Raw genomic sequence first — 115,625 nt, forward strand, 5'->3', positions numbered from 1 at the left:
TTCTTTTCCACTTTTTTTTGGCCTAATTCCCTTCATCCCGCAGCTGGAAAACTGCTGTCGCTTACCGCGACCTCACCCCGCTTCCAGCGGAACCGTTTTATTTCGGCTTCTCGGCGCGGCACCGGCCCCCGAGCCCCCGGTGTCATTAAAACAACGCCGGACGAAGAGCAGAGACCCACCCGGGGAGGCGAAATAAAACCAAACCCCGCCGCAGCCGGTGGTTTTTGGGGACAATCCCTTATCCTGGCTCCGGCACCGCACGCAGCCGGAGCCGGGATGAGGGGACAGCCCTTGCCATCGAGCGAAGCGGTGGCTTTGTCCCCTCCCGGTGCCGGCGGGGAAGCGGCCGCCGCTTCACCCCAAACCCCACCGCAGCCTTGAAGTCGCCGCAGCCGGCGGCGGCTGAGGGGGGGTCCCCGTCCCCGTGCCCCCTGCGCCGAGCGAACGCGGCGCTTCCTTTCATCCGGGCCCGTGTCCCGCCGGCTGCGGTGTCAGCGGCCGCGGATGGGACCGGTCCCCCGCTGTGCCTCAGTTTCCCCTCCTGACCTGCAGCAGTGGCACTTGGGGACACAGAGCGTGTGTTCGCCCAGCCCCGTGCCTCAGTTTCCCCTCTTGGTTTGCCAATGGTGCCGTGCCACCGGGGAAGGGGACAAACTCAGGGTTCCTTGGTCAGTTTGTCCCTGGGGCCGGTGACGCTGCCAGGGCCGCGCTTCGCAGCCCCTGCCCCAAAAGGGCCAGGCCCGGCGGCAGGGAGGGCACAAAGTGGGGTGGGGGACGCGGGCACGGTCCCCATCCTGTCCCCGGAGCTGAGGCCCGGCCCGCTCGTCACGCCGGGGCGAAGGCCGGGTCTGCCTGCACCTCTCCGGGGCGAAGGCTGCCTCCTCCTCCTCCTCCTCCTCCCGCCCCACCAGCCCCCGTCCTGCCTTGCTGGGGGGGGACGGTGGGGGACAAGCAGGGCCCCCACCCCATTAGAGCCTCACCCCCTCATTAGGGACCCCGATATTAGCACCCAGCACCCCACTACTCCCATCAGGATCTTTATCCCATTAACCCCGCTCCAGTAGCCCCCCCATTAGGACTCCCCCATTACCCCCCACCCCAGTTGGACCCCGGCAATCAACCCCCACCCCATTAACACCCCATTGCCCCCCGCCATTATCCCCACCAGGACCCCCTCCCCAGTAGCGCCCCCTCCCCAGTAGCCCCCCCCCCAGTAGCAAACCATTAACCCCATTGCCTCCCATTAGCCCCCCACCCCTTAGCACCTCAGTCCCCTCCCAGTTCCCTCCCAGTCCCCCACTTCTCCCCCAGCCCCCTTCCAGTGCCCCCCCCCAGTCCCCCCCCACTCCCCCCGTCCCTCCCAGTCCGCCCCAGTCACCTTCCAGTCCCTCCCCAGTCCCCTCCCAGTCCCCCCGTCCCTCCCAGTCCTCCCCCAGTCCCCTCCCAGTCCTTCAAGACCCCCCAGTCCCTTCCCAGTCCCCTCCCAGTCCCTCCAGTCCCCCCAGTCTCTCCCAGTCCCTCCCAGTCCTCCCCCAGTCCCCCCAGTCTCTCCCAGTCCCTCCCAGTCCCCCCAGTCGCTTTCATGTTCCTCCCCAGTCCCTCCCAGTCTCCCCTGAGTCTCCCTCCCAGTCTCCCCAGTCCCTCCCCAGTCCCTCCCAGCCCCTCTCAGTCCTCCCCCAGTCCCCCCACCCCCCCAGCCCCCCCAGTCCCCTCCAGTCCCTCCCAGTCCCCCCAGTCGCTTTCATGTTCCTCCCCAGTCCCTCCCAGTCTCCCCTGAGTCCCCCTCCCAGTCTCCTCAGTCCCTCCCAGCCCCTCTCAGTCCTCCCCCAGTCCCCCCAGCCCCCTCCCAGCCCCTCCCCAGTCCCTCTCAGCCCCTCCCAGTCCCTCTCAGTCCTCCCTCAGTCCCCCCCAGCCCCCCCAGTCCCCTCCAGTCCCTCCCAGTCCCCTCTCAGTCCCTTCTAGTCCCCCCCCAGTCCCCCCCAGCCCCTGCCCAGTCCCCCCCCCAGCCCCTCCCAGTCCTCTCCCAGTCCCTCCCACTCCCCTCCAGCCCGTCCCAGTCTCCCCAGTCCCCCCCGTCCCGGCGCCCCCCGGTGGCCGCAGCGGGTCGGTGCCGCCCCCGGGCGCGGGTCTCTGCTGCCGCCTGGCGGGGGGCGCCTGGCCCGGCCGGCACCGGCGGGGTCCCCGGCGGGGTCCTGTCCTGCCCCCAGCCCTGTCCTGTCCTATCCTGTCCCCAGCGGGGTCCCCAACCCTGTCCTGTCCCCAACCGTGTCCTGTCCTGTCCCCAACCCTGTCCTGTCCCAAGCGGGGTCCTGTCCTGTCCCCAGCCCTGTCCTGTCCTGTCCCCAGCGGGGTCCCCAACCCTGTCCTGTCCCCAACCGTGTCCTGTCCTGTCCCCAACCCTGTCCTGTCCCCAGCGGGGTCCTGTCCTGTCCCCAGCCCTGTCCTGTCCTGTCCCCAGCGGGGTCCCCAGCCCTGTCCTGTCCCCAAACCTGTCCTGTCCTGTCCCCAGTGGGGTCCCCAGCCCTGTCCTGTCCCCAACCCTGTCCTGCCCTGTCCCCAGGAGGGTCCCCAGCCCTGGCCCTGTCCTCACCCCAACCCTGTCCTGTCCCCAACAATGTCCCCAACCCTGTCCTGACCCCAGACCTGTCCTTGTCCCCATCCCCAGCCCTGTCATTTCCCAATGCTGTCCCATCCCCAACAATGTCCTGTCCTGTCCCCAACCCTGTCCCTGCCCTGTCACCAGGAGGGTCCCCAGCTCTGGCCCCGTCCTCACCCCAACCCTGTCCTGTCCCAAACAATGTCCTCAGCCCTGTCCTGACCCCAACCTTCTCCTGTCCCCACCCCTGTCCTCTCCACAGTCTTGTCCCCAACCCTGTCCTTGTTCCCATCCCCAGCCCTGTCATTTCCCGACGCTCTCCTGTCCCTGTTCCCAACACTGTCCCTGTCCCCAGCCCTGTCCTGCTCCTCCCCTGTCCCCAACCTTGTTAATGCCCTTTCTTCATCCTGTGCCTGCTCCTGTCCCCACCCCTGTCCCCAACACTACCCCATCCTGTCCCCAACCGTATCCATGTCATTGTCCTGTCCCAGTTCCTCTCCCCATCCTCAGTTCTGTCCTGAACCTTGTCAGTGTCCCTGTCCTGTCCCCATCTCTGTCCTATCCCTGTCCCCATCTCTGTCCTGTCCCTGTCCCCACACCTCTCTCTTTCCCCAACCCTGTCCTGTCCCTGTCACTGTGCTAGCTCTCTTGTTGTCCCCATCCCTGTCCTGTTCGCAACCCTGTCCCTTTCCCATCCCTATCCCCAACCTTGTCCCTCTCCCTATCCCTGTTCCCTGTCCTCATCTCCATTCCCAACCCTGTCCCTTTCCCATCCCTGTCCCCATCCCTGTTCCCTGTCCTCATCTCCATTCCCATCCCTGTCCCTTTCCCATCCCTGTCCCCATCCTTGTCCCTGTCCCCATCCCATGTCCCTGTCCCCATCCCTGTTCCCTGTCCCTGTCCTTGTCCCTGTCCCCATCTCCATTCCCATCCCTGTCCCCATCCCATGTCCCTGTCCCCATCCCTGTTCCCTGTCCCCATCCCTGTTCCCTGTCCCCATCCCTGTCCCTATCCCCATCCCTGTTCCCTGTCCCCATCTCCATTCCCATCCCTATCCCTTTCCCATCCCTGTCCCCATCCTTGTCCCTGTCCCCATCCCATGTCCCTGTCCCCATCCCTGTTCCCTGTCCCTGTCCTTGTCCTTGTCCCCATCTCCATTCCCATCCCTATCCCTTTCCCATCCCTGTCCCCATCCTTGTCCCTGTCCCCATCCCTGTTCCCTGTTCCCTGTCCCCGTCCTTGTCCCTATCCCCATCCCTGTTCCCTGTCCCCATCTCCATTCCCATCCCTGTCCCTATCTGTGTTAGCGCTGGGGACCCAGGACAGGGGACTGAGGAGCCCTCAGCTCTGGCCAGAGGGGTGGCCCAGTATGGAGGCAAACTGGGAGGGGGAACAGGGGCACTGGGACCAGCCTAGGGGGAACAGGAGTACTGGGATGAGGAAGGGGGAGACTGGGACCAGTCTGGAAGTCAATGGGGACACTAGAATGAGGAATGGGAGTACTGGGGTGGGTAATGGGGGCACTGGGACCAGTCTATGGTGAAACAGGGGCACTGGGGTAGGTAATGGGGGTGCTGGGACCAGTCTGGAAGTGAATGGGGACACTGGGATGAGGAATGGGGGTACTGGGACCAGTCTGGGGAGGGGACAGAGGCGCTGGGGTGCGTAATGCAGGCACTGGGACCAGTCTGGGAGGGAATGGGGAGACTGGGGTGGGTTTTGAGGGCACTGGGGTGGGAAGGGGGGGCAGTGGGAGCAGCCTGGGGTGCCCAGTCCCCGGTCCCCCCCCCGGAGCGTCCCCCCGGGCCCCCCCGCAGGTCGCGGCCGCGGAGGAATCAGGGCGACGCCGGGCGACTCCCAGCAATTTTGGGTTGGGAACCGCAGAAATGCAGCGTGGCGCGAGCCAGGCCCGGCCCGCCCGGGGGACAGGGACCGGGAGAGGGACAGGGCATGGCCGGGGGGCCTGGGGGGTCCTGGCAGCCTGGGGGGGCACGGGGCTTGGGGGGCGCCGGGGGGGACCCGAGGGACCATGGTCCCTGGTGGCTTGGGGGGACCCAGGGCATCATGGGGGGTTTCAGGGCTGGGGGGTCCCTGGCAGCTTGGGGGGTCCCAGAACACCCTGGGGGGTCCCTGGGAGCCTGGGGGGGGGCACAGGGCTTGGGGGGCACCTGGGGGGACTTGAGGCACCATGGTCCCTGGTGGCTTGGGGGGCACGGGGCACCATGGCAGGGGGGTCTCAGGGCCGGGGGAGGGTCCCTGGCAGCTGGGGAGGGGTCCCAGGACACCCTGGGGGGGGTCCTTGGGAGCCTGGGGGGGGGACAGGGGTTGGGGGGGGCCTGGGGGGGCCTGAGGGACCACGGGCCCTGGTGGATTGGGGGGACCCAGGGCATCATGGGGGGTTTCAGGGCTGTGGGGGTCCCTGGCAGCTTGGGGGGTCCCAGGACACCCTGGGGGGGGTCCTGGCAGCCTGAGGGGGCCACAGGGCTGGGGCGACCTGGGGGGACCCAAGGCACCACGGTCCCTGGTGGCTTGGGGGGAACACGGGGCACCATGGGGGGGTCTCAGGGCAGGGGAGTCCCTGGCAGCTTGTGGGGGGTCCCAGGACTCCCTGGGGGGTTCCCTGGCAGTTTGGGGGGACCCAGGACACCCTGGGGGGCCTCAGGGCCGGGGAGGTCCCTGGCAGCTTGTGGGGGTCCCAGGACACCCTGGGGGGTCCCTGGCAGCCTGGGGGGTCACAGAGCTTGGCAGAGACCTGAGGGGGGACCGAGCTTGCCATGGGGGGACCCAGGGCACCATGGCAGCTTGGGGGGAGGCAGGATCTGGGGGAGGGCCTCTTGGCAACCTGGGGGGTCCCAGGACCCCTGGGGGGTCCTTTGGCAGCTGGAGGGGGGGTCAGGCCCCCCCAATGCCAGCCCCGCGGCTGCCGCTGCCACCGCTTTGATGCGGCTTCTGCACCGCAGCGCAATGAGAGCCACATGGCGGGGGGGGGGGAGGGATGGGGGGACAGATGGGGGACAGACGGACGGGGTGCAGACCGGGGGGGCTCCTCCATGGTACCTGGGGTCCATACCTGTCACCCCGGCGTCCATCCCGCCAGCCCGGGCTCTGTCCGGCCATCCTGGGGGTCCAGTCCTGCCCCCCCGGGGTCCGTCCCCGTCCCCCCGGGGTCTGTCCCCGTGTCCCCACGGGCCAGGCCTGTCCCCCGTGGCCACCGCAGTTATTTCTGGCCCGGCCGGGGGATAATTAGAGGGTGGGAAGGAAGCGCCAGGGGCGTGGGCACGGCTCGGCCCCGGGGCAACCTCTGCCCCCGGCGTCCCCGGGGCCTGGGGACCCCCAGAGCCCCCCCCCCCCCGGGTCCCTGGCTCCCTCCGGGTCCTCCCAGTCCCTCCTGGTCCCCCGTGTCCCCGTGGATCCCCCCACATCCCCAACGTCCCCTTGGGTGCCTCCCTATCCCTCAGGTGCCCCCAGTCCCCTCCAATCTCCCCCATGTCCCCCTGGGTCCTCCGTGACCCCACGGGTCTCCCCCCATCTCCCCCATGTCCCCCGTGACCTCATGGTTTCCCCCCCATCTCCCCCTGGGTCCCCCCAATTTCCCCCATGGGTCTCCCCCATCTCCCCCTGGGTCCCCCCAATTTCCCCCATGGGTCTCCCCCATCTCCCCCTGGGTCCCACATCACCCCATGGGTCCCTCCTCATGTCCCTCCGGGTCCCCCCCCATCTCCCCCATGTCTCCCTGGGTCCCCTGTGACCCCACGGGTCCCTCCTCATGTCCCTCTGGGTCCCCCCCCATCTCCCCCTTGTCCCCTTGGGTCCCCGCTGGCCCCCTGGGCCCCCCCACCACCCCCTGGCTCCCCCATCACCCCATGGGTTCCCCCCAGTCTCCCCCTGGGTCCCCCATGACCCCCTGCATCCCTCCAGGTCCCCATGTTCCCCTGGGACCCCCCAGGTCCCCCCCACATCCCCCTTATTCCTCTCCCATCCCCCCATGCCCTATGGGTCCCCCCAGACCCTATAGATCCCTCCAGACCCTATGGGTCCCCCCCAAACCCTCATCTTTCCCCCCCCCCCAACACCATGGGGGCTGAACTTGGGGGGGTGGCAGGATGCCGGGGGGCCACCCGAACGCCTGGGTCCCTCAGAGCGGTTGGGAAGCCGAGCCCGTGGGGTGCCGGGGGGGGGTGGGATGCTCAACCCTGCTACGAGCCCTCGGAGACTCCCCGCCATCCCTCCCCCCGCCTCCCCGTCCCTGCGGCCGGCTGGAGCCCGCGGGTGCTGGCACGCCGTGGCTGGCGCACCCACACGCGCTGGGGCCGCCGCTATTTTGGGGCCTCCGACCGCAAGAGAAACATCCGGGGGCCGGAGTGTGGCGGGGGGGGACGAGGGACAGAGGGGACGTGGTGGCCGCCGCCGCCAAGCAGGGTGGGGGCACGCGGGGCCACCCCCGGTGTCCCCCGGCTGGCAGCCTGCTGCGGGGCATGGGAACACGGGGTAGGGGGACACTGTGTTATGGTGGGCTTGGGGACATCGGCCGGGGGGGCTTGGGGACATGGTGCCATCGGGGACGCCAGGCTGGGGGGTTTGGGGACACTGGGTGGGGGGACACTGTGACATTTGGGACATGGTGCCATCGGGGACGCCAGGCTGGGGGGTTTGGGGACACTGGGTGGGGGGACACTGTGACATTTGGGACATGGTGCCATTGGGGACACCAGGCTGGGGGGCTTGGGGACACTGTGCTATGGGGGGGTACCCCATTCCCAGTATCCCATTTCCAGTGCTCCCTATTCTCAGTGCCCTCAATCCCCACTCCCAGTCCCCCCAGTTCCCACTCCCAGTGCTCCCAGTCCTCATTCCCAGTATCCCCAGTGCTCCCCATTCTCAGTACCCCCAGTCCGTATTCCCAGTGCTCCCCATTCCCAGTGGTCCCCATTCCCAGTGCCTCTGGTGTCCCATTCCTAGCACTCCCCATTCTCAGTACCCCTGGTCCCTATTCCCAGTGCTCCCAGTCCCCATGCCCAGTGCCCCTAGTGTCCCATCCCCAATCCCCACTCCCAGTCCCCCCAGTCCCCACTCCCAGTGCCCCCAGTGCCCCCCCACGCACACATGGAAGCGATTCATGGGCTGGGTTTCGCTCCCCTTTGAAGGGCCGCGGTGCCCCCGGCCCAGCTGCTGGCGCTTACCGCAGGACGCCTGGGTCCCCGCGCTCCGCGCAGGGGGGGGCCGCGGTTACGGCAGGGTGGGGCTCTGGGGGTGTCCCCCGACCCCGGGGGGACAGGCACCGGGATGGGGATGGGGACATCTCTGGCCATGCCATGGGGACTGTCCTGCTGAGACCCCCCCCAAACTCATGTCATGGGCACTGAGAAACCCCCCCCCCCACACTCCTGCCATGGACTGAGACCCCCCAAACTCATGTGGGGGTGCTGAGACCCCGCCAACTCGTGTCATGGAGACCGAGAGCCCCCCCATATTCATGCCATGGGGGCTGAGACCCCCTCCAACCTATGTCATGGGGGCTGAGTGCCCCCAGACTCATGGCATGGGCACTGAGACCCCCCAAACTCATGTCAGGGGGGCTGACACCCACCAAATTCATGCCATGAGCACTGAGACCCCCCCATACTCATGTCAGGGTGCTGAGACCCCCCCATACTCATGCCATGGGGGCCGAGACCCACCAAATTCATGCCAGGGGGGCCGAGACCCACCGAACTCACGTCATGGGGGCTGAGAACCCCCAAACTCATGTCACGTCCTGAGCCCGGCTGACAGATGGGGGTAAACGAGCCAGGAATGGGGGAAGGAGGGAGGGAAGGAGGTGGGAAGGGGAAAGGGAAGGAGGGAGGGAGGGATGGAGAGAAGGCTGGAGGGAGGGATGGAGGGGAGATGGAGGGAGGGAGGAGGTGAGGGAGAGATGGCGGGAGGGATGGAGGAGTGGAGAGATGGAGGGAAGGAGAGAGGGAGGGAGGGATGGCTGGAGGGGCGGCGGGTGGACGGAGGGAAGCGGAGCCGGAGGACGAGCCCTGGGGAAGGAGCCCCCCCGTCTCCCCCCACCCCCGGGAGCGAACCCAGGCGTCCGGCCGGGGTATAAATACCCGGGTAATTGCGGGGGCCCCGAGTGCGGCCGTGGGGCCCGTGGGCGGCCGAGCCCGGCGCCGCCCTGTAATCAGCCCCCGCCGCCGCCAGCCCTCGCGTCCCCCCCGGCTCCCCTCGGCGGGCGACCGCCAAGCTTTGAAGGGCCCCGGGGGACACGGGGGGGTCCCTGCCACCCCCAAGCTGGGGGAAGGCCCCAAACCCCACTTTGCACCCCCATCCAGGGGACGCAGGCGTTCGGGCGGCTCCCAGCCCCCCCACCCCGGTGAACCAAACTCTCGCGGTCGACGCCGGTGGGAGCCAAACCCCTGTGACCCCCCCAAAACCCCCTGGGGTGCCCCCAGTTCGCCAGCTGAGGAAGAGGAGGGATGGAGAGGCCGTCCCAGTTTGCTCCCAGTTTGTGGGCAGTGGAAGCCCTGGCGAAAGAGGGGGGGGACCGGGGGGGGGACGGTGGTTGCGGCCTTCAGCGGGCGGCCGCGGCGCCGGCGGCTCCGGAGCGGAAAGCCCTGACTCAGGGCTGGGAAAGGGCCCCGCTGGCTCCCAAACGGCCGTGTCGGGGGAAAAAATAGGAAAGGGGGGAAATAAAAAAGAAAAGGGGAAAACAGGAAGAAAAGAGGAGGGAAAAAGAAGAAAAGGGGGGGGGGAGAGGAATAACCCCCCCATAGTGGGGAAACTGAGGCATGGGGGATCCCCAACCCCATCTCCAGGGCCACTCGTGTCCCTGTCCCCAACCCCGCTCCCTTGTGAGTGTCCCTTGTCCTTGTCCCCAGCTCTGCCCCCACACCCTGACCCTCATCCCCATCCCCGGTCCCCCCTGTCCCTGTCCTTGCTCCATCCCACCCCATCCCCATCCCTGGTCCCCCAGCTCCATTCCCAGTACCTCCAGCTCCATCCCTGGTCCCCTCTTGTCCCCATCCCTATCCCATCCCCATCCCTGCTCCCATCCCTATCCCATCCCCACCCTGGGTCCAATCCTGTCCCCATCTCTGCTCCATCCCCATCCCCGGTACCTCTAACTCCATCCCAGGTCCTGTCCTGTCTCCATCCCTGCTCCGTCCCCATCCTGTCCCTGTCCCCATCCGTGTCCCAGACCCTCATCCCTGCTCCATCCCCACCACCCGTTTTGGGGTGCTTTCGCCCCATCTTGCCCCCGCAGACCCCGGCCTGGGGGGGAACAGGGTGACAGGGCCTGGGGTGCCCCCTCCCCGTCCCTCTCTTCCCCCTTTTGCCTTCCCTCCCGCCCAGCACTTTTCCCATTCACTCCCTCCTTCCCCTTCCCCCCCTTTTCCCCTTCCCCTTCCCCCTCCCGGCCCTTTCTCCCCCCTCTCCTTCCTCTGCCTTCCCCTTTTCCCCCCCTCCGGTCCCTGTCCCCCAGCCCCCGGCCTCCCTCCTCCGGCCTTCAGCCCCCCGCCGTCTTCCTCGCTTCACAACTTTTTTCTTTTCTTTTTCTTTTTTCCTTTTCTTTCTTTTTCTTTTCTTTCTCTTTTTACTTTCTTTCCTTCCTTATATCTTTTTCCCCTCTTCCTTTCCCCTCTCCTTCCCCCTTTCTTTTTCCCTTTCCTTTCTTCTCTCTCCCCTCCTTTTCCTCCCAACTTCTTTCCCTCTTTCAATCCCGTTTTCCTTTTGCTCCCACTCTTTCCCCTTTTCCCCCTTCCCCTGTCCTTCCCCTTTCCCACTTCCCTTTCCCCTTCCCCCTGCCCTCCCTTCCCCCGACCCCCCCGGCCCCCCCCGACGAGGGGCGGTTCGGGGCAGGGCTCCCGGCCCCGGTCCCGGCCCGGCCCAGCCCAGCCCCGCCGCAGCGGCACAGCGGGGCGGGCGGCCGCCGCGGTGCTCCCTCCCTCCCGCACCGAGCCCCGCGACACCGGCACCCCGCGACACCGCCACCGGCATCCCCGCCACCGGTACCCAACCCCGGCATCCCCGGACCCGCGGAGCCCCGGAGCGCGGTGAGGAGCCCGGGCAGGGACCCGGGACAGCCCCGACCCCCGGGAGCTCTTGGGGGGGGGGGGGGACGGACACGGACAGGGACCCTTCGGGATGGGGGACCCCCCCCCCCCGGACATGGACCCCTGGGGTACGGGAGCCGCTCCGGGATGGGGGAGACCCCCGGGGTACGGGACCCTCAGGACAGGGAACTGCCGGGATGGGGGAGCCCCCCGCCCCGGGACAAGGACCCCCGAGATCCAGGACCCCGTGGGATGGGGGAGTCCCCCGGGACAAGGACCCCCTCCCCGGGACAGGGACCCTCCAGGGCAGGGGAGTCCCCCGGGATACGGGACCCCCCCAGGATGGGGGATGCCCCTGGGACCCCCCGGGAAAGGAGACCCCCTCGAGTCAGGGAGGGTCCCCTGGGATGTGGGACCCCCCCCCCGGGAAAGGGGGGCCCCCCCCCCCCCCCGCCATGGGACTCGGCCTGGAGAGGACCCAGGCGCCCGGGCGTGGGGCTCGGTGGCTCCGGGGATATTTTCAGCCCCAGGACTTTGTGGCTGTTCCTAGGCAGGATGTCCCCAGCCCCACCCTGTCACCGCTGCCACCGCTGCACCGGCCACCAGGACCCAGCCCGGGGACCCCCGGTGTCCTGCGGCACCGGGGCACCCTGGGGTGCTGAGCCCTGGGTGCTGGCAGGGAGCGGATAGGGCTGCGGTGCCCCGGGACCTGCCGTTGGGGACACGTCTGTCCCCAGGGCCATTGCACCCGGGGGACGGGGACGCATCTGTCCCCAGGGCCATGGCACCCCCAGACCAGCTGATGGGAACACGTCTGTCCCCAAGGAGTCTGGCACCCCTTGGGGACACATCTGTCCCCAAGGCCACGGTGATGGGGCCACATCCATCCCTGGCACAGGGCCACCCTGGGACAGGCAGGTCTCTGGGAGGCCACCGCGGTCCCTGGGAGCCGTGGGGACCAGGAGACGGGGACCCGGTGTCCCCCAGCCCTGAGCGGGGCCCAATCCTCTGCCCCCGCTGTCCCTGTGCCTGCAGGGGACACCCTGGTGTTCCCCACCCCAGCAGAATCTGCACCCCGCCGTCCCCAGGGAGGGGACAGTGACATGGGGACGGTGCCAAGTGCCACCTCCACCCCAAACTGTCCCCTCCTTGGGGATGGTTTCACCGTGCGAGCAGGGGGAGCCAGGGCCCCGGGGCGTCCCGGGCGCCTGGGGACAACGGTGGCACGGTGGTGGGGGAAACTGAGGCAGAGGGGGCACCCGCTGGGGACAGTGGCACATCAGGGATAGGGACCAGCGATGGGGACCAGGGACGGGATTTGGGAACCTGGGATTGGGGACAGGGGAGCAGGGCTGGGGTCTGGGGACTTGGGGGATCAGGGACTGGAGTTTGGGGACCAGGGACTGGAGATCAAGGACTGGGAGCTGGGGACGAGGGGACAGGGATTGCGGACCCGAGACTGGGGACCATGAACCAGGCACTGGGGATCAGGGACAAGGAACTGGGAACTGGGGAACCAGGGACCCCCAGAGCAGGGACTGGACCCCAGGGGCTGCTCCAGAGCGGGGGGGACACAGGAGGGGTCGGGGTCCCCGACACAGCAGAGGCCACAAAGCCACCGGCTCTCCCCCGGCCAAGCCCTGCAGCAGCCACTCGTGCACCGAGCTCACGCCGTTCTCAGCCCGCAGCTCCCGGCTCCCCGGGGCGCCTGCCCTGCTCCTAATTTCCCGGCGCAAGCGGAGCTGATTTATGGGAGGTTTACACTATTTTAAGCGTGCCTCCGTTAGACGCTCGCCCTGGTTTTAATTACCTCGGCTCTCGCGGCAGGGCAGCGTTCCCGGGGCACAGGCCTGGCCCTTGTTATCCTTGGAAAACCGGGAGCGCGCTGCGGCCGCGGCCGGGGCCGGCTTAAAAATAGGCGCAATAACCACGGCAAGAGGCGGGGGACCCCCCCCCCCCCAAAAAAAAAAAAAGCTGGAAAAGCCACAAAGTGGGTGAAGGGGAGGGATACGTTTAAAAAACTTCAAATAAAGGGAAAAACTGGGGGTGCTGGGGCGGGGGGCAGCTCGTGACGCCCGGTCTCAGCCGGCGGCAGCTGAAAGCCATGAAGGGCATAAAAGCAGAGGAAGTCACCCGGGGAGGGGGGCGGCCACAGCGTAATTCGATTAAAAGGCCATAAAAGCAGAAGGAGCTGAGATTGGGAGCGGGGGGAGGCCGGGGGGTGGGGGGCCCCCGCCGCCGGCACAACCCTGCTATGAGCCCTCAGAGAAGCCCCTGCGAGGATGCCTCCGCCGTGTGGGTGGAGATGGGGCGTTCTCAGCCTGCGGGGGGGGGGGGAAACTGAGGCACGGAGGGGCAGGGAGCGCCGGGAAGGAGGTGGTGGGTGTCACCATGGGGCCGGGTGTAGCCAGAGCGTGGGTGCTGCGTGCCCCGCGATGCCGGGCACCCTGGGGGGTCACCGGGTGCCCCGAGGCACTGGGTGCCCCATGGTGCTCGACACCCTAATACCGGGTGCTCCGTGCTGCTGGGTGCCCCATTGCACCAGTTACCCCATTGCACCGGGTGCCTCCCAGCGCTGGGCGCCCCATCGCACTGGGCACCTTACAGCACTGGGTGCCCCCCTTTATCTCCTTCCTCCCCAGCACCCTAACACCCATCTCCCTCTTCCCACAGGCTGCCGGGCGCCATGGCCCCGTGCCCCCGCTGACGCCGTCCCCGCCACCTCGGGGTGCTCCCACCTGTCCCTGCCACCGCCGCCATGGGTGACTCCTACACCGCCGCCTTCCCCAGCGCCCCGGGGCTGCTCTCGCCCTCCGCCAGCCCCCAGGCATCGCCCGGCCCCTACGGCCCCGACTACGGCCCCTTCGGCCACCCCTTCCCGGCACCCACCGGCGCCCAGGAAGTGCTGGGTGCCCCCGTGGTGGTGACGGCCAAGGGGCACCCACCAGGCGACTGCCTGCCGGGCGTCTACCCCTCGCTGGAGATGCCGCATCCCTACGGCTCCTGGTACAAGGGCGGCATCGGCGGGGGGCTGCCGGGGGGCTCGGGGCCGGCAGCACCCTCCTGGTGGGACGTGCACCCTAACGGGGGCTGGCTGGGGGGGCCGGCGGGCGCCGAGGGGCTGCAGGGCTCGCTGCAGGGCCAGCCCACCCTCAGCCCCCCGCTTCCCACTTACGGCTCCGATTTTGGGGCTCTCAACCCCCCCCCCTACACCAGTAACCCCGCCGCACCCCCAACCCCTAAAACCACCCCGGGCGAAACCCCTAAGGGACCACGCGGCGGTTCGTTAGGGGGGCGTCCGGCCTGCGATTGCCCAAATTGCCAAGAGCTGGAGCGTTTGGGGGGTCCGGGAGGCTCCCGACGAAAGCCGGTCCATAGCTGCCACATTCCGGGGTGCGGGAAGGTTTACGGCAAAGCCTCCCACCTGAAAGCCCACCTGCGCTGGCACACGGGCGAACGCCCCTTCGTCTGCAACTGGCTTTTCTGCGGCAAACGTTTCACCCGGTCCGACGAGCTGGAACGGCACGTCCGTACCCACACGCGGGAGAAAAAATTCACCTGTCTCCTTTGCAGCAAGCGTTTTACCCGCAGCGATCATCTCAGCAAGCACCAGAAGACCCACGCCGAAGCCGGGCCCCCCAAACCCCCCCCCAGCGGTAGCGGGGAGCAGCCCCCCGCTTCGCCTCGGCAACCTCCGGCTTCGCCCGGGAAAGATGCCGGTAGCCCCGAGGCCAGCAGTTTGTTGGAGATTTGAGCCTTCGTTCCCTCCATCCTCATCCTCCTCTGCGCCGCTGGGGATATTTATTATGGGGTGCTGCCCCCCCCCCCGCCCCCCAAACCCCGCATCCCCTCCCCGGGGCCGGCGGCAGCTCCTCGTTAGCAATTATAATTTATGTCTTAAATTATGGGGGGGCTCTCCGAGCGCTCTGGGGCTCACTGGGGGGGTGTTGAGGTGAGACCCCCCCCCCCGTTTCTCTCCCTCCCCCCCCCCCCCGATCTTCTCGCCCCCAAAACCTCGCCGGCCACCTCACGCCCCCGCACAGAGCTCAGGGACAGGGTTCGCCCCTTCTCCTCCACCTCCGGCCTCGTTAGCACGCCCGGTTCGTTAGGCACTAATGTAACGTACCCCCCCCCCCCTTTTTTTAGCTGGCTGCCCTCCCCCCCCCCCCAAAAGCAATAAAGGGATTGCCAAGGCGTGAAAGCGGAGCCGTGCCCCCTTCTCCTGCGCCAGCCGGGCTGAGGCCGGGCGGCTTCATCACAGGGATGGGCTCTGCCTTCCTCTCACGCTGCTCCTCCGCTGCGGCTCTCAGTGCTCAAAGGGAAACTGAGGCACAGAGGGGAGGTGTCCCCCCTCGGGGTCACCGTGTCCCCCTCTCCAGGGGGTGGCAGGAGCTGAGTGGGGTTGGGGTCAACCTGGCTCTGTCCCCTCCTCCCACATCCCTGGGTCCCTGCGCCTCCATCGCCCCATGCCGCTGGCTCCTCGTGGTCCCAGATCCCCGGGGTCCCCTGGCCCCGTGTCCCCAGGACCCTGTTGCCCTATGTCCCCGTGTCCCCATAGCCCCAGGACCCCGGGTCCCCGTGCTCCCCAGACCTGTTTCCCCCCATTCCCGGGACCCCACGGTCCCACGTCCCCATAGCTCTGTGTCCCCAGGACCCCTGTGTCCCTGCGACACCATACCCTGGTGGCCCCATGTCCCTGCATCCACATGGCACCATGTCCCCAGGGCCCTGTGGTCCCACATCCCCCTGCCCCCGTGTCCCCATAGCCCCCTGTCTCCATGTCCCCCTGGTCCCATGTCCCTCTGTCCCTGTGTCCCAACGTCCCCAGGCTCGGGGGGGACCCCTGCTGCTTTTGGGGCCCCAACAGGACTTTTCCATCCGCACGCGGTGGCGGCGATCACGCCAGCCTCGCCCTGCACACGCGTGTCCCCCGACACCACGTGTCCCCAATCCCAGGGACATCCATGCACAGGAACATACGAACACACGTGTGCACAGGGACACACGAGCACGGCCCCCGCCCAGCTCAGCCAAGCTTTCCCCCGTGCCTCAGTTTCCCCCCCAGCAGCATCGTGGCCAGGGGCCATGTGGCAGCGCGCGGGCACGTGGCGGGGCCACGTGTTCCTGAGGACACCCCGATTTCGGGCGCCGCGGGCTGGCAAGGACCCTGCACCCCCTCCCCCCCAGCCCCCCCCCCCGCTGCCCTGGGCTCCCGCCAGCCCTTTGATGCGCCCAGCCCCGGTTTGGGGCTTTTCTGGGGTTTTTCTGATAAAAAAAACAACCAAAAACCACGGAAAAAGGCAAAGGGAGGCGGAAACGGGCTCCCGTGCCAGCACAGAGCGGGGGAGCGGCTGCCAGCACCCACCGCCCCACGCGGGGACGGGGACAGCAGCGGGTGCCCGTGCCAGCGTGGCGGAGCCCCCGGTGCCACCCCCGGCCACGTGCGCCGAGTCACCGCGGCCACGGCTCCGCAGAGCTGGCCAGGACCCCGGTGTCCCCGGGGATTGGGGGGGACACACGCTGCCCCTCCATGCAGGGGGGGGGAAACTGAGGCACAGCGGCGTCCCCGTGCCAGCGGGGTGGCCAGAGCCCAGTGCCACGACTCGGAGGGTGACAGAGCCGTCCCCAGGATGGCTCCCGGGGGAATTTGGGATGGCGGGTGCCAGTTCTCCTTCCAGCCCCCCAGCTCCGCTCCCACCCCGGACACAGGTTTGCTCTTTTCGGGGTGTCGTTCCCCCCCCCCCCCCCCCAAAACCGCCAGCCCCGCTGCCGCTCGCCGTGGGTGGGCCAATGCCAACGAGATCATCCAGTCGCATCCCCGAGCCAAACCCCGGCCCGGCGGCCACCGAGGGCTCGACCGCCCGGAGCCTCCCAAACCACAGAGCCCAAAATCCATCCAACCCCCCCCCCCCCCCCCCAAACCCCATCAGGGACCTCCCCCCCCTTTGGCAGCACCAGATTTGCCTCCCTCTCTGCCCCAGGGGGGTTTAATTTTGGGGGGGGTTCAGCTCCCGCCGCCACGTCCAAGGGACGCGAAGCCACGAGGCCACGCCAGCCCTGCGGTGGCTCTGATGTCGGCGCCGTCCAAATCGTTGTCTCCTATCAAACCCCGCTCGCTCCGTAACGGGTGAGGAATGCAGGGCCCCCCGCCGCAGCCCCCCCCGCCGCAGCCTTTATTTAATATCCTGAAAAAATTAAAATAACTTTTGCGGCCGCTAAGGAAAACACAGCGATAAATATAATAAAAGCGAGCCGAAAACAGGAGGGGAAGGGAAATCGAGAGCCCAAGAAGAGGAGCTGGGAGCCATCCAAGGCGGGGGGGCTGGGCTGGGGGGGAGCGCAGCACCCACTGTCCTGCGTGGGGGGACGTGGGCACCCACGGGACCTGGGTACGGTGAAAGAGGGGGATGCGGGCACCCGTGGGAGCCGGGTATGGGGTGGGGGGGACGGGACACAGGCACCCGTGGGACCCAGGTACAGGGTGGGGACATGGGCACCCACGGGACCTGGGCATGGGGGGGGGGGGATGTGGACACCCGTGGGAGCTGGGTATGGAGTGAGGGGGACACGGGCACCCGTGGGACCCAGGTACAGGGTGGGGACACAGGCACCCGCGGGACCCAGGTACAAGGCAGGGACACGGACACCCGTGGGAGCTGGGCATGGGGTGGGGGGGACACGGGCACCCACGGGACCCAGGTACAGAGTGGGGACGTGGGCACCCATGGACCCGAGCACCCACGGGACGCAGGTGTGGGGTGGGGAGGACATGGGCACCCACGGGACACGGGGGGACCCAGGCACCGGGGGGGGGGCCGGTAAAGGACGCGGACACCCACGGGGCTGACACGCAGGCAGGTCAAGGTTGCACCCACGGGACCCGTGCACGGGGGGGCACCCACGGAAGCGAGGACCCCCCCTCCCCCACGGGGCCGTGCACGGGAGGGTCGTGGCGTGCCCGGGGACCCCACGGGGGGTGGGGTGGGGGTGGTTGGGTGCAGGACACGGGGGGGCCCGGGGACCCCACGGGGGGGGGGGGGGGTGTCCTAGCCCCGCTCCAGCACCACGCGCCGCTTTCCTGCCCCCGCGGAGGGCGCACTCCCTCTCTTAAAGGGGCAACGCTCCCCCCAAAGGTGACCCCGCCAATTTATCCACCCGCGTTACAGTGGGGGAGCCCCGACTTCACCGAAGCGGGGTTCAGCGCCGAGAGAAGAACGAGGCATGCGGTCACCGCAGCGCTGGGCCCGGGGGGGGGGGGGGGGAGGTGCCGCCTCACCGCTGCCGCCCCCATGGGACCGCGGCCCCTTTAATTCCCCCCCTCCCCGCCGCCGGCAGGGGGCGCGCGAAGGCGGCGGCGGAGGGGATTGGCCCTCGCCGGGACCCGTCCGCGGGAGGCAGGAAAAGGGTGAGGGGCAAAATGGCGGCGGCCGAGGGGGCGGCGGGGCCGGGGGGACCGGGCAAGGGGCCTGCGCACCCCGGGGGCGGAGGATGTGGAGGGGGAACGGGGGGGATCCCCCCGGGGTCACCCCTCGCTCCTCACAGGCTTCGTTGGGCAGGGAGTGACCGGGGCGAGCGGGCTGCGTCTCTCAGCGCCTTCACCCCCGCGGCGGGATGTGCTCCCTAGGGCTCTTCCCGCCCCCGCCGCCCCCCGGGGACATCACCCTCTACGAGTTCAACAACGCCTTGGTCTGCGGCCGCCTCTACGAGCAACTGCCGCTCGCCTTCCAGAGCCAGGTGAGCCCTGCCCGGCTCGGGGTCACCCCTTCCCCCCAGCTGCGACTGGGGCTCCGGCCCCTCCTGCTGGGGCTTGTCCCCCTCAGCCACGAAGGGGAGAGGCTCACACTTAGGGGGTTTCTTCATCCCTTCACCCCATCTTTGTCCTCCTCTTTTTCTCGCATCGCTATTTGCTTTCTGCAACATGGGGGGGGGGGGGGGGCCCTTCCCCAGCTCCCCCCTTCGCTCACCGCGGGCTGTCTGTGCCCGCAGCTGGCCGACCTGCCCGTCCTCAGCCTGCCCAAGGAAACCCTCAAGGCTCACAGCCGGCTGGAGCACAGCACCCGGCCGGCCTTCATCCACCACCGCGAGTCCCTCTGGAAGAGATGCCTCAGCGCCTGGTGAGTGCAAACCTCCCCCCAAAACAGCTGGGCCCGCGGGAGGCAAAGCCAGGAGCTCCCCGTTCACTTCATATCCGCGCTCAAACCCCCTTCCCCGTACCTGTCCTGCAGCCTCTTCGCCCAGGAGCACGGCAGAGGCCTCACTGCCCTGTCAGCGCTCACCCGCAAACAGTGGGAGGGCACAGCCTCCCCCAAGACCTTCATGGTGCTGTGCAACACCCCAATCTGAGCTTACTGGGAGAGTTTGGGGGTCATAATATAGCTGAGAGCTCAGCACAGCTGGGGGCAGGCCCAGCATTCGCTGTGACTGGGGTAAGTGCCTCCAGCTGAGGGGAGAGCTGGTTTGGAGGCTTTCGGGGGGTTTTCAGCAGGTGAGGGGGATTTGGAGAGGATGGGGCTGGGCTTTGCGTGGCCAACGCGCGGGGCGAAGGAGGCTGACCGAGCTTTCCGCCGCAGGCGGGACGTGGGGCTGTGCGGGGTGCTGAAAGAGATCGCCAGCGCCGAGGAGGAGGGTGAGTCTGGGCTGCTCGCGGAGGAGCTGGAGATCTCCGGGCTCTTTCTGCATCTCGCTTCGATCCTTCGGTTCCCTTCATCCCCTTTTCCATCGTGCCCGTCCCTGCCTGTCGCAGCTGCCTGTGTTTCCTCTGCCTGTTGGGCCTCTCGTTGAAGACGACAGAAGCGGCGATGGTTCTTTTCTCTCCGCAGGGCTGCAGTGGGTGAAGACGGGCTCGAGCTACCTGCTGGCCGTGTGCCACTGGCTCTCCTCGCTGCACGGCTCCTTGTTCCCCCACCTCTCGGTGAGTCTTTTCGGGACTTAACCCTCGTGCCTGGACGATGCGGCACGTCCTGCAATGCTGACCCTGCGCCGTGAGGCTGGTTTTGATGGCGGGTGGGTGCTTCCCAGCTGAAAACACGGCAAAATATTCCCCCTGGTGGTGCCCAGTACAAATGCTGTGGGTTTCCTTCACCAAAGGGAGGAGAATGGGCGCTGGAAAGGCATTAGGACAGCAAAGTTCTCCAAAAGGGACCGAAATCGAGGTGGGGGGAGAGGGAAGCGGGGTTTGGATGCTGGGAGGGCCCTGACTCCTGCTGTCGTGTGCGCTGCTGGCTCAGTGTTAACTCTTCTCCCCTGAAGCTAACCAGCGAAGACATGATCGCGGCGTTCTCCCAGGCAGTGGACTGGTGAGTCCCGCGTGTTGCGAAACCCTGCGAGACGGGGTTGCGGAGCTGAGAGAAAGGGGTGGGGGTACAAGGCCAGGATCACCTCATTTTTTACGTGCTCAGCCTCCCCGTTAGACGGGTGTCAGGGCAAATATTTCCCTGTTGCCTCTGGCTGCCGCAGTTTGTGTATGACGACGAGAAGCAAAGCACGCCCTAGCGTGGGGCAAACAGCATTAAACTAGATCAGGGCTTGGAAAATTCCTTCGAATACCCACCCTAGACTGCTTGTTAACCAGCCTCTCGGCAGAGCCCTGCGAATAATTGCCAGGAATGGGGAATTTATCAGAGAAAACGGTCCCATTCAGCAGCGAAAAGGAAGTTTTATTTCACTGGTGACTCTGGGAACGGCTTTTGTTGGCCTTGGGGGGCTGCTGGGTGGTCATGCCCGATGCCCAAGAGCCCATCACGGCTGCCTTGAGCCTGAAACGCCGGTGTGGCAGCTGGCGCGGCTCACCCTGCCCCGTCCCTCCCTTCAGGGCCGGCTGCACCATCCGGGCCTTCGCCTGGCACCCCCACACCAGCAAGTTTGCTGTGGCTCTTCTGGATGACTCCATTCGGGTCTACAACTCCAACAGGTGAGGGCTGGGCTGCTCCTCAGGCACCGCTGGCCACATCCCTGGAGGTGCTGCTCCTCGGGAGGTGCCTCCGCAGACCCCCTGCTCCCCGTTTCGCCCTCTCGCATCCACCTCCAGCACACACCGAGGATTCCCCCGGCGTCTCTGCCCTTGGTGTTCACTCGGGCTTTGCTCTCGCTGGCACTGTCTGTCCCCAAAACTTCTTGCTGCGTAGCAGGAGCTCTGCAAGGACACCTCCGAAAATCTCTGGCCTTATTTAAGCTTTGTTTTTTTCCTTCCCTCCCTGCTCCTGGGGGCAGGTGCAGGCTGTGGCGGCACACGGCCTGGCTGCCATCGCAGGGAGAGCAGTCTCTTGGGCGTCGTTGAGTCTCCTTTCTCCTCCAGGTCTCCCTGCTCCCCCAGGGCGTGTAAAGCCCTCCTCAGGAGAAGACTCTGCCGGCTGGTGCTGCAGCCCTCCCCGCGCCTCCCCGCCGAGGCGTTCTGCCCCAGCTGGGATTTCAAGCCAGCAAGTGCCATCTCCCACCCCGGGGCCGGGCCGTGGGCAGCACAGGGCACGGTGCTAAATCGCACGAGGTGTGCTCTGGCTCGCTGCACGGCGCCGGTGTCACCTGGCTGGGATGTCCTCTGTCCCCCCCCCATGGAAGCAGGTCACAGTGGGGCACATCCCCTCTCCCACTCTACGCTTTTAGGCACCCACCGTGGTCAGAACTGGAGAGAGGACACTGGGAGACGGTCCACAGCCCTCCCTGGGTGGTGTGAGGACTCCGATCCCCCATTTTTCCTCTTGTCACGCTTCCCTCCTCTCCGGCAGCGCCACCATCCCCTCGCTGAAGCATCGCCTGCAGAGGAACGTGGCCGCCATGGCCTGGAAGCCGCTCTGCGCCTCCATCCTCGCCGTCGCCTGCCAGAGCTGCGTCCTGGTGTGGCACCTGGATCCCACCTCCCTCTCCACGAGGTGACAGCCCCGCACGTCTCCCCGGCCCTGCCGTTTGGGTTGGCTTTGGGTTAATGCCGCACAGGTGCCTGTCCTGCCAGGGGACGCAGCGATGGCTTTTGGTGGCACGCGGGCCGGCGCTTTCTGTGATCAACCACGGCAATTTCTCTCTCCTTCCCTCCAGACCGTCGTCCGGCTGCGCTCAGGTGCTGTCCTACCCTGGGCACAGCCCTGTCACCAGCCTGGCGTGGGCTCCCAGCGGGGAGCTGCTGCTCTCGGCGTCACCGGTCGACACGGCCATGCTGGTGAGTAAGGGGTTGTACCTCCCGGGGGGCTGCGTTTGGGACGCCGGAACCGGGAACACACCGCGGGGTCACCAAGGGACGGTTCGGCTGCTGGACTGCTGGGGACAGGCGGCATTTCCTCAGGGGATGGATTAGGCAGCTCCTGAATTTGAACTTGGAGTGTTTAGATCTGAAAGCATCAATCTGTATTCCCCAGTCCACACAAACCCACCCCCAAAGCTGCGCTAACTACCCGGTCAGCGTTCGGGTCCCGGTGTCGTTATCCTCCTCCTTGTCCCCTCCTCCAGGTGTGGGACGTATCCACCGAAAACTGCGTCCAGCTGCAGTGGTTTGGGGGCGGTGGCGTCACTTACTTGGCTTGGTCACCGGATGGCAGCAAGGTCCTGGCGGCCACTCCCTCCGCGGTGTTCAGGTGAGCTCCCCACCTGCGAGATGTTTTATTTCAGCCCTGGTTATCACTTTTGTTTGCTCCAAACCCAAGCAGATCTGGATTCTTTGGGTCCTAACTGCTCCCATTCCTACTGCATCCGATGTGGTGGGGGGAAAACGGGTGGGTAATTGGGTCTGACATCTCGGACTCCTCCTGGAGCAGCAGAATTGGGGCAGATCCCAGGAATTTATCCCGCTCGCTTCGGCTCGTCTCTCTTCCAGAGTGTGGGAGGCTCAGATGTGGACGTGCGAGCGGTGGCCCACCATCAAAGGACGCTGCCAGGTAGGATGGGGACATTTCCCACCCGTGCGGGACAGATGTTGCCTCTAAGGCCCTCGGGGGCACGTACGGTGTTTTAGGAAAAGTCCCCCGTTTCCAGCTGGCTCCAACCCATCCCTGACGCGGCTCTGTGTCCCACAGACAGGGTGCTGGAGCCCTGACGGCAGCCGACTGCTCTTCACCGTGCTGGGCGAGTCCGTCATCTACTCCTTGTCCTTCTCGGAGTACCGGGGTGAGTCTGCCCAAGGCGAAGCTCTCCAAAAGCCAGCGGCTGGTCCCCAAGCGAATCCTCTTGCTTTTGGCTGCGGCCGGGCTTGGCCAGACAGGCTTTTTGTTCATGAGCTGCGTTTCCCAGCCTGCTGGGCGCGAAAGGACAGAGGCGAACCTGGGACACGCAGGGGGAAGGGTCTCTCAGGGGTCTCTCAAAGCACAGAAGCTCTGGGGTCGAGTTTTTTCCCCCCTCACGTTGCCTCTTGCTTGCAGTTACGATCTTACAGTCACGAACGGTTTGCAGGGAAACTTTTACAGGGGGTTAAATGCCCAGCTCGTGGCTTTTTTCCATGGAGGCAGCTGGTCCTGATGTTTGTTGAGGGGAAACCTCCCCCGTCCTCCATCCCAGACACAGGCAGATGCTGCTGGGGTCGCAGCACGTTGCTCCACAGCTGCTCTAAGAAACAAGACATAAATTACGTATCACTTTGGAAATAAAAGCGTGATTTACGGAGTCAGATGACCCACGTAGCAATTCAAGCGGGAGATGAGAAGTGACCAGGCCGTTTGTTTCAGGGGAGATGCAAGGGCAAGTGGGAGGCTCGAAAACAGCTTCTATCGTGGCAGATCTGTCGGAGACCACCTTCGAGACGCTCTACGGGGAGGAGAGGTGGGTCTGGCTGCGCCCGTCGCCCTAACGCGACAGCCGGGAGGCGGAGGGGGTCCGTGCCCCCCGCGGCAGCAGCCCCGCGGCGCTGGGGATGTTGGCTGGGCGGGGGGATCTCACTGCCGCTCACGCCGGTTTCAGGATCGGAGGAGAAGTCCATTCCATGGTGTGGGACCCCACCGGCGAGAGACTGGCGGTGATCATCAGAGGTAAGCGCTGCCTCCGCCCTGCCTGCCCCAGCGCCAGGCTCTGCCTGAAAATCCCCCTGCCGGCAGGCAGAAGGGGTGCAAACCCCGCTGAGGCGAGGAGTCGGGTCGAGAAGGCAGCACCCACCTCCCATCCTCCCTCACCGTGACTCTGCTCCGTATCCTCCGGAGAGGGATGCATCCCGGTTCCCTCCCCGCTTCCAGTTGGATGAATCACCTCTCCCAACCCCCCTGCAAGGTCTCCGTGTTCCCACAGTGCCCACATTGCGCCTGGAGCCTGACTGGGCCTCTTGGCTCCGTTTCTAGGAGCAGCCCTGGGATAATCGAGCCATTCAGGCTCTCCTGGACGGGCCCTGCTCCGAGACAAAGCGGACCTTTGAGGGAGCACCGAAATACAGTGCTGGGGACACTGCTGCCTCCCTGCACGCCACCAGTGGGGAGAGAGTTGAAGCTGCCAGGCCCAAACTCGGTTTTTGGTGGGGAAGAAACCGGGTAGGGGGAAAATGTGAGGGTACCAGGACTCCCCTAGCTGGCACCTTCCTGTCCTCTGCACCTCCAGGCAGGTCCTGCGAGGATCTTGGTGCAGAAACTGCGATAGGATGGAAAATAACCTTCCCATTGGAGAGACGGGGCCCCCACGTCACACCTGAAAGGCTGGGACGTTTCCAAAGGAGTGGCCTCATCTGTTGCCCAAACCCTTCTCGGCCAAACCTACCTCCCCGAGACTTCGGAGCCAGCTTTAAATCACTGAAGGGTCTTTGAAAGCCCCATCCCGGGATCCTGTGCACCTCGGTGCGAGGAAAACGCGGTCCGCAGCCAGCTTCCCCCCACCTCGGTGGCTGCCTGCCCCCGTCTCTGCAGTGCCCAACCGCTCCCCGCAAAAACCTGACCTCCGTGTCCCTGCTGCGGCGGCGAGGGGCCTGTCTGGGCGTCTGCGCTGTCCCTCGCACAAGGGAAAGCCTCACTGCTCCTCGCTCCCTCCTGCAGGGCAAGCCGACGTTCCCGGGAGCCAGACGGTCATCGCTGTGTTTCGTACCCGCAACAGCCCTGTGTTTGAGCTCCTGCCGTGGTGCGTAGCGGCCGGTTTGGGGTTGGTTGAATACCAGCGATCCGCCGGGGCGTGGGGGGAAGAGCAGACCCACGTCGGAGCGGAGAGATGCTGCCATCTTGTGCTCCTGCTTCGCGCGGTGTCGCCGTTTTACCCCAGAACCAGTTGCGTTTTGGCCGCATCGTCCATTATCCACCTCAAAACCCTTTGCTTTGGGTCGTCCTTGCCCGGTGCATCCCGGCAGGGCCCAAACATCTCCGCTTAACCGCAAGCTACGCTGAAAGCGCTGTGTTTTGCCGGTGTGACCAAGTGCTGCCGCGCGGTCGTGCTGTAACCGTGGTTTTTCCTTTCCCCCGCAGTGGTTTCCTGCGAGGGGAGCGTGGCGCCCAGCCCCAGCTCATTGCCTTCCACCCCTGCTTCAAGAAGGGCGCCCTCCTGACCGTGGTGAGTGCGGTCCCCGGTTTCGGCAGCAGTTCTTGGGGCTCCCTTGGGGACATCGATCCGGTGGCTGAGCAAGGAGGGGTGGAAAAACCTCCCCGCAGAGAGGAGAGGGTGGGGAAGGTGTCCTTGCTGGGAGGAGGAGAGGGTGACGCTTGGATTGTCATCCCCTGCCGTGTCCTGTGCTCATCTGCCTCCTCACATCCTCTTCCTCCTCCAGTGCTGGTCCACGGGGAAGATCAGCCACGTCCCCTTCTTCTTCGTCAGTGCCCACGTCCCCCGTGCCAGCCCCAGCCGCAGCCCCGTCATGGCCAGCGCCAGCGTGCGGGAGCAGCCCCTCTTCTCGGAGCTGTGACAACACCTGGATCCTCAACAGCATCTTCCTGAAGAGCCAGCGCCAGGACGCTTCCTCCACAGCCTCCATCGTCTTCCTCCTGGGACGCACAGCGTGGCCTCAGGTGCCTTTAATTCCTCCTCGGGGTCTCGGCTTGCGGGGCTGGTGCTGTACAGATTAAAGCTGGGGTTCCAGTGCTGCTTTTTGATGTCAAAAATAGCTCGGGATGAACCTGCAGGAGAACATCCGTTCCCTGTGCCTTAATTAAAATGGATTTAAGGCACCTACCGCAATGGTGGGTGTGAGCCCTCCGCAGCCCGTGGGCCCTGGGGGCTTTGTTTTGGGGTCAAAGAGCTGCCCCAAGGGGGGGAGGTGAGGGCACAGGGGGCCGAGGGGTCCTTGGCCATGAGTGCAGCCTCTGGGCTTTGCCCCGAGGGTGGGAAGAACAACCCAAAGTGAACCAAAAACTCTGTGGATTCATAAAACCCAAAATTTGGCCCATTTGGGGCTGCAGCTGGGCGGCGAACGGTGCTGGAGGCCCTGCCCCAGCCTGAGCCCTGGCCCCGGGCGCTCGTGCCGGCCTGCGTGAGCCCAGCCAGCACCGAAGTGGTCACAGGGAGCAGATGGGCCACCCCCCTGCCCAGAGCAGGGATTAACGGGGGGTCGGGGGAGGCAGCGTGGTTAAACCCCGGGATTACACGTGGTTAATTCCCGGGATTAGGCTGTAATTGCTCTGCTAAAGCCCGGGGTGCAGAGATGATGGGGAGAGCACAGGGGCCCCGCTCACCCCCACGTCCTCGGCTCCACAAACACCTCCGAGACCCCCAAAATCCTCCTCCAAGACCCCCAAATTCCTCCCCATAGGCAGGCCCTGGCACGGGGCAGGGAAAAACCCACGCAGGGGCAAGGAGGGGAGCAGCCGGCCCCTCAGCGGGGCTGTGTGGGGAGCGGGGCTGAGCCCGGAGGGGGCCGGTACGAGGACACGGGGTGAAAACAACGGGTACGAACCCAGTCCAGCCGCTGGGGCTGCTTCATCCCCTCGGGGCTCCCTGGTCTGGCGATGGCTGGCGCCCACGGTGCCTCAGAGGACTGTGCTGAGTGTCTCTTCCTCGCCCTCCTCCTCCTCCTCGGGGCTGGGTGGTTCGCAGGGCAGTGCCCGCAGGTACTCGAGGTGCAACCGGGTCTCGGCTCGGCTCCTCCGGACGTATCGGCCCACGTAGATGAGGACGGCGCCGAGCCACCCGCCCATGGCCGCCAGCACCGCCGCGTCCGGCGCCCGTGGCCGCCCGCTCCCTGCCAGGGTCTCGTTGCGGCTGCTGGTGGGGGGCAGCCCCGGAGGGGCCCCTCCCGGGCACCGGCAGCCCCAGGGGCAGCCAGGCAGCGCCAGCAGGAGCAGCCAGGCCGCCCGCATCGCCCTGCGACGGGAGGCTGGAAGCAAGGGGGGGGCTCTGCGTCCCCCGCTTCATGCTGCTGGACGCGCGGTTTCGTGGCGGGGGGGCGGCGGGATGCCTGGGTTCCCCTCCCAGCACGGGGAGGGGCCGTTCCTGCACCCCAATTCACAGCCCCTGCAACTATGCGCAGTCCTGTCGTCCCCCCCCCGCACCCCAAGGACCCCCCCATCCCCTCCACCAGCCCCCCCCACTGCCTGAGCAGCAAACGCACTGGGAACACGCTGGTTTTTACTGGTGTTGGGAACCCATTGGCAGCAGGAATGGGGACAATCTTCAGAGAAATGGATCCAAAAAGTCTCTTGGTTTGGGCTGTGACTGGGTTTGCACCAGTTCAACACGGGGACTGGGAGCAGTTGACGCCCCCCCCAGCCGGATCCCATTACGTGGGCCGAGCGGGGACGGTCTCAGCCACCCCCAGCAGCGGTCCCTGGAGCCCACCACGCTGGGCAAGGGGTCCCTTTTGGGGTGACCGCGACGGGAGGGGGCTCATCCGCTCTGCGTTCCCTCCCCGTGCCGCTGCGCCAGCGTCCGCCGGGCCATCTCCAAAGCCCCCTCCCGCGTGCGGTTGCCGCCGATGAAGCCGCTGGCGTGGACGAAGACGCAGCCGGGGATGCCGGCGAGCTGGGACAGCGCCTCGTCCCGGACGCCTCGCCAGGGCTCGGGGAGAGGGAGGCTGCAGAGGGGAGAGGGAGACGGTGGGTGAAAACCCGTCCCCAGGGCGGGGGATGCTGCCGGGGCGGGGGGGGACGCGGCACGGGGACGGGTCTCACCGGCTCTGGAAGGTGTGCGGCCCCGCTGGGACGCTCTGCACCCGCCACTGCCCGCCGCGGTCGGGGAAAAGCACCAGCTGGAGGGGGTCGGGCAGCGCCAGCTCCTGCTCCAGGCTGAAGACGTGCTCCTTCCAGGGGCAGCCGCCCTGCGGGAGCTCCAGCACCGCCCCGCTTGCGTCCACCTGGGTGGGGGGGACGCGCTGGGGATGCGGGGGTCCTGCCTGTGCGGCCCCCGAACGGCCCCGTGCCTCAGTTTCCCCCCGCCATCCACGTGTGTCCGCCGCCGGGCGCTCTGCGGAGCCGGCACGGGGAGCTCTGGGGGTGCGGGAGCGTGCGGGGGAATATTGGGGTGCACGAGGGGGGTCCAGGGGAGCGCGGGGGGGTGCAGCCAGGTCACGTGCAGGGATATGGGGCGTGGGGTACGTGGCCGCGCGTGAGGATACGGGTGTGTGCAGCTATACGTAGGTATATAGGGGACAGGAGGGGGTGCACGGCCACACGTAGGGGTACAGGGGAGCAGAGGGGGGAGCATGGCTGTGCATAGGGGTATAGGGGTACAGGAGGGGATGTACGGCCGTATGTAAGGATATAGGGGTACAGGAGGGGATGTACGGCCGTATGTAAGGATATAGGGGTACAGGAGGGGATGTACGGCCGTATGTAAGGATATAGGCGCACAGGAGGGGATGTACGGCCGTATGTAAGGATATAGGGGTACAGGAGGGGATGTACGGCCGTATGTAAGGATATAGGCGCACAGGAGGGGATGTACGGCCGTATGTAAGGATATAGGCGCACAGGAGGGGATGTACGGCCGTATGTAAGGATATAGGCGCACAGGAGGGGATGTACGGCCATATGTAAGGATATAGGGGTACAGGCGGGGGTACATGGCCATGCACAGGTGTATGGGGAACAGGAGGGGGTGTATGGCCGTGTGTAGGGGTGCAGGAGGGGGCGCGTGGCTGTGTGTAGGGGTGCAGGAGGGGGTGTATGGCTGTGTGTAGGGGTGCAGGGGGTTGCGTGACCGTGTGTAGGGGTGTGGGGTGCAAGGGGCGCCCGCGGCCATGCAGGGAGGTTTGTACCGAGGGGACCTGGCCTCTCCTCACCCCACGCCCCTCCCCAAACTTCCAGGCCCCCCCAGACCCGGCATGGTGGGTACCTCAAAGCGTCGCCGGATGGCCTCCTCCACCAGCGCCCGCGCGGGCAGCCAGGCACGGTGGTAGTAGTCGAGCCGGTCCATGAACTCGCCCCCGACCAGCTCCATCGCCCGCTTGAACCCCGCCTGGGGACGGGGAAGAGGGTCAGCGGTGGCCCCAAGCGGGGTGGCCCTGTGCTGCGCCCCCCCCCACGTCCCCCGTCCCCACCTCGGTGTCCTGGTCGGGGTCGTTCCAGCGAGGGTTCAGGTGGCCCACGCGGGCACTGAGGGTGGTGGTGAGGGCGTAGCGGGGCTCCCCCTCCGCCTGCGCGATGCCGTTGTCGATGGCATCGATCTCCTCCACGAAGTTCTCGTACAGCTAGGGACAGAGCAGGGGACGTTGGGGGTCAGCCCGGCTGGGAGCCCAGCTGCGCACCAGAAGCTGGAACAAACTGGTCCCTTCTTTTATGGGGTCCCCCTCCCCAGAGCGCTCTTTTATGAGGTGACCCCCAACAAGGAGAAGCCCTGGGGAAAGTTGTGCGGCACCGGCGGGGTTAGAACCCTCACCGAGACCCTCCCAGGTCCCCCAGTACCTTATCGTAGAGCGCTGTCACGACGGGGCCGTCCTCTGGCTGCCCCAGGAGCCCGGCGAGGATCTGGGAGCCGAAGTGGCAGTAGACCAACCCGGCGCTGCTCAGCTTCGTGGTCCAGGGCTTGTCGGGCCGGAGGCTCCGCATGGATTGCATGAAGGACCTGCGGGGCCGTGGGGTCAGCGCTGAGGGACCCCGATGTCTGGGGGACCCCGGTGCCCAGCGTGGGGGGGCCTCACCTCTGGTGATGGTCATAGCGGTGTCGCTCGGGGTCATATTCACCCCCTACATCCACCACCACGTCGCACTGGGCCAGGCGCTGGGGGTCCCGGGTGCGCACCACCTCCGCGTCCTGCCGGGGGGCGGAGTGAGGCTGGGGAGCCCAGGGTGGTCCCCAGGAGCGAGCGGGGACCCCCAAGAGCTGCCCCTGCTGAGACCAGGGACCCTGAGGGGGGACTGAGAACTCAAGGCTGATCCCCAGGTGGGACTGGGGACCCGAAGGGTGGCCCCCAGGTGCAAGTAGGGACGCCAAAGAAGGACTGGGCATCTAAGGGTGGCCCCTGGGTGGGACTAGGGACCCTCAAGTGGGTCTGGGGACCCAAAGGGTGGCCCCCAGGTGCAAAAAGGAACCCCAAAGAGGGGCTGGGGACCTAAGGGTGCTGCTGGGTGGGACCAGGGGCCCCCAAGTGGGACTGGGGACCCAAAACGTTGTCCCCAGGTGCAACTATGGACCCTGAGGGGCGACTGGGGACCTAAGGGTGGCCCCTAGGACCCTCAAGTGGGTCTGGGGACCTGAAGGGTGGCCCCCAGGTGCGACCAGGGACCCCAAGGAGGGACTGAGGACCTGAAGGGTGGCTCCTAGGGACTCTGAGGGGCAACTAGGGACCTCAGGGTGGCCCCTGGATGTGACCAGAGACCCCCAAATGGGTCTGGGGACCCGAAGGGTGGCCCCCAGGTGTGACTAGGGACCCCAAGGAGGGACTGGGGACCGAAGGGTGGCCCCTGGGTGGGACCAGGGACCTCCAAGTGGGACTGGGGACCCAAGGGTGGCCCCCAGGGGCGACCGGGAGCCCCGAGACATGCCACCAGGTAACGGGGGACCCCGAGGGGGGACTGGGAGTCTAAGGGCGGCCCCGAGGAGGGAGTGGGACTCGAGGGCGGGCAGGGGTCGGGGTGTTGCACGGTGTCCCGGGAGGGAGCCGGCCCGGCTGCAAGGGGGGCCCGAGCAGGCCGCAGCCCCGGTCCCGCCGCACGGCGCCCCGCGGCCGTACCCGGTAGCGGGGCAGGAGGCGCAGCAGGTAGCACGCCAGCACCTCGTCGCAGTGGAAGGTGCCGTCGTGGGTGCCGATGCGCAGGGCGGGCTCGGGCCGCGGCCGTTTGGGCCCGGGCCCGGCCCCGGTGCCGGCGGCGGCGGCGGCGGCGGCCATGAGGCGGCGGGCGCTGCGCATCCCAGGGCGCGTGCGCGGCCACGCCCCCCCCCCCGGCGCGTCGGGACGGCGCGTGCGCCAGCGGCCCCCGCGCGCGGGAGTGGCGGAATGGGAGGGGGTCGTGGTGTGGTTTGGGTTGGAAAAGGCCTAAATCGGGTCCCTGAGCACCACATCCCCGTTTTCTGAACGCTCCCGGGGTGGGGGCGCAGCCCTGCCCTGCGCAGCCCCCTCCTGCGCTCGTCGCCCCTTTCACTGAGGCGATTTCTCCCCGTACCCAACCCAAACCTGCCCTGGCGCAGCTCCAGGCCCTTCCCTCTCGTCCCAGCGCTTGTTCCTGGGGAGAGGAGCCCGACCCCGCCTGGCTCCGGCCTCCTTTCGGGTGTTGGGGGAGCGATGAGGGCTCCCCTCAGCCTCCTCCTCTCCAGGCCGAGCACCCCCAGCTCCCCCAGCCGCCCCTCACCACCCTCGGGCTCCAGCCCCTGCCCCAGCCTCGCTGCCCTGCCCTGGCCACGCTCCAGCCCCTCCGTGTCCTTCTTGTGGCCGGGGGCCCAGCACCGAGCGCGGGATTCGAGGGGCGGCCTCGCCAGTGCCCAGCACAGGGGGACGATCCCTGCCCTGCTCCTGCTGGCCACACTGGTCCTGATACAAGCCAGGATGCCGCTGGCCCTCTTGGCCACCCGGGCACCCTGCCGGCTCCCACCCACCCGCTCTCCACCACCCCCCCGGGGCCGTTTCTGTTTCACCGCCGCTCTTCCCCGCGCCTGCGGCGCTGCCTGGGGTTGTTGTGCCCCGAGCGCAGGACCCGGCCCTGAGCCTTGTTAAACCCGGGCCCAGCGACCCGGGGTGCCCGGATCCCCTTTATCGTTGGTAACGATATTAAACAACTGTTTAATACACACCTTCCCTGTTTAATAAAGTTTAATGGACAGACAGACGCAGTCCTGCACAGCCCACACAGGGACAGATGGACACACAGCCCCCCGCCAAAACCAGCCCAGGCGCTGTTCCCAAGGAAGAGTTCATTTTAATTTATTTTATTTACCCGGCAGCGAGTTGGGTCCCCTCAGGGAAGGAGCCCAGGAGCCTCCCTGCTCCCGGACCCCCCACGCCGGGGATCGCCCCCCTGGGCACTGAGGGGGGACAGCGGCACCGAGCAGCCTCCGGCACCCGGTTCCAGCAGGGCTCCGGCCACCCCAAAGTGCCAAAGCTGAGCTGGGACCGCGGTCGTTACCCACGCTGCCATCACGGGCTGCGGGGGGCCCTGCCCGAGAGCCACAGCAAAGGGGTTCAGCTCTGAGAGAGCGGAGGAGTCACCCCGAGATATCCCGGCTCCCCCAAAGCCCGGCAGTAGTGTTGGGAACACAAATTACAGCTCCTCCGGCTGTTTCCTTTGAGGGCCGAGGACAAATTCCCCCTCTCGGGGCTGACACAGATGGCTTTGGCTTCGTCCCAGCCTGGCAGCAGCTCACGGGAGTGCTTTTAGCTGGTCACGCGTGGGGGGACGCAGCCCACGGCGTTTTCTGGCAGGGATTCGGGGGGTGCAATTCAACTGGCGTCTCCCTTTTTGACACGAGCGGGGTGAGCGTTGCAGATTTTAAGAGGGGAGCAGAGAACGGCCGTGAGTCTGTCTCCCCACACAAAACCACCCCAGTGCTTCTCCTTCCAAGCAGCCTGATTTTTTGGGTCAAGCAGTGATTGGAGGCAGCTCAGCCTCAAAATATCCATAAAGGGATAAGTCAGCTCTCGTAGACAGCAGGGAAGCGGAAAAGCTGCTCACGGAGCGGGGGGAAACCACACGGATCTGGGTCTGTCACTGCTCCGCAGCGAGCAAACCTCGGCCGCCGTGGATGAGAAGACAAAGCAGGACCTCCAGTAGTGTGAAACCAAACCATCTATGTACAAAACTCCTGCCCAGGGTCACGTCCCTCCGCTCGCCGCCTCGGGGAAGCCAGGCTGACTTATCCCTTTACTGGTGGGTGCTCAACCCCACGGTCCGAGTCAGGATATCTCGTTGCCGAAGACCTCGAGCACCAGCGGCGTGAGCTGCATGCTGTGCTCAGGCTGGAAGGAGAGGCAGCGGTACTGCTTGGAGTGCTCCTCGTTCAGGCTCCGGAGGTCTGCCAGCTTCTGGATCATCTTGGCGTAGAGCAGGCGGCTGCCGGGAGGAGGGTGCCTGCAGCGGATGTAGGTCTGGAGGATCTCCGAGAGGCGATCCTGGAGGGATTCTACCAGCGAGGTGTCCTGCACGCCTGGGCGATCTAGGAAACACCAGGGATGCAGGGTGATTCCCGTCCCTTTTCCCAGTCAGCCGTGATGGAGAGGCAGGGAAAGGTGATGTTTTTGGGGAGGTTAGCGACCTTGGGGGATGAGTGTCCTCCTACCTGGGGACAGGATGCAGATGGCCATGAGGAGCACGTGCTCTTCTTCGTGAAGGTTCAGCTTCTTCAAGCCAACCTGGAATTTCACGAGCGGCTCGAGCAGGTCCATGCTGTGGCCAGCTGGGAAGAGAAAAGGACTTGGAGCACAGCCTGCTCTGGAACAAGATCTCCCCCAGCCAAGGGATGAGCGTGGAGCTCAGCAGCTCCTCTTTCAGCGCAGCAGAGAGCTGGGACAGTGGAAGATGACTTTTGAACAGCTTAAAACACATTGGTTTTAATTGTACTTTTCTCCCCAGCAGTTCCTCTAAAGCAGGAGATGATGGAGCAGATTTTGCTTTTGAAATCTATAAAGACAATTAACCTACAGACATTTTGCCTCCTTATCGTCACTTCCACGCTGCCCCGTGTCCTGCACGGGCACCACAAACCCCACCTGGTGTGCCCAGAGCCCTCTCTGCAAGCCGATCTCTTTCCTGCGTTCAGTGGGCGCCAGCTGCCCTGTGCCTGGTCCCAACACGCCGCTCGCTCTGGTTCTGCTGGGATCTCTGCCCTTGCACCAAGGATCTCGGCATCCCTACGTTACTCTACAGCTCTTCCAAATGCATTTGAGAGATTTAAGGCCCATATATTTAATCTGCACCCCCTGTTCTCCGTGCTGGTCCCCAAATCCTAAAGTGGGGGAGGTTTAGGGCAGGATTCACCACCTTTCCTAGCAGAAAGGCTTCCTGGCTGCAGAGCAGTGGCTGTGGGAAGGCACAGCGGCTTTCCAGCCCTCACGGCAGCTCGGAGCAAAGGGAACTCAACCCCCGTTGCAGGGCAGAGGGGGGCTGGAAACAGCTCTGAGCTGCAGCCACGTTTTGCTTTTCTTCAGGAGTTAATGGCTCTTTCCAGCCATCTGGTCCGGCTGCAGGATGCACGCGTGTCACAACGTGGGGTTTGGGAGATAAACAGAGCATGGCTGACGCCGGGACGGGGGTCTCAGCCCAGCTGTGGCACTGCCGAGCTGCTGGGGCTGCCGTCTTCCGCAGCCGTGCAGCCTGCCAACACCTCCCTGCTTCCAGACTACCCAGGATGGGATTTTTGCATCTGAATTTAAGGCTGGGATGACATTTCTTAGCCCACAGCAAGCAGGAGAGTGCCTGGCAGCCTTTACCTTGGGTGACATCGCTGATCCTGTACTTGAAGTCATTGCTGCCGCAGGTCCACGTCATGTCCTCGAGGGTGAAGGACTGGTTCGAGCGCAGCATGATCACCTCAATGGCGCTGGATTTCAGCAGGGCGATCTGATCCTCTGCTGCCAGGTTCCTGGGCAGGGGGAAGAGGGCGAGGTGAGACCTGTCTGGCGAGCAAAGGAACAGCCCACACCACCCACGCACCAGGTTCTCCATCGGAAACCCGGTCCCTTTTCTGGGGGCATCCCAGCTTCTCCCTCACCCCAGATTTCTAGGTAATTAAGCAGCAGGTATTTCCGCAGCTCCATTTACACCACCCAGCACCCTGGGCACCAGCCTGGAGTTAAACAGGACCTGAGGTCCTTCACAAACCAGGATGGGACCACTCCCATGGTCTCGAGCATCTTTCTTAGGAGCTCCAGCATTTTGCTGACAGAATCTGTGTGAATCAGGGTGAAATAGGAGAGGAGTAACCCCAGGAAGGAGGAGAGGCAGAAAAACATGAAAGTAGGAACAGACCTGGGAAGGGAACAGAGCCTGAGGGACAGCTGTGAAGATGAAACAGAGAAAAATGACCGGGCTGTGAAGGGTAGGAGGAGATTCCCGAGAGTGGAGAACCGCCACAGACGTCGGATCTGGGAGCAAACGTCTCACCTGAATCCCGGGATCATTTTGGCAAAGCCGATCACCTTCTGTATGCTGTAGCTGACCAGGTCGGCCAAGTGCGGAAGCATGGAGAGGTGGGAGAAGTCGATGTTCACGGAGGAGCTCTCGTCATTCTCCTCGGAGAGGACCAGGTTTGAAAACATCTGGGGCTCCACAGACTCTGGAGAGAGGGAGATGGTCAGAGGGTACCTCGGTTATAGGCAAGACATTATGGGTGAGGAGAGCGACGCCAGCCCGCAGCGGGAATGGCACCCGTCCTGCCAGGAGGGCTCTGCATTGCGTTTAGACAGCAGCACGTGAGGAACGGGGTTGGGAGAGCAGTCGTTCGCTGGTCGCCAACAGCATTGAGATTTTTCCACTGGGGCTTTTAACTCCTCTCCTGTGCTGCGATCAAGTCTAACCGCAGCCAGAGCAGCGACGATGCAGCCCAGTGCTGACGGTCACGCTCCTCTTGGCCATCCTGGAGGGCTCAGACACACAGAGGTCCGCAGGGCCACGATCCAGCCAAGCACTTAATGCTTTTTGCGCACAAAAAGCCTTTGCAACGCCCCCAGGGGGGTCTTACAGTTAAAATAAGCTCCCCAGAAGAGGTAAAACAAGGGTCTGAATGGCCAGACTTAGGTAAAGCTGCTGCAATTCTACCCCCGTTGCATACGGAGAGGTGAGCGCGGTACCTGGAAACGTGCCAAAGGCATCGGAGCCAAAGAGGTCGGTGGAGTCCTCCGATGACAAGTCCTGGTTGAGAATGGAGGGGGACCTTGCTGCCCCCCTGTTGCTGGGGTTGCTTCTCACAGGGGGCTGGAAGAGAGAGCAGGACGTGAGGAACGGGGCTGGGAGAGCAATTTGATGGCAGGCGTTTGCCTGCTGCCAACAGCATCAAGGTTCTTGCGCTGGGATTTTTAACTCCTCTCTAGTGAGAGGTCATGGGATGAAACGGGTTTGGTGCATCCGGGCAGGAACCGCTTGATCCTGCGCATGGGAATCGGGGCTGGCGTGCCCTGGACGTACCCGAAACTTGGTGAAGTCGGCATACGTGGGGTCGTAGGTCTTGCGATGAGCCTCGAGGAGGATGTCGATGACTTTCTGCTGCTCCTCCGAGAGTTTGGGCTTCAGGCTCTCCTTGAGCGCTTCTTCCTCCTTGCGCTTCAGTATCATCTCGCGCTTCCTCTGAACCTCCTCATCCGTCAGGATGACTGCGGGGACAGGGAAAGCATCAGAAACAGGCACAGGGAAACAGGGAGCAAAGCAACCCCGGGCCACTGCAGCCAGCATCCCCATCACCTTGCTAATCAATTATTAAACCTGCATCAACCCCATCCTGCTCCTGTCCTCGACTGCCGGGTCACGGCTTCCCGCTACAAGACCAGGACAGTTTAAAGCCCATTTGGGTGCTTTTAGGCAAGGACCGGGTGCAATAAGGTCACGTCAGCGCTGCCACACGTCTGCTCTGCAACCTTGCTGTTTGCTCTGTGTTTTCAGGTGAAAGAAATCCTGATCCTGCAAGAGGCAGGCCAGCGGGTTCGTCTCGCTCCAGCACGGCTCCTGTGCCGCTGTCAGCGCCCGACAACAGAGGGAGCCCAATGCGGCACCGCTCAGCCTCCGCGGCCGGCTACCAAGCTGCAGCAGCGATAGTCGGGGCATCCAGCAACACTTCTGCAGCATCACAAGTATTTTTAAGCTAAGGGGACGTATAAACATACCCCCACTCCCAGGGTTGGGTATTTATGGTTTCTATTGTGGGTGCCAGCCTTCGGCAGCAGCCAAGGGTTGGATTCAAAGGCGATACGCAAGGCTTCGCCCATTTATTTAGGGAAGGGAAGCATCCACAGGCAATTTGGGCTCAAATCTGACCTTTATAAAAAGAGCTTAGAGACCTGAAGAGCCTCACAGGGTTGACAGAGCAGAAAAGCAACAGGGAGCTTCAACGATCTCGTGGGGTATCAACCCCCCGCCCTCGTAACAGAGTCACACGTTCACAAAAGCTCGTTAATACACACGAACCAGCGGGTCCTAAAAATAGCAAAGCCCGTTCCTCAAGATGTTATTAGCCCTTTAACCAGTCATTAAAAAAAAAACCCCAAGCATGTTATCTGATGACAAGCGGCTTTCTGCCTGCCTGGGGTTGACCGAGAGATTTGATGCTGGGCGAGTCGAGGTGGAATTTGGGACGAGAGGTTGGCGAAGGGCAGCAGGAGCCACAGTCACAGGGCTCGAGGCAAGGAGCTGTTTGCAGTCCCTGCTCCCCTCTGCCACCTTTAGCCGACAGCATTTTTCCAATACGTTTTCAAACTTGCACAATCTCAGAGGGGACTTGGAAGATCTCGGAGGCACGGGAACGACTGGCTCGGGCCAAAAGATCGTTCCCACGATTGGCAGGTTACGGACGGCTCCGTGGGGGACAGCATGGCTGCTTGGGGAGAAAAATCAGGATTTTGCCATCTCCCGTCCCGGTTTTTATTACAAAAGCATCGGATCCATCTGGGTGCTGCATGCAAGAAGGGAAAGTGTTCATAGATGAGGCAGCATCTGTGGGGAAAGAGCCACGCGGGGCTGGGAATGAGGACAGGGCAAAGAGCTGAGCACTTGGGCTGTGGCCGTGGTGTTCAAAGCCTTTGCCAGCATGGTCTGTCCCAAGCGTCGGGGCTTCAGAAGGGATTAGTGCAGGTGTCTACACCAAGCAAATCTCAGACCCTGCAAGTGAATCGATCCGAAATTTGGAAGCATCCACAGAGTGGATTGGAAAGAAAAGGATGTTTCTGTGCTGGGGCAGGACTGCAAGGGAAACCTCCTCGGGATTTCCCAGCCAGCTTTAGGAAATCCAGCCCTCAAACAGGTTTGAAGCGGTGAGGCAGCAGCATTTCTCACTCTGGTAGGAGACGAAAAGCAAAAGCATTTCCCAAAGCATCACTTAGCAGGGGAACAAACGCTGGCAAGGTTCGTGCTCCCCCGTACGATCCCCTAAGGCAGCCAGCTCTCCCTGGATGTCCCAGGGCTGCCGGCTGCACCGAGGCTCGGCAGAGCACGTGGGCTGCACGTGGCTGCGAATCCATTGCCAAACTGCCAGCGATGCTGACGGAAACCAGCCGTGGCTCTGCCTGGCAGCAGGTCCTGGGTTTGGCGTTTAATGCTCTGACAGGACTTGCTGGAGCCCATAGGAGACTAAATCCCAAAGGAAGCCCTGCAGGCGTTTAAAAAAAAAAAAATCCAATAAAGGGGAGTTGCAATTCTCTTCCAGCTGTGAACGCCCGTGCCGTGACACAGCGGTACTCGTGCAAGCCAAGACATAGCCCAGCATTGGCACTGTGGATTGAGAATCGCCCCCGGCGTTTCTGGTGAAACCGTTCCCGGTGACGCCAGGGAGCAGCAAACCTGAAACGTGTTTTGCTCGGCCGTGCCGGAGGAATGGCTTTTCGGTAGGACCGGTGGTAACGTGGACGAGGGATGTCAGCGCAGTGACTTGCCTGCTTTACAAAGTCCTGGGGAAAAGGATTCGACTCATTTACTTTGCAGGCGCAGAAGGATGGATGTTGCCCACCACGTCCCTGCCTGCCTCGAGGCAGGAATACGGGATTGGGAAGCAGCTCGACACTTGCAGCTTCCACTCAAGATCCTGGCTCACTCCCCAGATCCGATCTCCCGAATGTTTTGCTGGAGACATCCAGCCACAGACTCCTGGCATGACCAGCGACGTGGCTGAGTGTTTGTGGGCTGCCCTGACCCCAAGTCCATGCAGAAGCTGAGATAACATCTGCCCATCGCTTCCAGACAGACGCTGGCCTCTTTGCGAGGCACCACAAGGGCAGCAGGGGAAGCCACGGCCGACACCGAGGGTAGCACATGAAGATACAGCCCGCTGGGCAAGGATACAACCCTGCAACCCCAGCCAAAACCCGGGGCTCGGGAGTGCTGGAGGATGATGCGGAGCAGGACAGACAGACTCGCTCTGTCAGGCGAGGAAAGAGCAGCCAAATATAAAGAAAATGAAAGTTTAGGAAACTTCAGGCATGAAATGTGTTCACTGGGTGTCTCTTGAGCATTTCACTGAAGGTTGAATGGTGGGTGCTTCTGCCTGCCCCAGCTGGAGCCGGGGACACTGTCCAGCCCGGGGGTGCAAAAAGCCCCGTGGTTGTTCCCCCGCCCTGGGACAGCCTGCCTGGCACGGCCGTCATGGTGGGGTGGCGTTTGGGTCTCGCTGGGACAGTGGTGGCGGTCAGAAGCCGAGCTGGTGTCCCCTGGTTGGCAAGACGGCTGCAGAAACACCCCTCACAGCAGCAGCTTTGGGGTGATTCACGGCTAGATGAGGGTCAAGAAGCAAAAGAAGCAGTTTAATACACTGTAGGAACAAGGCATTGAGGAATTGAGATCGGGAATCTGCCCCGAGCTGCCTGCAGGGCATTGCAGCCTCCCTGAACTGCCAAGGATGCCCAGGATCGCTCTGGACCAGTTCACACAGTAAATATGCAGGATGCGGCCTTCCCAGAGGCGCCTGCCGTGCACCCTTTAAAGCTGGGGAGCAAAGCCTAATTCATCCCTGCGGCTTCTCCCAAAACTGGACCCTTCAGCCCTGCTGACCTGCTCCAAACCCCAGCTGCAACCGCCCCAAGACGCCTTCGTCATCGGAAGACAGAGCATTTCCGAAGGCGGCCAGACCCCCGCAGGGGTTATCGGCAGCACAGCCAGCGGCAACAGGGCTGGGACGAAGGATGGCACGGCCAGAAAAACCGTCTTGCGCAAAAGGAACACAAACAGTGCGATGGCGGGAGTGGGGGTAAACGGGATGCTACGGGCTGGCTGCATCTCCTACGGCACGTGGGTTTGTACAGAAACCAGAGAGGAGGAAAGCTTGCAGCCATGGGCAAACAGCAGCGATTTAAATCGCAGGTCCCAGACCTGCGCCGGAACAAATTGAAGCAGTGACAGCAGTTGCAGGGCCCCCGGCCACCGCTCTCCCCCTGCCGAGGAGGTCATGTCCCTCCGATGCAGCTGAGACCCAGCTAACCGAAGCGATGCTTGCACAGATTTTGGAGAGGGCTTTCCAGATGCTCAGCCCCTGACGGCTTCCAAGCCTGCTCTAATTACAGAGGATGCTGGACATTTATAGCACGTGCTTCGAGCCCACGGGGAGCAGAGACGCTTCCCGGCCAGCCTGCGAATGCCGGCCGCCACCAAGTGACGTTTTCCCAAACGGCCATGACTCTTCCCTCCCTCTCATGCTCCTGCTTTGCTTCTTGGCCGGTCTCCGGCATCAGCGCGGGTTCCAGAGGCCAGTGTTGCACAACGCCGCCGTGCAGCAGCTCCCGGGCCGGGGAATAACACATTCCACGTTTGGGGCAGCGGGGACTTTTTTTTGCTTTAAGTATCACCGCCTATTCGGGGAAGCGGAGGAGAGCTGGAAACGCCACCTCCCTCCTTGCTCACCCTCGTCCCGCAGGCCCACCCTAAACAACCGTAACCCTGCTGGCTACTGCTGCCCTCGCGCTGCCTGCTCCCCTGAGCATCTCTGCTCCTCTCCTGACCGATTTGGGAAATTCCCCTCTCTCCGCACAATCTCCTTCCAGTTTCTGCTCCTCTCCCTGGCTCTGAGATGATGGTTTGGTTTGTTTTTTTTTTCCTCCTCCTTTTTGGGGATTTTCAGCACTGAGCTCATCAATCAAGCCTCATGGTGAGGATGCTGAGCATCAGCTGCTTCTGACTACAACCAGATCCTGGCAAGTGTTTTCCTTGGAAAAGGGGAGAGAAGATCCATGGGGAGCTGGCCCCAGGCAAGCTATAGACCTTGCTGCGGTACCAAGGAGGGGAATTAGCTGCAACCACCTTCACCAGTGTCCAAGGACCTGGCTGCAGAGGGACAAACTGCCCCAGGACGTGGCTGGGGACCCTCCCAAGGAGATTCACGGATTCCCAGCTGACTGGCACCACGACAAGCAGAAACAAATTCCCCAGCAGCAAATAAGGTGGTGGGGAGAGAATAAATTCAATGAGACCGCTGCAGCCCCGAGGACCCCATGGGTCCCTCCAGCTGCTCGACTTGGTGATGCATAATTTATCTTCCTGCTTTGCAGCAACACCTTTAGACTGTGTAGGACAGACGACCTGTCCCCCGTCCCTGCGTGCGAACACTGGAGAACTCTTAAAGGTTGGGGGAGAAAGGGCAGAGGCGCCGAGAGAGGTGAATCACCCAAAGGTGACCAAAAGGTCCATCTAATGCCCCAGTGCTTTGGCCATCGCAGCCCCGAGGGACGAACGTCCCTTCCTGAGCTCCAGGCAGTTGGCAAAAGGCAATTTTGCAGGGCAGAAGGGGTAACTTCAGCATTTTGCCACCCAAAGCAGTGCCAAAGCAGGCGGGATAGTCCAGCAACAAACCCTTCGCCTCACTTTCAAGTACATCATCCTAGGAAAAACCAGCGGGAAGCGGATAGGGAGCCGAGGCATCCCTAGGCTGGAGACCTGCCCTCCTCGGAGCCATCCGAAGGGAAACCGCTCCTGAAAGCGGCAAAAGGAGCATTCCCAAGTGCCACGGCTCGGGCTGCGAGGTGGATTCCTCCGCCGCCGATCGCCCGCCGCGCAGCCCCGCGCTTTACCCCACGCAGATAAGACAGGAAGAAAACCACAGCTATTTGCTAACGTTGGCTGCGGACAGCGTGGGGTGAACCCAGGCGTTGCGGCGGGGCTATAAATCCCGCTCCAGCCGCATGGCCGTAACCTCAGCTGCCCTCCAGCTTCCATCCCCTCCTCCCTGGTCCCTCCTCAGGGGACGGTGGCCGCCCCGACGCTGTCCCCAGCTCCCCGGGGAGCGCCGGTGGCTGAGGGCTTTTGCTGTGTGTGAGTTTGAACGCAGGCAATCCCTTCCTTGCTGCGCCTCCCTGACAAGCACTGGCTCCTCCAAGCCCATCACCACAGCGTCTGGTCCACAGGTTCGGCTGCACCCAAACTTGGACCATGCGCTGGGGAAGGGACCCTCGACGCGGCCGTGCTGCTGCAGGTCCCAGCCCTGCGTGGTTTGGGCTGGAGAGGATGTCTAAAATTGTCCAGGTCATTCAACCACCCCACACTCTGAGGATGGAGAAGGGTCTGCCTGCACCCAACCCCAAATTAACACAGGCACACGGTCTGCCAGGGTCTGCCCTCTTCCTCCTCTTCCTCTTTATCCCCCTCTCATGCCCTCATTTCTGCTTTGGACGCAGATCCCATTGGCAACAGGGTTAAACTGGCCCAGCCATCGCCTTCAACGACAGCCTGGGGAAGACACAAATCCCCTCAAGAGCTTCAAGATCCCTGATTCAACCTAAAAATAACAGCAGCACACCTCGTTCCCCTTCATTTAACCAGCAGCAAAGTCCGCGGGAAGGCTATTTTTAATCTCCTTAGGTTAGGTTTTGTTAATTCAGTAACAGTTTGCTAACAGGGTTGCTTACAAGTTAACTCCTGCGGAAAGCACACACATCCCTGGGACCTGGCCCCGGCCAGGGTGCAAACACGCTGTGCATTGCTGCTGCTGAATTTTCCAGCCTTTCCTGGGTAATGAACCGGTGCGAGTCAACACATTTGCCTCGTTAGCAACGGCTACGCCAAACGGACCGCACCGACCAGCTACCACGGGCTCACACATCCTCATACTCACCCAAAAGACGGGTACATATGGTGTGTTATATGGTCTTCTTCTCCCTCTTTATGGGACACAGCTGCTAGTTTAAAAAAAGAGAAGATCCAGGGCTCTTCTCTTCATCAGGGATCTGCTTGATCTTTGGGACAACTGGAAATTTAGGCATTTTTTCCTGCAAACACCTACAAGTTCTGATTTTTTGGAGGACCCAGGTGCTCCGGTGGCACCCTGTGACATCAGACGCTGTTTGCTCTCTGCTCACCACCTAAGGAAATGAGCACCACTTCCATTTTCAAAATTTTCAGGTCCATCAATCATTCGACGTGACGTCCTGTTTGCAATGTCTCCTAGCAGAAGGCTGTTATTTTGGTTTGAACGCTACGCAAACACCAGCTTTCTCCTGAAGGCTTAGGACGTGGAAAGCATGTGTATGTAGGAGGAAGTGTGTCAAACAGATTTTATTTTTAAAAGCTGCTTATCTATAAATATAGTTGAAGAAAATAAATATTTGGACAACATTAGCGTGTTTGGATTGGGTTAAAAACTACTTTATGTCCCTCTGCTATTTACTTAAGTCGCTGCTGTGCACGTGGCTGGACCCACGCTGCAAGAATAAGGGCCCGAAAAATAAAAAGACCCAGAGGTACAGCAGAGCAAAACACAAGCCAGTTCCACGCTAATGGAAATTACTGGCGCTGTGGGGAAGCTCATTCAACTCTCCCTCTTTGGATGCAGCGAGGAGGATGCAAGACCGCGTCGGAGAGGAGGATGACTTTGCACAGGGAGGACGGGAGTAAGTTCAGCCAACGTAACCGGGAGTTAATCAGAAACAGCCCCGGATGCTCTCTCTAAGCTGATGCCACCCAAGAACCAGCAAAGGCGATTTGGCTTTGATAAAAGCAACTCCCCAGATCGCTAACCACCACGGGAACAGCCTCAATCATTAAACGAGCTCCTCTCAATCATTACCTACCACATCCCCTGCCCTTTGCATCCCCTTCGAATCCTTGTAGGGCTTTCAGGTTGTACGCTCGCGCGCCTGCCTTCTGCACCGCGCGTTAATTGAGAAGGAAAAGGACATCGCAGCGCGAAGCCAGGCCCCACGGGATGCGTGTCCGCATACTCACACTCTTTCATCATGCCGATGTCCACGCAGCGCTTCAGCCGACAGGCCTGGCAGTGCCGCCGGTTGTCCTTGGTGATTTTGCAGTCACCGTTGAACGGGCACGTGAACATCGCTTTCCTCTTCATGCTTCTCCTGGAGAGGAACAGGAAAAAAAAAAAATGGTCTTGAGTCAAATCAACACCGTTTTGACTGCGTGAGAGGCCGCTCCAAACATCGGGAGGAGATGGAAGCACAAATCCAGCTCTCTGGACAGCAAACTGCTGGAGAGAGATGGCTAAGAGGACGCTGGAAGCATCTCTGACCTGGCTCCGTTCAGCTCAGCTGGTCGCTCGACAACGCTAAGTTGGAGAGGCTGCACCTGGTTGGGTTTGATCTTGGAGGTTAGGGCATTGCTGGACAGCACGGAAAAGGACAACTTCTTACCAGGACACTGCCGAGGGGCTCAGCCACAGGTTAAGCAGCTTTCTGGGTTTGAACAGGTATTTTGAAGGCCAAAAGAAGGGGGGAAGGACTGTAGGGAAACCCCCACCAGCAGCAAAAGAAAGCAGAGTGGAGGTCAGCATGTACCAAAGCAGCCCGTGTTATTAAATCTTTACCAGCCTTTAAAGCCTGGCTTTGCTAGAAGAACTGGCTGGAGTGCATGTTTGTGTGTGCAGAAGACAGACAGCTCACTGCAGGATACAAGAGAAACAACACTTAACATAATAACCCTCTCTTCCACCAAAACCACACCGTGCCACGTTAATCCGCTGCTGCAATCGGGACTGTAAATCTTCCAAGTACAAAGGGTCAAAGCCAGAGCTCCCAGCAAAAACTCGCCTTGCTGTGGGGCCGTCCTGCGCGACATCCACTAATGACACATTACAGGCATAGCTGAGCCGGTCCATTGAGGGCGGTTTCTCCTCTGCGCTCAGAGATGCTGCGTCTTTTGAGAAAAATTACTCAACGACCTGCCATCAGCAAGCACAGCTTTGGATTTGCAAGTACTTCTAAAGGTGCTGTTTGCTTTAAATGAAGTGATTTTGAAGGGAGGTAAACCAAGCCCAGGACGCTTCCAGGCTGGAAAGTCAAAGCGAGGATGTTCAAAGGTAAATGCAGCGGAGAAGCAGAGCTGAGATGCAATTCAGGTACAACAGTGAGCAACCTGCCACCAAGTTAATGCTGCATTTCAGCACCGGCACCAAGAGTCTCCCGCTAGAAAGAGTCGCTCTTCGAGCAATAAAATCCCTCCACGAAGCTGAGCCGATGGCGCGCGACCCCTGCGCTCCGCAGGCACCGACGTGGACGTCCCGAATGGCCGACGCAGGCTGAGAGGGCGATGGCAGAGGGGCCCCTCCATCCCAGGAACGGCGCCGAGCCTGCGCTTATAGGGTATAAATATATGTTCTCGGGCTGCAGACCCGAGCAGCACGTAGCATGCAATTAGAGGCTATTTTAGAAAGGGAGATGTAAACAAAGAGGCTTTACTCTCCCTTCACCTCACAGATGAATAAATGCATTTAGGAAGATTAATACAGGAGAGGCGGATGGCAGATAGCCCTCCCTAACCTCCCTTACGCTGTTTCGCCCAGCAGCTGGCTCTCAGTTTATTGCTTTTCTCCGGATTTTCCCCTTCCACCAAGACCAGCAGGACCTTTGCTCTCCCAGGAATGGGGACAAATGTTGCTCAGCTCAGGGACAAATCAGGATTTGGAACTGAACACCCCAAAATCTCCCAGTTTTGGTGAGCAACTCTGTTTTTGAGCATCTGGGGCAGGCAGGCGGCTTGTCTTTTGCCCTGCAGCCCGGGGCAAGGCTGGGGAACGCACAAACAAGCAAGAGAAACACGAGGCCCTCGGGCAGGGAAACATGTCCTGTGTGCGAGGGCAAGCCAACATTATAGGTTTGGTATGAAAATTGCAGTTTATTCGAACGTAGGGTGGCTGGGCACAATAGAGGGTTTTTCTAAGCAGCCGCTTCTCTGCCCCAAGGGTCTACGGCTCTCGGCTATGAGGGGCCCTGGGTTACACCAGCGGCGCAGAGGAGCGGCCGTCCACCCCACAGCAGAAGCTCACACCGTCCGGCTCCGGAGTATTTTTATAAAGCTCCAGAACTGGCTATTTCAAGGCTCATTTAAGATCCGTGTCCCAGGCAAGCTGCCGAGTGTTAAAAATAACGAGATCCCTCCCTGCATAAACCCAGCCCGCGGGTGAGAGTAAACACGGCCGCAACCAGCGGCAAGGGAAGGTGGGGTTTGCCGAGCGGGGAGCGCTGTGCTCCGAGGTCGGGGTGGCTGTACCTGATGGTGGCAGGGGAAATAGGGACAGCGTTCCCATGCGTGCTCATGCAGCGCCGCAAAGGACAGGCTGCTGTGCGCGGGGGGGTAACATCCATCGCTCACCGGTGCTTGCAGGATGCTCATCTCTTGGGGACAGGAGGAGCCCATCTGGTTTTATCTTGCCCTACAGATCCTGTCCGCAGTGGAGAGCGCTCCAGCCACAGCGAGGACTGCGATTTGCCTAATTCCAGCTCCGTGAGCCAGGACACCTGATCGTTAACCACCCCCGACCGCAGCAGTTGAGCTCCATCCTTGCTCTTTGGTAGACACACACCCGACGGTCTTACCTAGCACACCGAGGAGAAAGCGAACCCCAGCGCCTCTATAAAATGGCTTTTAGGTTATCAGAAATGTGAAGTTACATGAAAACCAGATGGTGAATAGGAGCCCTGACAGCCCCCGCCGGAGGGAGGGCAAAGCCCAGACCAGACCTGCATCATATGGCAGGTATTAGTGCTGTGCTTGGCCCTTCCCCTCTACCAGAGAGGACAGATCTTCCAATTAACTCTGAGTTTTTTATCAGCAAAATGGGCTTTCGATACACACGACTCTCACATTTGCAGAACCCGTGAAATACTGTTACTCATAACCAAACCCCGCCGTGGCCTTCCTGGCACATCCTTCCCGTCACCCACCACACGGCTAATAAACGAGGAGTCATTTTGGCGCCAAGGCTGCAGCAGAACCACCTCACCCAGCCATCACAAACCGTTTGGGGTCGGATAATCCCCTGCTTCTCCCCCATTACACCTACACAGCCCTCCGTACACCAACAGCCAAGTCAACGCCAGGAGCAGAGCTGTGGCAATCTGGCACCTGTTTTGCATCCATTTGCATTTTCTCCCCCAAATCCTCCCAGCTCCATCCCCAACTTCTTATCCCAGCTCCAGACAACTCCACCTTGCCCTGAAATATCTTGAGAGACCTCTGGGGAAGGAGGAAGAGGGGATGGATTTATTTTAAAAGTTTCATGGAGGACATGGCAAAGAACCGGGGAGGATTACAGGAGTGGGAGATGCAGTGATGCAGACAGGATGGGTGGGGACTTCGTAGGTTTTGAAATACCCAGCGCCGTTCCAAGGAGCTCTGCTCTTCACGCCCAGTGTCATTGCACTGAGGGAAAGCTAGGACTGCAGAAGAAACCAGAGAAACCGTGGATGCTTCAGCCAAGTCACAGCAAAATAAATCACTCGGGCTTAGCTGCTTCTTAAGGGCTCCTGAGCAAACAGCAGAGCTCAATAAAAGGCTCCTGTTGCTGTTGGCAGCGTTAGTAAACAGCAGACTTTGAAGCAAGCAGCCAAAGGTTGCCTCACGCCTGTTTGTGCTGCAGGTTACACGCACGTCTGAGCACCCAGAGGTGCCAGTAAATTCCTAATGCCTTTTATAGGGTCATTAAACCCAGGACCTCCCAGGGGAGTTCACACCAGGGAATCATGTCACACAGGTACGTCCCCAAGGCAGGGGAGATCCACCCGCAGCTCCTTCAGCAGTTCTGCAGCCACGCCAGCGAGGCAAGGCTCAGCCTGCATTTTACTGCATCCCTCTGCTACGGTGCGCAAGGCTCCAGGTACAGAAGAACTGGTCCTGGTCCGTCCTGCAGAGGAGACTAAGTCATGTCTGCAGCCTGAACGCACTAAAAAAACCCCCTGTGAAACCCCCCTGAGGTTTTGCTGCTGGCTGTTCGATATTCACAGCCGCTCGCCCTCTTTTAGCCCCTTCCAGCCAAGGCTGCGAGTCCGACCTCCCAGGTAAGTGTAATGAACCATCAGAAATTTATACCAGCGCAGTGATTTTTTCCAAGACCTGCTCAGGGAGCGCAAGCTGACGGTTGAAAACCAGCAAGGGCGCGCAAGCACAACCTGTTGTAAAACCCGAGGTGCTGGCAAAGGGATGCATGGCTTTTCTAGGAGAGTTTTAGGGGTCCAGGCTCTTCCATGGCAGTGCTGCTATATTTTAATGCAGAAAGCACTTAGATACTGTGGGAGCAGCAAGCATTAATTAAATTCAGTGATTGAAAATGGCATGTAAACAAGCCTGCATAAGCAAGAGGGAACACACCAAGACCTAGCATGGGGAGAGCACGCCTGGAAAGCAAGATTTAAAAAAGCAGTGAGAGCCTTAAATTGAAAATAAAGGCTTTATATGGGGCATGAAGGGCTAGCTGAAGATGAGAGCTTTTCACGTCATTAAGATGCCTGTTCAGAAATACTGTCACAGTCGTATGTCTTGCATGATTACAACGGTGTGACAATAAAGATGGGGAAACGCAGCAGCAGGGCTCGCAACGTTAGTGCAAGAGCCACATCGCCCCCAGGAAGGGTTCGTCAAGCAGCACTGGCCGTTTCAGAGGTCAAAACCATCGCCTCTGTGGCCACAATAGGGACGGGGAAGGTCAGGGACACCAGACCAGACCGCAAAGGAGAGCACCTGAAAGAGGAGTTACTCATTCGGTGGCAGTAATTGAGGAAAATGTCGCTCAGGTTGGCCGGGCTTTGAAGCTGCCCCATTCGAAAAGAGACTGCAAGACTGTGGTATGTGAAAACCCCCATCTAGCCCCGAAATTCCTGGGAGAGGAGGGGTTATGACTTTGCTGTGAAAGCTCAAGCTCTGGTTGCTGTAACAAGGTGTAAAGCTGTGCGCTCTGGTGTTCGCAATCCCACAGCCACCCGTGCCACCATCTCATTACAGTGCAAAATACTTGAGCAAGGCTTTTCCCAGCCAGTCCCACGCCACTTATTATCTTGCTTCGTTTCACCAGCGCTTAGTCATTCTCTCACTTGGTGCAAGCGATCTGAACGCCCACGTGAATCGTTGGGCACCGTCTGTACGGCAGCATCGCCTCGAGAGACGCAGGGGTAAAATCGAGCTCCTAACTCTCCAGACTCGGAGACCCCGGCAGCTTTCAGAGATGTTTCTGCCTTGCTGAGAATCAGCTTAAGACCACTCAAGACCCCCACCTGACAGCGGGAAAAAGCCTCAAAACAGCTGCATATACAGCCTACAGCTACTTTAAACCCCCCAAGAGCCAGAGTTGGAGGGAAAGGCTGCCTGATTTTGGAAAGAGCTTGGTGCCCACTCCAGCAGGAGGGCAGAAGACCCCATGCATCTCCATACACCAGCGTGCAGAGCTTCAGAGCAGACGTTAGAGGCAGCTTGCTTTAAAGAAAAGAAATTTGTGGCCATCGTACCAGTTTGGTTTTCAAAGACTGTTAGGTTGAGGTGTATTTCTCCCAGGTGCCATCCATAGCGTGCCAGAGGCTCTTACACCCCTGCCCATACAGCACGAGGACATCTGCAAGGCTCCCAGACAGATGGGAATCTCTAGGTAAGGGGAAAACAACTTATTTCCTGGTAGTGGGGTGCCACAGTAAGCTACGAGAAGGGAAATAGCTTGCAATCTCTCCATTATCAAGATTTGCAGGCATGTCAGCTGTCTGCAATGCGGGCACAGGTCTGGCAAGGCTGTCGGCAGCCCAGCTTCGTAGGGATGCAGGTGGCTGGAACAGCAGCCAGGCAGCACCCTGGGGATCAGATCGCCTGCTCCTCAAGGCTTGCTGGTTACGGAGTAAGATTCTTCCACCCCGAAGACTCTCACTCACCTGAAGAAGCCCTTACAGCCTTCGCAGGTCATGGCGTTGAAGTGAAAGCCAGTGGCTCTGTCCCCACAGACACCGCAGATACGGGGCACGTTCCTGTCGAACTCGCCGGCTGGGTCGGGAAGCGAAGTGCTAGCAGCCATGGTCTCCATGTCTGGGAGAGAAGAGAAAGCCAAGTGTTTATTTTGTAAAGCTGTCACAGCCATACAAAAAGCAAATTAGATGCAAATAAAGGATTTTTCTTTGGGTTCAACACGATCTGGCAAGAAAAGCTTCCGTGTTCCCTCTGGGTCCGGGCACTAACACCATCAAAAAGCAGGTTCTAGCTAGTTTTTAGTATACGTACACATTTACTCATCTATCCAGTAAAACCAGGACTGATCCCCCCTTCCCATACCCCCAGCCTTAAACACACTGCAAAGCATGCTTACGGTAGTTTGCTGTGCCTCAGCAAGAAAACCCCTGTAGCCCACCCCAAACCCAGATCGGTTTTTTCCCCTCCGCTCCTTCGCATTTGTTTTCAGAAAGCCTCGAAGGGACCAGAATTCACCCAGATCGATGCTGCGAAACCACAGGGAAAGAGGTCACGCCGCCCGTACGCTGGCGCAGAATTTCCCTTGTGCACAGACAGGAAGCGGCACCGGCACACTCATGCCAGCTCCCGTAAGTGAGAAAAATCCCAAACGCGAGTCAAATGAACGTTGTTTTAAAAAAAAAAAAATCCTCAATAGGGACATAAACAAGGGGAGGGAGGAAATAATGCTCCTAACACGGGTCGCTGAAACAAATATTAAAATGGAGCTTTTAATAGGCTTTCCCTGGCTTACAATATCCACTGGTAGGAGGCTGTCTCCTATGAGAAAAGCTGAGTATCTAAAAGCACGGGGAAAATAAAGGTTAGAAGCTTTCATGGTGCCAAATCTCGGTAAAGACCACACCGAGGCTGCGGTTTCAGGTGGACAGGCTGCGTTTGTAGCTCAGCTTACCCTGCGAGTTCTGCCTCCGTCTCCCCGAACGCAGGACAGAGTTACCCCTTCTGCGCATCTCAGGGTGAGAAATTTTCAGTCGATTCAAGAGCTTCAAACAAGGGGTTCTTTTGTTTTGAGTATGGCTAAATGTTTTCTCAAGAGGCACTGCAGCTAGCTGCTGCCTAGCTGTGTCTAGTCTGCTTTCGAAAGGCTTTTAGCTGGTGCTGGCGCTGTCCTGTGTAAAATACCCTTTATCAGTCACTCAGTGACTCCAGACAGTGAGTCTGGAGCAAAAGGGAGTTCAGAAAAAAGCAGGAGAACAACCCTACAATTTAAGTCTCGCTGTAAGTCTACCAGACTTGATTGCTTGATCCCAGTAAAGCCTGAACTCCTCTTGATCGCCTGCCAGGGGAGAGCAGCTCTGCAGAGCTTGCACACGAAGCCCAAAGGCCCTAGGGCCGGCAAGCGATGTCCCCTGAGTATCTGGGGACACATGGCTCCCAAAGCAACCCCAGGAGCTTGGAGCTTTCTCCAATCTTGGTTTCACCTGTACCTCACCTGAAACTTAATGCAGGCAACGGCCCTAGCACCTTTAGATAGCAGTCCTAGTCATCTGCGCTGCCTGGAGAAAGCTCCCAGGAAAACACAGCCGCAACCCCAAGGAGAACATCCTCTGCGCAGAGGAGGGCTATCGTTTACCTGTATCTGGAACGTACGCCACGCTCTGCTGGTGCATCTCCCAGGAGCTCTGGAGCCGGGACATGGAGCCACCTGCAATTAAAAAGACAGACAGGACACGGTCCGAGACAGCTCAAAACTTATCGAAGTCGATGAGTCAAAGGAGAGCGTCCGACTGCACGTCCCGGTCACGGCTCGCTCCAGCCCCTTGGCGAGACGTGAGCGCTGTGCCCAGGGTGGGGCGACCTCAAAATAGCCTGCCAGCTCAGGTACCACTTGTCTGGTTCCCACACCACCTCCTCGCTACGGATCCGGGAGGAGATATCGCAACGCCCTGGCCACCCTCCGCGTGCTGGTGGGTTGCTAAGGGAGCTGGAGGAACGCACCAGCGAACACAGCAGCCGCCCTCGGTGAGAGCAAGGGCACAGGAAGGAAAGAAGACGGCAAGAGGTGCTCAGCTCGTTCCTTTAACCTCAGTAATATTTTCCTATAAATTTAAATTTCACAATTCAGCCTGTCAAGCGTGCAGCAGCGTGAGACCCGCCGGCTTGCGTAGGATGGCATAAAGCAGAGCTGAATGGCTGCTATAACCGCGGGTCCTCATTCAGCGGAGCGTGCCTGCTCAAAGTCAATGGGATCACCGCGGCGCTGAGTACGTGGAGTTTCTTCCTCCCTTCTTGTGTCATTTTGTTCTTTCAGCCGCTCTGCTGAACGATGGGAAGTACCACACTGGCATCAGGCTAACACGGTGTTGGGACAGAGCTAGGAAAAGGTTTTATTAAGGTGTTTTGCCTTCCTTGAGCTTCTCCTCGAGGCCTGGCTAACCTGGATTAGCAACAGGCTGACGGGATGGCTTGTCCCCATGGGTCACCCTGCTCTTCAACGCAAACTCACAGCCCTGAACGATGAAGGTGCCACAACGTAGGGCCAAAGCAAGGAGAGCTGTGGATGCAAACCACGTTCGGCGGCCTGTCAGCCCACAAAACGTGCCTCCAGCCAGAGGGTTTATTTTCCCCGAGTGCTGCAGCTACCACCGAGGGTCACGTCAGAGGTGAACGGCCAAGAGCAGCATTTGGGGATCTCCTCCTGGGAAAGCAGCGCACGGTGGAGCTTCTGGATCCGGGATAAGCCCGAGCCTCACCCGTGCTTGGCAGAAACCTGCTCAGGCCAACTCCCCAGCACCCTGCTGAGCATCTGCCTCTGTCCCACCAGGCTTCGAGGTCCCCAGGGGGAAGTAGGGCGCAGACAGCCCCGAGCAGGCTCGCCTTCCCGAAGGGCTGGATTCTAGGAGTGCCGACAGCCGCCGCATACCGGGCCATGGCAAAACACCTGCTGAGCACCCAAACTGGAAGCTGCTCCATTGGTCATCCAGGGCATCTCTCTCCAGCAAGCAGCAGGGCTGCTTTTGGGTGAAGACCCTTGTGGAGACCTCAGCAAACCTTCTCCCTGCCTTACGGGCATCCTGATGCACCACCGAATACTTCTCCAGTGCTTTGGGTTGCTCCCTGTTCTACCAGACCTCCCCAGGACCATGCATGGGGATGCTGACACCTCCAGCATCACAAGGCAGGGTGGGGAAAGTAGGTGCTGATGGCAACCAGTCAACCTAGGAGAGGTCTCCCCCCCACCCTCATCGTGCCTTCTGCTTTCTCCAGCTCTCAATTATAAAAGCAAGAGGCGATTTGGTCAGTGATGTTCATTAGAGAGTAATAAGTCTGTGCCAGACGCAATTCCCACGCGGATGACAGCGCTGCTTCAACCTACTGTCTCTGACTTCTTGGAAAACGTTACTCAGCCCCATAATGGAAGTGACGTCAGTGTGCGGGGTGGAGCGCGCACGGGAGTTTCCCTCCACCCCCATGAAAGGTCATTCATTCATCAAACCCGACATTTAGCCTTCACCTCTTGGAAAAAATAGTTTGTGTTAGAAGCGCTGACCTCTTTTGAGTGGGCACCAGAAAGGTCAACCCCGTTTTGTAGCCGGTTATAGCAAAGTTGCAGCAATGCAGTTGTCGCCCCAGCAAGCCCCGGGGCTGGCTCTGAGCAGCCGTGCTTTGCTAAATCTAAGGTTTCCCATCATCTCATTCCCCAGGCACCAAATCCATGCGTAGGTCAGGAAATTTCAGCTTTCAGATGATCCTTTTTTTGGGGTTGTACGGAGCTGTCACAGCAGCAAAGCTCGAACAGCCACAAGATGCTAGCAGGGAAGGCTGCGTGATTGTAATTAGCAACCGGAGCCCTCCGCTGGGACGCTGCCAGAGGAAACAGTACAGAAGCCACCACAGTCCTAGTTTAAAGACATGGGAAAAGCTCACCTGCAGGAGACACTGAGGGGGAAGAACAGCACAAATAAGCCAGCTGACTGCTGTGCAAAGGGCTGCTTGGCTCCAGCCTCCCTGCCAGCAGCTGTTATTTATGCCAGGGTTCTGATCGATCCCTCGTACCTGGGAAACTGGGAAGATATGGCAAGGCGGAGGCAAGGGCTGGCTCTTACGCAGAGGAATGAGTCACTTCTGCTGGCCACTGGTGCCAGGAAGACCCAGCCCAAGGTAGTGCCATGCCTCCCCCTCGGTACGTCCCTGCAGCACAGCCGGCCCGTCTCCCACCGGCGTGCGATGCACCAGTGACGCAGCCCTCGCACAGCCTCCATCGCTGCAACTGGAAGAGTCCTTGACCCCAAGCAGGAAACATCTCCAGCGTTGGCCTCCAGCCATGTCTGACTAACGGGAGCCTCGCAGATGCAGACCGGGGGCAGGCAGCAGATTCCCAAAGCAGGTGGCTGATGGTGAAGCGTGGACGGAGCCACACGCTGCTGGCCGAGAGCCCTGCGTGAGCTGTGAACTGCTGTTCAACAGCTGTGCTCAGGGAAAGCAGCACACAGCCGGGAAGCTAAAACACATCTGTTAGAAGCAAAACAACCGTACAGAGGGGGGGAGCATCCTCTGGAGGGGTTTGCCATTCCCCAAACATAACCCAGCTTAAAGGAAACTGGGAAAGTCATCCTGAAAATTCGTGTAACAGCCATCGAAGCCACAACCCGGTGACCATGGGGTGGCTACACGAGCGCTAGGACCTCCGGGGTGGGGTGCAGGAGGGGCATCTGGGCTCCTGGGGAAGAAAGGAGAGCATGGAAAGTTACCTGCTCATACAGGGAAACGGGGACAGCATCTGCTCTTCTTCCTCCTTTACGCTGAGCCCAAAGGAGGATCCTTGGCTTTTGAGTCTGTATTTCTTTCTAAGTACCCTCAGTAACCACTCAGACTGCTAGGCAGTATTTTGCTGAAGTGTTTTCTCATGCTTTATCACTTTCCTTTTTCCTCTTGCCAACTTGCAAAATTCATTCACAGCTCATCAGGACTTGGCAGAAGGGAAAAGGCTTCAGAGGACAACGGCTCCTGCTGAAAGCTTTAGTCACTCGGTGTCTGCACAGCGGCAGGTTTCCCTCCCGGCATCACAGCACCAAAATGCCTCCTTCCAACAGGACGTTACTCCGCTAGCCGCAGCGGTAGCCAGAGCTGGGCGTAACACACCAGCTAAGACAAAACCAGAGCCAGAAACCAGTGCTAGAGGCCAACGCATAAAGCCCGGAGTGGGAGACTGGTTGCGGGGCTGCTGCTCAGATGTCAGCTGGGCTCCAGATGCCCCACACTTTCCTGAGGAGCAAAGCCAGAAATCCATTTTAACACGAATGCCCAGTGTAAGAAATGCCTAGAAGCAAGACCAGGGCTTTGTCTGGCCAAGGATGCAAGGGTATGAGTTTGTATTCAGCCAGCTGCTCCCCAGGAGGTTCAGCCTTTACCGAAATTTGGGGGAGAAGCCAAGCCAGTTCAGCTGTTCCTTAATATTCCCAGAAAACAAGAGTGACATTTCATTACAGGCTTTGAAGTCTTTGGAGTTTTGAGACTAACATCGTTAAACATTTTCAGGATGCAGAAAATAAAACTGTTACAATACTGTGAAAGTATTTGTCACGTTCTCAGTATCTTTGTTGCTCCATCAAAAGGCATTTTCTGGTTAATTTAGTTGCCAAGCAAAACAAAAATCTTTCCCCGCATGGCCTGAAAGGAACAGGCTGGTTGCTGAAGTTTAAGTAAATCCTCACCCCTGGCACCGCTCTGACTTGCTACTGAAGACTCTGCTAAGTCTTGGAGAGACCCATTCATTTACATGGAGGTTTTACTATTTTCCTGGCTCACACTCAATTAACACCACTGTTGACATGTCAAAACAAAACGATGCTCCGCAAAGTCTCTGCAGAGCCTCTGGCAGCGCGCTTGCATTTTAAGAAGCTTTTCCAGTACAAATCAGCCTATTCATAACATCTAGTTGCGGCATGCGAGCAACCCCTTTCTCTATTAAAAAAAGACAAATAATTTCCTTCTGTAGCTCCAGGGAGCCCTGTTATTTAGCTGCTTTCCATGAGATTTATTAGACAGCAGATTAACAGCCTCCCAGGAAGACGAAGCGCTGCTCCCACACGAGCCCAGCACCATGGATGGTGGCTCTACAGGTTGCACGTGGATGGACGTAGCAGGTGAAGCTCCCTGTGCTGCCGCGTGGTTTCAGCCCTCTTGCCACTGCTCACCTCCATTTCTAGGCTGGAAAAAACTTTTTTTTTTTTTTTTTTGCAAGACTCAGAGTGGCTGCAACCTCCTAGGAGCTGGGCAAGGAGATCTGGCAAGCCTGGCAGTGTCATGAGACTGGCAGCTATTTATTACCTGATGCAAGTCCGCTCATGTCACCCCTTCCTCTGTTAATTTGATTAGATGTAAAACCCTCCTGAAGCCTCTGCTAACACCCCCGGACCAAGGCTGGAGGCTCCTCCATGCCAGGCAACACGTAAGCGTGACAATTCCTACCCCGGAGAGCCCAGACACTCCCAGTCTGCAAACAACATGTCACTGCAATGAGGCATTCAGAGGAGGGTCCCGCTGTGTGACAACAGAAGGAGCTACAAATACTAGTTTCAAGAAGGTCAGAGACTTAAAAAAGAAATCTCTCCCTAAGGAACAGGATGCTAATCTCATTCTTTGTGAGGAATCAGGCACTTATGGGCTCCCTAAACGCTTTGTGGTATGGGAGTGAGCAAGCCCAGGGACACGCTGAACTCCATTACGGCCACCAGCGCTCCCCAGTAATGCGGTTAGGAGCAGACATCTGAGCAGCCACATCCCTGGCAACAAAGCTAAAAAAGAAAGTGTTGACAGAGCAAAACCAGGTCTGCTCTCAGCCCAGCGGGGCTCTCGCCAGCCCCCCAGGGCCACACTGTGACCCCGCACCTCCAGCATCACAGGGCATCTTTGCCATCGCATCCAGAAGCTGGGAAACCAGAAGGGAGGAGAAGGGATGCACAAACCAGTCCCCAAATACCCAGGTTTGGGTTTCCAGGGTCATCACCACAGTGATATCACCCTTCCCAATGCTTTTGAGAAGGATGATCGCTCTCCCAAGGTGTCGGAGCAGCACCAGGAGAGCCTGCAGGCACACAGGAGCTGCAGAGCGTGCAACCCTCCGGGTGGGCTGCAAAACCCATCCAGCCTCCCGCATCCAAAGGCTCAGCGATGAGTCCTCAAGCAAACACGTGTGCAAGACAGGGCTGAGGATGGCGGACGTGCTTCCTCTCACCTGCTGCAAGGCAGGAGCTGGAGCCCAGGCACAAATTGCATCAACCTTGGATGGGAAGCGCAGAAGCCTGTTCAACGAGATGGGAAAGGGGCCAAGGGAGCCAGGGTACGGCAGGGACAAGGGCTGGCCGGAGACGAGCATCACAGTGCAGACCCTCAGCAGCTTCACTAGCGTGGAGAGGCAGAAGAAAAAACACCTGGCCATTTACAAGCTGTTCTACCACACTAGCCAAGGATCTTTAAGGGATCTCACATTGCTATTAGGCAACAAATCCTTACATGTGCAGGTAAAAGCAGAAAATATTTTTAAAGTGCCATTCCCCTGACTGCAAGGAATGAAGTAAACAGATTTCCAGATTACAGCTCGGGCACCGCATCAAAAATACCTCCAACCTGACTCCTCACTGGCACGACGCTTTGTCATTTAAGCCACAAAAATTAGACAGAGCGCTCGCTGCAGCATCCCATCTGGATCTGCGAGCCAAGGGAGACCCCACCGGCGTTAGTGGCAGCTGGATCAGCTGGGATTTTTATGTAATGCCTCCTTTCTCAAACTCTCCTTCGACAAATATATGAAAGCAACTTTTCATGCAGCCGCAACTTTGACCCAGGCTGGCGGAGCTTCCCTTTTTGCATCTTCCTCGTATTGCGGCTTTTTGGCACAAGCCGGTACCTATTGATGCCGTCTGGGCTGGCTGCGGGAAGACGGAAAAGGGCTGTTTGGCATCGGCCTGCCCTCGTTCCCAACCGATGAGCCTCATCCAAGCACGCATCCTCTCTGGACCAATTTGATGCAAGAGTTTGCAGAGACGGAGCCAGGTCTCAAGACCGTCTGCCAACCGGGATGAGCAAGCCTGGCACACCCCACCCGGAGCAGAGGCCATCGGCCGCCGATAGGAGTAATAACAGGGAGGAATGCCGGGTTGCAGCATCGCAGGAGCGCCCACAGACCCCCATCCCTGCCCCGAGGAGCAAACGCAGCAGAAGAGGCAAGAGCCGGCCCGAAACGCAGCGAGTTCCAATGCTGGTGAAGGACCTGTGAGCACCACGGCATGGGAACTGGAAAGAAACATGCACTGGGAAGGGTGGAGCATCCTCCGGCATTGAGTCATGGCTGCCAGGGGCTCCAACAGACTTTTGGGCTTCCTGAGCAGTCTTTTCAGGAGAAACCTCCTGAGCTGGGGCTCTTCCTCCTTGTTCGAAACCCCCATCTCTGGGTTAAACCAGCTCCTAACGCCCACGATCACTAATCATGAACAAGCAAGGCCCTAAATTGCTTGTAACATCCCATGAAGCAAAGGAGCTGCTGCATTTTAACATCTCACTCCTGCAACACCGATTCATTTAGAGATTCAGAGCCCAAAAACATTCCTAGGGTAAAACTAATCAAAACAAGCTTTTAGGTAGGAGAACAGTTTCAGCAAAGCATTGCTCTCATGGACTTGGATTTCAAAGAAAACATTCGCAACCTGACATCGCGCAAAGCAGCCCTGAGAGCATCACACACTTATTTAAGGTTACACATCTATCAGCTACATCAGCTGCAGCGACAGGAATTGGCATTTTCTGGGACAAAGAGCCAAAAGGGATGTGGTTTAGTGGTGGACTTGGCAGTGTTAGGTTAACGGCTGGACTTGATGATCTTAAGGGTCTTTTCCAACCTTAACGATTCTATGGAAACTACGCAGACCCCCCCCAAAGAAACCCCCGTTCTTACAGACTGGCCATTCCCAACCCCACTGCCTCCTCCAGTTTGAGCTGGTGCATGAAGAGCAATGCCTCTTTTCCCTTTTCAGGTCTGAGCGGACCCAAACTGGGGAGCACTGGTGACCCCAGAGTCAGGGTCCAGCAGCACCATGGTCCCCCGGAGGGTTCAGGGCAGCTGGTACCCCTTCCCGTTAGCATGCAGCAGGGCTTCGTCCAGCCAGCCCGGGGCTGGTTTCCAGGAATGGGCTAAACAATTCTATTTCCCCTGTTGTGGGAAATCACGACCGCTTTCAGGTGGAACAGGAAAGCAGCAGACACCTCTCCCAGCCTCGTCTGAGCCCTCCCTACCCTCTCCCCTGCTCAGCACCCAAACCATGGGTCCTGCCCCATCCCCAGGAGATGCTTCTTAAACAGATGATCCCCCCCGATGTGGGGGAGAGGCGATTTGCAGTGACTCTAGCTGCTCCAGAGATAAAACCAGGAAAATAAGGAGAGAGAAGGGTGAAAGTTTGCCAACAGACAGAGCAAACAGCAGGGCAGATCAAACGTACCCGTGCTAGGGGAGCATACCCCAGGAACGGGAGAGCAGGAAGACAGAGGAGGAAAAACAAGCCTGGCAGCTTCTGAGCTCCCAGCCCTCGCAAAGCCAAGTTCAGACATGGGAGAGACGGGGGTCCCACGTGTTGGATGAGGTATTTGGGCTCCACAGATCCCGTTATCCTCTGTCACACAAACACAGCAATATTCCTCGTTCACTTGATCCTCCTAGGAGCTGGCACTTCAAACAAGTTGTATTTAATCGCTCGATTGACATCCCCTGTACCTCGAACAAGAGAGGGCACCACCACGGACCACTGCCCGATCTGCGCATATCGCAGGGGAAAAAGCGGCTAACGACGCAGGCACGCGCTTTGCAAGGGATGCCTCTCCTCCCAGCAAGGATCCCCCGCCTGCAGACGCTGCGTTTGCTCCGCAGGCTTTTGTCGAAGCAAGCCGCGCCACCTGGGACCGTGCCTCCGAGTCTGCAAGCCACGAAGAGCAAAAACCCTTCCCCAATGCTTTAGGCTTGAACGGCAACCTAAAAAAAAAAAAATAGCTAGGCAGAGACCACCGTGCCTGCAGCGAGCGAGCTGCAGGGTGCCTCATTTCCTGAGCAGTGCCACGGGAGGATGTTAGTCATGAACGAGAAGCGACAGCGGTCACCGAACCCACGCCTCATGGGCCAGAAAGCTCGGGCAAGATGAAAAACAACACGCATTGGATCCGCGCAATGGAAGTTGTGTTGGTTTTCTTTCACTCGGAAGCTGCTGCATGTGTTTATGGTTTGTTTAAGGAAAAAGGCAGCTGTAAGACATTAAACTGGATTATCCCAGTAATAGCTTAAGTGCTAGTATAGTGCTGTATTTACAACCAGAATTTAAAATTCCAGTACAACTGCCTGTCTGCACTACCTAAAACATGGTCCCTTGATTACTGCCAAATCCAGTTACGCTGCGCCCAGCACAGGACAGAGACATTTTTACTCTCATTCTGCTAGAAAAACCTGCAAAACACCAAGTTTTCCCAACTTACCATCCCCACCACTTCACTGCGTGCTCCAAAAGTGCATGTGGACCTTCTTCCAGACCTAGCCCAGCAGCCAAAGGCACATTGCCTCATCAGCTTAGCTGATGTGAGGCTTGACCCAAGTGCTTTATCAGCTCTCCAGCACAGCTGGGTTAGCCTAAAACCTTCCCAGTAGCAGCCTGCACCAGGCTGCAATCCCAGTCAGCAGCTCTGCTGAGATGGAGAGCCCAGGAAAGACACAGGCTGGGTGACAGACTGGTTCATGTGATGAGTTTCAGTCATTACAGCTTTTTCCAGAGTAGCTGTGTTGCTGTGCCCGAGGGCACTGCAACAACCACAGGGGTGGAGATGGTCAACACCGCTGCAGCTGAGGGATTTGGTCTGTGCATGTTTGTCCCTAAATGCTCCTCGTTTGTCAAAACTGGTCTGCAGACAGAGCAAACACATGTTCACACTTGCACGCCAGCCCAACAGTTACTACAGGCTCCTTCCCACTGCGGATCGAAGCGTGCAGGGCTGATCGTGCTGCAGCTGCTTTGGCGTCAGCATGGAAACCCAGTTTTACCTTACTCTTGTGATCGAGGGGCTGAAGCGGATGCTGGAAGAGAATCACTCAGCTTTGAAGTTACCAGGAAAGTAGATGCACAAGTGCCAATTCACAGGAAGGATTCAGCCCCCTCCAACTTCCCTCTGACTCACCGAAGCAGCCCACAAGGCGTTCTGCCCAGATTCAGGGGAAGAGCCTGCTCCTGGCTGCGCCTCGGGCACATCCAACCGGCCTCCTCATGAGACACCCCGAGCTCCTGTCCCTGCAGAGCTGCGGCAGGTCTGCTTACGGAGCGGCAAGAGGAGGCTGCCGAGAGCTCCCCGCTTGCTTCTCTGGGAGATGCTGCTTAAGGCAGGCCAGCTATCAGCCAGCATCATCCCTGCCCTCAGTATTCATTAGCTCAGGAGAAAAAAAAAAAAAAAAAAGGACAAAGTACAGAAAAGAGTCCCACTAAGAGGGGTTTTTTGCTGTCTTTTATGACTTACTGCAGGCTGGGGAAGTGGAGAAAAGCCATGCTCAGCCTGATCCTTGCCTGCTGGACATCCTGTTTGACCGGCCTAAGGCATTTGAGAGCTGCAGAATAAAGCTCGCTATGGGAAGCTATCAACAAAAAAAAAAAAATCAGAGAAAAGAAAAACCAAGTCTGGAGCTACCAAAGGCACCTCATGACGAGCAGAGGCCGCTGCAGGGCTGTTGCTGCCGAGCCATAAGCAGCAAAGCTTTGTTTGCTTTTCAGAAGGATGCGGTGAACAAACACATGTTTACCAGCACGGCCTCTCTCCCTACGGCACCACAGCCCGTGCAGCTGGCATTTATTTTGCCCGCTATGGTTTTATTGAAATGCGAAGATGATCTCCACGTGCAGGGTCTGTGTCCTCAGCCAGAGGATGCAGAAGCGGCATCACCCGATCAGGCACTTGCTCACCCTGGGCTCCTGGATGGCAATGCGGCAGGATCGCAGAGCTGGCCGAGCACGAAGCATTTCCAACTGCAGAACAGGCTCCTAAATTAAATCTACACCAGCTGCACCATGCAGTATTTGGCATTAAGGTGCTGTAACCCTAACCCATTCACAAATTATCAGCAGCAGATGTCTCTGCCTTTCCTACCCCTTCAGCTTGTAATTTTAGCTACAGACAGGAGTAGAACATAATAGCTATTTCCTTCTTCCACATTTTCACTTCTTATCTAGAAGAGTTATTTCTCCAAGCTAATGTTTCCAATGGAAACTCTGCCTTTAGCTTAGTCAACATGATTTCCAGGCTGATATCACCGTTGCTCTGCCTGTACCGTTGTGCCTCCAAGTAACACCACCACATGTGCACCCAGCTAATTGCAGGGCACAGCAAGGACGTGTCAAAGGGAATATTCTGCTTGAACAAATTCAGAACAACGATTATTTCCACAGATGCTTCCCCGTGACACCTAGTGTCACCTGAACCTTCCCTCGATTTCAATCATCCCCTCCTCTCGCTCCAAATTGCTTGTGTGCTTTGTCTCTGCCTTCGTTTCCCAATCACTAATTCCACGGTAAAAGCAGCCGAGGAATCCTTTCTCTCAGATTCCAAAAACGCAGGAAAGGCCAACAGAAAGGAGCTGTCCCTGCATGTGGTAAATACCACACTCCATAAGAGCTTCTCCCTTATTTCGAAATATATGCAAACAGGTTCTTGCTAAGAATGCAAATTGCTCTATCACTCTCTACCAGAGAGAGAAGTCACACCAAGAATACGCAACCCCCCAGGGACTCCCCAACAACTTTAATACTGAAAATGTTTTATTTATCATGTCAAGCCTATATTGGGGCGGGGGGGGGGGTTGCTAGAGATAGAGGAAAAACTTCAGCTGACTAAGCTGCAGAATACTACTGAAGACTGCATAGAAATAACGATCTGAAGACATGCCCTACATTTGGGAAAGGAACTGAAGCTTGCCTAAAGAGAATTTGAGCCTTCATCCCCTGACTTGGAGCAAGCACCAGGAGCTCAACGTCCACTCTTCAGCAGAAGCAACTCCTGACTGGTTTCAGGCTGCCCAGGAGAGGATGGGAGGACTGGGAGAGTCACACGAGCTCCCTTTCAATGCCACAGCTAAACCCACGCAACCAGGACAGATATTACGACACAGAAATTCCCCAGACTTGCCTGAAATAAGTGCATTCAGCCAGGCAAGCCACTCCAGTGGCACTCAGATATCAAGACCAGGCTACAGAAGAACAGCTCTTCTTTGCAAAGGCACCAGCCCAGAGCACTGCAGGAAGAGTCCAGAATTCAAGGTCTTGGGATTCACAACATCATAATGTATGTGGAAAAGATAGGGCCCTTCTGAGGCTGCCGATCTGCTCCAGTGGCCTTTGAAATAATAAACTAATTTACTAAGATTCCAGGAGATAGAGGACAACATCTGAGGTCATTCCCAGAAGTAGAGACCCAGCAGCTTTGTGCTAGAAGCAGATTGTGTTAGATGTTTTGCTGTAAGAGGTCTAAAATACCCACCTACACTCATAAATCTTCCTCGTGGTGAGCAAAACCCTCTCATGAGAGAGGAGAAAAAAACTTTTAGATCTCCTTGCATCCATCTAGGCTTGTCGAGCTGCTCTGATTACAGATTTTCTACCCTGCTGCCTTATTTCCTAACTAGTTGTAGGATATTTCATTTATCAGGGTGGGGAAAGACACTGGCATGGAAAAAGCTGCACTGGGAGAAGCGGCAAGTGACAGAAGAGTTGATTTGTGATGGATTAGTCACCCTAAAACAATACCAGAGAAACACAAGCCTTGACCAGCCCTTGTTCCAAGATGTAGATAAACACAGCAGGCTTCCCCACTGGTTTAAGAGAGATCCAGCTTCACCACCAGACGCATTTCCCAGGAATTTGGCATTCCAGCAGATGCAGACAGTAAGTGGCATTACAAGGGTCTTATTGTTAAGGGGGGAAAATACAAAATACAACATAACAGGACAAAAATCTCATCACCGCGTTCAAGTGAGAAGTTACAATACGACCACAGGACCTGCCAACTTTTGGGTAAGCTGGGACCCAAAAATCAGTGTATCCCTGGGCCTGCTTGCACTGAAGAGACAGAGCTGGAGCATCACAGTGGGATATTTCCAATTTATGGGAGGAAAACAACTGAGTCATGTCATCTCTGAAGCCATTCCACAGCCAGGAATATTTGCACGCATGCAGATACAGGAGGGTAAGAGCTACAAGTGAACATCCTCAGGGCCAGACTAACGCTCACTGTCTCCTCAGAAAGGATCTCTGCCCTGTACACAAGCTCCCAAAGCTCAGCTTGTCATAGCGATATCTTCTCATTCAGTATTTATATTAATTCTTTGCTTTCTTGCCCCCCACCTTTCATCCATGCTGAAGTCCAGCCCGTGCGCTCGTACCTCTCTCCAGCTCAAGCGTTCCTGACGAGCTTCAGTTTTCTTAAGAGCCACGAGCAGAGCAGTGATTTCTCGGCAGACCTCGATCAGCCGGTTAAAGGACAACCAGAAATGCAGCAGCCACAGGTTAGAAGAGGCAAGAGCACCAAGTCAGAAGGGGGAGGAAAAAAAAGAGCAAGAAGCAAAACAGAATTCAGACAAAACAAAGAGGACATCCCATGTCATCTCTCACCAAGGAGAGGAAAGAGAAAACAAACCCAGTGAGCATTAAACCTTTGCATTAATTGCTATTTTTCCTCAAAGTGAAGCTTTGGTCAGAGTTACAGCCTATTGCTGGAGATCAGGGACCTAAGGAAGGACTCAGACCCACAAGCCAAGCTCTGCTGAGCCCACGGTCCCCCCCCAGCCAGCCAGGCTGCTCTCCCAGACCAGGATGGCTATTTACCTGCAGCGGGTGCCCAGGGAGCGTGGCTAGGAGGAGCTGGCTCCTAGGTCTCTGCTTCTCTTGCCTGTCTGGACAGGCAGATGGGTAAATTCAGAGCTAAGCACAGCCACGGCACGTGACGCCAAGGCAGAGTCATGCCCTGCCCTCGACAGGCAGTTCCTTCTCCAGAAATTTTCTGCTACTTAAGGAAGTGAGTGGGTGACCAGGGTTAAAATTGTTCCCCTCTACTAAGAAATCTGTGGGTAATTCTGCTTTTCTCCTCCCCAGAGATGTGCTGTACCGATCCCATTCCCTCCCCCTCCATCAGCCATTTTCAGTTCAGCTTGCCCTGGAGCAGAAAGCACGCTGACCAGGTATGTTTGGGCTGCAGAAAGAAACAGAAATTACATTTTCTCTGCTGGCAACTGCAGTGTCTGTGAGCAGAGGAGTCCACTAAGCACTGTCCCTGACCCACCAAAAGTTAAGCATCACCCCTCCTGTGAGCAGGTCTACACATTACCCATGGATTCAGGCACCCAGCGTTGGTGCGTTGCCTCAGATCCCACCTCATCCTTTTCCCTGCTAAGTTTTTGTAGCTAAGATCGTACAACCATGGTCACAGACATTTTGTCACAACATACTTCACTGGTTTGAAATTCTGTCATCCATGACAAGTAAAATAAACAGAAGGAGGCGTTTCTTGCAGTGCAGTAGCCCTGTGCATGTGCAATGGTTCTGGTACAGACATCGGGTCTCCTACCCTGCTATGGTGAGTGATAGTTTCTATTTCAAGGGCATCAGGCAGCCCAACCACACTCGTTTTTGTGCCCTCTCCCAGTAACGTGCAGTGTCAACAAGGAGGACAGTGTGGGAGGCCACCCAGAGCACAGAAAAAACAGGTTTCTCCTCCTCTGTCCAACACTGACCAGACCACAGGATTACTCGAATGTCTGAGCACGAAGCAGAGACATTTGGAAAACAATCACCTCTCCTTTGAGCATGCCAGCGAGAGCACAACTTGAAACTCCAGTTACCAGGCACAGACACGTACAAGCACTGCCTGCACCCAGATCCCAGCACAAAAGGCTAAGAAAAGCAATGGGCCAGGACTACTGGGTTGAGAAGGGCTCTCCCCCTTAGGGAAGAGTCCCCAAAAATAGAGATTTAAGTTCAGAATTAGGAACTAGTCAGCACCATCTCCGCCGTAAGTCAGGCCATGGAAATAAAATCTCTTTATCTGGTGAAAACAGCACCAAGGTAAAAAAGTGTCCTGTCTAAGAGGGCACGAGGGCCTTGGGAAGATGAGGATCGATGAAAGACAAGTGTGCTTCAGACCGCGTTTCCCAGGGCATCGTGTTCAAGCTCTACACGTGGCAGCCGGTACTCGCCATCCCTCCGGGGACACTAAGGTGAGCTAACGCTTGCAGGTCTGATCAAGGACACTGCATGTTCCACAAAACTAAGCAAGTCTAAATATAGACCGTGCTTGTATCTTATCTGCATTCTGTTGAACAGGTGGATTTATGGAGCTATGAGTGCTTATTTATAAGGAACCCTCCATGTCAGCACTATCCGCATCCCTGCGGCAGCGAAGTGAAGCCTTTGCAGACCTGACGTGACATGCAGCTCCCAAAGCCATGTCCCTCGCCTGGCAGCGGGTGACGGACGGCACGGGACACCAGCCTGCCTGGCAGGCAAGGGAACCATCACTCCCCTCACCGCCGATCACCTCGCCCATCGCGCCAGCCGATCGTGGGAGGCTTCTTGCCCAAGCGAGCTGGGGGAGTGGGAGCACTGATAAAGCAGGAGGTGTTGTGCGTTGCAGCCTGGCATTGAGAAATTGAAATAGCACCTACGCAAGCCGGGCGTCCAGCTTGCAGCGGTTGGGACAGAAAGGTCTGTAGCAAAGGAAAGCACAGGCTTCTGGTGCGCAAACCCTTAGGAAAAGGCACAGACTTGTCCAGAGAAAGGCATCATGTATTAAGAACACCTTTTCAACCTGACCCACCTCATCCAGCACACCAGTGCTTCCACCAAAAACCTCTGGGAACCGTGAACACGCACAAGACTTTTGTTTAAGACAGGAGAATCACTCACCAGTGTCCCACTGACCAGGAAAAAATCAGAGCTCAGAAGTCACATCAGCAGGTCCCGACGCCTTGGGCAGACAGCATGTATTCCTGGCAATGAGGAAGCTACTTTTAGATCTAGAGATAAAAGGTTCCAGGTATTGTTTTTCAGTTTTACACCCCATTTCCATTTATTAGTAGCCAAAAGTCACTTATACATGTGAGGTTTACACTGATACTGCCGTTAAACACCACAGATAAGAAAGTCGTACTTGAGTTGCAGCTGATTCAGCAAAGAAAATGAAGGTGGAAGCGGGCCAGAGTGGCACCTGCCACATTGGTCCTTCAGCTGAAGTCACACCGAGGTCTCTCGACTAAAAGCAGACCTGTTCCCCAGCCACCGCCTCTGCTTCTTCAGGTCCCTGCTGAGAAGCTCCATTTTAAAGCCTTTGAGAGTCTCTGACCTTCCTTATCTCCCTGGACTTTTGCTTCCCTTGTCGTTTATGTTCCTCACACCCTGGTTTAACCGTCCTTCTCTTTCCCAACCCCAGGGGCACAAGCTGTCCTCACGGGCTGTCAGCCGAACACCGGCACACAGGTCTTGTTCAAAAAAAGGTGCTTTTCATTTTTAGACTAGAACAGTTCAACTGGAAGGGACCTACGACAACCAGCTAGTCCGACTCCATTCTTACCTGGTTCTTCAGTTGTCCTCTGCCATGGTGGGTACAACTTCAGAGACAAAATTTAACATAAACAGCCCAAATCAGAGGGATGCTTTCCACAATTGCCGCACTAACACTCCGCAGTAAATTGCGGGTCAATCGATTTATTTTAAGAAGTGGTTCCATTTGCATTTCTCTCATTTTGGGGTTATATTTTAATCCCCACCTTTGCAAACCTGTTCTAAGTGAATGCCGCTGCCTCTCACCCCCACCGCAGGGATAGCAGGGGGTGCCCACGCGCAGGGACGAGCACCCCGTGTCTGCCATCGCACTGGACTGGGCAACGAAGAGGGTAACTGGGAAACTGCAATGCAGAAGCTGTCGCCTCTGGGTCTCCCGAAATACGCTCTCGTGCGAGGGGGAAGAAAACCATCAACAGAAACCAGATGCTCCACGCCTGCCCTCCACGGGCTGCGAGATGAGCAGCCGGCTGTCGCAACAACTTTCACCCGCCGTCTGAAGACGCGGCGGTTGTTTCGCCCCCCGATCTTTCTGCCTCGGTGATGCACGGTGAGTGTGAGCCATTTCACACGAGTTACGCAAGGCCCAGAGCAGAGCGCTGAATCGCTCCACTGCCTCCTTACCCAAGAGACATAACCAGGAGGTTACCCAAAGGAGGAACCACCCCCTTGTAGCTACGGTTAGGAAAGAGTCGGCAGCAAGCAGAGCCGCTTCTGCAGGAGCTGGGGCAGATGCTGCCTGGATCGCAGGTTCCCAGCATCTCCGGCTGCGAGGAGGAACCGTGATGCAGACAGCTCTCCACCCAGGGCTGCTGCATTGAGCTCTGGGAGAGCTCAGTCCTGCAGGATGGGACGAGCCCCTGCCCAGCACCTAGACACGTCCCCACCAACGTGATATTGTTATTTAGATGCCACCTGCATTTATTCACTTGCGTCATATTCAAATACAGAAGGGCACCGTGTAAAACCCACTGCCCACAAGACTCTTCCGAAACAGGACACCCCATACGTGACACCTCCTTCCACAGAAGCGGGATTTAATTCCTCCCACGTGACATGGCTTTAGGAAAGTCCCTTGTAGCAGTGTCCAATGCCCACCCACAAGACAGCCCCCGCGCCTGCTGCACGCCTTTTCTCCAGCCGCAGCATCAGCTGATCGCCCTCGTTCGTGGCGATAACCGGAGCGAGGAGGTTCACGCCAGAGCAATCAGACCTTACCCTGCACCCCAGATGCGCGTCCCCTTCCTCCCGCAGCTGATGCGCTGCCGCGGACTCACACTCCCGTGCACAAGTAGAGGAAGATGGGCCGCAGCTCGGCTGACAGCGTCCCCCCCCTCACCTTCACGCTCAGGCATCGCACGGGAGAGACAGACCCACTTACAACCGCCTTTAACTCTGATTATTCCTCTCCCAGTGACTTGACATTTCAGCATTTCCCCTTCGCAAGCCACAGGAAGTTTGGGCCAGACTGACTTCGCTTTGGCTCAGCGACAGCAGGTTAAAAATTATTCCCGAGCGCACCTCTAGCCACAGAGAGAGACAGCCGCTTCTCCAGTTAGCTATTAAATGGAAAAAGAAACTAGATTACCCAGTTATTTCATCTTAGGTACATTGGGATTCAGGAAACAAACATCTAGTGAAAAACTGACTGACCCGAGGCAAATTCTTGCCTGATGAAAAAACCTATTTTTGTGCTTTGTCTCTTTGTTATTCAAAAGCCCGTTGCGAGATCTTACACCTGATCTGTTTACAGACAAGCGTGATCTCAGGCAGACATCTGCCAATGCCTCCTGCACCTGACAGGCCTCCCTCGCTCCTCTTCCTCACTCCTCAGGGTACGTGATGCCGGAGGGATGGCTCTCTAAGCCATGCAATGGCAACACGTGGCTCCCAGAGCTGCCCAACCTCAGCCTAGCACATTTTTTTTCACCCTAGCTCCCAGTTAAGCACACTTTCACAGGGCCCATCCGAAAGCCACGGCGCAGCTGACAGCTACCAACCCGATCTGATTTGACTCAGTTTCAACCGGCTGCTTTAGAGAAGGAAGAAGAGGTTTTATTCAAATGAGTAATTACAGCCCTAACTTCCTCCCCCAAAGCAGACAGGTTAAATATTCCTCCCCACCCGCGCAGAGGCACTCGGAGCACTAACCCAAGGCAGCCCGGCTCGCTCTCGCTCCCCGGCAGACGTGGAGGAAGCGCTGACAGGGTCCGTAGACCAGAGCGGGACACCGAGCTGACGTCTGTCTCCCTTCAGGAGGAGAGGCACGTTGCCCCAAGATCGCTGGTGCTCCTTTAACCAAGTCCTCTGAGGAAGATGAGTCACTGCCCAGCTCATGTGGGAGGAAAGCACGCCACAAAGCGCTGCAAAGCCAGGGCTGGCTTCTCATGAAAACCAGTTTCTGAAGAAACTTTTAATGCTGAAGAGTCCAGCCCCAGGCTCAAATAAAGTGGAAAAAGAGAGGAAGGAGGCGCTCACCCCAGAGAACAGGCACCTCTACCTGCCCTACACCAGCCACCCGCAACCCCCCAGGTCCCTCTGGGTGCTTGGTCCTGACCCACGGGTGCCCTGCTTGGTCTAGGGAAAAAGAAACCCCCCCCCGTCCTCGTGTAGGAGCTGGAGGAAGATCCCCGGTACCTTCGTTTCCTTTGCGTTGGGAACTCACAGCTGAAAGATCCTGGCAGTCACATCCGACCCATCCACCGGGATCGCTCAGAGACGGACGAAAAGTCACTGGGGAATTACAAACAAGTGCAATTACTGCCCTGCTGGGGTCTCAGCCTGCCGTTTGAATACTCTCCCCTCTGCTTCAGAGAAGGGCTTAATTGGGAGATTAAGTTTAAGATACATTTTAAAGCTGATCATTAATCAGGCACTTATCAACAGGCTGGTTTCTGACTCAGATAAGAAACAGGCTGGAAACCCTAAAACACCAGTTAAACACCCCAACAGCACCCAGGTAATTCAGCAGCTTCAGAGCCCCCCCAGAAAGAGCCTGGGGAGCCCCAGAAACAGACACACAGGGATGGGACAGAGGGAGAGGGGATGGGGGTGACTTCCCATGATGGGGGATGGAGGGTGAAGCTCAGGAAGGGACTCAGGGCTGCAGAGGGGAAAGGGGGGTTCACATCAACAAGGGGTTCATGACTGGGTCCAGCTTCTCCCCATCCCCATGCTGACCCCAGGGGCAACCAGCAGCCAGCCCAGAAAGGGTTAAGGCAGCCAGAATTTAGGGGGGGAGGAAAGCACCCCCAACACAGCCACAGGCACCCCACAGCTCCAAGCTGAACCCTCACCTCTGGGCCCAGCAAGGGGTGGTCAGACCAGAGACCAGGCAGCACTGGGGGGGCCCTGACACCCCCAAAACCAGGGGCCACCCCCACAACTCACAGGGAGGCTGAGAGGGACAGGGACCCCCCCCAACTCTAAGGGAACCCCAGTTTTGGCAGGGGAAGCCCTTAGCAGCCCTGAGAGCCCCCAGCTGAGGGGAGACACTGGGGGTCAGGGGGGTCTCACATGGGACCCCCAACCTGGAGGGGCCCAAACATACATGGGATCCCCAAACCAGGATGGGGAACCCCATGCCCACATGGGACCCCAAACCAGGGAGCACACAGAGCACCGGGGGGCCCCCAACACCCCCACGGGACCCCCAAACCTCAGGGGAACTCAGTGCACCCCCCATGCCTCCCCCCCCCAGACACCCCAACCAGCAGGGAGAAGGCACAGGGTACCCGGGAATGACCCATGCCAGTGTCCCTCCGGCCACGGGGGGCATCGGTGTCCCCCCCCACCCGTGTCCCCCGGTCCGTGGGAGCACCGAGGGGCTCCCCACGGCAACAGCTGCCCCCTGCCCACCCCCGGTCGACACCACCCGTGTCTCGGCGACCACCAGAGCCACTGCCACCCCCGAGACCCGGCCCACGGGGGGCACCGACGGGGGGGGGCTTCCCCTCGGAAACAGCGCCCCCGGTACCCCCCGGTACCCCCCAGCCCCGGTACCTGCGCTCCCGGCACCGCCGCCCCCTCCACCGCCCCGGACCCGCCTTTTGACGGGAACCGGCCGGCTCCGCGCCCGCCCCTCTCCGGGGCCACGCCCCACCGAGACACGCCCCTCTCCGCCCCCGCCAATGCCAGCACGGCACCGCCTCGGCACCGCCCCCGAGGGGGCGCGCCCGCTCCGGCACCGCCTACCAGCACCATATAAGGTTCGTGCTGAGCGAATCCCCGCCCACTGGGGGGGCGTGGCGAGGGCTGGCGGGAGATTGCACGTGGCTGCCTGCAGCGCCGGGGGGCTCCCCCGCGGCTGCCCGCCTCGGGGACCCCAGCCGCCGCCAACCCCCCTGCCCAGCCCGGTCCCCGCCTTCGGCCCAGGCCCTGCCCGCGCTGCCCCGCTCCCCTGGCTTGTGGGGAGCCCCGTGCTCTGCCAGGGGCTTCAGGGAGGCCGCTGGGGGCTTTTGGGGGGCCACTGCCTGACGCTTTCGGGGCCATAACCTCTACAAAAAGCCCAGTGGGCTCAGGCAGCTTACCCATGTCCTCCTGGCCTGTAGCCAGTCCCTTACTGGGACAGGGCAAGCACCACCAGTACAATAGTGCCCCCCCCAGCACTCCCGGGCAAACTGTCTCCCTGCAGCATCGGGTCCTGAGGACGTTTGAGTGTCCCCACCGCATTTCACCTTTGCTCTGGTGTCTCCTGGAAGTCCAGGGGTTGCAGAGCTCCGTCCCCGGAGCTGGCGGTGGTTCAGAGGCTCCTTCCCTTCCAGATTTCTAAGTAACAAGCCACCAGGCACTTGGGAGCGCTCGCCACGTTCATCACCTGGCAAACAAACTCTGTCTGGCTTCCACAGCTGCAGTATTTGCTGGGCTCACCTCCCTCTCCCGTTCTCGGGAGGACACCCAAGAGACCTGCCACCGCACACTGCAAAACCTCTATCTGATTACCGCCTTGAGAGCGTTCTCATATTTTTCTGATGCTTAGATCAGATTAAGGGCAGTGGGAGAGCTGATTCATTCTCTGCCTCCGGACTAGAGACAGAGGCATCCGCGAGGGCCTCGGCGCAGCTCCAAGTGCTGGAGACGTGTACGACCAAGGGTGGGCAGGTTCCCGGCAGAGTCGTGCTTGTTTGCAGCCTCCAGGCTGCTCCGCTCGGCCCCGCAGCCGCCCTCGGCGTGCAGAACCCAGGGCTTCACGTCCCGAGCATGAACCGAGCCTGTGCGAAGCCCTCACAGATCTGGAGGCCAAGGACACCTGGGTTGGGCTGCTCCTGTGGGACCTGGTGGTATTTGGGACAATGCAACCAGCCAGGTCACGAGCATTGACCTTGACCCCCCAAAATCCCATTCCCGGTGCCGTGAGTCAAACTCGGAGTGCGGGGGTTTGGGCTGAGCCGGTTCAGCCAGTGTCACAGCCCCAACCCAACACTGCTCCATCGCTCGGGCACGTTACACCCCCAGCCTGAAAAACTCGTGATGTTTGGCAGTTTTTTTCCCTTTCCACCCTCAAAAACCCACCCGGGGTGCGTCAGTCAGCAACATTGGATAAACCAGCAAGAAATGTTTCGAGAAAGCCCTAGCGTGATGCTCCCAGGGTTTATTAAGTGTCCCCTAAACCCAAAATCCCCGGAGAAAATGAGCCCCCAAGGCAGACGAGCGAGGCAGACGGCAATCACCGCCCCTCAGCTGCAATCACCGAGTTCAACAGCTCTAATTTGCGTGGGGAAAGCGTTTCGCTAACTGTTTTCAAATGGATTTAATGAGGCCAATGAGAGAAAACAACGTCTGGGAAGAAATGGGAGTTGATTAGAGACAATTTAGTGGCGCAGAACTTTTTTTGGGAGGGCGGGGAGTGGGCTGCGGATGGGGCTGGGGTGATTTCGCATGGGCAAGGCTGCACGTACCCATCCCAGCACCGCTGATTTCCGCCATCGCAGCTGTTTAAATGTTCAAATATGTCCGAGCCTTCACGCAGCGGTTGTCCCACTGACCTCGCCTTGCCTGAACCGGTGCGACGTGCTCTTCAACCCCATAAAACACTGTTTTCCTGCCAAACCCACCTTTTCCCGCAGCTGCGGCCAGGTTTATGCCCCAAGCTATGGGGAAGGCTTGCAGCCGATGGGAGATTGAATTTGCTCCCTCTATCACGACCTGTGCTGGTTATAGCTGTTTTCCAGCAGCTCTCCTGCTGCTTTCCCCCCTTGATCCGCCTCGTACGAGGGAATCTGGGGCCGGACACTGGCACAAGTCCTGCTCCGCTCATCGTCGCATCCCCGGGACTTGCATGGTGCCGGCAAGAAGCCGCACACGCGGGATGCAAAATCCCTCCCGCGTGGGAGCCGGGGGATGCGCGGAGATGCGGGAGGATTTAATTCTTGCACGATGCGTGGGGTGGGACGAGAGCTGCGACCGCGAGCCGGCGTCTTCACGCTCCTCCAGCCTGGGAGAAGGGGGCCTTCGGCTCGGCGGGTCTCGGCTGGGGGTCGGTGGGGCTGGGGGAGGATGATGATGGTTCAGCAGCCTGTTGAGAGGGAGGAATCAAAGCCCTCCTCGGCCACGGGCACAGCCAACGTGATGTGACTATCACCTCCCCAGGTAACCCTGACGGACACACGGACAAAGGGGAAAAAAAAAAAAGCACAAACACTGGACTGGAAACTGCGCCGCAGCCGCCGGCTTCACCAAAGGGGGTCCGCGGCGGCGGGAGCTCCCCCGGCAGCGGCGATGCTCCCACCGGGGCGCGGGGACGGAGCCAGCTCTCCTGGGGGTGACTCAGGCGCTTGCTCCATCCCCCGGTGACCGAAGGTTTCTCGAGAAGCGGTTGCAAAACCCTGCCGGCCTGGCGATGCGCTGGGTGGGGCGCGGCTTGGCCCCCCCTTTCCGCCCGTCCCCGCTGGCTTTGGGGGGAGAAGGGGTTAAAAATGGGAAGAAAAGGGATTAAGCCCAGGGTACAACCTGGCAAGAGGGGCTGAGGGGAGGCTGCTGCTGGGTTTTGCACTGTTTTCTTTGGGGGCAGCTTCTCCCCCCCCCCCCGGGGGGATTCTTTGTTGTCTAATATAGGGTTGAGCTCACCCCGCAGCCCGTCCCCGGGGGGCTCGGTGCGGGTTTCCCCCTCCCCATCCCCTCTCCAAGCGCCGTTTGCAGCATCCATCCATGCAGACGTCCGTCCGCATGGGTCAATCCTGCACCCAGCGCCTTCCTCCGCCACGCAACAACCATCTCGGGGGCAACGGGAGGCGCACAGCCGACAACGAAGAGGGGGGAAGGCGAGCCGGGAAGCCTCCCTCTCCCTGGCATTTTGCTCCTGGGAAGGAGAGAATAAATGATCCGTAAAGTTTCCATCGGCGACGCACGGGAGAGCAGCTCCGACGGCCGCGGCGTGCAGGCGGCGTCCGCCTCCGGAGCACGCGAGGCTGGTGGAAATATTTTAATTTTGCCGTAAACTTTATTTTAATGGTTTGGGTGATTATGAGGGGAAGGAATTCAGTTTTCCAAGAAGCTCTCACGTTTATTGTGGCGGGAAAAAAAAAAAATAAATCCACCAGCGGTTGCACGGGAGGGAGTTCATTAAGTAAAGGTTGACCCAAATGGGGCGTTTTCGCTTGCTCCTGTCCCGGAGCCGTCGGAGGAAGGAGCTGGTTGGACTTTTTTTTTCCCCCAAAATTTAGAAGTTTAGAAACACCCGAGATGCTGCGGGGCGCCGGGGTCGGGTCGTGGGGTGCTGGGGGCGATGCTGGGCTGAACCGGCTGCTGCACCGGCGCCTTTGAGCCGTAAAACTGGAAAAAAAATAAGAAATAAAAACGTCAGGAGAGTTGGGGAGGGGATAATAAAGGCGACGGAGCGAAGACCGAGTGCCCGGCGCTGCCGTCACGAGGGCAGAGATCCCGCGGGGCTGTTTCGGGTGGGAACTGGGGGAACTGGGCTTTTCCCGTAGTTGGGTGGGGTCCCCGGGGTGCGGAGCCGGGGGTCAGGGTGCTGAGGGCCCCCGGACGGACACCCCCAGCTGACGCCTGGTGAGGCTGCAGCAAAGGACGGAGCGTGCCGGGCTCGCACGACCTCGCATGTTTTGCACGAGTACGCATGGTCTTGCACAGCCTCGTACCGGCTCACATTGCCGTGCCACCTTGCACAAGCACACAGGAGCTTGCACAAGCACGCACGGCCTCACACAAGCACGTGTGGGTTTGCACGAGCATGCACAGCCTTGCACAAGCTTGCACAAGAACACACGTCCTTGCACGGCATCGTAGAAACATGCACAAGCACATGCAGCCTTGCACGGGCTCGCATGAGCTTGCACAAGCGTGTACAAACAGGCATGGCCCTGCTCAGCCTCACACAAGCACGCATGGCCTTGCACGAGCTTGCACGAGCACACACAGCCTTGCACAAGCACGCACAAGCACGACTTTGCATGAGCATGCACAATATGTGTGGCCTGTCGCAAGCACATGCAGCTTTGCACAAGCATGCACAAACACACACAAACATGCATGGCCCTGCACAGCCTCACACAAGCACGCATGGCCTTGCACGAGCTTGCATGAGCTCACACAGCCTTGCACAAGCACGCACAAGCACGACTTTGCATGAGCATGCACAATATGCGTGGCCTGTCGCAAGCACGCGCAGCTTTGCATGAGCATGCACGAACACGCACGGCCTTGCACGGCCTCACACGGGCACGCACGGCCTCGCGTGAGCTTGCACGAGCTTGCACGAGCACACACAGCCTTGCACAAGCACGCACAAGCACGACTTTGCATGAGCATGCACAATATGCGTGGCCTGTCGCAAGCACGCGCAGCTTTGCACGAGCATGCACGAACACGCACGGCCTTGCACGGCCTCACACGGGCACGCACGGCCTCGCGTGAGCTTGCACGAGCTTGCACGAGCACACACAGCCTTGCACAAGCACGCACAAGCACGACTTTGCATGAGCATGCACAATATGCGTGGCCTGTCGCAAGCACGCGCAGCTTTGCACGAGCATGCACGAACACGCACGGCCTTGCACGGCCTCACACGGGCACGCACGGCCTCGCGTGAGCTTGCACGAGCTTGCACGAGCACACACAGCCTTGCACAAGCACGCACAAGCACGACTTTGCATGAGCATGCACAATATGCGTGGCCTGTCGCAAGCACGCGCAGCTTTGCACGAGCATGCACGAACACGCACGGCCTTGCACGGCCTCACACGGGCACGCACGGCCTCGCGTGAGCTTGCACGAGCTTGCACGAGCACACACAGCCTTGCACAAGCACGCACAAGCACGACTTTGCATGAGCATGCACAATATGCGTGGCCTGTCGCAAGCACGCGCAGCTTTGCACGAGCATGCACGAACACGCACGGCCTTGCACGGCCTCACACGGGCACGCACGGCCTCGTGTGAGCTTGCACGAGCTTGCACAAGCACACACAGCCTTGCACAAGCACCCATGACCTCGCAGAAGCATGCGCAGCCTCGCGTGAGCGTGCACAAGCACCCACGGCCTTGCACGAGCACAGATGGCATTGCACGAGCTTGCACGAGCATAAATAAGCCCTCATACTGGTGTGGGAAAGCTCCATACTGGGATGGATGCCCTCATAGTGGTGTGTATGGATTCCATACTGGGACGGGGGCCCCTCATAGTGGTATGGGAGGGCTCCGTACTGGGACAGGGGCCCTCATACTGGTGTGGAAGGGCTTTGTACTGGGACGGGGGCCCTCATACCGGTGTGGAAGGGCTCCGTACTGGGACGGACACCCTCATACTGGTGTGGAAGGGCCCATACTGGGACGGGGACCCTCATACTGCTGTGGGAGGGCTCCATACTGGGACAGGGGCCCTCATACTGGTGTGGAAGGGCTTTGTACTGGGACGGGGGCCCTCATACCGGTGTGGAAGGGCTCCGTACTGGGACGGACGCCCTCATACTGGTGTGGAAGGGCCCATACTGGGACGGGGACCCTCATACTGCTGTGGGAGGGCTCCATACTGGGACAGGTGCCTCATACTGGTGTGGAAGGGCTTTGTACTGGGACGGACACCCTCATACTGGTGTGGAAGGGCTTTGTACTGGGATGGGGGCCCTCATACCGGTGTGGAAGGGCTCCGTACTGGGACGGACACCCTCATACTGGTGTGGAAGGGCCCATACTGGGACGGGAGCCCTCATACTGCTGTGGGAGGGCTTTGTACTGGGACGGGGGCCCTCATACCGGTGTGGAAGGGCTCCGTACTGGGACGGACGCCCTCATACTGGTGTGGAAGGGCCCATACTGGGACGGGGACCCTCATACTGCTGTGGGAGGGCTCCATACTGGGACAGGTGCCTCATACTGGTGTGGAAGGGCTTTGTACTGGGACGGACACCCTCATACTGGTGTGGAAGGGCTTTGTACTGGGACGGGGGCCCTCATACCGGTGTGGAAGGGCTCCGTACTGGGACGGACACCCTCATACTGGTGTGGAAGGGCCCATACTGGGACGGGGACCCTCATACTGCTGTGGGAGGGCTCCATACTGGGACAGGGGCCCTCATACTGGTGTGTATGACGTCCATACTGTGATGGATGCCCTCATACTGGTGTGGGAAAGCTCCATACTGGGACAGGTGCCCTCATACTGGTGTGTATGGCTTCCATACTGGGATGGACGCCCTCATACTGGTGTAGGAGGGCTCCATACTGGGATGGGTGCCCTTATAGTGGCGTGGGAGGGCTCCATACTGGGACAGGGGCCCTCATACAGGTGCGTACGGGCTCCGTACTGGGGCCGGTGCCCTCATACTGGTGTGGAAGGGCTCCGTCCCCGCCCCGTCCCCGCCCCCCGCGCACGCGCGTTCTGCCCCGGCGCCCGGTCCCCAGAGTGCGCATGCGCGCGAGGACACGCCCAACCAATTTGCCGCGCCCCGCCCACTCGCGGGAACGCCCCCCCCGCTGCGGCGCACGCGCAGTTCCGGACACGCCCTTCAGCCGCGCCAAAAAGGTGGGGCCATGGGGGCGCCCCTCGCGCATGCGCACCGAGGGAGAGCCACGCCCGGGCGGTGCCCACAAAGCCCCGCCCATTCCCCCCACCGCGGTGACGAAACGCCCCGCCCGGGCGTGGATTGGGCGGGGCGTTGGCGAGGGGGCGTGGTCTTGGGAAACCCGCCCTCCTCACCCCGTCCTACGCGCCTGCGCCGGAGGGGTGGGGCGAGGGCTCCGCCCACCGCCGCCTCGCGGCGTTGTCATAGAGACGGCGGCTGCGCGGGAGGAGGCGAGGCGGCGGCTGCGGGTCTGAGGGGCTGCGCCGGGCCGCGGGCTATGGGGGAGGGGGCATTTTGGGGTGTCCCCGGGCTGAGGGGTGTCTCTGAGGGGGTGTCCCTCATGGGGGTGTTGGGGGACAGGTCCCTGTGGTGTCGTTTGGGGGGGGCATTCCTTTTTGGGGGGATTCTGAGGGGCTGTGGGTGTCTTTGTGGGGCGTGTTTTGGGGGGGAGGGTGGTGTTGTGTCTCTTTTTTGGGTGGGGGGTGTCCAAGAAGGCATGGCTGGGTGTGGAGGAGGGGTATGGCTCTGCTTTGGGGGGTCCTGAGGGGTGTAGGTCTGTCTTTGTGGAGGGTTTTGGGGTTTGGGGGGGGGGGGGGATGACACTGTCTCTGTTTAGGGGGGGGCTGTCTCTGTTTAGGGGGCCTGTCTGGAAATGAGCCTCTGCCGAGGTGTCCCTAAGTAGGGTTTCCCCTTTTGTAGGGTGCTGTGGAAGTCCTCCCTGGGGGGGAGGCTCCCTGCGGTGGGTGTTGGACCCCCTGGGAGGGTGTCTCTGTGTGGGGGTGTTTCTCTAAGGGGTGTTGGGGATGGGTCTCTGCGCGGGGAGGTTGTTCCCTTTGCGCCTGTAATTCAGGGCAGCGTTTCCTTGTTGGCCAGAGCAGGTTCAAAACCCATTGAATGACCAGGACCGCTCTTGCTGTCTCTGTCCTAGGTTACGCGGCTTTTCTCCAGCAGCTGCGATGGGTTCTGTGCTTTCCCTCTCCGTTAAAAACGCTACCTCAAGGCAGAGGAGGAAGGCTGAGGAGGATGATGACGATGACTTACTCGATAGCCGAGACCGTGTGGAAGACATTGCCAAGTTTCCGTATGTTGAGTTCACAGGTCAGGACAGCATCACCTGCCCCACTTGCCAAGGCACTGGCTGCATTCCCACAGGTGGCTGCTCCTCTCAGGCTTAAATACGAAAAGAAAGCGTTGCTTATTTACGTGAGCGACCTTGCACGCGTATGGAATCGGTTAACCTGTTCCTTTTGCTTTCCAGAGCAGGTAAACGAGTTGGTGGCTCTGATACCCTACAGCGACCAACGGCTTCGTCCCCAGAGAACGTGAGTGTGTAGTAAGAGAGTAATTGCATCTTTGCAAAGAGCAAACAGGGCTCTTTTGTTGTTTACCACCACAACTAAGCACTTCACCCGGTCTGCAGCCTCCCCTTCATCTCGCGGTTTGTTTTCATCCGAGTGTGCCAACAAATACAATTTAAAGCGTAACTTTAAATACTTCCTGTGAAATCCCACTGTGGGGTGAATGTGGAAACAATGCTCCTACTCACACGCCTCGTCCCCGCGCCCTTTACTGAAGCTTTTAGAAAGAAACTGCCTGACCAACAGAAAAATACTAAATTGTGAAAACGCTATGGGGGCAAAAATGATTCTTTGGTTACTCATTACTAAAAAATAAACTGTTTAAAGGGTGACGGTTTTGAGCAGTTACGGGTATTGAAAACGTTAGAGCAGCACTTCTGTATCTCTTCCAGGGAAGAACAGATACGTGTTGTTTGCTGCCTAGGTTGGGTTTCAGATCCGAGGTCTCTTGCAGCTGCAGGCGCTGTGTTAGGGCAGAGGAGGTGACCCCTTCCCTGCCTCTTCCAGGAAGCTGTATGTCCTGCTGTCCGTGCTGCTCTGCCTGCTGATCTCGGGGCTGGTGGTTTTCTTCCTCTTCCCACACTCTGTCCTGGTGGATGACGACGGTATTAAAGTGGTTCAGGTTTGGTTCGACAAGAAGAACTCCGTTGTCATTCTTGCCATCACGGTAAAGTTTTCACGCGTCTGTGTTCCTGAGAGAATAAATTCTTTGCTGAGCTGCCAGGAAGGTCACGGCTACTCCCGTCTCCTCCTTTTTTTCCATCCAGGCCACCTTACGGATCAGGAACTCCAACTTCTACTCGGTGACGGTGACCAGCCTGACTAGTCAGGTGCAGTACATGAACACCGTGGTGGGAACCCAGCAGATCACCAACGTCTCCAGCATCCAGCCGCTGAGTGACAAACTGGTATTTGTCTTTCATTGCGCTTAACTTGATTTGGTGATGCTTATATCGTATGAAACCCGTGCGCTACTGCGAGTTAACTTGATGATAGCCTGTCTATACCTTAAAGCTTTGCTTGGCAAAGTAGTCTCATGGCGAGAGTGGCCTGTGCTTTCTGTGCACCAGCTGAAAGGCAACAGCAAATAGGAAAGACTCTGAAAGGGGTGGATTTAAACGGGTACTCAAGCTGCATGTGGATGAATTTTTCTTTTATCTCTTACAGGTGAATTTCACCGTGAAGGCGGAGCTGGGTGGACCCTTCTCTTATGTGTAGTAAGGATTTACTGCTCTTTATAGCTGGGGAAAAGGGTGGGTCTCAGCTGCTTTAATTAAAATTTGCTCTGGAAATGACTTGCTTTCTGCTAACTTCCTGGAAAGTAACTGTTTGCTAGAAATGACTTGAAAGGCCACTTTGTCGGATGTCGTGACGTGATTTTTTTTGGACCGTGTCTCAAGTTGAGTTAGCACCAGAGGGAAAATACCGTACCGAGAAACACAAGTGTCTCTGCAACCCTGCTTAGCCCCTGCTGACCTATTTCTTTGTCTTGGTCTCTTCCAGTTTCTTTTGCACATTTCCCAAGGTGAAGGTACATAACATAGTGATCTTCATGAGGTAGGTGGTTCTCTGCTCGCCTCCTGACTCAAAAGGGAATTGCTGCCGCAGCAGATCTAGGGTACACGAAGAAAATTCTGCTTGGCAAGCACCCTGGCCTGGTTCACTGTGTCAGCTTTTAACCCCGGCCAGTTGACAGAGTTGGGTGAAATGTAAGATAGAGAGGAGAAGACACCAGATTGCTCCACGCCGAGCGTTCGCGTGGGGGGTGGTGTGCTCCGGAGGCTGCGCTCACCAGCTCTGCGTATCCCTGCCCGCTGCAGCGAGCGATCTTGAGCCAAAATCTGAGAGTGTCTGCAGCTTTCGAGGGGGAAGAGGAGTTCTGTGATGAGTGTGAAACCTGCTGGGGTTTTTTTATGTCGATAGAGGGATTGCTGTCGCAGGTCCTGTCCCCGCTAAACTGCTCTCCCCCCTCCCAGGACATCGGTGAAGCTCTTGTACATCGGCCACGTGACGCAGAGCGCTTTGGAAACGTACCACTACGTGGACTGCAGCGCCAACTCCACGGCTGCCCCGGACCCGCTGCCTCTGCCACCCCCGTCCACGCGAGGCGCAGCCGAAGCCGAGCCCTGAGGACGCCGCTGATGCCTTCTGTGGGCGGATGGCGGTGCAGATGGAGTCCTAGAAGGGACCAGGAATTTTCAAATGGAAGCAGAGGGATCGCGAGTGACTTTGGTGGGAGATGTTCAAAAGCTCTGGGTCCCTTCCGTGCTTTTCCACGTGCAGCTGGGCTGCGCTGCTGGCCTGTCCGTGAAACCCGCTTGGAGCGGATGTGCAAGCACACGGGTCCCTTCCCAAAGTCGGGGTCCTGCTGGGCCTGCCTTCCTCTTCACTTCCAAAGAACTAGCTTTTGGTAGGGAAACGGGACTCTCGAGCTTCATGCTTTGGTGTCTGAAGATCCCAAAGATTTAGAGTTGACTTTTGCAGCTGTTGTGAAGCTTAGCACTGTGTCGGGTCCTTTCAGGGTAAACTAATTAGTTCTGTGCAATTAATTTTTTCCACTTTGGGTCAGTGACAGCGTGTCACTGGCTTGTTTCAAAGCAGGCCTTGATAAAAAAAGGAGAGTTCTTTGTGAGGAACGCACAGATAAGGCTTCCACCTCTGTAATTTGCACTAGTAGGAGGCAAAGGGATTGAAACCTTTGAAACGCGCTTTCTCTGTTGTGTGGATTTTATTTGCTGGCAGCTGAGGCCACCTACAGCAAACCGATACCAAAACACCGCAGTCTGAATGGAGACGGCCTCAGTAAGCGCAGCGCCGCTGGGGACGCGCGAAGGGTCCGGGTGAATTAGACCTTCCTCCTCCTCCGCGCACGGCTCTGAACCTTCTCCCCACGTTCGGCAGCTGCGGGGTCTCGGGGGTTTGAAAGCAGGGAATTTGGAGCTCAGCGTTGCTTTGTACTTGTGCCTGCCGCAAACGAGTGCGGATTTAAACTGATTTTGTGGGAATTCGGTGTTTCAAAGGCTTACCTCCCAGGAGCCGGCCGTTCCCGACGGATGGTGTCAACTGCCTTCTTAAATGAACGTGAAAGCTCAGCCCGCCGCAGTTCTTGCTGTGGATTTGCGCTGTTTGCAGCTTGGAGGATTTCATTCTGCTTCTGCCCTTTGTAGTTTTGCTGGAACTTGATCGCTACAGCTGCCCTCGTTTCCTCGCCGTCTGCACCTACGCCGTTCTCTGGCTGCCTGTCGGACGCAAGGCTGGGTGAGAGCGCGTGTGTGGAAACGAAGCACAGGTAAAGGCTGCGAGGGCAACGGATCACGGTGGTTTTCAACGAAGGATACTTTGTTTTGTGCCAGTGTGAAATAAAATAAAAACAAACATTTATTTTTTTTTTTAAGAAGTGGCATTTCTGCCTAGCAGGGTTTCTAGGACTGAGTTCTACTTATTAAACCTGAGTTCTACGTTACTGTGCAGTGTCCTTTGTTTGAAGAAAAGCTCTGGCTTTCTCCTGTAGAAATCAAACTTTGTCCTGGAGTTGGCGCTCTGCGTTGTGACTGGTATCGTGTCATTTTTTTACCCAGAAGGACCTGTTCTCTTGCTGATGACTTTTGGGGAATGGGGGGCCAAGAAACTCAACCAGGGAGCAGCGCAGCACCTCCCTTCCCACCCGGGGCAGCTGGGACCAGTGACCGCGGTCACCGACCCAGCTTCAGTGGCTGTCACGCTGCACAGTCCCTGGTGACCTCGGTCACGAGCTTCTCGCCCGACTTCCCCTAAACCCACCCATTTATGATGAGTTGAACTTTCCTTTTTTTTTTTTTTTTTTTTTAAGGAAGATGAGGAAATAGCAAATTTTTGCTCTTTATCAGTCTCGTTTCCTGAGCTTCCTCCCTCTCGGCAGCCTGGCGGTGCTCAGTCCTGGCTGATTTGGTTTCTCCTTGCGGGGTGACGCAGCCTCCTGCTCCCCAAAATTGCCTCTTCCCCGCTGCGACGTCATCTTTGGCTGCAGCCCCAGAGATAAGAGCTGGCCATGAGGAGCTGGGGGTTAAAAGCAGCCTGCTGGGGCCGGGGGTTGCTTTTAACTGGGTGATTTTGGGGGGGCTCACTGGGTGCCTGCAGCAGGACCCCCAAATCTGCTGCTTGGCCCAACAGGAGAGCGGCTTTGCCCCGAATTTGTTGTGTGACGGCCGTCAGCGGTGAGCCAGAGCACTGATAACGAGGGGTGCCCTCCGGGCCATGTGGCAAAGCGCTTGGCCTTTTAAAGGGTGTTTTATTTCGAAAATCCTTCCTAATCCTCCAATCCCTTTTAATGAATTTCTTCTGCCAATGTTTTTTAAAGATCCCAGCCCTGCGGAGGCTGCCTCAGGTGCTTTCGCGGAGCGTTGCCAGCTGTGAGTGTTTAAAATTGAGATGAGGGCCCCAAAGTAGCATTTTTTTAAAAGGGTTTTTTGTAATCCTTTAAAGTCGTAATTTCTCCTAATGAAAAACTGCGGTGCCCGTGCTATCAAAGGATGCAAAAAGCTGTCGCTAGCTCCCTGTTACGTCCCGCACCTAAAGCTCAAGCATGTTTGTAACCTTGTGGGGTCAGTGGGCTACTTTTCGTTAAAGTAGTAAAAAAAAAAAAAAAAAATTCAACTACTGAGGCTTTTCCTCTAATTAGCAAGCCTCTTTAGGAGAAGAATTTACACATGTAACTTTTTTTATAAAACCATAAAGGCGCAGCTGCTTTACAAGACGGCGGCTGCAAACTCTACCGCCTTCCGTATTGCAAAATTTATCCTGAAATTATAGTTTTACAGGCACAAAATGGGACGAATTCTGTGGGGAGGAGGGTTAGAGGGCACCTCCTGGCCACGGTCGTGCTGATGTGCGTGAAGATTGGTCTCGGCGTCCCCCTCCCCACTGGTTTTACTGGTTTCCTTTAACTGGTGTCCCGAGCGCTTGCCTCGACTCGCCCCGCTTCTGGTTAGGGGTGCAGTGGGACCAGAAACCTCGCAGCTGCTGTTCTGGCTCCTCCTGGTTCAAGATTTTTCACCTAAAATGGTTTTCCCTTCCCTTTTTTTTTGCTTTTTGGGGGATTAATTTGGTTTGGTTTTTGTTTTTCCCTTAGCGTGAGCTAGCTTCGACCCAGAAAGTTGGAGATTTGACCCCAAACCTTCCTTTATCACGGCTGAGAAATGGGAAGAAGAGTCAGACCGCAGCAAACACCCCCGGCGAGCAACAAAAACAAAGCCCAGATCGACTTGTACTTTCCGCCAAAAGTTTTTTTTTTTTTTATATCAACTGATGTTAAAAAATACAGACTTGTTTTACAAGAATAGCACCATTTTTTTTGGTCGTATTATACATTTAGCACTCCTGCTGGTGATACACAGGGGGAGGGCCGGGGGCTGGAGGGGATTTGTGATACCTGGATTTGCGAGATCCCTTTTGCAGGGAAGGACCATCGTACCTGCCACTTAAGATTCCCACCTCCACCTGACCTAAAAAATAGGTCTTACAGGAAGAGAATAAATAAATAAGACCGTGGGGTGTTTTTTTTTATTTCGCAGCCTGCCCAGACGGCGTTGGAAAGAGGCGGTGGTCCCCGACGGAAGGGCCTGAATCGAGGGGTCGTCGCAGCCATTCAGTGCAGAAGTCGTACGAGCGATTGGAAAGCACTCAGGTCCTTGGGGTGAGTTTGGGTTTTTAGTTTTCTTTTATGGTATTGGGCTGGATTTTTTTTTAAAAACAAAACCAAACCAAACCAAACCAACAAACAACAACAACAAACAAACACACAAATAAAACAATTCTTTTTACAAGAAGCAGACTGGGCCAATATCCACGCCAAACTCCTGATCGGCTCCACCAATGTCCATAGGTGCAATATCTACAATGGGCAGGCGCGAGGTCTTCTGCGACCGGTACTCGATGACTGTCTTGCCCCATTTGCCAGTGTGTTTCTGGGGAGAAAACAAGGAGGAGAGAGGTTGTTAGATGCTCTTGAGCCCTCCAAACCAACAGCAACCTCACGGGTTGCACCCCAACTCATCGTCTACGTCTTTCTCTCGCAGGCCCCCGCGGACTTACCGTGCAACCGTCCTCCAAGACGCTGTACGTGAACCTGCTGTTGCCCTCGGCTCTGATCTCCACGTCGTTGGATCCCTGGATGAGGAGGGCTTTCTTCAGGTTGCCCGTCTCCTCGTCCATGTAGGCGATGCTGTTCTTGCAGTGGTAAGTGACGTTCTGGGAGCCTTCGGTGGACAGGAGGCGGAGGAAGGTCATCTGGATGTTGGCGGTGTTGGGAGCCAGGTCTTCATCGCCGTAGCTAAACTGGAGGGAAGAGGCGAGACGTTAAAGCCTGCGGGTGTCGCAACGACCCTATTTTCAGCCACCTTTTGAGGGGACTTCCATACTTTACATCCCTTGATGGCTGCAAAAATCGAAGCCCACCTGGCCCAACTCCCACAGCCTCATATAACATCTATCAACATAACCCCAAGAAGGACATCCCAACCCTCCAACCAGACACCCGACGCCTTCCCCTCCTCAACCTCCCTTCCCACTCCCCGTATGCGGCAGCAGCCCAGGGGAACGCTTACGTGGAAACCGCCGTTGATGGTCTCTGCAAACCAGACGTGCTTCTTGTCTTTGGTCTTGCTGGTCCACCAGTTCTTCTTGGGGATGCTGCTGGGGTTGGGGTAGACGCAGGTCTCGCCTGTCTCCATGTTGCAGAAAACTTTGATGGCGTCCAAGGTGCAGCCCTGGTTCGGGTCGATCCAATAGTCTCCTGCAGCGGGGAGGACAAACGGTGCATGAACATGAGGCTTTGGAGGTCTGAACAAAGAGCATCGTGGACCTCGCTGTCCTCTTGGGGCTGGGGGAGAGGGACAGGAGGGGAGGAGGCAGGGATGGAGGCTCTTACCGCTCTTCCACTCGGGATGGCAAAGCTTGATGTCGCGACAGGTCCTGGCTGGGTTCTTCTTGGAGCCCTCGGGGCTGCGGATGCTCTCGATCTGGTTGTTGAGGGACTTGAGCGTGGCGTCCACCTCGACATCGTGCTGCCGCAGGCTGCCGGCGGCCTCGTCCGCCCGCATGTAGCGGATGGGGTCGGGACCCTTCTCCGGCTGACCCAGGCCAGCGAAAGCCGACATGTCGATGCCAGTGCCGGGGGGGCCGGGAGGACCGGGGGGACCTGGGTTTCCGGGAGGACCCTATGGGAGGAAGAAGATGCAATCCTGATGGGCTGCTCTGCCAGCTGGATCCCCCCTTCCCTGCCGCTGCCGGTGTTTTGACTCACCGCAGGACCTGGTTCGCCGCTTCGTCCGCGGGGGCCGGGAGGACCGATGGGGCCGGGCATGCCGTTGGAGCCGTCTTTGCCAGAGGGGCCGACAGGGCCGGGGGGACCCTAGGAGAGAGCCCCGAAGCGGGGAGGTCAGGTTGTTGCAAGGAGGCCGGGGAGGTGCTGGGGAGCCGATAGCTCCTGCCGTTAGCAAGCGAGGGGAGCTCGAGGACGGAGGCGCCTCCTTTTCCTCTCATCTCCCCAGACGCCACGGGCAGGACTCACCCTGGGACCGGAGGGACCAGCGGGACCAGCAGCACCTTGGTCTCCAGAAGGACCCTGAGGAGGAAGCAAGGGAGGACGGTTACAGCTCCACGTCCAGCATCGAGGGATGCTCAGCCTTAGCGGAGCCCTTGCACGGGCTCAGGGCTCCCTCCATGGCTGCAGAGACCCCGAAGGAGCCGCATCCAGCTCCGTGGAGAGATATGGGGGGGCTGAGTACTGGGATCCCCAAAACAACACTTACGGGTGGGCCGGGAAGACCCTGCAGACCAGTGAAGCCACGGTGGCCCTTCAGACCTCTCTCTCCAGCCTCTCCTGTCTCACCCTTGTCACCGCGAGGCCCTTGGGGACCCTGGAAGGGGAGAAGGGAACATGTCAGGCTCAGGGTGGCAGACCCCCACCCAACGTCCCCCAGGACCCCCTGCATCACACACGGGATGCCCCGACGGGCCCAGCATCACTCACCGGCATGCCTCGAGCGCCAGCAGGACCGGAGGGACCCATGGGGCCTTGTGCGCCCTGGGGAGAGAAAAGATGGGAGTGGAAAGGAGGCAGGAGCAGGGGATGCTGGGGGGTGCCCTGGCCGGGGGTGCCCGAACCGGCCCCGCTGCCTGCGAGCTGCCCTGCTCACAGCACCAGGAATCCGGCAGCTGCCCGTGCTGAACAGCATCTTTAAATACTCTCAGCAGGAGCATCTGCACCGAGTAACGATCCTTGCAAATAAATACCGTGGCAGATTTTCCCCGGTTAAGCCTCCCGGCGCTTACAGCTCCCCGGGCAGTGCTTGTGCCTAGGCAGAGCCCGAACTGGGCTCTTGGTGCTCGTGAATCCTCAGGAAGATGCTCGGAGCCGCTAACGGCACCCAGGGCGCCGCTGAATTAGCGACAGCTGCTAACGGCACCCGCCTGGCTCTCCCAATTACTCCGAGCAGCTAATTGTTCCTGGGGGGCCACTGCTATTTCTTCATTTATCTGCGCGCGGGGTGGTTCCCGTCTCCCCTAACAAGACCTCAAACCCAATGAGCCGTTTCCCCCGCCAGCGTGCTGGCACTCACCGTCTCGCCTCTGTCTCCTTGTTTGCCGGTGGGACCGACGGGGCCGGGAGCGCCGGGGGCACCGGGAGCGCCGGGGGCACCTACGGGACCGGTCTCGCCACGATCGCCCTGTGCCGAGGTAATGGGATGGTCAGACCCGCGGGATTTTTGGCCGGACGAGAGGGCACGTGGAAAGCGAGCGCCGGAAGAAGCGCGCGGGCAAGCTCACCTTCACGCCGGCTGCGCCGTCTCTGCCGGGGGGTCCATCAGCGCCGGGGTTACCCTGGGAGAAGATGAGGAGAAATTAAGTCTTGACATGTGCAAACTCCCCTTTCGAAGCAAAAACCGCTGGCAAAAAGGTGCCGGTGATTGCCAGGAGCTGAGTTATGGCGCAGGGCTCTCCGGCTGTGGGATCAGCGATGCCCGTTGGGGTTACACCGGGATGATCCCGAGCCCGGCACGGACAGAGGCTCCCTCCCGCTTCACCCACCGGGGTGCTGCCTACCTCGCGCCCGGGTTCGCCGGCGGGACCTGTCAGACCGGGGGGACCCACGGGGCCGGGGGGGCCGCGGTCGCCCGCAGAGCCGGGTGCTCCTTGTTTCCCAGGTTCGCCCTAAACGAAGGGAAAATAAAAACCAACAGGCGTGAGCGGGAGATCCCTGCGCAGCCCTTCACCCAGCAATCGCCTCCGCCTGAATCAGCGTCGGTTATTGCCCAGCCCCGATGCCGCTGGCACCGGCGGCTCCCGGTAGCTTTGCAAAACCCCAAACCACACCCGGGATTGGGGTCCCTGGGATGCTCGAGCTGCACCCGAGGGTGCTGGTGGCCCCGTCACCGGCTCCTTGCAGCCCCCCGGGGCTTCAGCAGCCTCTGAGCTGCCGCGCAGGCTTCAAAGCACCCAAGTTCATGGTGCTGAGGTTGGGAAAGCCAAGGCCGGCTGCTCCCACACAGCAGGAATGATGCGGCTGCTGGGACCAGTTTGATCCACGGGGTACACGGTGGAAGGCGCTGAGCCTGGGCGGTGACAACTCACCGATGGCCCTGGCAGCCCAGGAAAGCCTCTCTCGCCACGCTGTCCGGGAAGACCAACGATGCCGCGCTGTCCTGCCAAACCTTGGGGACCGGGGGGACCATCGGGACCCTGTGGGGAGGCAGAGGGGGGTGATCAGAGCCGGCAGGGTGGTGGCACGGCACTGAACGCGCATGGAGGGATGCGTCCCCCAAAAAAACGTACCGCAGGGCCGTCCTCGCCGGGTTCACCTTTCTCGCCAGGGGGGCCGGCGGGGCCTTGGAGACCGGGGTCACCGGCACGGCCCGGGGGACCGGCATCACCACGAGCACCCTTGGGACCATCTTTGCCAGCAGAGCCGGGGGGACCGGGGGGGCCGGGGTTACCCTGTGGGGGGAGAAGACGGGGTTAGTGCAAACGGAGGCAGCTTTTCCACCTTCACCGCCCGCATCCTGGTGCTGCTCAGGGCTTTGGCTCGGCTCCTGTGCTTGAAGACCCTCAGAAAAACCCCTTTTTATGGGCTAATGAGCTGCCTGGTGTCGGCCAGCGGCTGCTTAGGTCAGGGACCCTCTGCTCCCAAGTGATCCTGGCTGCTCCCAAGCCATCCCAGCTGCCCCCAAATGATCCTGGCTGCTCCTGAGCAATCCCGGCTGCCCCCAAATGATCCCAGGTGCTCCCAAGGGATCCCGGCTGTTCCTGAGCAATCCCGGCTGGCCCCCAAGCCATCCCAGCTGGCCCCTGACTCACATTAGGGCCGGGTGGTCCCACACGGCCGGCGGCGCCGGGGAATCCGGTGGCTCCCTAGGGAAGGAGAGGAGAAAGGCAGCTCGGATGCTGCACCGCTCCCCCCAACTGCCCCCTCCCACAGCCCACCCCCCCCCCCATACTCACAGGGGGGCCCTGAGCACCCCGGGCTCCTTTGGGACCAGTTACTCCAGTTGGACCCTGGGAAGAGGAGGAAAACGGGTTAGAAACATGCTGGGAGGGGCTGCATCGCGCCTGCCAGGCGGTGCCCCAAATTTCCCAGGGATAGGGACCCCCGCAGGGTTCGCCCCCCGATTCGGGGTGCCCCGGCTGTACCCACCTGCGGGCCAGGTGCACCAGAGGGACCTTGGGGACCGGGAGCGCCGGCGTCACCCTTCTGTCCGGGCTCTCCTTGTTCGCCTTTGGCACCGGGTTGCCCGTCGGCACCCTGCAGGGAAGCGGCCGCCGTGAGTGGATTGAGCCGTCGCTGGACCCGTGCCGGGGGGAACGGGGCCAAATACTCACCGGGGGACCGGCAAATCCAGCAGGACCGGGGGCACCGGGCTCACCGCGCTCGCCCTGTGGGGGAGAGATGGGAGTTAAATGGGGGGGACGGGGGGAGCAAGGCCAGCGGTGGCACCGCCAGCACCCGGGGGGCTGTGGGGGGTGGCACTTACGGGGGCACCGCGGGCACCGGCAGCGCCGGATGGACCAGGAGGGCCAGATTCACCCTGGAAAAGAAAGGATGGAGAGTTGGGGGGTGTGGATGGCACCGCCCTTGGTCGGGAGCAGCCGAGGGGCTGCCCGGGCTCTCACCTTCTCGCCGTTGGGGCCAGCAGGGCCGGGGGGACCGATGGGACCCGTCAGACCCTATGGGGGAGAGACAGATGAGGAGGAGGCCACCACGAGCATCCCTCGCCGGCCGCCCCGCTCCCGCTGCATCCCTGTCCCACTTACGCGTGCGCCGTCCTTTCCGGGGGCTCCCTCGGGGCCCTTCTCTCCGACGTCTCCCTGCGGGGCGAGACAGAGGTGATGTGAGCCCAGCTGAGACCTGATGCCGCTCAGGACACCTCCGGGACCCCTCACTTACCCGGTCTCCCTTGGGACCGGCGATGCCGGCTGCTCCTCTCTCGCCGGGCATTCCCTGCAGCCCTGGGGGACCCTGGGCGCCGTTGGGGCCAGCTGGTCCGGTTGCACCCTAAAGCAGAGCGAAGGTGCAGTTATTGGGGTGCCAACCCCCCGTGTGCAGACCCCCAGCCTCACGGCTCCGCCGGTGGCACTGAACCACCGAGCCCTGTCCCCCTTTGTCACCCACCTTGGGTCCGTCGGTGCCCGGTGTGCCGGGGAGCCCACGGGGACCTTGCAGCCCTTGTGCGCCGGGAGAGCCACGTTCACCGGGGAAGCCGCGTTCGCCCTGGCGTCGGGGGGGGCAGCGTTAGGAAGAGGCCACGGGGCCACGGTGAGGGTCACAGTGCCCTTTGCACGGATGTCCCCAGGGATGGAAGGCAGAGCAGCCATCCTGCACTGCCCCGAAGGGACTGGGATGTACTGGGAGGAGAGGACGGGCTGCGGCAGAAGCTGAGCTGCTGGGTGTGGGGGAGCCGATGGCCCTGGATGGGGGTGGCCAGGCTCTGCCGACCCCCTTGAGCCCCCCAAAATCCCCAGAGGGACAGGGTGAGGTGTCCCATCCCCACAGCCGGGAGGACGGTGATACTTACTCTGGGACCGACGAGACCGGGGGCACCGGCTTCTCCGGGAACACCCTGCGGCGGGGGGAAAAAGTCAGGGGTCAGTCCTGGGGGCTGCCAGGGGTCCTGACCCCCCCCTTTGCAGCTGGGGGACGGCTGGGAAGAGGGAAAAATGGGGCCTCACCTGATCTCCGGGTTTGCCGCTCTCTCCGGGGGGACCTGGTGGCCCGGGCAGGCCCTGGGAGGGGACAGCAGTGGCATTAGCATGGTGGCAGTGAGACCCCCGGGGATGGGGGCTCGGGGTCACCCACGAGCATCACCTTGACCCCGGCACCCCAAACCCCCCCTTTCCATGTGCTTACCTGGAAGCCGGAGGGACCGGGGGCTCCTTGCTCTCCCCTCTCACCTGCGGGACCCTGCGGGAAGGACGGCGGTGAAGGACCCCGAAACCTCCCGGGGTTGGGGCTTCACCCACCCCAGGATTTTGGGCAGAGACAGAATCATGGGGGGATCCCAAAATCCCCATGCCCCAACACCACGAGGGCCGGGGAGCACAGAGGCACCCCCGGGGTGGTTCTTTGCCCAGACCCAGGGGGGCTCCAACCTCCAGCCCCCCCCCCCCCCCCATTTCAAGCAGGTTTTGGCCCTGGGCGAACACGGCTGCGACACTCACGGCAGGTCCTGGGGGGCCGGCAGCTCCCGTCTCACCGTCCTTGCCAGGGAGACCCTGCGGAGGAGAAAAACCACCCGGTGCTGAGCTCCAGGCACGATGCTGCAGGCCCCTGTGCCTCAGTTTCCCCACTTGGAGACTGCAGATGCCTCGGGGGGGACTGCGATGATGGAGCAACCCCAAGATGTGGTTTTGGGGGTGGCAAGGGAGCGAAAACAACTCACCCGCAGCCCCGGGGCACCGGGGAGTCCTTTCTCACCGGCTTTTCCAGGCTCGCCCTAGAGGGAGGAGAGGTGCGACGGTGATGGGCTCCACGCCTGGGCCACGGCCCCGTTTTGGGTAGAAATCGGTCGATACTCACATTAGCACCTTTGGGACCGGGGAAACCCATCACGCCGGGCTGACCACGAGCACCCTGCGGGCCGGGGGGGCCGGGGCGGCCGTCCTCGCCGGGAGCGCCCTGCGGGGAGGGGGACGTCAGCAGGGAACCGCGCCGGAGCCCGGACCCCCGCCCCGCGCCGACCCCCTGCGGAGCATCGCTTACCGTTGGGCCGACTTTGCCTTGAGGACCAGCGTCGCCTGGGCGGCCGGTGAGACCCTGCGGCGGAGGGGAGGAATTGGGGGGGCTGCGGACGCTGGGCACCCCATCCTGCCCGGCTCCCGGCCGCTGCTCTGGGCCTGGAGCTCACGCAGGGGGCACAGGGGTCTGCCTGACCCCAGGAGCATGGTGGCTGACCCCAAAGAGCATCTTCACTCCCCCAAAGAACATCTTTGCTAACCCCAAACGCATCTTAACTAACCCCAAAGAGCATCTTAACCCCAAATGCATCTTAATTAACCCCAAAGAGCATCTTAATGAGCACCAAGGAGCATCTTAATTAGCACCAAGGAGTATCTTAATTGGCACCAAGGAGCATCTTTGTTAACCCCAAAGAGCATCTTCACTAACCCCAGAAAGAATCTTAACCCCCAAGAGCACTTTTGCTAACCCCAGATGCATCTTTGCTAACCCCAAATGCACTTTATCTAACCCCAAAAAGCATCTCACTTGCCAAGGAGCATCTTTGCTAACCCCAAATTGCGTCTTCACTAACCCCAAATGCAGCTTTGATAACCCCAAAGATCTTAATTAGCTCCAAAGAGCAACTGAACCAACCCCAAAGAGCATCTTCATGCCAAAGAGCATCTTGGCTAACCCCAAAAGCACCTTATCGACCCCAAAAGCACCTTATCGACCCTAAAAGCACCTTCACCAACCCCAAAGGCACCTTATTGACCCCAAAGGCACCTTCACCAACCCCAAAGGCACCTTATCGACCCCAAAAGCACCTTATTGACCCCAAAGGCACCTTCACCAACCCCAAAGGCACCTTATCGACCCCAAAAGCACGTAACCAACCCCAAAGAGCCTCCTTGCTGACCCCAGCAGGTCCCGCCAGCATCACCGCTGTCCCCACGTGGTCCTGCCCCGGCCGAGGACCCCGGCGCAGCGGGGAGCCCCCATCCAGGCAGACCCCGCACCCCGGCTCTGCCCCCTGCGGGCGTGCAGGATCCGACCCCCGGCTCTTACCCTGGCTCCGGGCAGCCCGGGCTCTCCGGGGCGCCCGGGATCACCGGTAGCTCCCTTGGGACCCGCGAGGCCGGCGGGGCCACGCTCGCCCGGAGCACCCTGTGCGGGTGGGAGGGGGGAGAAGGGGTGAGTTGGGGGGGTTCAGGGGGTGGTCACCCCCCAGACCCCCCACCCACCCGTCACCCCGACGCCCCACCTTGGGTCCAGCCAGCCCATCCTGCCCTGGGAAGCCGCGATTGCCGGGAGCACCCTATGGAGGAAGAGGAGGAGGAGTGAAGTCAGGGGGGAGGTTTTGGGGGGCAGCACCTCGCTGGGGGGGTGCGGGGGGGCCACGCACCCTCTCTCCAGGTGGTCCCACGGGGCCGGCAGCACCGGGTTCACCGCGGGCTCCTCTCTTGCCTTCTTCGCCAGCCGGCCCGGGGGCACCTTGGGGTCCTGCGGGTCCCTGAGGAAGAGGAGGAAAAGGGGTCACGAGGAGCCTTCCTCCCGCACAGCACGCTGGGAGGGCCCTGCCTCCACCCTCCCCCCCAAATAAATCGCAGACCCCACGGGTGCCGGACAGGAGCCCCTCGCCGTGCCACGTGTCCCGCCGGCGCCGGGGCTCGGCGGCCACCGCGGCGGGGATCCGGCCCCGCGCATTGAGGCTGGTTAATGAAGCGAGGGGGGAATGTCCCCGGCTGGGGGGGGGCAAACACAGCGGCTATTGTTCCCCCGTGGGAGGGGGGACGCTGCCCCTTGAGGGGCCTCGTTAGGGGAAGAGGTTCATTAGACGCCGCCGAGACGCTCCGGCCCCGGCCGGGGAGCGAGGGGCCGCAGGACGGACCCCCAGGCGAGGCGGGGGGTGCTGGATGCGGCCCCCGCTCCGGACTCACCGTCTCGCCCTTCGGTCCTTGTTCGCCTTTGAAGCCTGCGATGCCGGGTTCTCCCTGGGGAGCGAGAGGGCGGTGGGGGACAGGGCCACAGCGTCCCCACGGCTGGCCCTGGCCCCGGTCCCTTCTCCAGGCCACGGCCCCATCCCTGTGTCCATCTTCTTCCTTGGCCCCATCCCTGGCCCCATCCCTTCCCCATCCCGTCCCCATCCCTGTCCCCATCCCTATCCCTATCCCCATCCCTTCCCCATCCCGTCCCCATCCCTGTCCCCATCCCTATCCCTATCCCCATCCCCATCCCGTCCCCATCCCGTCCCCATCCCCATCCCCATCCCGTCCCTGTCCTGTCCCCATCCCTGTCCCCATCCCCTCCCCATCCCATCCCCATCCCGTCCCCGTCCCCATCCTGTCCCTGTCCTGTCCCCATCCCTGTCCCCATCCCCTCTCCTGTCCCCATCTTCACTCCCATCCTATTCCTGCTCCCATCTTTGTCCCCACCCCATATCTGTCCCCATCCCTGTCTCCTTTCCTGTGCCCATTCTCATCCCTGTCCCCACTCCTGTCCCCACTCCTGTCCCCATCCCCATCGCTGTCCCCAACCCATCCCAGTTCCCATCCCCTTTCCTTTTCCCCCTCTCCTGTCCCCATTCCTGACCCCAGCCTCAGCCCTGTCCTTGTCCCCATGCCTGTCCCCATCGTCATCCTTGTCCCCAGCCCTTTCCTCATCCTTATCCTCATCTCCATCCCATCCCCATCCTTGTCCCCACCCCCATCCCATCCCCATCCTGTCCCCGTCCCCATCCCATCCTTGTCCCCATCCCATCCTGTCCTTGTCCCCATCCCATCCTGTCCCCCACCCCTCCCCATCCCATCCCTGACCCCATCCCCATCCTGTCCCCATCTCATCCTGTCTCCATCCCCATCCTGTCCTCGTCCCCATCCTGTCCCCATCCCATCCTTGTCCGGGTCCTGTCCTCGTCCCCATCCCATCCTTGTCCCCATCCCATCCTGTCCCCAACCCATCCCCATCCCATCCCTGTCCCCATCCCCATCCTGTCCCCATCCCATCCCTGTCCCCATCCCCATCCTGTCCCCATCTCATCCTGTCTCCATCCCCATCCTGTCCTCATCCCCATCCCATCCTTGTCAGGGTCCTGTCCTCGTCCCCATCCCATCCTTGTCCCCATCCCTGTCCCCATCCCATCCCATCCCCATCCCCATCCGGTCCCCATCCTGTCCCTGTCCCCATCCTGTCCCCATCCCGTCCCCATTCCCGGTGGCCCCTTTGGCCTGGGCGTGACCCAAGGGTGACTGAGGAGGGGACCTACAAGGGTGTTGGGAACGGGGGCGTGGCCTGTGGCAAAATGGGCGGGGCATGTTACAGAGCGGGTGGGGCCAAGTAGAAGTGGGCGGGGTATGTCGGTAGTGGGCGGGGCCGGGGGCAGTGGGCGGGGCCAGGGCCGCGGTCCCCTCTCGGGGGGTCTCGGGGGGCTCTTACCGTCTGTCCCTTGGGTCCCAGCGGGCCGGTGGCACCCTGGGGTCCGGGCGGGCCGCGGGGGCCGGGGAAGCCTGGGGCGCCGGCGATGCCCGGGGCGCCCTGCGGGCAGGCGGCCGCCGTCAGGGGGGGCACGGCACGGGCCCGTGTCCCCCCACGTCCCCACATCCCCCCCGTCCTCCCGCCTCCCCCAGCGTCCCCGCTGTCCCCTGCATCCCCCAGCGTCCCGCATCTGCCAGCACCCTCACCTCCCCCAGCATCTCGCGTCCCACAGCGTCCCCACGGCCCCCAGTGGCCCCATGTCCCCCGGTGTCCCCTCAGTGTCCCTCAGCATCCCACATCCCCCAGCATCCCACGTCCCCCAGCAGCCCCAGTGTCCCCCATCAGCCCCACAACCCTCAGTGTCCCCATGTCCCACATGCAACCCCCAGCATCCCCCGTGTCCCCCAGCACCCTCGCATCCCTCCGCATCCCCATGTCCCCACGTCCCCCAGCATCCCCATGTCCCCCAGCACCCCCCAGTACCACCCAGCACCCCCTCTCCCCCAGCATCCCCCAGTATCTCCCAGCATCCCATGTCCCCCAGCATCCCGCATCCTCCGGTCCCCCAGCATCCTCCCGCATCCCCGTGTCCCCCACAACCCCCAGGGTCCCCAGGTGTCCCCACATCCCAGCTGAGCCCTCGGCAGCCCCTTCCCACCCAGGACCAGACCCCTCCCGAGCCCCGTCCCCCCCGGGGCTCAGGACACCCCGTCCCCCCCGGGGCTCAGGACACCCCGTCCCCGTCCCCAGCCATACTCACCGCTGAACCTTTCGCTCCGGGGATGCCGTCAGTCCCTGGGTTACCCTAAAAGGAGACACCGCTGAGCCTGGCTCTGCCCCCCCGTGCCTCAGTTTCCCCACTGCCAAGCGGAGGATGACCCCTTCCCCCCTGCTCGCAGGATCAGCCCCGTCCCCGTGGCTCCCAGGCCAGGGGACATGCGGGGACAAGCCATCGTGGGGGGGGGAACACAGCAAGTGACAGCACTTACGGGGGCGCCGGCGGGGCCAGGAGAGCCGGGGGTGCCAGATTCACCGCGGGGACCCTGGGCACCCTCGGGACCGCGTGCGCCGGTGGGACCAGCTTCACCCTGGAGGGGAAAGATGGGGTGAGGGGGGGCAGCCGGCACCGTGCCTCAGTTTCCCCCACTGGGATCAGCCCCTTCTCCCTTACCTTTGAGCCGGGGGCGCCGGGGAAGCCGGGGGCTCCGGCCGGGCCGACAGGTCCCTGGGGGCGAGAAGAGCGTGAGGGTCTGCCCAGGTTTTGGGGGGCCCCAGGGGACCCCGCTGTCCCCCGCAGGGTGACAGGGGGTCCGGCAGCCCAGGAAGGGGCCACGCAGCCCTTTACTCACAGGGGGTCCAGCAGGGCCGGGGAGACCATCGTTGCCACGAGCACCCTGGGGAGAGAGGGCAGTGGGAGTCACGGGGGGCCCCGCGGGGGGACGGGGCACCCCCTCCCACCGGCAGCCCCCCACCGGCAGGGTGCCAGCGGGGACCCAGGCAGCGTCACACTCACCGCAGCGCCGGAGGGGCCGGGACGTCCTCTCTCGCCGGGCAGCCCGCGGGGACCCTGGGGGGACACGGCGGTGGGTCCGGGCTCTGCGGTGCCCAGCCCAGGGCTGGGGGTGGGCAACACCCCCCCCCGTGCCTCAGTTTCCCCCTTTCCCAGCCCAGAGACTCACCATGGGGCCGGGGGAGCCGTTCTCGCCAGGGGAGCCGGATTCGCCCTGCGGGGAAGGGCAGAGAGGGTGAGCCCGGCGTGCGGCACCCTGCCAGCCCCGACGCCACGGGGATGGTCACCCTACCAGCCCTGACGCCACGGGGATGGTCGCCCTACCAGCCCCAGCACCATGGGATGGTCGCCCTACCAGCCCTGACGCCACGGGGATGGTCGCCCTACCAGCCCTGACACCATGGGATGGTCGCCCTACCAGCCCCAGCGCCATGGGATGGTCGCCCTACCAGCCCTGATGCCACGGGGATGGTCGCCCTACCAGCCCCAGCTCCATGGGATGGTCGCCCTGCCAGCCCTGATGCCACGGGGATGGTCGCCCTACCAGCCCCGATGCCACGGGGATGGTCACACTACCAGCCCCAGCACCATGGGATGATCGCCCAACACTTACCTTGGCTCCAGGAGCTCCTGCCTCTCCCTTGGCACCGTCCAAGCCGGGGTAGCCCTGGGGACAGAGAGATGGGCTGTCACCCTCGGTGCCGCTGGGTGACGGGGACACCGGAGGCGCAAGGCGGGGACACACTTACCCGGTGGCCTTTCACTCCGGGGAGACCGGGCGTCCCGGGGAAGCCACGAGCACCCTGCGAGCCAGCGGAGAGAAAGCTGGTTGGGGGCGAAGGAGGGACACGGGGGGCTGCGTCCCAGGGGGCCGCATCCAGCCCGGCGCTGCCTTACCTGGGGGCCGGGGGGGCCACGCTCGCCGGATTTGCCGGGTTTGCCGGTCTCGCCCTGCGGAGAAATGAGATGGGGGGGGGGGGGGGGAAATCAAATCACCCTTTGGCTTCTGGCTGGGGCCATTGCTGCAACGAGCTGCTCGTTCTCAGCCGGGGTTTGCCGGCCGGAGCAGCACAGGACTCACATCATCACCGGGTTTCCCAGGAGGTCCCGGCGGTCCCCGGGGACCCATCGGACCCTAAAGGGGACAGAGAGGCAGCGGGTGAGCGGGAGCTGGTGGGTGGCACGTCCCCAAGCCGAGGGGGGGTTATGAGGGGACGGGGGGGACACTCACAGCAGCGCCGGGCTCGCCGGGCTCGCCGGGGTTGCCTTGAAATCCTTGGGGACCCTGGAAGGGAGGCGGTGGCGTCAGCGGGGTGGCGGGGGGCCCACCCAGAGACCCCCAGTCCTGGGGGGGGGGGTACTTACGGGAGCGCCGGAGGGTCCGGGGGGGCCGCGGGGTCCCATGGGGCCCTGGGGGGAGAGAGAGCAGTGTCACGGGGGGAGGCGAGCTGGCCGCCAAACCAGGGGGGTCCCCCCAAATTGGGGACAGTCCCCATCGTCAGTGACGCAGGGTCCCCCGTGTCCCAAGACAGGACCCACCGCCACGTCCCCGGGGTGGGGGGGGGCTTGGGGGGTCCCTGGTCCCGGGGGGGGGGACCCTCTTACCATGGGTCCCTGCATGACGCCCATCTGCGCGCCTCCAGCCTTCTCGTCGAAGCCGCCCGCCATCTGAGCTGCGAAGTTCTGCAAGGGGAAGGGGGCTGAGCACGCCGGCCGCCCCCAAACCCCCTCGCTTCACCCCAAAACCCCCCTGCTACTCACCCCGCCGAGGCCGGGGGGGCCAGGAGGGCCGGGGGGGCCGGGGGGGCCGGGATTCCCAGGGGTGCCGGGTTCTCCATCCCTGCCCCGGGGACCGGGAGCACCCTGCGGCAGGGAGAAAAAGGGGGGGTCATCCATGCGGTGAGCGTGACAGTTCTCTGCAGCACCCCACCAGCGCTGGGGGGGGGTATGCTGGGGTGGGGTGGGGGTACGCTCTCACCTTCTCCCCCTTCTCGCCGCGGTCCCCTCGTTGTCCCTGCTCACCTGCCGGGCCCTGCGGGGTGGGGGGGGGTGGGGGGTGTCAGCTCTTCCCCCGCACCCCCCCCATATCCCCCCAACCCCCTCCCACAAACATTCCAGCAATGCGCCCGGAGAAACGCGCTCCCACCTGCGGTCCCGGAGGCCCTCGGGGTCCTACGACCTGTGGGGGGGTGGGAACACACGGGTGGGGTGAGAGGGGTGCAGGTGGGGACCCCCCTGGATCAGCCCCGCAACGGCAGGGCCCCCCATTTTGGGGGCCCCCCAGCGCCCCCCCCCCCCCCGCCACCTGGGGCACTCACATCTTTAATGTCACCGGGTTCGCCCTTCTGTCCCTGCAAGGCAAAGCACGGGGTGAGCCCCCAGACCCCCAGCTGAGCCCCCAGACCCCCCCCAAGTTTCTTCCCCCTCCCAAGGTGACACCCCCCCCCCAAGAGGTCACACCCCCCCCCCCAGGAGGTGATAACCCCCCCCGGGAGGTGACAAACCCCCCTGGGAGGTGACCCCCCAGAGCCGCTTGCCCCATGAGGGTTCCCAAGGGTCCTGCTTTGACACCCCCCACCCCCCCCCATTTTGGGGGAAAACCCCAGGAAATTGGGACGGCGGCGGGGGGACGCCAACGCCAGCCTCACCTTGGGGCCAGGTTGCCCTGTTGGAAAAACAAAGAAATAAAGAGAAATTAGAGGGGGGGGGACAGGCTGGGGGGGACACGAGGCGCCTCCGTCCCCAGCCCGGGGGTGGTGATGGTCCTGGGGGGCTGTGGGGCCAAACCGGGGGGCACAGGAGCGCGGGGGCTCCCCCCGAAGCGGGGCGGCGGGGGGCGAAGCGGGGTTCAGCATGCGAGAGCGGGGCCACGCGGGTTTGGGGGGGGTCAATCCTTCCCCCCCCCCCCCCAAAGGGGGCAGGGAAGGGTTAAAAAAGGCAACTTTGGGGGTTTGGGGGGTTTGGGGAATTGGGGTCATGGCCCTTCCCGCGGAAGGGGGGCGTTTTTCCATCATTCCGGGTGAATTATCACAGTTTTGGGGACGGAAGCCCCATTTGAATGTCCCTTTTGCTGGGATGCCCGAGGGGGAGGGTCCATGGCCACGGTCCCCCCCCCCCCCCCCAGCACCCCAAACCCATCCCCTTTCAATGGATTTTCATAAAAAAACACCCCAAAACACTTCAGGCTTTGAAGCCAGCTGCCATTTGGGGTAAAAACCAGGATTTTTCCACCCTGGGATGGTTTTTTTACCCCCCCCCGGGAGGGGGGCAAGTTGCCTTTTCCCTGGGGCTCCCCATGGATGTTCCCCGCCTTAAGCCCATCCATGGCCGGGTAATTTATTTATTAATGAAAGGAGGGAATAAATAAATTACAACCGCTGGGTTGGTCAGTGGGACATATGGGGCAGCACTCTCCGAAGGGGATTTCGGGACTGGGACAATCCCGCAGCTCCTCGCAGATGATCTCGTCGCAGAGGACGGTCCCCGTGTCGCACACGCAGATACGGCACGGCTCCGGCTTCCATACGTCCTTATCGCTATAGCTCTGCCCGTCCTGCAGGCAGCTGCCTGCTTCGGCTGCGGGGAGAAGGTGGAAGGGGTGGCGGGGGGAGAGATGGCGGGGAGACGGGGACGGCGTCACCCCCGGGGTCGAGGAGGGGGTGAGGGTGGCAGGGGGGGACACGGCGGGGGACCGCGGGCACCCATGATGGAGGTGGTGGCACTGCCACCCCATCGATTATGGGGCAACCCCCACCAAACCCCCCCCCAGTTTGGGGGGCGGAGGAGGAGCGAGGTCCCCGCGGGGGGGCCCGGAGCAGCGGGGTGGTGGCTCAGCGAGGGGTTTCCAGCCTGAAGCAGGGGGTGTCCCCTCCTCCCCGGGACCCCGATGGCCCTCGCTGTTCCCCCTGCCTTGGGGGCACTCAGTGTGTCCCCGCGGCCCCTGCACCTCCGCCGGGACATGGGCAGCGCCTCCAGCGTCCCCAGGGTCTCTGGGGGGGGGCCTGGTGTCCCCAGGCTGCACCCCTGCGTCCCCCAGAGGTGCCCCGGGGTCCCTGAGATGTGTCCCAGTGTCCCCAGGAGGTGCCCCAGCGTCCCCAGGAGATGCCCCAGGGTCCCCAGCAGTGCCCAGGTGTCCCCAGGCTGCACCCCAGGGTCTCCGGAGGTGCCCCAGGGTCCCTGGGATGTGTCCTGGTGTCCCCAGGAGGTGGCCTGGTGGCCCTGGTGTCCCCAGGGACCTTGGGATGTGCTGCAGTGGCCCCAGGAGGTGTCCCCAGGGTCCCTGGGATGTTCCCTGGTGTCCCCAGGGTCCCCATGTCGTTCCCCAGTCTCCCCAGGCCAGTCCCAGGGTCCCCAGGATGTGCCCCAGCACCCCCAAGACGTACCCCAGGGCTGGACCTCGGTGTCCCCAGGCTGGACTCCCCCTGTCCCCAGCTGCACCCTGTGTCCCCAGCCGGACCCCGTGTCTCAGGCTGGACCCTGCTGTCCCCAGGCCGCCCTCCATGTCCCTGGGCTGTTCCCCACTGTCCCAGGGTGTACCCCACGTCCCCCGCTGTCCCCACACTGTGACCTGCTGTCCCCAAGCTGCACCCCACTGTCCCATCTGTACCCCGTGGTCCTAATGCTGTCCTCCTCTGTCCCAGTTTGTCCCCAGTGTCCCCCCCATCCCAGGCTGTCCCCAGTGTCCCCCCCATCCCAGGCTGTCCCCCTCTGTCCCAGGCTGTCCCCCAATGTCCCGGGCTGTCCCCCAGTGTCCCCTCTCCATCCCAGGCTGTCCCCCAATGTCCCAGGCTGTCCCCACCACTACCCTGAAACTTTCCCCATCCATCCCACGCCCCTCTATTCCACGCTGTCCCCATGGTGTCCCCCACTCCTCACGCTGTCCCCCAGTGTCCCACGCTGTGCCCCCCATCCCAGGCTGTCCCCCAGTGTCCCCCCCCATCCCAGGCTGTCCCCACCACTACCCTGAAACTTTCCCCATCCGTCCCACGCTGTCCCCCAGTGTCCCCATGCTGTCCCCTGGTGTCCCCCACTCTCCTTGTGCTGTCCCCCAGTGTCCCACGCTGTCCCTCCCTGTCCCACGCTGTCCCCCAGTGTGTCCCCCCCCCCGATTCCAGGCTGTCCCCCCCATTATCCTTAAACTTCCCCCTCTATCCCACGCTGTCCTCCAGTGTCCCCTCGCTGTCCCCCACTCTCCTTGTGCTGTTCCCCAGTGCCCCACACTGTCCCCCTCCATCCCACGCTGTCCCCCCACTATCCTTAAACTTTCCCCATCCATCCCACTCTGTCCCCCAGTATCCTACACTGTCCCCCAGCATCCCACTCTGTCTCCCTGTGTCCCACGCTGTCCCCTCTGTGTCCCACGCTGTCCCCTGGTATCCTGCTCTATCCCCCTGTATCCCACACTGTCCCCCAGTATCCCACACTGTCCCCCCGTGCCCCACGCTGTCCCCCCCAGTCCCACGCTGTCCCCCCCCAGTGTCCCATGCTCTGTCCCCCAGTATCCTACACTGTCCCCCCGTGTCCCACGCTGTCCCCCCGGTATCCCACGCTGTCCCCCCGTGTCCCACGCTGTCCCCCCAGTCCCATGCTCTGTCCCCCAGTATCCCACGCTGTCCCCCCGTGTCCCACGCTGTCCCCCCAGTATCGCACATTGTCCCCCAGTATCCCACGCTGTCCCCCTGTATCTCACGCTGTCCCCCCAGTATCCCACTCTGCCCCCCCGTATCCCACACTGTCCCCCCAGTATCCTACACTGTCCCCCCGCTATCCCATGCTGTCCCCCCTGTATCCCACCCTGTCCCCCCGTGTCCCACGCTGTCCCCCCCAGTCCCATGCTCTGTCCCCCAGTATCCCACGCTGTCCCCCCGCTATCCCACGCTGTCCCTCCGTGTCCCACGCTGTCCCCCGCTATCCCACGCTGTCCCCCCGTGTCCCACGCTGTCCCCCGCTATCCCACGCTGTCCCCCCGTGTCCCACGCTGTCCCCCCGTGCCTCCCTCCACCCCCGCTCCCCCATTCCCCGCCTCCCCCCCGCTCCCGGAGCTCCTCTCGAGTGGGGTCGCGGGTCGGGCCGGGGGCGGGGGGAACCGGTACTCACGGAGGTCCCGGTCCTGCGCGGCGACGGAGGCGAGGAAGAGGATGGCGAGGGCGGCGGCGAGGCGGAGCGGGCGGCGGCCGGGCATGGCGAGGTGGCGGCGCCCCTCACCGTGCGTCGGGCCGAGCAGTGCCCGCACCGCCCCGCCGCCGCGTATATGTCCCGGCGCGGCCCCCCGGGCCCTGTAACCCGAGCCGGGCCGGCCCCCCCGGCCCTCCTCCGGGACGGCACCGGCGGCCAGGGAGGGAGGGAGGGGAGGGACGGGGGGACCCCCCCCACCCCCCACCCCCCGCCCCGGGACGGCCCCGGCCCGGCTGCGAAGGTCGGGGTGCGAGCGGGGGGTGAGGCCCCCCCATCAATGCTGGGGGTCGCGGAGGGTGGGAGCCCCCCACCCCATCAACCGCGGGGGGGCCGGGAAGACTGGGACCCCCCATCTCATCCCATTCCGGGGGTCCCAGGGGGCTGAGACCCCCCCAGCACATCCCGGGGTCCCCAGGGGGGCTGAGACCCCCCCCATTCCTTCACAACCGGCGGGTCCCGGGGGGCTGAGACCCCCCCTCCATCCCGGGGGTCCCGGGAAGACTGGGACCCCCCATCTCATCCCATTCCGGGGGTCCCAGGGGGCTGAGACCCCCCCCATTCCTTCACAACTGGGGGGTCCCGGGGGGCTGAGACCCCCCCCCATCCCATCCTGAGGGTCCCAGGGAGCTGAGACACCCCCGCCCCAACACATCCCGGGGGTCCCGAGGGGCTGAGACCCCCCCCCCAACACATCCCAGGGGTCCCGAGGGGCTGAGACCCCCCCCCCAACACATCCCGGGGGTCCCGAGGGGCTGAGACCCCCCCCCCCATCCCCGGGGTCCCAAGGAGACTGGGACCCCCCCATCTCATCCCATTTCGGGGGTCCCAGGGGAGACTGAGCCCCCCCATCCCGGGGGGGCCTAGGGAGACTGAGCCCCCCCCATCCTACCCCGGGGGTCCTGCAGAGGCCGAGCCCCCTCCCCCAGACACAGAGGGGTGCCAAGCCCCTGGGGGGAGCTGCCCCCCCCCCCCCCAGTCCCTGCCCCAGATCCCCCTCCCCATCCCGCCCCCCCAGTCCCTGCTCCAGCTCCTGCCCCCCCCCGCAGCCCCCCCATCTCTGCCCCGAGCCCCCCCAAATCCTTTCCCCCCCCATTTCTGCTTGATTCATAGCAGAAAGAGGGGGTTCAAGGGGGAGACACAGGACCCCCCCCCCCAGCTCAGTGTAGCCCCCCCCATCATTCCTCTGCCTGGAACTGGGCCCAGGACCATCACCCCCCCAAAACAGGGGGTGCAAGGGGGGGGGAACCAGCCTGACCCCTTCCAAGCCCCCTTCCCCCCCCCCAGGCTTCCCCCCCCCAGGGAGGGGGTCAGGAAGGTGGGGGGGTGCCTGTACCCCAAGACAGCGGGGGGCACAGTGGGGGCTTTGCAGTGGGGTTTGGGGGGGGCACACACATTTCCCAGCCCAGGGCCAAGCTCCAAAGCGGGGGGCTCGGCCCCCCCCCGCCACGTGCGCACCCCGGCTCTGCCTGGCCCCCATGGCTGGGCGACATCTGGGGGGGGTCCAGAGCAAATGGGGGGGGGGGAACATCCCACCCCGGGGCCACCCCCCGTTGGGGAGGGTGCTGGGCGCCGTCAGGTGATGGTGGGGGCCTGCCCTGGCGTTTAAAAGGGCTTTGGGGCTCCCCCCAGCAGCCCCAGGCTGCCGAGCCCAGGCCCTGCGGGCCCCCCCGTGCCCCCCCACCCTGCAGCCCAAAGGGGGGTCCCCAACACGGGGGTCCCCAACACGGGGGTCCCCAACACGGGGGTCCCCAAAAAGGGGGGGGGGGGTCCCCAAGCACCTCCCTTCCACCCGCCGCTCACAAGTACCCCGTGGAAATAAATGGGGGGGCCTTGGGGTTCAGAGATTTGGGGGGGGTCAATGCCGGGTGGGGGGGGGGGCTCCATCCTGCCCCTGGTCTCCGGGTTGGGATGGGGTGGGATGGGGATGGATGGAGCTGGAGAAGGACAGGACCAGGGAAGGATGGAACCAGGGAGGGATGGAGGCTGGGAAGGATGGGACCGGGGAAGGAGGGAGCTGGGGAGGGACAGAGCCGGACGGACGGATGGATGGAAGGACGGATGGACGGACGGATGGATGGATGGAAGACAGGGCGGGATGGAGCTGGGGCCGGCTGGTGCTGGAGGGTCGGCACGCGGCCGTGGGTGAGCCAGGCCCCCGCTCCGCAGCCGTGGGCACCTCTGCTGCAGCCGCCCCCCCAAATCCTCCCCGAGCCCCCCCAGCCTCCCCGCTGCCCCGGAGCCTCCCGGGAGGCCGCCGCGGACAAAGCCCGTGTGTTACCGGCGCTGCCGCGGGGCACCGGCAAACTCGGCCAAAAATAACTCCCCGGGCTGTCGCTGGGACGGCGGCGGGTCCAGCTGAACCTGGCCCCCCCCCAAATGAGCTAACCACCCCCCCCAAATCTGCTTTGCACCCCTCTTCTACCTCTGCACCCCCAAAATGCTCCGCAGGTGATGGGTGACCCCTCCTGTTATTCGCGGGGCGCACTCCTGCTCTGCTCCATGAGTCCCCCCGTGCCTCAGTTTCCCCAGCTGGTAAAGGGGAGCAAAGGCCGTTCGCTGCTGCATTTTGGGGGGGTTTGGGGGGGGTCCCAGCCCCGAGCAGGTGGAGGAGCCCGTGCTCGGCCCTTGGCGGCGGCCGGCTCTGGCTGGGGATCCCACCCGGGAGCGGGGCCAGGACCTGGCTCCGGCTGCCACTTTCCACTGGAAAACGGGGCTGGGAGTAAATAACAACGCGATGGCTGCTCCCCCCCCGGCCCCTCCCCGGTTTTTGGGGGGCCACCGCCAGCACCGGCACCTCCTCGGCACGGCAGAGCCTGGCGGAGGAGGGCGAGGGATGGAGCATCCCCCCGCGCCCCGACTCGGGGTGAGGGGCACGGGGGGGACGCATTCCTCAGGGTCTCTTCCCCCCCCCCCCCCCCGAAAAGCACCCAAAGGGGCCGGGGCGCCGCACCGTTCCCACCGTCACCGGCAGCCGCCGGATCCCGGCACAGGCGGGCGTCGAGGCATCGCCTGGCTGGGGCAGGTGGCCCAAAACTGGGATTTTTTAACCCAAACCTTGACCCCTCCTCAAAAAAAAAATAAAAACCACCGAACTCATCCTTTGCTTTTTGTCCCCCCTTTTCCCAATCCCGTCCCCGGGCGCTCTCCCGCTTTTCCCCGGTTTTGGGCTCTGGAAAGGCGATCAGGGAATCGCAGGGAAACATCCAAGTCAGCTCAGGAATTCGCCGTGGAGGGAGTGGAAGGAATGAGAGCGCCCGGCCTTAACTCTGCCCGCCCCGGGGGCTCTGCCGCCACCGTCACCGTCGTCACCGTCACCGTCGTCACCGGCATGGCCACCGGTATGGCCACCGGCATGGCCACCGCAAGGCCCAGGATGCCGTCCGGTGGGGACGTCCCTGCCCTGATGCTGCTACCCAAAAGGGATGTCCCCACCCTGGGGGTTTTGTCCCCAACCTGATGCCACCCACTTGGGTGAATGTCCCCACCTCAGTGACGGGTGCTGGGGACACTGTCACCACCCTGATGACACCAGCCAGGATGTTCTTCCCAGCCTGATGCCACCACCCTGCCTTGATGCCACCAGCCAAGGGGGGGGACTGTCCCTACCCTGATGCCACCAGCCAGGAGATTGTCCCTACCCTGATGCCACCAAGCCAGGACACTGTCCCCACCTTGATGCCACCAAGCCAGGACACTGTCCCCATCCACTCTCCCTATCCAAAGGGATTGTCCCCACCTTGATGCCACCAACCAGGGTGACCATCCCTACCCTGATGCCACCAGCCATGGGGACTGTCCCCACCTTGATGCCACCAGCCAAGTGAGTGTCCCCTACCCTGATGCCACCAGCCACGGGGACCGTCCTTATCCTGATGCCACCAGCCTGGGCGAGTGGCCCCAACCCGATGGCCTCCAGGGCAAATGTCCCCAACCCTGATGCCACCACCCAGCAGCATCGTCCGTCCCCGTCCCACCGGCGTCACTTGGATTCGGGACCAAACTCCAGGCGAACGGAGCCTCGGCCTCCCTTCCCCCGCCCCACGCGGAGCCTTTTACCCAACCCCCCTCACCCCCCCCACCCCCCTCGGACCCCCCCAAACAGCTGCTTCCCCCCCAAAAAAACCCCAATTTTCCTTTTAATTTTCAAACAAGAACTTGGGGCTCAAAACCACCCAGGGAGGCGGCGGGGAAATTCAGCCGCCGGGCTCCATTTTGCCCCATTTTGGCCCCATTTGGCCCCATTTTGGCCCCATTTTAGCCCCATTTTGCCCCATTTTGGCCCCATTTCAGCTCCATTTCTCCCCATTTTTTGGAGATCTCCCAAAATACCCTCGATCCTGTAAAAATAGCCTCAAAACAGAGGGACTTCCTCGCCTGCCGGCCCCGACACCCGCTTGGCTGTTTGCTTTACACGGCAGGCAGGGATGACCCCCCCGCCCCCCCTTATTTTTTTTTTCTTTAAAAAGAGCATTTTTCAGTAAAAGGGAGGAAAAAAAAAATTTAAAAACGCCATTTTTCGATGCTGGCACCTCCCATTAACCTCAGACCTTCCCCCAAATATTTCCCCTGGCCGGCATGGGAACGGGGAGCAGAAAGGAGCTTTGTCCCCCCAGCATGGCCAGAAAAAGGACATTTTCTTGTTTTTTTTCCTCCCCTTCTCACTTGTCGCTCTTTAATTTTATATTTTTAATATCGGGGGGGGTGCAGGACGGGGGGGATGCTCAGTTCCCCCCCCAAAATGGGGTTGGTGTCGGGGGGGGGGGACACCCAGCATCCCCTCAGCGGCCTTATTTTGGGTGAATTTGCCCCAAAAGGGCTGGTTTGGGGACACCCAGGCCGGAGACGGCGACCCCACAAGCTCCCAGCCACCTTTAGGCTCAATAAACCCCCAGGACCCCCTCCAAAAAACCCCTCCGCGATCCCCAGTTCACCCCCTTTCCCCTTCTCCGCCTGGGAATCCACCCCCAGCTCCTTTCCCAGCTGATCCGGATTCACCCGAAGCTCCAAAAAAGCCCTTTTTCCCCCCATTTTTGGGGGGGTTTCTCACACACAGCCCCTTTGTCCACTGATCCCCCCCCCCCCCCAAGGGGCTCTTTTGCCCCCGGCCCCTGACGGAAAGGTGGGCAGGGGGCCCCGGGGGGGGGGGGGGGAGACGCCGGCATTTTTGTGAGATGATGTCAAATAATTCGCCCTCGTTCAGGCCCCCCGAACCCGGCCTCTTCCTCCTCCTCCTCCTCCTCCTCCTCGCGGAGGTTGGGATGAAAAGGCGACTCTTTGGGGAAGGTAGAGCCGCACAAAGAGCCCCTTTGAGCCTCCGGCTCGGAGCCGCCTCGTAGGGGGGGTTTTGAGGGCGATCGTGGTGATTTTGGGTTTTTTGGGGGGGGGACACACAGCGTTAAGGCTGGGGTCCGACGTGTTCCGCACCCTCTAAATGGGGATTTTTGCCCCAAACGTAGGGGTTTGGGAGCAGCGCCTCAAATCGCAACCATTCAGCCCCCCCCCCCCCCCCTTTTAGCGAACATCAGCTCCCCAAAATATTTGGAGGAGCCTTAAAAAAAGGAGTGAAGCGACACCCCCCCCCCCCCGGCACAACCCTCGTACAAGCCATCGGAGAATCCCCAGAGCAAAACCAGCTTGGGAGCTTGGAAAACCCCCGGTATTGGGGTACCAAGACCCCCCAAAACCCTTCCTGGGCTGGGGGGGGGGGTGGCTTCCCCCCCCCCCCCAAAAAAAGGAGGGAACAAAGCTGCGGGTGCCGGTGCCGCTAATGAGAGCCGTGATTATCCCAAATTAATGAGGGTTGGAAAGAGGCCGGCGACGTTTGCGGGGCCGGGGGGGAGGTTTCGAGGTGTCGCGGGGGGTCGGCGGGGCCGGATAAAAGCATCGCGGCGCGGGAACGGCCGCCGGCCCTCGGCTTTGGGGCCAAACCCCGTAAGTTTGGGACAGGTGATGCAAAAAGCGCTGGGTTTTATTAGTCTAACGACGGACGTGGCCTCAATGCTCCGTTATTGGGGTGCAAATCAAAAGGGGGGGGGTGTTTTTGGGGGGGGATAGCACCGGCTGCCCCGTCACCCCGTGCTGGGGATGCTCTGCCACCGCCGTTCCCACTTCTCCCCATCCCTGGCCCCCGACCCCGGGGCCAAGCGCCCTAAAAAAGGCAGAATAAAGGCAAACCCCCAAATTTTAGGGGTTCAGGGTCCCCAAAGGCAGAGCCCAACAGCGGCGGCGGCCGTGGGGGCAGGATCCGTCCCCGGAGGGGAACGGCGGGCGTTTCGGGAGCTATAAATACCTCCCGGCCGCCGCCGCCGCCCGCTTGAGGTTAAATAAACCGCCAGAAATAGAAACCCCGAATCCGGCCCCGGTTATCGCCCGTGCCGCCGGCCCCGGGGCTCCGAGCCTCTCGCCCCCCCCGAATCGCCCACCTGAACCCCCTGGGTGAAGGGGCTGGTTTGGGGGGGCTGGCTGGGATATGGGGTCACTGGTTGCTGGGGGGGGACGACACATCCCCAACCTCCATCTCCTGGGGACCCCTTGGCTGCTCAGAGCACCCCAAAGCTCACCCCCCCCCCTTTATCCACCCCAAACCCCAAATATCCACCCCAAACCCCAAGACATCCACCCCAAACCCCAAATATCCACCCCAAACCCCAAGACATCCACCCCAAACCCCAAATATCCACCCCAAACCCCAAGACATCCACCCCAAAGGTGACCCCCAAACCCCAAAGGTGACCCCAAATCCAGGCAGGGCTGAGCGCTGTCGGGGTACAGCCCCCAGCTCCGGGATCAGGGACCCCCCCCCCAAAACCCCTCCAGCTCCTCAGCCAAGGCGCAGGAGGGGGTTTCACCCCCTTTTTCCCCCGCCGGAGCAAAGCGGGGGGAATCGGGAGGGATTCAGCACCCTTTGATGCTGGGTCCCCCCCCTCGCCCCCCGGCAAAGGCCACCTCTTTGGGGTGGCAAGGAGCCAGGGCCCCAAGCGCTGCCCCGCGGCGTCCTCCAGCCGCACAAAGCCGCCCTCTGTGTCCCCGGCCGGAGGATGCCGGAAAAAAAAAAAAAAAAATAGGAAAGTGAAAAAAAAAAAAAAATTAAATAAATCAGGAATAAAAAAAAAAAAAAAGAAATCCTAAAAGCGACGTTTCTTACGGGGGCCGGCTCGAGGGTCCCGCGGCTTGAACGGAGACCGGGCTCGGGGCAGGATAGGGGCCGCAGGGGGTTTTTGGGGGGGGTTTGGGGTTGTTTTTTTTTTATTTAATTTGGAAAGGGAACGGAAAAAAAGCAGCGGGGTCGCGAGGCCTAATGAGGCGGCGGAGGGATCAGCGGGGTGGGGGGGTGTGGGGGTACCCTGGCTGGGCGGCGGGGGGCCGGGGCTGCGCAGGGCCCGTCGTTAGGAGAAATTACGATCAGGAGTGTCGTGGAGTGTGCAGCCCCCCGCCCCCAGTTGTCCAGTTTGGGGACCAAAAAATTACACGGCGGTGGCATTTGGGGGGGGACAGTGGCATCTAGAGGGACCGTGTCCCATCCCCCCCCAGCTGTGGGGGGGCAAGAGGGGAAACTGAGTCACGCCTGGCCCCATCCCGCAGCGGGGCCGGGGTCCTCCCGGCATCACCGGCATCGCCGCCCGGGCTGAATCCTGCATCCCGCCCGGCTCTGAGCTGTGGGGGGGGGGCATTTGGGGGTCCCAGGCTGCTGGGGATGGGGAGGGGGTGCCCCAAATCTTCCCCCGAAGCGAACCCAGCGCCCCAGGAAATAAAAGCTGGGGGGACAAGGGGAAGAGCAGGATTAATCCCCCCCCGGGTCCCTAAATGCCAAGAACTGGACCCAAAGTGGAGCCACGACCCCCCCCAAGCCTTGAGCACCCCCACATCGGGGTGGGGGGACCCCAAAACCACCCAGAGCTTGGATGGAAACTCCTCCCCAGCCACTCTGGGGGCTCACGCTCTGACGCACCCCCAGGGCATCTGCCCCGGGGTTTTGGGGCACCTGCCCCCCCGTTTCGGGGTACGAGGGGGCCGCGGCAGAGGGGTGCCCCCTCCCCACATCCAGCCCGGCACAAGGGCGTCTGTGTCCGCACACGCCGTAAATCTGGGCCTCGGCTTTATAGGAGCTCGCCTAATTATTTCGCCGGAGCGCCGGCAGCGAGGCTGGACAAAGTTTACCCAACAATGCGGATGCCAATCGCAACACGCGGCCGCTCGCTGCAGCCCACAAAGGGCATTTTTGTCCCCAAACAGCTTTTCTTTTTTCCCTTCTTTTTTGTTTTTTTGTGTTTTTTTTTTTTTTTTTTTTTTCTCATAGCAGCCGTGATGGATTCAGCGTCGAGGGGGTGGGAGATGGACCGATGCTTGTCACCGTGTCACCTTCTGCGCCTGGTTGGGCTCGGGGAGGGAGGGATGCGCTTTGCCGGTGGGATTTGGGGCGATGGGATGCCTGGGGTGGCTCGGTGAGGATCTCCTGGGGATGGGAAGACCGCGGGGATGCATGGCACCCGCGCTTGGGCGTCAAGATTCCTCCTCCCCGGTCCCTCATGATCCATATGGACACCGAGCCACTCCAGGCATGGCCTTTGGATGGCTAACGTCACCCAACCGTCCCCGCGAGGGACTTGGGGTCAGCAGCCCCCGAAAGGGCTGCAGCCAGAGCTCGGTATTGGGCTGGATGCTTCACCCGTGGTGAAAACACACCAGAAAGGGGATCGGATCCAGCAGCAGCAGCGGTTGGAGGTGCTGGGAGGAACCCCATGGCTCGGGGCTCCATCTTCCACAGAGAGCAGCTCCTCCACCCAGGAAGGCAAGGATGAGGCTAGGAAGCCCAGAGCGAGGTGGCCCAATGGACCAAGAGAAGGCCCTGGCCCATCCTCGCTCTACACCGAGAGCCGGCGATCATCTGTTTACCCGCTAAAGCGAGCGGGGAGCCAGAAGTTCTCCATCGAGGCATCGTATCGAGATGATCCCGACGGTCTCTTGGCAAGGGGCTCGCTCCCTGTTTGAATCCGCCTGGTCCGGGTCAATATTGGAGCGGCTCGGCGGCGGCCGGAGGCGAGGCTGGAACCCGCTGCGGAAACCAGCAGGGTGCGGGGACGTCCCGCCAAGCCCCGCTGCAGAGGGGAGCCAGGAAAAAGGGACAACTGTGAATTTTCAGCAGATACAACTCTGGTTTTCCTCTTTTTGGGAACCCCGAAGGATGCCTAGAGGGGGAGGGAAGGATGAAGGGTCCCCGGGGCACGAAGGGACCACCTCGCCTGCAGGAGAGGAACAAACCCCATTCTTTTCCGCAATAATCTGTGCCGTTTCGGGGCCGCTGCGTTTGCAGAGGCACGCCGCGCTCTCGCACGGAAGGGGATCAGGGAGCATCGCTCCGAAACTCCCCGGCGGCGAGCAGCAGCACGCGGAGAAGCACCGGCTCTCCGTCCCGCGGCGCCGCTCCTCGCGTCCGCCCCGACACCCGCAAGGTTTTGCAAGAAGCCCCCCGGCAAACGCCGTCTCAGGGGGAGACGGAGGCCTGGGGAGACGCAAATCATGCCGTAAGGGCTTCTGGAGGCATGGGAGCTATAAAAGCTCGTTAGCGCGGAGCGGGGCAGGTAATTCCCGACTTCTAGGCACAGCTTTGGGAGCAGATGAATGGAGCATTGAGCCCCGGGGTGGGAGACAGCGACGTGAGTATTTACAGAAGCCACGTGTGTGTTTGTGAGGAATGTCAGAGACGCTAATAACTGGCTCTTTGGAAATATCGGGCAAAAATCTCGCTCATGTCTAGGAATAAGGATACAGGAAGGAGGAAAAAGTCAATATGACCTGAAAATCCCCAGACTGGGCCGGCCAGGCAGGCTGGGCAATGTGATTTATTCTATTAATAAGCCAGAAAGAAGGGTAGGAATAAATGCTGAATGCATTTTTGGTGGCCGCAGAGGGCTGGGAGCCGCGCAGCCGGGGAGGGGGTGCGAGCCTCTTCGGGGCACCGGCGCGGGCGAGGCACAAGCCGCCTTTGACGGGGCCATTTTCTCCCTGGCTTTTTCGGGAGCAGGGAGCCAAGGAAAACAAGGGACGCGTTGATTTTGTTCCTGGGACAGCGTAAGGGGCTCTTTCAGCCCAGAACTGCTGGTGAGAGCGGGGCGGCTGGAAGCTCCTTCCCCGGGGTGGGAAGGGACGAAGCCCTAAAGCAGGTTACTGGGACAGGATCCCCGTTCCCAACTCACCACCTCCAGCAAGCAGCAAAACCAAAGGCGATAACACCCGGCGCGCGACGGTAAAGGCCTTCTAACTCCAGCTCGCAGCAGCTCTGGCTCCTTCCTCCACCAAATTGGGCTAAAAGACCTCCGTATCGTCAGCGGCCGAGCCTGCCGAGAGCGATTTATTTTAACGAAAGGGTGAATTACGGAAAATAGCCTCGCCCCGAGCAAGGGCCCGCTCACGAAGGGCGAGGCGCCGGCTCCTGCTGCAGGGATAGGGCTCGCACCTACTTGTATTGAAGCACGAATCGCGACAGACGCATAAAAAGAGAAAAGATCCATGATTCTTCTTTTTTTTTTCTTTTTTTTTTTCCTCAGATCTTTACTTGCGGTAAAAGATAGAAAAAGGTAGTAAATGAACTCGGTATAAAACACACAGAGGGGAGAGGGAAGGGGTACAAACCAGCCTACAAAGAACACGACCTGGCGGGAGCAAGGGGCGAAAGGGGGAAATTTTGTACAAAACTACTGCTTACAGGTAGAGAAAAAAAACGTATAAAATATCCCTCCCTATCCGGAGACAAAAATACAAAAAGTGGACATGATTTCATTCTTTACTTATACTTAAAAAGGTTATGTACAGGAGAGAAAAGGAGCAGGGTCAGCGGCTTGGGAAGCTCGTCAAACGCTCGCCGCTTCCTCCCACGTCGCGCTGGAGAATAAATTAAACCGGGTGAAAGCGTGGGCACGGCCCCATCCGAGGGCGTTCAGGGAGCCCGGAGGGGCAAGATGTTCAGAAGCACGGGGGCATCCCCAAAAATCCCATTTTTGGAAGGGTTTGAGTGCTTCTGAATATTTTACTTCTTCCCGCCCCGTGACGGATGGGGACGCGGCTCGTCCTCGAGGCTCCCGGGAGCCGCGCGGCGCTGAACGTACTCGGAGGTACCTTTGGAAGCACTTCTCGACTACGGTGCCTTGCCTTCGACGCAACCTCTGACCTCGCGTCAGCCTCTGTCCCCAGGCGAAACATGTGCAAAATATCACGGGGAGAGAGGAGCGATTCATTCTGCTCGGCTGGGGCCGAGCGCAGGGACAAAGGTGGCAAGAAGCCGCGGCCTCGGCTCCTGCGAGGAGGCAAAGGCAGGGCAAGGGGGGGGGGAAGAAAAACCCAACAAAAAGCCAACGCGCACGCAGACTTTGTTCTTTGCCGCTCCGGAAAAACGTTTGGAAATATATACAAAACAATTTGACGGTGCATCGGCTCTGCTCTGAATTTGTACCTGAATTTCCGTAAACAGTTGATGCTAAAGAACTGGGAGACCAATTCCTCGGGCAGAAAAATGACAAAAACACCCCAAAAAAGTTACTTTCAGAGATCCCTCAGCTCCTTGAGGGATGCCCGACCTGCCTCCAGCCCCCTGCCCGGCTCTCCCAAGCCCAGCTTATCA

At 60.7% G+C, this 115,625-nt stretch overlaps 7 protein-coding genes and 1 long non-coding RNA gene across 29 annotated transcripts; 4 read left to right on the forward strand and 4 right to left on the reverse strand.

Annotated features, from left to right (window-relative positions):
• The first annotated feature begins 10,522 nt into the window (after positions 1 to 10,522).
• Positions 10,523 to 14,389, forward strand: SP7 (Sp7 transcription factor). Its single transcript, XM_087771616.1, has 2 exons — positions 10,523 to 10,635; positions 13,309 to 14,389. The coding sequence occupies exon 2, from the start codon at positions 13,394 to 13,396 to the stop codon at positions 14,387 to 14,389; it is 996 nt and encodes a 331-aa protein (XP_087627742.1). The 5' UTR covers positions 10,523 to 10,635; positions 13,309 to 13,393.
• A 3,588-nt stretch (positions 14,390 to 17,977) lies between these two features.
• AAAS (aladin WD repeat nucleoporin) lies at positions 17,978 to 25,595 on the forward strand. 9 transcript variants are annotated; one of them, XM_087771564.1, is made up of 17 exons: positions 18,053 to 18,369; positions 18,622 to 18,749; positions 19,206 to 19,261; positions 19,455 to 19,546; positions 19,885 to 19,931; positions 20,447 to 20,545; positions 20,930 to 21,082; positions 21,306 to 21,500; positions 21,664 to 21,784; positions 22,072 to 22,196; positions 22,436 to 22,496; positions 22,635 to 22,725; positions 23,280 to 23,373; positions 23,512 to 23,585; positions 24,570 to 24,645; positions 24,984 to 25,068; positions 25,283 to 25,595. In XM_087771564.1, exons 1-17 carry the CDS (start codon positions 18,247 to 18,249, stop codon positions 25,415 to 25,417), a joined length of 1,755 nt encoding a protein of 584 aa, XP_087627690.1. In that variant the 5' UTR covers positions 18,053 to 18,246; the 3' UTR covers positions 25,418 to 25,595. The 9 variants fall into 9 exon arrangements, 7 of the variants coding, with proteins under 7 accessions (XP_087627685.1, XP_087627690.1, XP_087627686.1 ...); XM_087771559.1 differs by adding an exon at positions 17,978 to 18,040 and having other exon boundaries at positions 18,192 to 18,369; positions 20,930 to 21,500; positions 22,377 to 22,496; ... (1 more) ...; positions 24,564 to 24,645; positions 24,984 to 25,595; XM_087771560.1 differs by having other exon boundaries at positions 20,930 to 21,500; positions 22,377 to 22,496; positions 23,512 to 23,579; positions 24,564 to 24,645.
• On the reverse strand, positions 25,490 to 26,978 carry LOC148053978 (leucine-rich repeat-containing protein 3B-like). The gene is made up of 2 exons (XM_087771634.1): positions 26,405 to 26,978; positions 25,490 to 25,628 (listed from the first exon to the last, which is right to left on the reverse strand). Exon 1 carries the CDS (start codon positions 26,805 to 26,807, stop codon positions 26,478 to 26,480), a length of 330 nt encoding a protein of 109 aa, XP_087627760.1. The 5' UTR covers positions 26,808 to 26,978; the 3' UTR covers positions 25,490 to 25,628; positions 26,405 to 26,477.
• A 77-nt stretch (positions 26,979 to 27,055) lies between these two features.
• Positions 27,056 to 30,797, reverse strand: MYG1 (MYG1 exonuclease). Its single transcript, XM_087771614.1, has 7 exons — positions 30,617 to 30,797; positions 29,585 to 29,697; positions 29,349 to 29,508; positions 28,985 to 29,134; positions 28,780 to 28,902; positions 27,618 to 27,799; positions 27,056 to 27,520 (listed from the first exon to the last, which is right to left on the reverse strand). The coding sequence occupies exons 1-7, from the start codon at positions 30,791 to 30,793 to the stop codon at positions 27,334 to 27,336; spliced, it is 1,092 nt and encodes a 363-aa protein (XP_087627740.1). The 5' UTR covers positions 30,794 to 30,797; the 3' UTR covers positions 27,056 to 27,333.
• Positions 30,798 to 31,784: 987 nt separating this feature from the next.
• On the reverse strand, positions 31,785 to 71,338 carry VDR (vitamin D receptor). 13 transcript variants are annotated; one of them, XM_087771603.1, is made up of 14 exons: positions 71,291 to 71,338; positions 69,926 to 70,021; positions 66,635 to 66,717; positions 64,117 to 64,194; positions 53,215 to 54,384; positions 51,298 to 51,369; positions 49,634 to 49,784; positions 43,719 to 43,849; positions 35,997 to 36,181; positions 35,663 to 35,786; positions 34,977 to 35,148; positions 34,304 to 34,455; positions 33,154 to 33,270; positions 31,785 to 33,030 (listed from the first exon to the last, which is right to left on the reverse strand). In XM_087771603.1, the coding sequence occupies exons 6-14, from the start codon at positions 51,359 to 51,361 to the stop codon at positions 32,771 to 32,773; spliced, it is 1,356 nt and encodes a 451-aa protein (XP_087627729.1). In that variant the 5' UTR covers positions 51,362 to 51,369; positions 53,215 to 54,384; positions 64,117 to 64,194; positions 66,635 to 66,717; positions 69,926 to 70,021; positions 71,291 to 71,338; the 3' UTR covers positions 31,785 to 32,770. The 13 variants fall into 13 exon arrangements, with proteins under 13 accessions (XP_087627729.1, XP_087627731.1, XP_087627728.1 ...); XM_087771605.1 differs by lacking the exon at positions 64,117 to 64,194; XM_087771602.1 differs by lacking the exon at positions 53,215 to 54,384.
• Positions 71,339 to 78,450: 7,112 nt separating this feature from the next.
• TMEM106C (transmembrane protein 106C) lies at positions 78,451 to 81,923 on the forward strand. 2 transcript variants are annotated; one of them, XM_087771624.1, is made up of 8 exons: positions 78,451 to 78,554; positions 79,235 to 79,458; positions 79,565 to 79,628; positions 80,172 to 80,331; positions 80,432 to 80,572; positions 80,832 to 80,881; positions 81,168 to 81,221; positions 81,641 to 81,923. In XM_087771624.1, exons 2-8 carry the CDS (start codon positions 79,263 to 79,265, stop codon positions 81,792 to 81,794), a joined length of 819 nt encoding a protein of 272 aa, XP_087627750.1. In that variant the 5' UTR covers positions 78,451 to 78,554; positions 79,235 to 79,262; the 3' UTR covers positions 81,795 to 81,923. The 2 variants fall into 2 exon arrangements, with proteins under 2 accessions (XP_087627750.1, XP_087627751.1); XM_087771625.1 differs by having other exon boundaries at positions 79,235 to 79,404.
• A 172-nt stretch (positions 81,924 to 82,095) lies between these two features.
• On the forward strand, positions 82,096 to 85,847 carry LOC148053979 (uncharacterized). The gene is made up of 3 exons (XR_015707787.1): positions 82,096 to 82,953; positions 85,214 to 85,335; positions 85,718 to 85,847. It is a non-coding gene; the product is annotated as an uncharacterized LOC148053979 (long non-coding RNA).
• Positions 85,231 to 104,029, reverse strand: COL2A1 (collagen type II alpha 1 chain). The gene is made up of 54 exons (XM_087771554.1): positions 103,934 to 104,029; positions 101,213 to 101,413; positions 100,486 to 100,502; positions 100,156 to 100,188; positions 99,984 to 100,016; positions 99,816 to 99,869; positions 99,599 to 99,700; positions 99,443 to 99,520; positions 99,203 to 99,247; positions 99,069 to 99,122; positions 98,919 to 98,972; positions 98,735 to 98,788; positions 98,587 to 98,640; positions 98,451 to 98,504; positions 98,007 to 98,051; positions 97,841 to 97,894; positions 97,677 to 97,721; positions 97,499 to 97,552; positions 97,317 to 97,415; positions 97,088 to 97,132; positions 96,289 to 96,387; positions 94,794 to 94,847; positions 94,259 to 94,366; positions 94,118 to 94,171; positions 93,922 to 94,020; positions 92,896 to 92,949; positions 92,713 to 92,811; positions 92,576 to 92,629; positions 92,355 to 92,408; positions 92,044 to 92,097; positions 91,866 to 91,919; positions 91,712 to 91,756; positions 91,309 to 91,407; positions 91,084 to 91,191; positions 90,951 to 91,004; positions 90,810 to 90,863; positions 90,671 to 90,724; positions 90,519 to 90,572; positions 90,334 to 90,441; positions 90,141 to 90,194; positions 89,997 to 90,050; positions 89,475 to 89,636; positions 89,274 to 89,381; positions 88,746 to 88,853; positions 88,470 to 88,523; positions 88,262 to 88,369; positions 87,673 to 87,726; positions 87,452 to 87,559; positions 87,211 to 87,264; positions 86,944 to 87,051; positions 86,569 to 86,857; positions 86,246 to 86,433; positions 85,734 to 85,976; positions 85,231 to 85,606 (listed from the first exon to the last, which is right to left on the reverse strand). The coding sequence occupies exons 1-54, from the start codon at positions 104,016 to 104,018 to the stop codon at positions 85,460 to 85,462; spliced, it is 4,458 nt and encodes a 1,485-aa protein (XP_087627680.1). The 5' UTR covers positions 104,019 to 104,029; the 3' UTR covers positions 85,231 to 85,459.
• Positions 104,030 to 115,625: the final 11,596 nt, after the last annotated feature.

Source organism: Nipponia nippon, unplaced genomic scaffold (assembly GCF_047370975.1).
Source record: "Nipponia nippon isolate SJK-2023a ecotype South Korea unplaced genomic scaffold, ASM4737097v1 scaffold_35, whole genome shotgun sequence".
NCBI classification, from domain to species: domain Eukaryota; kingdom Metazoa; phylum Chordata; class Aves; order Pelecaniformes; family Threskiornithidae; genus Nipponia; species Nipponia nippon.

Bases quoted from the DNA above. Each gene is read 5' to 3' on its own strand.
- SP7 (XM_087771616.1), top strand. From the start codon at position 13,394: ATGGGTGACTCCTACACCGCCGCCTTCCCCAGCGCCCCGGGGCTGCTC.
- AAAS (XM_087771559.1), top strand. From the start codon at position 18,247: ATGTGCTCCCTAGGGCTCTTCCCGCCCCCGCCGCCCCCCGGGGACATC. The intron at 20,546-20,929 runs GTGAGGGCTGGG...TTTCTCCTCCAG, and splicing joins CGGGTCTACAACTCCAACAG to GTCTCCCTGCTCCCCCAGGG. The intron at 22,197-22,376 runs GTGAGCTCCCCA...CTCCTGGAGCAG, and splicing joins ACTCCCTCCGCGGTGTTCAG to CAGAATTGGGGCAGATCCCA.
- LOC148053978 (XM_087771634.1), bottom strand. From the start codon at position 26,807: ATGCGGGCGGCCTGGCTGCTCCTGCTGGCGCTGCCTGGCTGCCCCTGG.
- MYG1 (XM_087771614.1), bottom strand. From the start codon at position 30,793: ATGCGCAGCGCCCGCCGCCTCATGGCCGCCGCCGCCGCCGCCGCCGGC. The intron at 27,800-28,779 runs GTACCCACCATG...CCCCCCACCCAG, and splicing joins CCATCCGGCGACGCTTTGAG to GTGGACGCAAGCGGGGCGGT. The intron at 27,521-27,617 runs GTGAGACCCGTC...TCCCCTCTGCAG, and splicing joins CCGCACACCTTCCAGAGCCG to CCTCCCTCTCCCCGAGCCCT.
- VDR (XM_087771597.1), bottom strand. The intron at 43,850-49,633 runs GTGAGTGAGAGT...GTTCCTCTCCAG, and splicing joins GGCTGTAAGGGCTTCTTCAG to GAGAAGCATGAAGAGGAAAG. The intron at 35,149-35,662 runs GTACCGCGCTCA...CCCTCTCTCCAG, and splicing joins TGCCTTTGGCACGTTTCCAG to AGTCTGTGGAGCCCCAGATG.
- TMEM106C (XM_087771624.1), top strand. From the start codon at position 79,263: ATGGGTTCTGTGCTTTCCCTCTCCGTTAAAAACGCTACCTCAAGGCAG. The intron at 79,629-80,171 runs GTGAGTGTGTAG...TGCCTCTTCCAG, and splicing joins CGGCTTCGTCCCCAGAGAAC to GAAGCTGTATGTCCTGCTGT. The intron at 80,332-80,431 runs GTAAAGTTTTCA...TTTTCCATCCAG, and splicing joins TTGTCATTCTTGCCATCACG to GCCACCTTACGGATCAGGAA.
- COL2A1 (XM_087771554.1), bottom strand. From the start codon at position 104,018: ATGCCCGGCCGCCGCCCGCTCCGCCTCGCCGCCGCCCTCGCCATCCTC. The intron at 99,870-99,983 runs GTGGGAGCGCGT...CCCACCCCGCAG, and splicing joins GAGGGCCTCCGGGACCGCAG to GGCCCGGCAGGTGAGCAGGG. The intron at 97,416-97,498 runs GTAAGGGAGAAG...TTTCCCCTCCAG, and splicing joins CCGGCGCCCCCGGCTCAAAG to GGTGAAGCTGGTCCCACCGG.